Source organism: Aphis gossypii, chromosome X, assembly GCF_020184175.1.
Source record: "Aphis gossypii isolate Hap1 chromosome X, ASM2018417v2, whole genome shotgun sequence".
NCBI lineage: Eukaryota > Metazoa > Arthropoda > Insecta > Hemiptera > Aphididae > Aphis > Aphis gossypii.
The window spans coordinates 4,846,846-4,962,560 of record NC_065533.1 but is presented as its reverse complement, the minus strand read 5'-3'; the positions used below and the strand labels follow the sequence as shown (position 1 = coordinate 4,962,560).

The 115,715-nt window shown below is 26.6% G+C and overlaps 6 protein-coding genes and 1 long non-coding RNA gene across 11 annotated transcripts; 4 read left to right on the top strand and 3 right to left on the bottom strand.

Moving 5' to 3' along the window:
- Nucleotides 1-3,905: 3,905 nt before the first annotated feature.
- Nucleotides 3,906-12,185, bottom strand: LOC114125055 (phenoloxidase-activating factor 2-like). 3 transcript variants are annotated; one of them, XM_050206417.1, is made up of 8 exons: nucleotides 11,933-12,184; nucleotides 11,639-11,870; nucleotides 8,654-8,863; nucleotides 8,273-8,457; nucleotides 8,028-8,184; nucleotides 6,086-6,375; nucleotides 4,336-4,499; nucleotides 3,906-4,237 (listed from the first exon to the last, which is right to left on the bottom strand). In XM_050206417.1, the coding sequence occupies exons 2-8, from the start codon at nucleotides 11,863-11,865 to the stop codon at nucleotides 4,052-4,054; spliced, it is 1,419 nt and encodes a 472-aa protein (XP_050062374.1). In that variant the 5' UTR covers nucleotides 11,866-11,870; nucleotides 11,933-12,184; the 3' UTR covers nucleotides 3,906-4,051. The 3 variants fall into 3 exon arrangements, with proteins under 3 accessions (XP_050062374.1, XP_027844332.2, XP_027844331.2); XM_027988531.2 differs by having other exon boundaries at nucleotides 8,333-8,457; nucleotides 11,639-12,185; XM_027988530.2 differs by having other exon boundaries at nucleotides 11,639-12,184.
- Nucleotides 12,186-33,016: 20,831 nt separating this feature from the next.
- LOC114125056 (ATP-dependent RNA helicase vasa-like) lies at nucleotides 33,017-42,314 on the top strand. Its single transcript, XM_050206538.1, has 9 exons — nucleotides 33,017-33,210; nucleotides 39,843-40,477; nucleotides 40,536-40,757; nucleotides 40,828-41,004; nucleotides 41,108-41,306; nucleotides 41,376-41,576; nucleotides 41,647-41,819; nucleotides 41,888-41,998; nucleotides 42,069-42,314. Exons 2-9 carry the CDS (start codon nucleotides 39,851-39,853, stop codon nucleotides 42,096-42,098), a joined length of 1,740 nt encoding a protein of 579 aa, XP_050062495.1. The 5' UTR covers nucleotides 33,017-33,210; nucleotides 39,843-39,850; the 3' UTR covers nucleotides 42,099-42,314.
- A 3,222-nt stretch (nucleotides 42,315-45,536) lies between these two features.
- On the top strand, nucleotides 45,537-47,311 carry LOC126552209 (uncharacterized). Its single transcript, XR_007606060.1, has 2 exons — nucleotides 45,537-45,664; nucleotides 47,118-47,311. It is a non-coding gene; the product is annotated as an uncharacterized LOC126552209 (long non-coding RNA).
- On the bottom strand, nucleotides 46,947-58,966 carry LOC114125062 (uncharacterized). 2 transcript variants are annotated; one of them, XM_050206905.1, is made up of 17 exons: nucleotides 58,683-58,966; nucleotides 53,764-53,840; nucleotides 53,636-53,685; nucleotides 53,530-53,577; nucleotides 53,428-53,463; nucleotides 53,335-53,363; nucleotides 53,207-53,254; nucleotides 53,116-53,137; nucleotides 49,088-49,155; nucleotides 48,745-48,775; nucleotides 48,634-48,672; nucleotides 48,517-48,572; nucleotides 48,389-48,457; nucleotides 48,108-48,331; nucleotides 47,664-48,047; nucleotides 47,337-47,603; nucleotides 46,947-47,270 (listed from the first exon to the last, which is right to left on the bottom strand). In XM_050206905.1, exons 2-17 carry the CDS (start codon nucleotides 53,811-53,813, stop codon nucleotides 47,069-47,071), a joined length of 1,623 nt encoding a protein of 540 aa, XP_050062862.1. In that variant the 5' UTR covers nucleotides 53,814-53,840; nucleotides 58,683-58,966; the 3' UTR covers nucleotides 46,947-47,068. The 2 variants fall into 2 exon arrangements, with proteins under 2 accessions (XP_050062862.1, XP_027844342.2); XM_027988541.2 differs by lacking the exon at nucleotides 53,764-53,840 and having other exon boundaries at nucleotides 58,683-58,962.
- Nucleotides 58,967-62,311: 3,345 nt separating this feature from the next.
- LOC114125063 (leucine-rich repeat-containing protein 51-like) lies at nucleotides 62,312-65,808 on the top strand. 2 transcript variants are annotated; one of them, XM_027988542.2, is made up of 3 exons: nucleotides 62,312-62,550; nucleotides 63,545-63,762; nucleotides 65,349-65,808. In XM_027988542.2, exons 1-3 carry the CDS (start codon nucleotides 62,451-62,453, stop codon nucleotides 65,667-65,669), a joined length of 639 nt encoding a protein of 212 aa, XP_027844343.1. In that variant the 5' UTR covers nucleotides 62,312-62,450; the 3' UTR covers nucleotides 65,670-65,808. The 2 variants fall into 2 exon arrangements, with proteins under 2 accessions (XP_027844343.1, XP_050062011.1); XM_050206054.1 differs by lacking the exon at nucleotides 62,312-62,550 and adding an exon at nucleotides 63,035-63,113.
- Nucleotides 65,809-74,808: 9,000 nt separating this feature from the next.
- LOC114125054 (phenoloxidase-activating factor 2) lies at nucleotides 74,809-96,080 on the top strand. Its single transcript, XM_027988529.2, has 6 exons — nucleotides 74,809-75,132; nucleotides 85,494-85,714; nucleotides 89,753-90,049; nucleotides 90,472-90,740; nucleotides 93,977-94,140; nucleotides 95,603-96,080. Exons 1-6 carry the CDS (start codon nucleotides 75,094-75,096, stop codon nucleotides 95,813-95,815), a joined length of 1,203 nt encoding a protein of 400 aa, XP_027844330.1. The 5' UTR covers nucleotides 74,809-75,093; the 3' UTR covers nucleotides 95,816-96,080.
- A 7,829-nt stretch (nucleotides 96,081-103,909) lies between these two features.
- LOC114125061 (ATP-dependent RNA helicase vasa-like) lies at nucleotides 103,910-111,040 on the bottom strand. The gene is made up of 9 exons (XM_027988539.2): nucleotides 110,765-111,040; nucleotides 107,707-108,668; nucleotides 107,413-107,634; nucleotides 107,175-107,351; nucleotides 106,787-106,985; nucleotides 106,474-106,674; nucleotides 105,458-105,630; nucleotides 105,282-105,368; nucleotides 103,910-104,005 (listed from the first exon to the last, which is right to left on the bottom strand). The coding sequence occupies exons 2-9, from the start codon at nucleotides 108,655-108,657 to the stop codon at nucleotides 103,949-103,951; spliced, it is 2,067 nt and encodes a 688-aa protein (XP_027844340.2). The 5' UTR covers nucleotides 108,658-108,668; nucleotides 110,765-111,040; the 3' UTR covers nucleotides 103,910-103,948.
- Nucleotides 111,041-115,715: the final 4,675 nt, after the last annotated feature.

The following is a 115,715-nucleotide window of genomic DNA, read 5'->3' as shown; positions in this document are numbered from 1 at the left end:
GATTTTAATAATAGGTATTAATAGCATTGATTATAATTGATCAATTATAAAAGTAGTATTAGTAGGTACCTAATCTGTAAATCAGTGTTGTGGAATAACTTAACTTACAAGTTACTAAAATTTAGTTAAATTTATTTTTAAGTAATTTATATTTAATTGTAAGTTCCATTTTTCTAAAAAAAAATACTAATTTACTTGTTACTATACCCGCCTACTTTACATTTTAAAAACCCAATTGATAATAATATAAATAAATTAAACATAAACATATATTATTCTATTCAATATTCTAATAATATAATTTTTGTAATTGGTATTTGACAAAAATTTTGTATTTTTAATACCTACTTACAGTTATAATAATTTAGAAAATGCAAATAAATTTAAAAATAAAAATAAAAACAACATATTACCATATATTAAACAATTATTATTTTTAAATTAACATTTTTTATAATACCTACCTACCTAATAGTACGTTTATTGCATTAAATTGACAAATGTATACGATAAGTTAAATGAAATTACAATTTAATTATAGTGTCCAACAGCCTAGACTTGTGGAGGAGACAATAATTCTTATCAAATATGAAGAAGGTAGTAATTAACCATGAATAATGATAATTATACATTAACATTAAATTATTTATACTAACTATAACAAAAATTAACAATATTATAATAATACTTGTGATTATCTTCACTTAGTTAATATATTGAAAAAATAAATGTTTTCTATTAAATTAATTATTTAATTAGTAAGAAAAAAACGGATAAATGAATATTGGAAAAATAAATTTAAATACCTACTTAAAACAAATTATGAGTTTTCTAACTATTAGTAACATAATTTATGGAGATAATTGTTAAAAAACTGATGTAGTGGTAATTAAAACACTTAAAAATTAAATTTGATAAATCATTCAATAATTTTAAACGAAAATTATAGTTTATATTATTGTATTGATAAAAGTAAAAAATATTTTTATACAAACAATTTCCTAAGATGAATTTTACTTTAAAATACAAAAATAATAACATTTATACAAATTAAACAATATTGAATAACATTTTTTTTTATGAAGATATATTTTATACACATATGACGCAAGTAAGGTAAAAATTAAACTTTTACATACGATACAAAAAAAAACAAATATTTTTTCTGTGAAGTCCACTATGGGTCACTAGCCCAGTGCCCATTAATATAGATGATTATTGCATTTTTATATTATCATATACTATAATATTGTATAATTGTATGAATTATTGCATTACGCCTTAACAGACTATACAGCCACATATTATAATGTTCAGTAAGTTTGGAAGCTGTCATTAAACTAATAGGGACTGCAGATAAACGATATTACAATAATATGATAAAGTTAAAGAGGTTATTATTTCACATAATAAATGTACAGCGAAGTTATCTGTTATTGTACAAAGTAGGTATTAAAATATACATACGTACAGCAATTATGAGTTTCTAAACTTATTGAACATCAACTGGTATATTACGAATTATACTTGAATATTTTATGTTTAGCAATATCATGTTATATAAATATAATTCATGAGGGCACTATAATAGTATAATATAGCCTATCGACTGTCGCTGGATGTATAATATAACATCATAATAAATACTACTATTTATAATCAATGATTATATTAATATGTGTGTGTAAATAATGATACATTCGATTTTTTTTTTATGTACCTATTAATACCTACGGGTTACGAGTATAATAAGTAAAATGCCTACATTGTTATAATTATAAATAATGCACTCGCGAAGAGCGTAGCGTACTAGTGTTATTAATTATTATTCATATAAAAACACTATTTTGTCTATTGGATGAAAATTATTATGTACAATCACCATTAGTATTCATTACACAATCTACCATTCCAACCATACACTCACGTCACACAGCGACAGCAATATAGCACACGTACCTACACAAATACAACTTGTATAATATATATTTTTAATTTATTCATTTTATTTTTATTTTATTGTATATAATAAATTAATAAATTTATTAATTAAATTTATTGTACAATTACAAGGCAAAACCATAATCAGAGAAGAATTCGAAAAGCAACGTAAACACAATTGAACATGTGACGTAAATACGATTTAATTTTTAATTTTTTCCCTTCCTTTTAGTGGGCTAAGTGGTTAACGCGGACTGCAATGACTTGATTGTTATTTATTGTTGTCCGCTACACCGAAATTAATGTTCTGCAGTAAGTAGTAAAGATAAATTACTGATTATATCCAATATTTAAGTGTATAATATTTCAGATATTATTGAATCGAAGTAATAAAATTCATTGCACGCTCTATCACTTGTAATGTCTGTAAGGACGTCAGTACGTCACCAATGCAAATCGTGTTCTTCGGCCTTTGCCATAGGTCCTACTTAGGCGTGCAGCTGACTTGGTCCTCTAACCCATCTCTTCTGTTACCAAGTTAGGTGAGAGAGTAAAATAAGTTGCGTTGTTTATGTCCCGAAGTGGCTTCGATAAAAACGAGCGACGGTGATATTACGTTGCAATGCTTGTACCTTGACTTGCCACTGTTATGGACCACATCAGGGTTATAAATATAGATTTCTTTATTTAGGTCTTAAAATAGTTTTTGAAAAAAATGATTTCTTTATTTTGTTATAATTTAAAAACGAATAACCGTAAAAATTTGAAATGTCATCAAGTATTTAGAATTTTAGTTTATCAATTTCTATGTATTGAATGACTTTCTAAGTATTTCAATTGTCTTTATACAATCGTACAATTGTAACTAATAATTAAAAATTTAATATTAAGTTTTTATTAATTTTCCAACCTAAATTAAAAAAAAAATTCTATCATAAAGTTAAATTAATTTTTATGATCAAATTTATACGGCATTACATATTCACAGATAAAACAACTATTTTTCTTCAAACGACTTGTTATTTTGTAATGCATGGCATACATTTTAAAATATTTGACTTGTTAGAGAAAATTATTGCCTATTCTTAAAAATTTAATATGAGAATAAGATCCACATAAGATTAATATATTTTTTAAAATTATTATTACTATTTTATTAAGTTTTTTTTATATACGCATTTTAAATACAAATTTTAACAAAATTCATCAAAATCTCGAAATTTACAATCAACTATTTTATAGTACAAATTTATAAAATTTTCAATTTTTATAGCTTTGAAAATTTCGTTTTAGATAAGTAATTCGTACTTGAACTAAAAAATATAATATATTTATGAACATAATTATTTTTTATAGATATTTGAAGTATAAACTAAATTTTAAAACGACAAATAAAAATGTTAAGTTAATTATTTTTCAAAATGTTATTTTTTGAATATTTTGTCCTCTAACCCACTTATTTTATACGTATTGTAACTTGTAAGTGAAGCTGTATGCTAAAGTTCCTTATATTAATATTGTTAGAGAAACCTTATGTCGTTATTTTACCAATAATACTTAGATAGGAATAGGTAACTAAAATAAATTACCGGATAAATACTCTGGGCACCTCAAGGCCGTTAAAGATCTTTATTGCGTTTCAATTTTTATGATAATATTATAATATGTAATTATGTAAATTATACAATACCTATTACCTATATTACATGCCGTAAAAAGGTAATTATTTTATTAATATTTTTGTTTTGTTTTAAAAAACAACATTTACTTTGTAAACTTATAAATCATGATTAAAAGCTCAACATACATAAATTATGTATTAAAGAATATACCTAGGTAATCATTAATCAAATCAATGTGAGCTTCTAGAACCGATGTATGATGAAATGGAGGAATACGAAGGAATTTAAATAATGTAAACCAATATAGAAGGTAAAAAATAAAAATAATATAGTAAGGTAATATTATGTTTAAGGCGTAAATTGAAATATATATTTTATGCTCAAATAATAATATATCAGAAAATCAATCGACTCAAATTCGATTAAACACCCAGTCAAAGTATAAATATAAATTAAAATGCCAATAGTTGGAGAAAAAAATGATGTCTTCATTGTGTAATCATTTTAAGCTCCTTGTTGATCCATTGGGCATTGGCCGTTACCGATGAGTATACACCGGGTATATTTTCATCACCGCACCCAATACCCCAAGACACAATACCCACTTGCATATATTTTTTAGACTTCTCTTGTGATCCTTTCATTGCACATATCAACGGTCCACCTCCGTCACCCTGTATTATAGGAAAAAAATATATAAACGACAAATCAAGTTATAAACGTCTTGAGTTGTCAATCTGATCATAACAAATATAATAGATTACTCGCTTACTTTGCACACGTCTACTCCCTTTGAACCACCAGCACAAATAAAACTATCGTGTAAACGGAAAAAGTTTCCAAGGCGCGTGTTCCGTAGTTGCTGCTGGCATAAGTCATTAGGCACAAGGGACAGCTCTACTTTTTTTAACACCGTTTGATATCGGCTACCTTGTTCTGTTATATTAAAAATAATATAAATAATAACTGTTAATAAAGCATCAATTATGTGTTTACTGTTTACTGTATAGATATATCTTATTAGTTTATTACAATAAAATCTCTATAATAAAAACAAGTTGATTATCAAATTCATATAAAAAAATTAAATACTATACACAGACTAGGTCTGAGTTAAGAGTTAAGTAAATAAATACATTATATGTGGGCATTTTGTCGACTTTATCTAGATAGAGGTACAAAGGTGCTTTTGATTTTAAAATGTATTACATTTTTTAAAATGTATTGTTTTTAATTGAATTGAGTAAGTAACTTTATATATTTTATTTTATAACAATTAATTTCAAATCAATTTCACTTTTAATAAAATATCTATAGACTGAAAGCGACCGACAACAATGTCTATTGTCTATTTAATATTATTAACATATTATTAATAAATTAAAAATGTTTGGATAAATAATTTTAGATGCATCTGTAATGATATTATGCTATCATAATTGTATATTGCTTATTTATTCAATACAATAAATTACGGTCATCAAGATGTCGCACGCAGATAACCGTTAAAACCCAATAATCACTGACGAAAAGAACGATTTACATTATTTGGTCACGTATAGGAACTAGGAACTTATACGTAGTTGTGACAATATGGCGCAAAACGTGTGATCTATTTCGTGTGCCACCAGAGACAAGGGATGGCCCAATGAGGGTCTCTGTCGCCAAAGAGAAAGCCAATTTCTTTAGAAACGCGGAGACCTTTGATGGTTCCGCCTGCGACTCTGCACCAGCCTATTTGAACACACCGGATCTTGCGAGCGACAACTGGGTCTTTTCGTTTTAACGAAAATATATCAGTGTAGTGATTATTTGGATTAGAGTGTCTAAAACCTTTTTTTTATCTTATTGAGTCATTTGCACAATCAAATACAGCTGCGAATAAGGTAAGGCGCATGCGCATCATATTATCTACACACCTATATTAACTTTTACAATTCAATTATTTATATTTTATTACTTCGGTGTACTTGGTAATTCTCAAATTACGACCTCGCGAGAGCCCTCCGACAATCAAGAGGAAGGTAACAACGCAAATTTAAATAATTTAACACTCAAATCTGATAGGTGACTATTTTCAATTTGCTCAAAAAAAAGTAAGAATATTCTATTATGAATAGGTACTAGATTAAATTTATAAAAATGTATATGGCATTACTTTTATGAAATATATTCGTGTTTTGGTAAAATAAACAAATATTTTTAGTATTGACGAAAAATTAATTTATATTAAAAAATACAATTAGAGACCCTTCTCTGAAACAAAATCTAAATACAACCTTCTATATAATAATAAGTAACAGTTTTAATTTCGTGAATGGTTATGATTAAAGTGCGATTTATGTAGATCTACCCGAGCCATATACATTACCTATAATAGTTTATCATTAAAGTGATACATTTAAATAAATAAATATATCTGGGTTTTTCCATAAGTTATGAATTATATATTTTAAAGTTGTGTCATAATCTACTATTATTGATTAAATCGCATAAATTAAAATTAAATAATCTATACTGACCGAATCCATTTTTACCCCATCCTGTTGATATACACGATTGTGGGTCGTAGTTTAATTGTTTTTCATTGCTGGGAATGCATATAATGTTAATATGTGGATATAGTTTAATTTCAGATTCTAGTTCGACTAATGCAACATCGTTGAACATAGTTCCATTATTGTGATTTGGATGATAAACTATTTTTGAAACACCACGATCTTGGTGCGAAATTTCTTTTTCTTCTTCGTTATTATTGGATTGAGTATCCCAAACGCCCACTCGTACTTTCATCAATTTTACATTTTTATCTCTATTTCAATATCAACAGGAAAAATTAAAATTAAAAATACTTATAGTATAACAGCTGAAACTAATAAAGTAGGTACTAATTTTTTTGAACGAAAACGAACACATTAAAAACAATACTATCATTGAGTAATAACTAATAGATTATTATTTATTATCTACAATATGTATATGATACACAAAATAATACATAGGCAACTACGATTTATGGATAATCTTCATTAATACATACCGTTAAATTTCTTATTTTAACAGTTTCATAATACGTGTTACACTATATCTAATATATTTTAATAGTAATATAATATTTTATATAATTAAAAGAAACTATTTTGAATATTTAGAATCAAAATCATAGAATATGTATTTAATATTTAAGGTTTTTAAAAAAAATGTATTTCTAATCATTTGAGTACCACATAGTGAGAAAAATTTATAATATATATAACATTTTTTTTACTTTATTATGTATTTAGTATTTAATATATTTTTTAAAAGCTTTATTCGTATAAATAAAATACAGTTTACAAAATTGTAAAATTTAAAAAGGGAAAATATATATTACATTTCGTTTAATCATTATCACATAAACGACATTATGATTTTAAAACAATAATATACCATGTTTAGAATAGGAAGATGATTTTAATAAAAATGGTACTACATGTATTAATACTAAAACTTTAATACTATATAATTAAACGGACAAATTATGAAAAGAAATTTGATTCTAGAAGTGACAACAAAACTCATTATTATAAATCATAAAAATATATGAAACCTATGTACTTAATTTTTCTTTATTTAAAAATTTAATGTGCTGATTTCAAAAATATATTTCTATTATTTAGTTAGATAATTCTATTCTTTTTTATGTTTATATAATATATAATATTAATATTAATATCCCTCGGTATTTAATATTGGAAAATTACAATAATAATGTAATATTATAAACTATAGAGTATATAATATGGATTTTGTGTTTGACTGATATAATTTTTTAAATATTCAATTAATAATTTTTTACATTATAATATTACAATTAAAAAAATATATATTTACTATAATCATCACTCAAAGTAAAACCTTACTGTGTTTGTAGCCGTTATAGGTAAAGAATTATACATTATATACCAGTGGCGTAACCATGGGAGGGGACAGCCCTCCCCGAAATTTTAAAAAAATTGAAAAATTATTTTAATGGTCTATGAAAAACGCTACAAAAGTCTTAAAAATTGTTTTTAACTGATTTTAAATTATCATAGATTTTTTTATTTTTATATATTAATAATACTTTGGCATCTAAATGTTACACTTTTGGAAGAACCTAGATAACCACCACTGTGAAAAAATTGATAGCCTCCCCCGAGGAAAAATCCTGGCTACGTCACTGTTATATACTAATTTCAGCAAAAATTGTCAATGTATCATTTTTGATAAATATTTAAATTTTAAGAGGATATTATATGGGTATTTTCATTTACTAAAACACGCTCAATTCGATTTATAATGTTTTTTTTTTGGAAAAATAACACCACTCGTTATAAAATTGAAAACCATATTTTGGTAGGCACCTAAGTATTTATTTTTAAATAATTAAATTCCTTTAAAGTAATATTCTAAGAAAAAATAATAAAAAAATTCATTAGATACCTGACACAGTGTGCCGCTGTTAAAATAACTCGTGGGTGTACTAATGAACCACCACACAGGAAAACATTTTCAGTTTTTACATCAGTCTCTTCATTTATGTCTGTTTTTAGAATAGCAGCCATCCATGGAAATTGGCCAAAATACGTGTTTGAATAATCTTACAATAAAAAAGAAAAAATTGTTTAATTTATTTTTAAAAAAATCATCATCGTGTTATTTTATATTTCAAACAAATCGTAAAATACCTTCAGAATTAACAATACGTGTTCCTATTCTCTCAGAATTTATGGAATCTGGTGACTTACCGATACCACAACTACGAACATTATTATAGTTGGGTTCATCAATAACAGGTGTTTCCTGAGTTGATGATATGATATTAACATATTCATTTATGCAACAAACTTTATTGCTACTACAACTGCCTTTTCTAGTCATAAAAAAAATAATAAAACATAATTAAGATTATTTTTTATTAGTAAAAAGTATTAAATTTGCCAACTTATATCGTAAATAAAAGTACAGTCAATAATAATATTAAAATACCTATTAGGTAATAGTAAATTTAAAATTATATTTATTTCATTTTATTAGGTATTTTTTATATGTTAAAAACTAATGATTACCTTATATTATTATTTTGCCCATCATTTGTTGGTAAACATTGATTTTTAGATACACATGTACATGGTTTATTATTCTCGATATATGGTTCTTGAGTAGATGAACTAATTTGAGATAATTCAGATGACGATGGAAACGATTCTTCGGTAACTGGTGTATCACTTTGTACTCGGCAACATACCAAATCGCTTATACAACCTAATTCTGTAGATCTGTGAGAATAACAAAATAATCAGAGAAGTCGTGTTAATATATTTTAATACATAAGTAGATAGAGTGCAAAAAATATTTTACAAATACGTAAGAATTATTAACAATACTTAGGTCCTAAGTAGAAGATAGGTATTAAATAATATTTTATGACCATTACATTGCATTAGTATGCTACTATTTGTTTATTTTATTTTATTGTAAAGCAATACTGTTGTATAAATACGTTAATATAATTGAAAAATATATTTTTTTAACTAATTAAATTAATCTTGTGTTTTTTGCATACAAATATAAGAAATACCAAAAAATTTAAGTACCTAAATATTACACCGCATAAGCCTAAAATATATTCAAACTTTCAAGTTATTCGAATAAGGGAAAACAACTAGGTAATTATTTATTAAATATTTAAATGGATATATAAAAGGCCTAACTGTCGTTAGTCTGTCTGCACTCTGCAATAAGCCAGTAAAACAGCCAACCGTTTGGAAAAGTAATAAGTAGTTTTCTAACGGACTACACCATTGCAAAGAGCTTAGTATTTTTGCAAAAAAGATTAATTTTCCAAATGGCCTAGCTGCAACACATCTAAATATAATTGAGATACCTATTTCATAGATAATGAAAATAAATCACACTTATGAAAAAAATTAGCAAATACTTATAATATTCATAAGATTCTAAAAACATATTATACTTACCTAACTATTTTAGTTCAATGATCTAAGAATTGTTAAGTACGTTGATTGTATAGCCTAATAATACTATTTTTTAGATCATTAACTAGATATGGATCTGACCTCCATAATTAGTTAATCTTACATTTTAACTCATCCATTTATTATAATATATACATTTGAGTAATTAGAAATTATATTAATGAAAATATAATTACCAATCAGTGACGCGTATCTTAAAGACATCAAGGAAATTCTATGACTGTATTACAATAAATTTACAACCACAGTTTAAAATGTACTGCGATTACGACTATAAAACTAAAGTCTGTATGGCTACATTTTTTCCGAATCCAAATATATTTGAATACCGATCATTATCACTATAATATTATGTATTTTTCGACATTTTCTTAGTTTAAAACAAAATTAAAATATTCAAAAAAGTGTTATTTGCCCCTTTACATACTAGCAACTTAATGTACATGGTGCAGACTCAATAGTACCTACTACCCAGAGAGGTCAATGTGGGCATTTTTCAAAATAATAACGAAACAGGACAGTCGTACAAATACAGCTTATAATTATTTATTTTTTAATTGGTATCATGGTACCAGCAGATGTGTTAATACAATTATTATTTATATAATTATTCAGCAGAACCATTTAGCGTTCTAAATTGAACCATATTTTGAATATTAAAATATTATTCTATAAAAATGATCACTATTGAAGGACAACATTCAAATATAATTTATATTAAAATTTATAATGTAACGGGCTGTATTTTATCACTATCAGTACAAAACATAATATCGTGATATCTATCGTCTAATACTCAAATGCGTATAATATTAAATTGTTACATGTGAATATGTTGCATGCAGTATTATATTAAATATTAAATTAATATTATTATTATTATTATTTTGATGAGAATAACAATTAACTATAAGGAAAACTACAGCATAAATACATACATATATATATATTTGTTGTAATATTATTAATAATATTTATTTTATATAATTAATTATAATATAAATTGACAGCCAATTGACCAATAGTTGTGCTAAATCCACGTCTAGCGCGTGTTAAGGGGCCGCCACACCAAAATGTGTTTTCTCTGTCTATCTGACTATCTCCCACATAATATAAGAACAAAGATATTCCGTATTTCCACGATTACAACTCTCTGGTTCAGTTTAGGGTAAAGGCACTTATAATATATTTTATAAAGAAGAATATTTCCATTGCATTGACCGGATAGATTTTTAATATTAATATTTTTGATAAATTATTAATAGTTAAAAATAATCAAAATAATATTAAATTAAAACATGCTAAATTCACTATTCCCAACAACAGTACGAAAATAAATTAAGAGAATAAGAGATTCTCTCACGAAAGTAAGTAGCATTGAACGGCTATAAAGGCCCGGCACAGAGACCATATTTTTAAACGTAATTTTATAGATGTAAGTACCTATCTTCTCGTCAGTTGATTCTATGAGATCGATATTTGTGTTTCCTTAATATATTGATGGACAGTCTGAATTTTTAGTTTTTTTTTTTAAGTACCTTTAGCAAACGCAATAACTTACTATTACTACTACTACTACTACTACTACTGAACTACTGCTGTGTCGTTAAACTATTCAATATTTTTAATAACAAAAACTCCTATTTACTTTTTTTTTTGTCTAAAAAACTAAAAGTATATTATACATAATAGGTACGCGGTAATAAAAATACAAATTAGTGGTTTTAAAACTCAGTGCTCAACGATCCGTCGGGTTTTTAGCGGAACACTAGAAAATCATCTGTCATAATATTATCACGAAACCATTGACTACAGTACTGCTATGATAGCTGCGGTAGTGACACGAGTACATCAAATTTAAAAAAAAAAACGACTGCTACAGCAGTGTACTGTCCATCAACGCGTCAAGTAACCCAGTGTTTGAAATAAGTCGGTACCTCCGGTGAAAAAACCTAAAAACGGGCAACCGCGAGCAGACGGAAGGTTTATGGTTCCCGAGGGACCCGAGTCCTGTACTATATTATTAATATTTATTAATGCGCTCGTTACACCTACCCAGAGGGTACGTAGACGGTATTGCTCGACTCGCACAAATAGAACGGCACGCACTTGCACTGATTGCCGGCGATCGTGATCACGGCGTCGCCGTCGGACTGCGGGGCGGCGACCGTCGAGCGGACCGCGATGGCCAGGACGGCGGCTACCAACGCCGCGACGGCCGTCTGCACGGGCGGCGTACGGCGGCGGCGGCGGTGACAGTGCGGCGGCGACGACGAAGACATGGCGGCTACGAAGGGCGATAGAACAACAGTAATAATAATTATTATCGTTATATTATTATTTACGAACCCGAAGACGGCGGCGCGGCGGGAAAAACGACGAACGGTCGGGAAAAACGAGGGCCAAAAGGACGGGAAAACCGTGTGGACGGTCGCGACGCGCATGCACGCTTGCACTGCCCGGTCGCGGTGTTTATCGGCCGTCGCTGGTGCTGCACCGGTGCCCTGCCCACCGACAACGATATTATTACGATCGCCTCGACGGAGAAGAAAAAAACCGCTTTTGTGTCCGTGAACGACGTCGTCGTCGTCGTAGCGATCCCGCCAACCGCGTTCCGTCGTTGTTGTTGTTTGTCGGATATTTTAAAATTATCATACGAGTTACGCGGGTTTTGCCGCCCCCCCCCCGCACGCGGACGCAAACGGCATAAAATTCATTAGAATATTTATTATGCATTACGCTCGTTCCGCGAAAATATCAGTCCTCCAGTCGCCCGCCACAGACGACTGTGTGTGTGTGTGTGTGTATTAATAAAGATTGTTGTTGGCCGATGACGATGACGTGTGCTCGTACACCGGTTAACGATTATTATAGTAATAATATTCGTAGATTTAATCGGAGAATTAACATTTATAATGAGCAATGACGTCTCTCGAACGTTTTTGAGTTTCTAATAATAATTATTATATTAATATGGATAATCCGGTTTTGGGGGGGTACAGTGTTCTGGTCGTCGTCGGTAAATCGTTGTGGTGGTTTTGTTTTTCCGCCCGCACGTTATAATATTATTGTCGTATTACACAACAATAATAATATAATACAACGAATTAATTTTAAAATAAAGTATATAATATAATATAAAAACTACTAACATTTTAGGATACGAAAAGATTATTAGTACTCGACTATCAAAAGAATGACGATAACTATTGTCCATAACATTGACATTATTATTTCGATAAAAACTAAAAGTTTCGTTCGTTTTGTATATCCCATTGTTCAGTGATACCCAAGAGAGCATGTTATCGTCTATTTATTTGATGGCCACTTTCATTTAGCGCTTTTGTTCCTTTAACAGCACAAAAATAAATTTTATTACCGACACAATATTGTACCTGTTGCACCTCACACTGTACAAGTCTTGAAGTTTTAATAAAACAATTGACGCTTATTATACTTGTTTTTAAATATAAAGTATTTTTATGTTTTATAAATATAAAAAAATGTCCAAATTGGACTACTTTAAAACTATGAACTTCAAATTTCAAATTTAATTTTAAATAACTCATTATACTTCTGAATTTAAAATAATTCAAGTCTAATCTTTTATTTTTTATTTTTAACTCCTTTTAATATCATTGTATATTAATTAATATAATGAATAATAGCTATGATTTTAATAAAACACACTCATTTTGTAAAGTGTATTTATTCTAATGGGTTGTAGAAAAGATAATTTATTTTGCGTTCATGGGCTAGAGTTCCATTTTTTGTTAGTAGTATACTAGTATGTAAACGTTTTAAATGCTAATTGCTAATATAACTATGGGGTATTAGCATTTTAAAAATAATTTATTGGAAATAAAAATATATTTAGAGTGGGTAATTTAATAATATATTTTACTTCTTAGATATTTTTCATTAGATAAACAGTAATGGTGAATACTGAATTCAAGGTAATTTTTTTTAAATATAAAATATTAGAATTTAAGATACAAGGTTAACTGTATGTTCATACTAAAAGTATAAAAATTATTTTTTATACGTACATCAAAAATAAAAATATAAGTAAACATTGTTTTTTCTTAATGTACGATTTTAACACACGTTAATTATTTTCATTGTCCGACCATATTTTAAATTAATAGGTATTATAAATGTTGTTTGATATAAATTTCTGATGCTGTCCAATAATTTTGATACGATATTACTAGTTATGATTGGTAAACAGCAATGAAATGGAACGTATTATCGAAAATACTAATAATTATTATACTATTTTAGGTATATAATATGATATTTTATAAATAAACCAATATACAGTGTTAATGTGTTATGCCTTTGTGAGTCATTAATTTATATTTGTGTGGATCGAATAACTATACACATGGCAATATTTAGATATTATAATACACGTTTGGTTTTAACAATAATTGAACAGTTCATTATACAATTGTTGATTATAATAGAAGTAAGTTTATATTAATTCGAATCCACTGTAATATATATTTTATTTGATGATTTCACAGAATTCGTAATTAACTATTAAGTTAATTAGTTTTAAGAATGTGCTATTGAAATTTAATAAATTTAATTATGTTGACTGGGTATATTTTCGTATACTTTACTAGATTCTATAATGGACAATGTACACACAGATCGGGTATCGTGGTATGCACTGTACGGTCACACATACACACACACTAACATAAACGCGAGAACTAACATTTATTTTCTAGTTCTCCCTCTCACACGATACACCGCACACACACATCTAGTATTCACAAGTATTTATAGCATTTATACACTTAAGTACTAAAACATATCACAAAATATTATATTACGTAGGATACTGGATAAGGAAAATATTTAATTTAGAAATAAAAACAAATGGCTTGATTCCTCGACATTAAAGTTAAATGTTTCCGGACCAACGGTTTATGATGACCTTGAAATATTATACATTTAAAACTTAAAGGTCAGCTAAAAACATTTTTATGTTACCTAATTTTACAATATAAATTCATGGGAAAAATAAAATAATACTTATTTTTTTAAATAAATTATTGTTTTCTTAGTTTCTTGAGAGATTAACTATTAAGCCATGTGCTGGCCATCGGGTGTAATATATTGTGGAGATTTAAATAAAGGTTTAAATAAGTAAATGGGAGAACATATTTTACGATTATTTTATTATAATTTATAACTCTTCCGCTTTTAAATTTGTAAAAATTGATACTTTTCACTTAATAAAAGTAATTATAGTTTCTACTGAAACCTTGTGTACATTTATATAACTTTTTTTTAACTAAGCATAAACATTTACTAGTCGTTCAGTCTTCAGTAGTTGTACTTCGTCCGAATATAATAATGATGATTAATTTTACCGATAAGGCGATCATTTTGTCGTTGGCCATCATATTAGTTATATTACTATAACGTATAATTCCCAATCCAAGTTATATTTAGAAACGCATTCAATAATATTAATATTGTTACGATCGACCGTGCACAGCGATCGAGAACGGCTCAAAAACATTTAGATTCTATGATTAGAACATTAGCTCATTTATTTGAACGTAATATCGTTTATATTGTTTATAACATTTGTGCCGGGTATCTGGGAAGACAACTATCAAGAACAGTGCTTGTTTAATTTTCTGGCATCAAGCAGATAACCAGCAATTTTATTATAGAATTATTTTATTAAAAGAACGCAATTATTTAATAATTATCACCAGTGAAAACGTGTCTGCACGTTTATTTATGGACAAAATTACTTTTAAAAGTTTAAATAATGATATTAATTAAAAGCAGAATAAGGCGTATCGCGTACATAATTTACGTCAAAAATAAACAATACGTAATTTGCTTTTGTTCCACATTTAATAAAACAGATAAAAGGGCCGTATATAATCTGCACAATTTTGTATCTAAAAAATTGTTTTATTTTTATTTGAAATTAAAATTGTATTCTAGTCAATCCTCGTTATTATTATAACTATACAAATGAATATGTGTAGGTATAGTTACAAATTTAAGATGGAAAAACTATACATACTAATTATGTTTTTTTACCACCTTTGAAAAATACAATATAATATAAAGTGAAGACTAATATCTCTCAAAATTAAAGTAAAAATGATTAATTTACAAATTTTTTACTTTATTATTATTTATTATTAATCATCAATATAATATGTTCTTAAGAACTGAGAAAATTTTAAAATATTATTTTAATTTTTATTGCATATTTTTCTACTTCTTTTAGTTTTAGTCTTATTTTTAAAATTTTCTCAATAATATTATATTATATTATAAACTTTTTATATTTCTTTTAACTTAATAATAAATCTGACAGCCCACAAACAACATACAAATGAAACTATTTCCGAGTCATATTTTAGTTATTTTACTTCAAATTTTATGAGATTTATATCATAATTAAACAATTTTATAGAATATTAATTATAATTAGACATTATATTATTATAATATAGTATAGGTATAGACGGTGTAGTTTGGCGTAGTTTAATACAAAATATTTATTTGTGTAATAATGTTAGGAAATACAAATTTATTATAAATTAATGTAACAGGACTATATTTTATTTCACTTCACATTTGTAAAGGGGCACAACCACTAAGTATTGGCCCCTGTGGTACTAGAGAGTAGAGGTCTTAAACTAACCTGTACGACAATAAATTGTCATAAAATATTATTATTTTTGTATTTTGTGTGAATTTCGTGTGGTACACTGGTACATGCTCATACAATGTAAGAATAAATTCAATCATTTCGTATATTATTATCATATATTTCTTTTAAACAATTTATTACGTCGTGGTCGATTTTTTCTCGGGTCATTTTATAGTTTAGTAGTTTAAGCTCTAATACAATAATTTTAACAGATTATTTTATGAAATAAATATTATGCTGACAAAAACTATAGCTTTCTTTTCATCAAAAAACAATTTTTCATTCTTGCATCCCCTTTCTGAACGGTTGTAATGAACCTCATATTTAGTTTTTAGATTAATATTTGTTATAGAAAGCATGACGTGTTTCATATTCACTGACATTCGATGACTGTTAGATTCCATATTATAGGAAATTGTTAAAAAAAACCTATAGGTCAGGGCAGATGGAGTATATCAGTATTTCTACGTGTGTCATTCTGGCCGTTATTTACTGTATTAAAAATTAAAGTTTCAACAGTTTTCAACTACAAAATTGATTGCGAATTTTTGTGATTATAACATATTTCGTAAAAATTTGAACTTAAAACGCTTATAAAAAAAAAATTGTAAATAATCATTCTTAATTTTTTTTAACCACAATAAGAGCAACTTATAATAAATCTTGTGTTAAAATTTCAAATTTTTTTGTGTACCCACAATTGCTTTATCGACGTTTCAAAACAAAAAATACACATCATTGTAAAATCAATACATTCATCAGTCCGTTCAGAATCTAAAAACTGAAAAATCGAAAATTTCTGTTGTCTATAAATAACTCAAAAAAAGCCAGAATATTTTGAAAATTTCCCGTATATAGATAACGCTAATAATATAGACATTGATCAGTGATCAGTGGATCAGTTTTTGAGTTAAAATTACAAGAATATAAAAAAATCGATTTTTGTCAAATACTGGTATTTTGTAAAAATTTCCTTTTTTTGTCACTTTTATGTGGTTTTTCCTGACGCTTTTGAAAACTACTGGAAACTTCTTACTTTTGATCTCTATGCACTAAAGATAAACCCTTAACGTTTAAAATTGAAGCATTATTTCGACAAGTTATTTTGTGAACAAAGACAAAATAAACATATCATTGTAAAATCAATACATTCATCACTCCGTTCAAAATCTAAAACGTCTGCATAAAATAATTTGTACATTATTGTGATTTAAAGTTAAAGTACTTAAAAAAATTGAACTTCAATGGCTCGTTTTATATACCTGTACTATAATAACAATAAATATTTTAAATCATCACCTTTAAATACTAAATAATTATTGTATTATAAAATCATTAAAATGTACATTATCTATATATATAACGTAATATTTAAAATGTTTTTAATTTTTAACCAAACACAAAGTTTGCAAGGTTACAATTTATTAAATTATGTTTTGATAATTTACGTAATACAACGTTAGATAATTTTTCTAACACACAGCACTTGGACATGAAGAGAAATATTAAAATTGGTATTAAGTATTATAATATATTAAAATATTAATAAATAGTATCTATTAATATTATCTATTTTTAAATTATAAATTAAACTATTTCTTATAATGGTAATATTTTTATTTCGAAATTTATAAATATTTTAAAATTTAAATAATTGAATATTGGAAAAATTGATTTGAAATCGCTAGACTTAGCAACTGACTAGTCGCCGAACGATTTCGGTCAGCCTCAGTTGGCTTACGCGCGACACTGCAGAGACGTATTTGTGTGTGTAAATCGTGGAAATATTGTAGAAATATTGTAGAAATATTGTGAAATATTAAACGCGAATGATCAGAATATTTGTAACAGGATTGTACGCAGTAGTAGTGTTAGCTTTGATCGTACTGTGCTATGAGTACGACATTACCGCCGAACGCTGCCGAAATTAAAGAACGAATAGCGACTATATGGCCATGCGACCCTGGTACCGCGGACTCAATATCGTCGGCGACTTGGTGATGTTTTATTTTTACTTGCCCGGTCAGCGATAACAGAACCACTGCCATGACCTTGACTATGACCACCACAACTATTTACCTAAACGTAGTAGTCACATACGTATTTTTAAGGGATATAGGCAATTTATTTACAGTTTGAGAAAAATCAGTATTTAATATTATTTTATTCGAATTACACCGATTGACGGGTCACAATGTCACGACGTCCCATACCTCACGTTAATACGTCATTACGAGATCGTATAGAAAAACAGTTTTGCGTAGGAAGAATCGACTAACAAAATGCCTTAGAAACCGAATTTAGACACATAAAAGTACTACCTTACTACTCTTACATCATTATCTACTAATTATCTTAGATTAGGATACTACGACACATACCTTGGGAACTAACTTGATGCTTTTAAAAAAAAAACTTATCCCAAATCTTTAGACCATTTTGTCAAAATCACAAAAAATTCCAACTATTTTATAGTCCAAAATTCATAGAAACTTTTCTTTTTGTATATACGTTTTAAAAATTGTATACAAGATTATTGAACTATTCAAAAGTATTTCATACTGAAACCATAAGATCTAAAAAATGTATTAAGACAATAATTTTTATAGACATTTTAAGTTCCAATTTAAACGAAATTACTTATTTTGATGACGAATAAGAATAATGATATGATAATTATTTTGTTATCATTTAAAAACATTATTCGTGGGAATTTAAACTTTAATATATTTTATATATTATACATTTTTTCTATGTACAATAATGTTTTTGATATCTTTTAAAATATTATTTATTGATAGGTACGCAGTAAAAATCTATTTATACTATTTTAACTGGTTTAAGGTATTAACAGAAAGATGACAAATGTTTTTAAATTGTGTATTATGTTGGGGAGTACACTCTAGGCGATTCGAACGCGCGCTTAATCGTTCAAAATTAAACGTGCAGTTTTATATGAGTGTATTCACATTTCACACACATAAATGAGACTCGCGTTCTGTAGCGTCTGGTCGCGCCGAATCGCGCATGTTTAATTTTGAGCGTTCGGTTGCAATTTTCAGCTATAATAAAACAATATTTTCCCAATGCAATTCCAATGCATTTATGATTTTGCATTACACACGGACGTTTTAAATGCAGCGATTGCCCGCGTTTATTTACATTGTTTCATAATTCGTCTGTCGCTTTGACACGCGTCTAATGTATAAGGAGTGCGGATCCGCGTTTTAAAAACGTGGACGCGTGCGTTGAAATCGCCTATAGTGTGTTTAGTCGACTTAATATGGTATAAATAAATAGTATTACAGTAATAAATTAAGTAATATATAATAATATAATAAATGCAATATTTTCGGAAAAAATTATCAATCTTCTATAATACTAAAAATAAAATAAAATAATCATTAGTGTGTAATAACTAATAACTAATAATAACTAAATCAGACTAATACTATATCAAAAAACATATCACATGGTTATATAGGCCGAAAGATCTTTTCCGATTACTATTATTCTTTGAATAATAATGATGTATATCACAGAATTCAAATTTAACACACCTGATGCCTATAGTAGTGACCCACTCTATACCTATATGGTGTACAACAGAGTATCCATTTTTCTTTTAATTGTTTAATTAATTATGTCAAATTATCAACATAAGTACTTATTGTTTTAACAAAATATTTTTTGGACTCTTCGAGGTTATTTTTATAAATTTTGTTTTTCGTATATTTTATTAAAATATATACCGTACGGCGTACAATTGTACAAGTGTATTTATAAATCTATACATGACAAAACCTCAAATAGCATTCATTTCATACAATAAATATTAGAAGAATAATACTGCAGTCAAATGGCAATTTTTAAATAAAATAAATGATGAGCAGAGAATAATATTTTTTCATTTTATATATTTATAGTTAATACATACTATTAATTATTATATCAATAGTGTTTATGTCTTGTCCGATTTTTGAACATAAATACTTTACTTTTATATTAATAGATTCTGAGCGAATATAATTATTGTATTACTAGTAACTAATATATACTATATAGATTATAGGTACCTACATAGTTTGTTCTCAAAATTTTAACCGGAAATCGATTTACAATACAAATAAGTATCATTGATTATAACATCTATTTATAATAAATGGTATTATTAACGAATTATTATAACTTCAAAGATTATAGGTTTTATAGTGTATAGTATAAAAATAAATACCTATTAAATAAAGCTGTAACAATATTTTAAATATTTTAAACAATCGAATTTGCAACTTTAATTTCAGTTTGTACATAAATGCGCAGCTCATAGCACCTAGCTCATATTACGTCTGTAAAAATATCTACTGTCGATCGTAGGTACATAATAGGATTATAATGTACATCGATAAGTTATCGACAAATATTGGATTTTCTTGTAGTAAATTTATAAATATATAAAGCTATATATACAAGCTACATTAGATAACAGTAGGTATATATGCACATACTGTACAATACGTATTCGAACACAAAATTTAATTTAATTTCAGTTTGGTCTGTCCATTTATCGTGTGTAATTTTATATAATACTTTACCTAATTAATTTAGGTATAATATTTTTATACTTATACAATGTAAGTGTTTTCATTGTATATACATACATGTGGTTTTTCAATACGAGTGGTTTGAATAGTTTCGTGATAGCTGTTCCAGAAATAAGTTAAAATATTTCGTTTATCTAGTGTTTCTTGTTATATTGACCATTATTTGTTATGTTGAATTATTTATGGATAGTCTCTTTTTTTTGTTATTTAAAATAATACGATAATTTACAATCTGTTAAAAATAAAAATAATATGTACAATAAATAAATGTAATTTTAGAGAGATGGAGTCAAGAGACGTGGGTGGAGAAGTCACCCAGTGACAGTACCTCAAAGATAGTAATAAATTATAAATTTAATAATGCAAGAGTGTTATAATAATTAAATAATATTAACATACCACGGTGTTGAATTTAAGATAAGGATCGACGTGTGTGCGAGTTAAAAATGACGACGTTTCTGTTTCGTTCGAACACGGACAGGATATCGACAGCAACAGTTAATGATAAGTAAACGATTACGGACGCCGTATTGCTATCAAATGCTACTATCCTGTGCGGCTGTGCTAGTATGGGAATATTTAACTGCAAAAAACGTTCGTGTAGAGTCTACATTACAGATACCCACCCACTCGTCTTTTATATTATTCTTTGCCTACTACATTTCCAATGTCCGTATTATGAATATTACATGAAAAATATAATATAAAATCAATTATTTTAAATTTAAATAATTGGAAAACCAGAAAAGTTGCTGTGTAGTTGTATATTAGGAGTCGAATGTACCTCTTCATTTAATAGGTCACTGTAATAGACGTATTGAATTTAAATTCAAAGATAATTGTACTTATAAGATAAAAAATAAATTTGAGCGGAAATAGTCTGTCAGCACATATTTTTAATGATATTTTATTATATATTTATATTCCTATTCCTATTCGTATATTGTATAATTATTTTTTTATTATTGCCTAATGGCTAATACAGTAATACGGTGGGTTAAATTTATTTCTGTCAAAAACAAAATATCAAATACCTACATTTTATTATAACAACCATAATATTATTTCAATATAGTACTATATTACTAACAGTTATTATAATTAAATAACTAATATGTTGTAAGTTAATACAAACATCGTGATATGCGTATATCAGTGTAAATTGGTTCGTGATATAAAGGTTATGCGAAATAAGACTCCACCCAAAAAATAGAGGTAAGGGTTTATACTTTAAAAATCTAAATCTATAACAAAACATGACAATTATAATTAGTTGTATAACATTAATATAATGTTTTCATGTTTTCACATATTATTGTAGTCTAATATATTACACGTGTTGATATTTTATTTTATTTTATCTGTTTATCATGATAAAAATATTATTTTACTCAGATATTGATGATGCATACATTTCTAGCCAGTTACTAACTCCTAATAATCTAAATAAAAAAAATACTTGCAAAATAACAGATATAGTTAATATAAAAAAATCACAAAACGTTTCTGTTTACAAGTGCATAACATGGCAAATGTACGCTCAGCAAATCATATTTAGCTTTGATAGTTTAAAAATTAAAGTGAATCGACCCAATATGAAACTTGATGGTAATAGTACCTAAAAACATTATCTATTCTGTGTTCGTATGGTGGTTATTAATGTTATTATATGATAGGTAGTTTAATTTTTAATAAATTATATGCGTACATAATATAGCACAAATTAAAAATGCTCATAGCTCACTTAATATGAACGTTATATTGGGAATGATGGAAAAAACGCAGCGTCTTTCCCTCAGAAATATTGTCATAGTTTAATTTTATTATAGGTATATTTACTCTATTTTATAGAACCAAAACTGAGCGAGTTCTATTCAGTCTGCGTAAACGCATTTTGTCTAAGTCGTACGTGTGTAAGACGGAGACAAATAGACAACACATGCGGGTATGACGTAAATTAGTAATATATAATATATATACAGGATAATATATAAAGAATAAAATAATCAAACTTAGGAGTTTCCTGAATTACAATTATACATGTTTGAAGTATAAAAATAACTAATAAGTTATTAGTTAATAATAAAATAGTTGAAGTTTTTATATATAGGAAATTTCATACTCTAAATTCTGAAACATAAAACAACATTTTTCTGATGATTTATTTTATAAATATACAATTTAAAGAATGATTAGTTAGTTAGGTATATATATATATATTATTTTAAATTTATTATTGATATATATTAGCACAGTACTACAAGAGTACCTTTCAAAAAATTAATCTATACCTATATCTTACCTACTTGCCGAATAAAAAAATAATTAATCGTTCTAAACACGATTTTTATTTTTTATACATTAAAATGATATGAAATTATAAATGTAAAATGTTGCATTTGAATTGTAAATAAAAAAAATATTTTCACTAACGACAACACTCTTTTGAGATAATAATTGCGAACGCACCATTCGGGACCAATAACTACAATCTAAGTATAACTATTATTGTTATTTGTTAATGTATTAAATTAGTTTTGTTACGAAGAATCGAATTCAATTTAAAATGTTTTACTTCCATAATAAATACCTATTAAAAAATAGATAAGAGCAAAATTTATTTTACCTCTAAAAAATGTGTATCAACTTTGTCATTATGAATTCTCGTGAACGAAATGTGATAACTCCAATTTTTTTTTTTTCAATTTTCGGCATGGATCTTGAAAATTAAGTAATAACGTAATAATCAATCCTGTTTAATGAATTGCTTATTTTTTTATATTTTTTTTAATCTAAACATTTTGTTTTTCAGGTAAATAGAAACATGCCAAACGTATATATAAACCAGAACCTCGGGGCAATGCAAAATGTTGTTTTTATATAATAAAGGCTGTATTTAAATAATTTGAACGTTTTTTTTTTTAAAAATCAAAATTTTGTTTTTATTCAACCACATTAGAGTCGAATAACAAATTTTATGAAAATTAAGCAGCTGTTTTTTCACCCACACCTGCGGGTGCATAGAAACATCGTATTTAAAAAAAATTATAAAATCAAATTTTATAGTTGGGTAATCATTGAATCATTTTTATCACGTAGTACACGATGAGACCCAAATTTTGATGTAATTCACAGCGTTGTACATATTTTAGATCCAGAGATATAACACCTAAAAGGTGTAAAACTGTTTCTATTCACCACAAATACGGACTATTGTCATGATATGCTGACAAATCATTATTATATTATAACAGTTTAAGAACATCTGAACATAATAAATAACGGTTAAGTTGTTGCGATCAGTAACGGTTCTTTTTATAAAAATAATATAAATCTTTCGCCACTGATGAAAGGGACGAAGGTCACTACATATAAAAATGTAATAAATAAACACGTATTTATGACACATTGAATAAGGGTCTCTGCCTCAAGGATAAAGCTAATTTTGACCGTGTCGTCTTTTTCACCATTACATGCACGCCTGCTACATCAGTAACACTGGATCCTGCATTGAGTTTTTTTCTGGAAATAGTATATTAATTTTGTGTTTATTTGGATTCGAATGTTTAAAATTTTTTAATTTGTGTTACCTTATTTAGCTACAGTACTATATACAGCTGCGAGTAAGGTAAGATGCATGAGCAATTAGCATAGTATACTTAATATTATTTTTATAATTTATTTATTAATTTTACATTACGCTATTATGGTGTACTGCTTTATCATATTCTCGAATACACGACCTCGAGAGCACTTCGAATATTGAGAAAGATAATTGTGTAAATTTAATGTTTGTATAATTGTATCTGGTACACAATTATATCCTTCAGCATTTTAAGTATTAAGTGTAGGCCGTAGGGAAGTATCCCGCGGATTTGGCCCTATATTAAACAAAGATTATATGCTCTTTATTCACTATTTTGATAGTTTTGTTACCTATTGACTATTGTTACTACACTTTAATTATTTATTTATTTTTATGTTATTATACTATCTTATATCTGTATAATATAATCACAACAAAAACCATTCGTAAACTACGTGTAAAAATGGCCAAGTAAAAATAAATATTATATCTTTAAGCACTATAAATATGACGTGATATCATGAATAAATGCTAAGTATATTTAAGTAAACGAAAGAAAGAAAAGAAAAGAAGAAATATAATAAGCTAATCTAATAAATAATAAATAATAATCAATGATTAGGTATGGTTATGAGTTATGACTTATAAGTTATAATGTTCCTGATTAGTTTCTCAATTAAAATTTATGTTTCAAAACTCAGTGTGTTGATTAGGGATAAGTCTGGTGATTAGATATACTCTTTTTTTGAAGGACAGTACTATTTTTATGCATGTGCTAGTGCACTTAACAATAGTGTTAAGTGCATACAATTATGCTCTTTTTTTGTTTGAAATATTATGGACTAATATATTATGTTTATGTTTTTTTATAATTTATTAATTTGGTTAATAATTTATATTTTATGGTTTAGTTTAATGCATTCTGATTGGTTGGTAGCATGTTTAATTTAATTTTTTATCTGTTAATATGTAGAAAATATATTAATAAAGTTTTGTATTTATTTATTTAAACTTTACACTTAGTATTTTTTATCTTAAATAATTAATTTAAACAATTATACTTTAATTTAAGTTCACTTTAAATTGCTTAAATTTCAAAATATTTTTATAAAAAGACGCACCAAATGACTATGAGATATGAGTTGACATTATAATTTAAAATAATTAGTTTTTATAGTTGATAATAATAAAAATGAAAATTAGATTAATCAGATGAAAAAAAAAAGTCGTATAGAAGGAGATGGCTACTTATGGGCTATGCCATGGGAACAATAGGTAGAATAGTATCCGTATTGAACAATTACTATAGAAGATGAGGATCTACATTTTAAAAGTTACTTTGTTTTTCATTTTTATATCTGGTCACAATACATAATATGATAGATTATATAAAAACATATAAATATAATAAAACATGAAACCCGTAGTGAAAGACATAATATTGTAAACACAAAAATATATGCCGTCAATAACATGGTACCTACAACACAATACTGTTCCTAACTTAACAATTTAACGAAATAAAAATGATGACGACACTGAACTAAAAGTGTATATACTGTATTTTACTAAAAACAATTACGCTAAGTATAATTTTTGTAATTTTTTCGAGTTTGAACCGATGAAAAGCTTTGTCGAAAAATTTCTAATTACTAATTACCTACTCCTTTTATTACAAGTTTAATTTTTATCGTACATAGTCGTGATTTATCTATTTAACATAATGTAACATAAATATAACGCGAAACAATGAATAGCCCGTGTGTTTTTTTCCACTTTAACGGCATGATAAATATTATTTAATTAATAATTATTAACATATTGTTTATGGAATTTACTATGAGTATAGTGTGTATGAGTAGTACAACTAAATAATAGGTATGCCGTTTTGGCAATAGATTTTTCGGCGATGTCGTTTTGTCCGCGCCAATTTGGCGATAATAACAAAATACATGCATAAAAATTATTTTTAATATAAAATAATATAGATTAATAAAATATATAGATCAGTCAAAAAAAAAAAATAATAATAATATTATAATATAGTCAACTATGTAGGTGAGAATAAAAAAGGAACCTATAAAAATTATTGTATTTATTATAGTCAAAATTCTATTTTAATGCTATATTATTCGATATTTCCCTGATCAATATTGGAACGTCATTTTTATCATATCTATTGACTAATTAAAAAATACGTTTTTCCGTGTCTTAATTTATAATATATATATGTATATTACTACTATATAATATTGTCTATAGTCTATTAGGTACCTATTATACTATTTTTATAGTGATAATGTCGTTAAAGTTGAATTTTATAAATTTAGTATAAAATTGTAACGTGGTCGGGGATGACCCGTTAAATATATGATATTCAGGGAAGAAGTTGGTTTCTTATGAATATAAGTTAACCGTAGCTTGGGAGCAAATGGTACTCAGGATACAAATAAATGTGGATTGATCCAAATACTTATAAATATATCAAGTTTATTCTTACCTAACTAAAACGTTTACAAGCTGTTGGATTGGCTTGGAGTTCGTGTGCGCTGGTGTTAACGCGGGGAACTAGCTGTCTCTTACATATTATATTCTTATTTAGCCGTAGCTTTACAATAGTTAAATATGAGACAGCACAGGAGGGGCATAATGTACATTCATCATAATATATTTTACATGTTTTGGTCTACGATACACATACATACCTATATACATATATGCACGTATACTATATAATATATAATATGTGTAAGTATATAATGTGTACCTACGGTTGTATAATATTGTTATGTTTATAAATAAATATGTAACAATCGTTACAAAATACTTATTAAACTATTAAACTAACTCAATTCTTTATTTTGCACTTGAGCAATAACATTAATTACGTCAGCCAATAATAATCTAAATGTTTCCAATATAGTAATATATATTTTGGTAAATTTCCATGATTTATTTCGATAAATGTCAAGTTGAAAGTTCAATTCCAAATTAGTACCGTTCATCTGTTTTAGTGCATTTCCTATTGTAATAGCATTATATATCATAATTATAATATAGCATTATATTATTACGTCTTGTCAAACTTCATCACATAGGCGTGCGTAGGATTTTGTGTCGCATCCAGATGTAGCATACTATTTTAACCATTTACTTAATTATACGTAGACGTACAAATATATAATTAATAAAAAATAGTAATATATATACATGATAAATTAATATAATAAGTATATTACTATACACTTTTATAGTTTTACCCTAATATTAAATAAGAAATTATTCAATACTCAAGATGGTTATTCAAAAAAAAAATTTTTAAGTTTGATATTAAAACAATAAAGTATATATTTTTGGAAAATTTTTACTAATTTCTTCAATTACTAGTTACTTTTACTTTGTGTAGGTAATGAAGTATGTAACATGTTTGAGTTTCGAAGAAAATTAAAAATGTATTTATCAATTTTCTCTTAACAATCATTATAACACTATGAAATATGTAAAAATAAGAAAAAATGATGCCTTAAAAACCTAAATATGATATTCGCTTAAACTTAAATTTTTAAAATAAAGGTTCTTCAACCTATTGTATACATTAAAAAATAGTTTTATCGGACATTTTTATGAGGCTTTGAAATTAAATCGATCATCCGTAAAATAAAAGTTTAAACTCAAGCAATTTTTGTTATTTTGTTATAAATGTTATAATTAAAAAAAACACAAACAATAAATACCAGTGGCGTAACTGAGGGCCTACAGATCCCGCGTTGCAGTGAGGCTCACTGTAATTTGGAGCCTTTGGTTATAAGTAAATTTAAATTCCGCAAAAAAAAAATCAAATAATTGCTTTATTCAAATCGAATAAGTGTTAATTTATGTTTATAATAATCTATTATACGAAGTATATTCGTAATCGTATAGTAAATGTTTAATAATAATCTTATTGTGTGTACTGTGTGTAGGTAAATATCTACAACACAATTTAAGATAGGTTTAAACTAGGTATCTTAAATTGTGACCTACAATAAGTAATAACTAATAACAATATAAACGTCTAACGATAAAGCGTTATGTATCTCTATGTCTCCAGTCTACAAAGTTATGTAGTGTGACAGTCACGAAAGATATACTTAAGAGACAAGAGTTAAGGTTTATCTTAATTCGTGATGACAGTACACGTGACATATGTAATGTGTATATAGCTATTAGCTATGCGTACCTATATGGCTATATCTTTACCATTGATTATAGATTTTGAATATTGTATCTATATTTAAATATTTTACAAATAACTTAATTCAAAAAATATTTTAGTTTGAAATTTCTATTCGCCTATGAAGAATATTACAGAAATAATAGAATAAAGCGAACGTGGGACATTTCAAAATTTGTCTTCGTCAGTGGTTTTTAGAATAGCTGATCATGTGACATCTTTAATATTTTACATATTATATTATAGCTGAGTATACTAAACGTGTATTTATATACTATACATTTATACATAATGTACTAATGTACGATTTGTATTGAAAAATGGACAGACAATTTATGTTTGTTATACATAAAAGAGTAATATTGTTCTCTTCGTTTTATCCATAACACGTGTTTTACAAAAACATATTAAATAAATGTTGAGTAAAACAAATTAAAAAAAAAAAATAGGTCAGCGCATTTCGGTGGTGGATGTTTGTCCATCGTCCCTTCGGTCTTCGAATAGGATAGTGTAATTTTACTGTAGGTATTCGATTTGAATGCAATATGATTGAATTCGATAAAAAAACAATTCTAAGCGGACGAGGGGATATTTTTTATTTAATTTTATTCGTTTCTATGGTGATAAACAAATCCGTAATTATTTTATATTATATAATCGTGAAGTAGTATATTTTTTCTCCTTTAACCGCTTTTATTTCGAGTATCATTTCGAAAATCGAAAAATGACCTCTCTAAAGTATCAGTTCAAGAACATTACATTTCAGAATATATGCCACACTTGTACTTTTGAGCAAGTTTAGGGGGAGAAAAAGTGTTTACAGAATAAAAAATAAATAAACATTATCATTGTAAAACCAATACATTCCTCGCTCCGCTCAGAATCTAAATAGAGTAGTCAAGTGAGTAACGCTCTGCTGTATAGTATAGGTCACTATAATTGACGTATTAAATTTGAATCCAATGAGAGGTACCATTGTGACATTGTATACGATAAACGATTCTGTACGGAGATGATTTGTTAGCTTAGGATATAATTTCCAGTGGTTGGTATAAAAGGTGGTTTATGTTTTAATGGCCTGAATACACCAAAATTTAAGTTTTTTTATAATTATTGTTAGTTAAACAAATGGAACATCTTGTATTAAATTTTCAATTCTTAACTACTTATACAACAATTTTTATGAATTATACCTATAAAATAATTTGAAAATAGTCATGATTTTGACGAATGTTTGTCAATATTTGAACTTCAAATAAAATGGGCTAACTTATTCTTATAATTATTAAATCACTATAAAGACTAACTTATGAAGAATTTTGTGTTAAATTTTCAAATATTTTGACTTAGCCAAAAAAATTTATCGATATTTATAAAAAAAAAAAACTAAACAAAAACGAATATTTTAAATACCTATGAATAACCTTATCATAATAAGTGAAATATTTTGAAAATTAAATTATATAAAGAAAATGCTAATCTAAATAACTGATGAAATTTTCAAGTATCTACAACTTATATTCTATTTGAAAATTAACAAATATTAATTAAAATCGTTTGAGGATAAATCGTTATCGTTATGAAATTTCGTAAAAATTTAAAATTATTCCTATGATACTTAGAGTTTTCTCTATAACTACTTGAAGGAAAACTTATGGAAAACTTAGTAATGAATTTTTTAACTTTAGATGTAAACAAAAAAAAAAAATTATGATTTTTCAACTACAAAAATACTTGCACATTTTCGGGATTTTGACATATTTTGTCAACTATAAACGCTTATAAAAAAAAATTGTGACTAACAATTTTTAATTTTTTTTTAACTACAATAAAAACAACTCATAAGGAACCTATTGTATTAAATTTTCAAGTTTATTTTGGTCATACAAATTTTTTTTATTGACACTTCAAAAAAAAATTCTCAGAAAAATCGAAAATTTCAGTTGTCTATAAATAGCTCAAAAAAAAAAATCAAAATATTTTGAGAATTTAACTTTATATAGATAATGATAATGTAAACATTTAGTGAAAATTTCAAGTATTTACAGTGATTAGTTTTTTAGTTACAACCATATAAAAAAATCGACTTTTTTGAAAACTTTTGACCTCTATAATGCACCAAAGAAATTAACTTTGCTGTGGGAAACCATCTCCAAAGTTTGAAATTGAAGCATTATTTCGTTGTATACAATACATTATATTAGCAGTATTTATGTTGTACACAAAAAAAAAATTTAAAAAAAACACATCATTGTAAAAGCAATATATTCATCACTTTGTTCAGAATCTAAAATATTCCAACAGCTACGTTATATGTACCTAGGTACCTAGTGACTTAAGTTACTTCCTAGTAACTTAAGTATGTGGTATGCTATAAAATATCATATCGTGGATATTAATTGTTGATCGGCGACAATCTTTGCTCGCAGCATAATATATTTAAATATTTAACATAAATTTATTTATTTTTGTGAAAATATAGTATAGTCGTTCCAACATACGGCTTACTGAAGAATTTATACAAATTATTTGTCTGTAAGAAATCTGAACGATTAATGAAGAAATTATGTTTTTATGGATATAACGTAGTTATAAATTACAATTATCATTTGTAATTTTTATAATAGGAGTTTTTACACTAAACCCCTTCAGTAAGCTATATATTTCTAAGAGACGTAAAACATGTTTTATATTCCATATTTTTGTTATTGTTACGCTTTTTAATGCTTATACAATATGTCAATATACATGTAGGTATACACGTATTTACATACTCGTATGCATCTTATACAATATTTTAACTAATGTCTAATAATGTATTGGTAAACATAAACACTTACATCATAAATAATGCTATCAATACTGACTATGGTAATGATCAATATAATAAGTTAACATAATATTTAAGTCCAATCGTCAAGCACAGACAACGGCCATCCTTTAAACAATATGATATTGTATACAATATATTAATTTAATGTGGTCAAACATTTGTATTCATAATAGTCTAGTGCCTAGGGGCGTCCGCAGAAAATCAGCTTAGTGGGTGCAAAATTAAATGCATATTAAATTTTCACATACTCGCAACAAAATTATATTATTTTAGTAAAACTAAAATGATTAAAAATATTATTTGTGCAGTAGGTAATTCACTAATAAGGGATTTTATGAACGCCAACATTCTATAAAATAAAGTTATGAATCTCATATGCACAATGAGTTTTTTGTTCATTACATGGCACCCACTGACATATTTTTGCATATTTGAACCATTTTAAATTAAAAAAAAAATAGTATTAAGTTATTAATACTAATACTTAATGCTACGCTATGTCCAACGTAAATCCCGCGAACGTGGTGAGAAAAAAGATCGTGTTATATAATACAACTATACAATTTACAATTAAAGTATTTAGGCATTTAATGCATTTTTTTTTGTTCCATATCAATTATTTATTGAATCATATACATTTTTAAACTAAATAAATACAATTAACATGAATTTTTGTTTTCATATTTTTGCGTATTTTAAGTGCATATTTGAATGAAAATCAGTGCATAAATGCATGCATATTTTGTACATTTTTAGTGCACATAATATAGTAGAATAATGAATTTTTCAATTGTGAGTTTGTGACACGACTCACGAGACACAGCCGCGGGGAAGCATCGCTTTAGAAAAAAAAAAAACCATTCATAATAATTTTACTCTTACACTGTCCAACACACATCGACATAATATTATCAGTAACTGTATCAGATTAGATTGTAAAATAGTCGTTGTAATATTGCGCCGTCGATGCGGACGCTCGAGATATTTTTAAAACCAAAATACAAAAAAAGTAAAAACTTTACTATAGTAATCGCCATTATTAAGCACTCGTCTCGGTGCGGTTGCAATGTACATTTTAGCACGCGATAATAATTTATCGATACGTATGTACAATATTATATAATAACGTAGCTTCGTAGCATTTTCAAGCTCGTCCCCCCTCAACGTTCGAGCCGTTTGATCTCGTCGTGCCCGCACGAAAACGCGGTAGAAAAAATGTCGTCGACGCTTCACGCGAACAACGGCCGCCGCCCATCACCCGCCCACCCGCCCGCCCCCATAGACCAATATTATTTTCCGTCACACGACAAAATATGATCGACGACAGCCGCGACTCCCCGTGCCGAAAATCTTTGGAATTCGCGACGGTTTCTTTTCCATGAACCGACTGGACACCGACGACGACCAAGCGCGTGCCCCCGGTGGCGGTAAGTCGCGTCAAAATACCGCCGCCGCGGCCGTCTCCCGCCCACCTAACGGGTTATTACACGCGAATAATCCGTCAACGGACGACAACGATTCTCAGCGCTCCGTGGCCGTTATTTCGTTTTGGCTCTTCCGCCGGTACGCACCCTCTCCCGCGGCGCATTCGTTATTCGTTCTTCACGGCACGCACCACTTTCACGTTGTCCATCCGCTGTGAGCACAAACGGTCGATTTTATTTTTTGCTTTTATTTGCCGTTCACCTAGAAACGTAAGTATTTTATATATTATTATTATCATTATTATTGTTGTCGAATTCATTTATTACCGTGTTTGGCGGCGGCGTCGTTATATGATTTTTCAAAGTCCGCCAAACCAAACCACGTTTTCGGAAACCACGCTTTGTACAGGCACGAGGTTCCACTCGACGGTCTTGTGGCGAGACTAAAGGTCAGTCTCGAATTCGAAACACTTTGGTCTGTCCGTTCTTGTCGCGTATTTTATCCTTAATATTATTAGCATTTATCGGTTTATTACATAATTATTGCATTGCTAGAATTTGTTTCGTATTTAAGGTTAGCCATTTAATTGAAATTAAAAATACCGACTTTTATATTTATATATTATTAGCAGTATCACAGTATTACATTGATCTAATTGAATTAAATTAAATCATAAAGCAACATTTATTATTATCAGTCTTCTAAACTTAAAAAATTTATTTATTTTTATTTTTATAGATCAATATATAATATTGTAAAAAAAATTTTTTCGTTTCTACTTTAAATTTTTTCGGATTACTATACACATGAGACAAATATTGTACTACATACTGTTAATTATCTTTTCTACCTATTTAAATAATGATCATTAGGTACCTAATTACAATTTTTTACTTCCTATTAAATTTATTTAAATATATATTTTTATTTTGTAATATCTCAAGAGCACACACTACAGTATTATTAATTAAAAAGTATAAATAGTATATTTTTCACTTTTGTAAACTTTAGTTTTCAATATCTCATTTTCGAGTCTTTGTTATATATGTATACTGAAGTTTTAAGTCTTTAAAGTTGAGTTTCATTGAATTAATTTTATTTCCTTATAAATTTGTTTTTTATTTTGATACTGTAATTAGTAAAAAGAAATGCTCGATTTGTGGATGGTCGCAGGGGGATGGAATACCCCAACTAATTTTTCAGAAATGTTAAGTGTACCCCTTCTATTATCTTGTAGGGGAACACATGGGACACTTCATCATGCATTTTTATCTAAATGCTCAAGATAGGTAACCTATACCATCATAATATTTGTCTTGTGAATTATTTCATAAACTAGTTAATATTAACTAATTGTTACTAAACTATTTATTTATTTACTTGTATTATCCTTTTGAGTTGGTTTTAATTTATAACTATAATATATTATAGGTGTTACCTTCAGTATATTATCAAATTTTTTTTAATTTATTAATAGATATTCATAGTTTTTATATAATTTAAAGAGGGGTGTAAGGGCAGAGCTTTTACGTCTCAATAACATTTAATAAGTGATGGGGTCACTATTTTTTTAGAAGTAAACAAGTCCCCCCTACTTCAAATTTGCCAAGTCGAGCACTGGTAATAAGTGAAAAAGGTTTGAATTTATCAAACTGTTACTACATTTTTATTTTATTGAAATTTTAAAATAGTAAGGTAATATACACTTATTAAAGGTCTTAAAAATCTATAGGAGTTAACTTTCTATAAGTTTATGATAAGTTGTTCATTTGTTAATGGATAGGTATAAAAAAATTGTTCTTTTCTTCTTAACTTTTTATTTTTTAAAAATTGAATACTCTAAATAAAAATATCATGATTACCTATGCCTAAAAATGTAAAATATGTTGAACAGTAAATATTAAAATACCTTAAAATATTTAAAGTTAAATTTTATATGTTGAATCCTGTCAATTTCTATGTTCATATTTTAATAATAATAATAATAATTCTTTATTAAGGGAATAAATTAAGTATTATTTAATTAATTAAACAATGTATCTAGTGAACAAACCAAAATTTATTTTAGTATTACTTGCAGATCTTAAAATGTTTGTAGGACTAGGTATAAACATATATTTATTGTTAACAATCAACAGATAAAATGTAGTTTTATTTCTAGAGTTCATATGATTAATTTTAAAGATAAATTGATAAAATAGTTTTGAACAATAAATCATATACTATGCAATAATTAGAGTAAGAATTTTAAATTTTATGGGAAGTATCTGTTTTATTAAAGAATCAAGGAAAATTATATTTACTTCTGAATAGGGGTTCATTAATCATTACATTTTTAAGATAGTTAAGTATTTAAATATTAAAAATATTTTTTTTATCTTAAAAAACTATTTTGAATAAATTAAAGAACTCGTATTTTGTCCAATGTAATTTGTATGCCCTATTAATAGAGCATATTCTATTTGTGATCTAATTAATGAGAAGTATTAAGTTTTAGTGCCATATTGTTGTAAAAATGTACGCACATAGCTATTAAAAACCTTATTTCATGTATAATTTATTTCAAATATTATCGATATGCTTATTAAAAGTCAATTTTGAATAAAATAGCACTCCTAAGCAGTGACGTCACAAACATTTTCTTCACAGCTTTGATCATGATTAATACTCCCTGTCTGCTAATGTGTTAGATATGATGGATAGTCAGTCCTTATACATTTTATATCTATTATTTTTTTTTTAAACATGCCTAATTAATAAGTTACCCAGAAAATTATAAATATAGCTATTAAAGATAGAAGTATAAAATTCTATAAAATATTAAATAGTTTTTGGTTAATAATAAACATTTATGAGTAGGTATATTTAGGTATTTTGAATTTGGTAGATTATACTTTAGAACCAGAGGTTTCCAAACTTTTTGTATATTACACATCAGTTACATACTACTAATAACTTAAAATAGAACTATTCAATATTTTCATACATTTATATCAAAAAAATAGGTAATGTGATAAATATTAATTATCTAGACAGGCGGTAGCGTGTCAAGCCAAATTCTAGCTACAGAACTAGCGAGCAGCACCGTGTGTAATATTACACGAACCATTTGGAGCCACTTTTGACCCCCTCATAACTCAAAAACTATTCCACATAAACATGTCAAATTTGGCTCATATATTGAGACTTAAGAGATACATATGTTTTCCAAATTTCATAAACATACCTCAAACCGTTATTTAGATATTAACATCCCAAAATCGTCATTTTTATGACTGACTGACTTACCTATAGATCAAAATTCTAACCCAGTTCCAGATGACCTAGAAAGTTCAAATTTGGCATACAGATAGGTAGTTAGGTTAATACAAAGGAAAAAATCAGAAACTTGAAGATTTTTAATTTAAAATTTTTTAATTTTTTATGAATTGATATTATTATAATTTTGCAATTAATTATCTATTATGTTTTATTTTTCAATTAATTAATTAATTGCCTCTAATTTAATGTAGTATTGACTTAAATTGTTCCGCTAACCTTACGTTCAGCCGAATATGTGTCGAATGTCGATATTGTCGACCCGCGCGCAGCAACATACTTTTTTTTTCTATTTTTGTATGTAATTAATATTATTTTTTTTTAAATATTACAATTAAAATAATTAAATAATTATTCTTACAAATAATGAATTACCCACCCACCAGTAGAAATTATAGTCAATAAAATTATGATAATTAAAAATATACTCAAAAAGAGATAAAGTAATTGTATATTAATTTTACATATATTTTATACTCTGTATATTATACAACAGAAAATATTTTATAATAAATATTATTTTTTTTTTTTTTTAATGTTAGACGTAATAGTAACTGAATTATAGTATATAGTAATAAACTTTATCTATAGAATACGTCATAGTAAATTATTGTTATCGACGATCGAAATGAAGTCGTTTCGGGGGAAAAATCAGTACTAAGAATAAACAAAAATAAAAACCAATAATATTGTTAGGTAAAATATACTTAATATAAATATTGTTTATATTTCAAAACATAGATAATGTTCTCATCGAAAATATAAATAATGACACACAAAAAAAAAACCCTCAAACGTAGGAAAATATAAATAAAAACACACAAACAAAAAATTATAACCCGTAAACGTAGGAAAATACAATAGTTTATTAAAAACCATTTGGAAATTATTTTAATATGATTTAATAGCTATTAATAATTTACTTACAAAAAAGTAATGATATCCCAACAAAACATATATATAAAAATGATAGCCAAGTTCAATTAAATAATATGCTTTGGTTGTTGACTTCAACGACAAAAGAAGTGAGATCTAAATGGATGCCAAGTTCAATGGTCAGTCCTGAAATTTATTTGTAACAACATGAAATATAATTTCTTCTTATCACTTAGGATAATGTTTTGAAGCCTAAGGTCTGACTTGGCTAGTTGTCATATACAAATTATTATTAAGTACCAACCAAAACAGTCATGGAAGAGCACTGTGTTCGATAGCTAGTTTCTACCAGCAAGCCAAATTTTTAGAAGGATAAAAAAGAACTTACAACTTTAGAACTTGCGAAGGCTATAACATAATTTTATTCGTATATGGAAACTAGCCAAGTCAGATTTTAGGCTTCAAAACATTATCCTAAGTGATAAGAAGAAATTATATTTTATGTTGTTACAAATAAATTTCAGGACTGACCATTGAACTTGGCATCCATTTAGATCTCACTTCTTTTGTCGTTGAAGTCAACAACCAAAGCATATTATTTAATTGAACTTGGCTATCATTTTACATATATGTTTTGTTGGGATTTTAATTTACAAGATATAAAAGTAAATATATAAGAATAATTAGAATTATATTATTGTGATTGTGATTTAATCATGTAGTTTTCAACATTAACTTCATGTTGCTTTTTGCATACTACTAACTTATAATTTATTTTAGGTCATTTTTAATTTGTGTGTGCTGTAAAATTCTTTTCTTAATTGATTATTTTAGGACTTTATTTAAATTAGTGTGTCATGATTGTTAAATAGTTACCTATTATTGATTAGCAATTAATTGTAAAATTGTATTTTTAGTTGAAATCTTAATTCTGTTAAAAATTAAAAAAATGTATTAGACTTTTTTGACTTGATGCTGATTTGGAAATATAATGAACTGCATTATTTTTTTTTTATTATTGGCATTTGAGCTTTAATTTATTTGTACCAGTTTTTTTAATTAAATATAATGTTCAAAGGCATTATTTTTTATGTGAATTTTATCAATTTAATTAAAAATGTGATGGTAGTTATTATATAATATTTTAGGACTGAATTTATAAATTTTAAATTTTTTTTTTTAAAGGTTAGACAAAGACACATAGTATACATCCATTCTAAAATAAAATGTTAACATAGTATACCACTCACACAAACTTGTCTCTGCTGAGGTTGATTTTTAATGTGAAAATGGAGTACCTATAATTTTTTTAATGATTTTTTATGAACTGCTGAGATTGGTCATTGTCAAAATTGGCGAAAAATACTATTGATACTAAATGCAAAATTGAGTGTATTTTATAATAAATATTGATAGAAACATAAGTATGATTTATACTTGTAATGGTCAGTAACAACTTTTGCCATCTCTCATGATCTGATAAGATGGTGTTAAACGAGTCTTCACTATTTGTATCCCTATTGATCGATAGGAAGGAATAGCAAACTAATCATTTTTCTTGATAAATTAATAGTGATTTACTAAACATTTGTTTTGTTATTTTGACAGTGTTTAAATTTTAAAATGTTTTTATTTCTGCATGTATTTTAAATAATATTTACCTAAACCAATAATTGTTTTTAATCAAAAATAAGTATTTAATATAATGTAATAATTAAATACATTTTCTTTACTACAATTGTGACTCAATTACTACTTAATATGTTATATTAATTTAATTAGGTATGTGAAATTTTAAATTTTAAAATTTAAAATTTTTTTTTAATATGGATATAAATACATCTACATTTAGATACAATTGAACTTTTCTTAACATAAGCTAGTTTGGTAATGTTTTGTTATAACAATTTATTTAAAAAAAAAAATTCTTTGTTATTTTAATTACTTAGATTTTATTTAAAGGATTTTCACTTTTAAATCCGTTTTGGATTCTTAGTCTTAAAAATCGGCAAATTTTTGCAGGTGTTCCCCATAATGGAATTTTTTATTCCCTTCATTTAGTATCTATCTACTCATCAGAACAGTCTTGTCTTATAAATACCATTGTAGCCGATAACACAGATAACACTGCTATTATTTTTATAGTGTTGAACATTTTAGCTGTTACTTAAATTTATTTCGACCTCTGTCTGAATGGTACATAAAATGACATATTAAACATAATCCAATAGTCAGTACCTACTATATCACTTGTTTTGTCCTAGAATCTACCTACATAATAATATATCTTTTCCAACATCTAATTCCAGTTAGCTATCTATTAGAACTCAATTTGAAAAACCTCTCACTTAAAATAGTCATATCTGTATCATGAGACTTGTCTTAAACATCTATATAAACAGGTTACATACCTTATTTATCAATTATCAACAATTAGCATTCCAAATTAAAAGTTATGAAAGTAATAATTCAACTTCCAATAAACTTTTCATTAAAAGTGAAATAATATGTATAAAATATTGATTGAGCCACTATGATCTCTAGTTATGGTGTTACTGTTTTACTAATAATTTTTGAACGACTGCACTCAACTGGTATTTATTATACATACATATTGCACAAAAGACTGTGACCTGAAAATAAAATTTAATAATTTATTTTTATTTTACAATAAATCATAATCAATTTTTTTGTTCTTTTTATTTAGGATTAATCATGTCTGACGGTGATTGGGATGATGGTGCAAGTTCTTCGAACCATAGAGGTCGTGGAGGTGGTCGTGGTAGAGGAGGTGGTCGAGGTAGAGGAGGCTTTAACAGAAATAATGATTTTGACTCTAATACTCAAGGTGATGATTGGGGTAGTAATGGTGGTGGTGGTGGTGGTGATGAGTGGTCTGGTGACAACAATGGAGAACGTGATGGTGGATCACGTGGACGTGGTAGAGGTAGAGGAAGAGGAGGTAGAGGAGGAGGCAGAAGTTTCGATCAAAATAATGATGCAGAGGAAGGCGGTGATTTTGGTGGTGATGACCAGCAGCCTCCAGTTTCTGATAAGCCTAGACCAACATACATACCTCCAGAAATTGATGAAAATGATGAATATGGAATTGGAGTTGGAAGCAATTTTAATAAATATGAAAATATAGAAGTGAAAGTTAGTGGTGATTCTGTTCCCAAACATATTGAATCCTTCAAGAGTTCTGGTTTGCGTGAAGTATTAATAGAAAAGTTGGTCAAATGCAATTATACAACACCTACTCCAATCCAGAAGTATGCTATTCCTGTTATTATTAATGGACGCGATATGATGGCTACTGCCCAAACTGGTTCTGGTAAAACAGTAAGTATTGTTAATTAACTCTTATTTTTATAATTAATTAATAAACTGTATTTTATAGGCTGCATTTGTTTTGCCAATTGTGCATACTTTACTCTCTCAACCACAAGATTTAGTGTTTGATCGGGATTACTGTGAACCTCAATGTGTTATTATGTCACCAACTCGAGAGTTGGCTATACAAATCCGTGATGTTGTCTATAAATTGACGAATGGAACTTGTATTAAACAATCAATTCTCTACGGTGGCACTGCAACAGGACATCAAAGGAATACACTTGCTGTAATTTTTTATATTTACATTTTTTTATAATTTTTTATATTTTATACATAAGTATTAATTACATTTATAGAATGGTATCCATATATTAGTTGCAACACCTGGACGTTTGAATGATTTTGTTGGTCGAGGATATGTATCATTTAAATCATTAAGGTTCTTTGTGTTAGATGAAGCAGATAGAATGTTGGATATGGGTTTCAAACCAGATATTGAAAAAATATTAAATCATGAAACAATGGTGGATATTGTAAGTTATAATTACTAAAAGATTTTAAACATCATTCAATGAATTTACTTTGATAATGAATATTTTGTTCATAAAATAAATGTAAATGTTTGTTATTTTTTAGTATACTAGACAAACACTTTTATTTTCTGCCACGCTAGCAGATGATATTCAAATGTTATCTAAAGCTTATTTGAAACCAAACTATGTCTTTGTCGCGGTGGGTGAAATTGGAGGTGCTTGTAAAGATGTTATACAAGAAATTAGAGAAGTCTCCAAGTTCGAAAAAAAGAAAGAACTAATTAAAGTTTTAGAATCCTTAGGTTGTTATTAATTTATTTCTTATTGCATGTTCATCTTTGATTGTTAATTTGTATTGTTATTATTTTTAGGAAATTGTCAAGGAACTATGGTTTTTGTAGAACAGAAAAGAAATGCTGACTTTATCGCTGCATTTTTAAGTGAAAAAGATTATCCTACTACTAGTATTCATGGCGATCGAGAACAACCCGAAAGAGAACAAGCCTTAAGAGATTTTAAGAATAATAAAATGAAAATATTGGTTGCTACTGCAGTTGCTGCTAGAGGCTTAGGTTTGTTATTATTTTTATTATTATTATTTTTTGCTATTCTTTTGATTCAATATATTATTGCTTTTTTCAGATATTAAAGGTGTTAATTGTGTTATAAATTTTGACATGCCTAGCTCTATTGATGAGTATGTTCATAGAATTGGTCGAACAGGCAGACTGGGTAATTCTGGTAGAGCTGTTTCATTTTATGATAGTAGCAGTGACAATAACTTAGCATCAGAACTTGTTAGGATTCTTAAACAGGTTATTTCAACTTAAAAATTTTTAATTGTTTTTACTTATATATTCATATGTAAATGTTTGGTTTTTAGGCTGATCAAGAAGTGCCATCATTCCTAGGTGGTTCAGGTGGTGGCAATTCCTATGGCGGAAATTCTTATGGTGGAAGTAACAATACTTGCAGTGATGTTAGAGAGACTACAGTAAATATATTTTTGCTTGTACTTGGTATTATGTAATGCAATTATTTTAATTTTAAAATTTTGTTAACAGCCGGCAGCTGCTGGAGATGACGAATGGTGAAGCTGATTAGTTACTTGGATTATTATTTATTTAAATTACTTGAAATATGAACTGATTAAATTAAGTTATTGACTATTTTAATGTACTTTGTTATATAATTTTTGTACAACTTAATTAGTTATATAATTATTTACCTTCTGTTCTTATTATGTTGTATACATATTATCTTGTTGGTTATGTTAAAATGTTTAAATACATTGAACAGTTATAATAATATTAACATGTGGATTTATTTTGATTTCATACTATATATTTATATATTTCAATTTTAGACAGTGATAACATTATGTACGTATATAACATGACAAATAGATAGGTATGATCACATATTTACTGATACGCATTCCCTTCACCAGACCCCATCTATTACTTAGTTCTCCGCATCTCATTGGTTGTTCATATTACTGGATTATTGAAATTTGTTCATGAGAACAGAAGTAAGCGTGTGCTGGATCAGACGAGAACACGTACCGATGTGATCATACCTATCTATTTTGTCATGGTATATAATAATTTTTAAAATATTCTATACTTGCAATTGTTATTTTTACAATCTTCAACGGCAAATTTGTATTAGGTAGAACCAATTTTACAATTGGTCATTGGAGTTAATTTTTGACTTACTATACAAAGGTAAAACTACTTCTTTCAATTTTTATTGGTGATATGGTTATTAAAAAAAATTAAAAAAATGTGTTACTCAATTAAAATTTTTGCTGTCTATTAATCATTAAGAATTTTTATTTTTAGTTTAAAGTAAAGGACATTATACAAATGTTTTAATACCAAAAGTCTGTATGTCTTAAATTAAGACATTGTTCTGAAACTAAGTTGACATTGAACTATAATTATTTTGCAAAGCAATATGTTATTATGAAAGTAGAAATAGAGTAAGATGATTTATTTTAACTCTTGTGCGGAATTTGCCCGGGACCAATAAAAACTTTTAGTAAATAATTATATAATATGTTTATTTATTAGATATTTAAAAATAATGATAAATTAAATTTTTAAAAACATTTAGTAGTTACTATCAGTGGTGTATTTACGGGAGTAGTCCAGGGGTACTGCACCCCCCCCCCCCCAGAGGAAAAAAATCCGATACATATTCCTGCAGTATAGTTCATTAATAAGCATAGAGATTGGTATTGTGTGTATTCTGATGACGATTTCCAAGTTACAGCTAAGTACAATGTGTGATAAAGGCAATATGTATAAAGTTATCTTAGTTTATATAAATTACTTAATTATATATAAACTGTGGATCCCCCCCAGAAAACTTTTGAAATTGCGCCACTGGTTACTATTACTACCAACAGTATTCTATTACTTTCATTTTTTCATTTAAACTTAAATTAATCTTTAAATACATTGTGGGAACAAGTACGACGATACGAAAATACAGGTAAACTTCGTCTATACTCTAGTGACAATAATAAGCACTAAGTAATGATATAGATATAAAATAAATGTAAGTATCGAAAATATTCTTGTTTAAGTGATTTTCCATTTGTTAAAGGTAGAGATGTAAAATTTACGTAAATTCTGTAAATTTTGATAATTTTTTTTCACTATAGGAACACTTAGGAACTCTTCACTTCCACTTTTTCATGAACTTATAATTATTGTAACGCTTATTCTAATTATTTACTGGATTATGTGGTTATAGATAGTTGTGTGGATAGTTATGTAATACACTATCAGTAGTTGTGGGCATGTTGAACGTTTAATGTTGTAAGTTATATTATATCAACTATTTCATTATATTAATATGTTAAGAATATTTGTCTCGTTAAGACGTATAATTTAAGGTGACACACGCTAATTTTTTCGGTAAAATAATATTTACCTGTAAAAAAATAATTGGTAAATTTACCGAGCTTACATCTCTGATTAAAGGTATATAATATGATGTACGGAACTAAAAAAATATAGCTATCCGATTTATTGAAGGTTCGCACAAGATAGGATTTACTCTAATATGCAATTTATAAATAAAAAATATAATTATATTACGACAACCATATTAATAAATATAATTTTGTAAAAGTTAAGCTTCATTTAATAATATTCAATTTTAATATATATTGTATATTTGACGGTTTTCGATGTAAAATGCTAAAAAATAACGTGATTTTATAATGCAACCAACTAACCCAATTTGTTTATATTCAATTAATAATTTAATTTGTCTCAATATAATATTGCATTTTATTTGTCCGAATTTCTTTGTTTTTTAATTTCTATTTTTTAAATTTTCATGCATATTTAACAGTTTTTTAGTGCAGAAATATCTCAATCCATGTAATAATTATATCTTTATAACAGTGATGAGCAACTAGCGGCCCGCGAGTCTTTTATCTACTCCGTGCTACATTTTCAAACTACATCATACAATTTTTTAAGTTCATTTATAAATTTCGTTGTTCATATTGTATCTTATCGATATTATGAATAATGATTGTTATCTGGCATAGAACCTCGTTAAATGTATATTTGTCATTATAATATGTAATAATGTATACGTTAAGCTTACTTGTAGTAAAATCCCCACTTTTACGAGTTTGCATTAAAAATGTTACAATATATTATGAAACATTAAGTCACCTATTTCGTGTTTTCACTTCATAAATATAGAAATTAATTTTTCTATCATTAGCAGTCCACAACACTCTCAGGCCTCAGCATAAGTAGCAATAAAGTAATATTTAGTAGTCATACTACTTAATTTAATTTTTTTCAATTATCTTTTTTGTACTGTTAATTCGCGTTGTATACAAAAAATTGCTTATAAAATATATGAATGTTTTTTTTTTGCTTTCTATGCTCTGGCCCACTAGATTTTAATTTTCTAAATATTGGCCCTTTAGTAACTTAGAGTTGCCAATTCCTGCTGATATCAAAATAAATATGTATTTATATATTACCAAATTTACTTGACGTATTTGCCAGAAAAATCTATTGTTGAATTTACGAAATTAGTACACATTTTTATTGATTCCTAGAAATTTTCACGTCGGAACATTTTATGCTCACTCGCCTGCAGTTTCTCCGTCTTATCTATTAACGTAAAACACTACAACGGCAAATTTATAGTTCAGCAGAATCCATTTTATGTCGTTGGCTGCAACATTAGAACTATTTATATGATGAGATGAATATTTTAATTAGTTTAATGTAATATTTTATATCTCTAGTTTAACTCACTTTAAAACGATAATATTAATGAAAGTTTACTCGATACCCTTGATTATATTTTTACCGTAGAGTTTGATTAATAGGTCAATATTATTCATCAAAATTAAAAATAACAATATAAGATCGGTTCGAAAATCTGAAAAGCTAATTCGCTATGTTGTGCATTTTTTAGGGTTGCCGTTGGTTACAGAAAATAAAATATAGTAATAATATAATATAATTGAATATATATTTTAAATTTATTATTATTATTACACTCAACTCATCTATAATAATTATAATTTTTTACAATGCATTTGTTTAGATATTTTAACGTACTAATTAAAATGAAACCATACAAGAACAGCTATAGTGAGCTGATAACCCAGGTAAGCTATAATATAATATTATATTATGTAGGTGAATTCCGTGTTTATAAGTACAATCTGGATGGTTGTTTTTCACAAGTTCGCAGTTTTTAAAATGTAATGAATTCGTATAATTTTATAAACATTATTATAGTGTTTATTAGATAAAAAAAAATAAACAATAATTACACATAGGTCCCGATGCATTCGGCTGTGTTCATTATTAGTAACGCTTTGCACCTATACTGAAAACAATTGAATTTTCGTTCTTAACGCTATAAATTTAGCTATTATTATCTAACGTAATGATTTTTTGTAATCACTCTTATAAGACGATGCGATTATCGCTTTTTTCGATAATTGGGTTACAGAATCCAGATAAGTATTTGTCATCAGTGTAATACACAGTACTGAAAAATAAATCGATAAGAAGTAAAAATTTTGTAGTTGTGGTAGGTAATAAATTAACAAATTACACGTCAATTGAAATATATTATATATATTAAGTAGGTACTATAATAAATGTTGTCTTTAATTTAGATGGTTAGGTGCAATGATGATTTTTCAAATTTATCACGATTTGTGAACTACCTACCATTAAACGATTAACCTTAACATTTTTTTATGTCCAAAGATCCATATAGACCAGAAATAACCTTAATAGCTCGCGGCGTCTGTATTCACTTTAAAAAATAAAATATCGTAAAGAACGGGAAATAACAGATAATAATATATTATACATACCTTTGAGTTTGATAATAGGCCAATTTCCTTTAAGATTATTATAATTGGTTTTAATAAAAGTACATATTTTTCTATGTTGTACGTTTGTTAGACAGAAACAACACTTATAAACTTATATATACAAATTACAAACCATTACCTACTGTAATAAAATTAATTGGGTAGTAAAGCATATTATTTTACTAAAATTATACAATATACTTATTACATATTATATTAACTGCTTACTATAATGATATAATATTATCAACACTACATAATATATATATATATTACTTCTAAAGTTCCAACAGATTATACTTCCTAGAACTATATTATCATAGCCAGACACTAAGATATTTTATTTTGAGTTTAAGGTATAATTATATAAATTTATAATAACTTCTATGATGTTTATTTACAAAGAAATGTCACAAAGAGTGAGGATTTATTTAGTATGTTTTTAATCTTAAACCATCTTTTAATCTTAATTTATCGTTTGATCCAACTTAAAAAAATCTATAGTAATTTTAATTTTTAGCTAAACTTAAAGTTGTCAACCAAGTAGATAACTCTCAGAGTTAATTGTTTATATTAATTAATTTATTTTTTCTTAATGCAGCAATAACATATTATGGTGTAGAACTATAACTTTTTTTTAGTAATTTATTTTTATTTAAATTGAAACAAAATAATTTATTTTTAAAAGTAATCAGAAAATGTGTTTATAAGTTGATTTGCTGTACACCAGATTCCATCGATCTCTTCAGAGTCCGGAGCCCCGTCAACCATAGGAAACTTAGGATCTTGATGTGGAAATATTGTCATGGCCCAAGAAAACAGAGGTATTAATGTTTTAATATGTGATGCGGTTGTTTCCTTATCCTGACTATAAGTTTCGCAGCTGTAAAATATACATTGAATCATTAAACAATTAAAATTTTATTCATAGGTGTTTTTGCACGCTTACGCTTTAAGGTACTCAATAATGAAATCCGGCTGCTGTAATAGCACTAGCCAATGGTGTACTTTGTAGTTATTTTGATAGCAACTATCTTGTACATAACGGAGCACTGTGCCAACAGAATCTAAATATTTTGAGATGATACGATTAATCTTTAACTTCTCAGGGCATGTCATCTTCAAATGTTTACGACAAAGTGAAATTAGAGGATGATCCGTAGCCAGGAATTTCAGCAGACCTGCTTTCTTTAGTTGGGAAGTCGTTTTTTGAGAGCTACAAAATAAATGTTTGAGTTAATTTCAATAGTAATGTATTCAAAGAAGTAAAAATTACTATTTAGGTATGTTCAGAATGGTTTCCGAAATATTATTGACACTGTCATTTAAAATTTGTTCATTGTTTTTAACATTTTGTACACTGCTGTTTAAACTTTGTTCACTGTCGTTAATACCTTGTACACTATCGTTAAAACTTTGAACACTTTCTGTAAAATTGTGTTCACTGTTGTTAAAATGTTGTTCACCACCTTCGGTGTAGATTGAAGTTATGACTGGTAAAGGAGATGGACAAGGCGTATCTACCTCTTCTGCCTCCTCCTGCTCATACCAATCATTCATATACGAAGCTTTGACATATGGTGTCACATGATCAACAAATGGCACATTAGGTAGTTCCCAACTTCCTAGCCATAGCTCCACTTGAGTTGTTTTAAAGAGACTGGGAAAAATCAACACGTCAGTGATTCGGTTCATGTTTATTATAAAACTATAAACTTACTTGTACAGTACTTTCCTAATCTTCTGGTCCCGCCACAGCTTACGGCCCACTATATCACGAACTGTGTGGAGAGGGATTAACTTATAGCTCTTTGATTTAGTCGACAACATTTGTTTTACGTTTTCTTTGATTGGTGTATTCATAACATTTTCATGTATTGTTATAATATGTCTATCGAGATATGCGGACGTTATATAAGAACAGAAAGGACAATATTTAAGCGGCTGAAAAAAAAACAACAAATATGAAACAAAGTTAAATTGATATTTTTATTTGTTTACTTGGTTAATGTTCAACCCCATTGATAATTTTTGAGGAACAGTCATCCGAGTCCTTTTGGTTTTTTGCATCTAATAACATAATATAATTATAAAAATTTTAAACCTGAATCTTTTGATGTAATACGCACATTGTCATCAGACATATCTGAATCCTTATTATTCGAAGATGGAATGATTGTGGTATCTGAAATAAAAAATAAATGAATAAAAAACCTAATGAATGCAAACAACAGTTTATAATATACCATATTTTCTTTTTCTATTGTCGGTATCCCAGTTAAAACCTATAATAAAAAAAATTATATAGCTTAAAATGTTATATATAAACCAAAGCTTGAAATACAATTGAAACATACCGTTGTCTGTTATAAGATCGTCTGCAAACTTCTAAAAAGATAAACAATATTTTTTTAAAATTAAATTTTAATAAGTAGAAAAATATGGTAGACTACATTTACATTTTTTTTTTCGATATTTCAAATAACATCATAGGATTAGCATTAAAAAGTATTACTTTACGAACAAAAATAATAAAATTTATATTTTATTAATTACAATTTAAATACAATATACATATATATACAAGAAAAACAGTTTCCTCTTTTCTAATCCAATAATATCTATAAAATGAATAAACCGAAATAAACTAGATTAAAACTAGTTTAAAAATGTTGTATACTCAAACTTTGTAATACTCACTTTATTACTTGCTTTATTCCATTTATTATGGATTTTCACTGTTGACTTTTTCACAAACTTTGGCATACCTAATTTTAAAGTAAAATATTTAAAAAAAAAAAAAAAAAAAAATGAAAAGCGATCAAATTAACAGTTAGGTTAGGTTCTCTATCACATATAATTACAAAATTTTAATATTAATTATCAGATATAGTATTTTAACTTGACATTTTTTATAAAATTATTTGTAAATTTATAGATGTTTTATCTTTAGGACCTAATTCGATAATAAATTAAGATGAGTATACAATATTTGTTGATGAAAATGGATGTAAGAACTATGAAACCTACTTGTAATATTCCATACTGTAAGAAGTCAAAACTTCAACCCTATAATATTTTTAATGAAAGTGAGAGATTATCTTGTATATCTGAACATTTCTGGAAGTGTATGTGGGAAAAGAAAAAAACTTTTTAATTAATATGGTATTAAAAATGAGAAAAAAGGACCACAGAAACTCTCAGAGATTTCAGTCGCGGAAATTTCAGTTTTATTTATCATTTTAAATCAAATTTTGATAGTTATGTTGTATGCAAAACAATGTTTTTAAACGCTTTAGGTATAAATGAGTGATGGTGCATAACTAACTAGCTTTTAACAATAATGGACTGCCAACTAAAAATACTGTATTAAAAAAAACCAATCAACAGTTGGAGATGAAGATGATGAAATCTAAAAGATCATTTTCATTTCGACTTAATCAGTTAAACAATTGGTTTGATAGCTTGGCCAAAATGTCCAGCCAATACTGCTGTAAAAAAATAAAAATAATAATAAATAATAAATATATTCTGTATATTTAAAAAAATGTCACGAAGATAAAATTCAAAATTCTGTAAGCAGAAGTTTTTTCTCAAAATTTATGAAAACAAAAAATTTCTATTGGAGGAACGAAACGGAAGGAGAATTAGAGGCATTGGTTTTTGCATCAATAATATTATTAAACATATTACTAATATTATTGCATTAAAGATTCTACTAACCAAAAGAAAATTATAAAAATAATATAATATTTTACTCTGATGGCTGTGGCTACCAAAATAGAAACACAATATTATTAAATGCCTTGTTGAGTTTTTCAATTAATAATAACATTGTAATAGAACAAAAATATTTAGTAAAATGCCACACACAAATGACCTGTGATAGTGTCCATAGTACAATTGAACGATCATTAAAAAATACCAAAATTTATTTACCATCAGACTATATTAAATTAACAAAAAATGCTAGAAAGAATCTATCACCTTATGAATTAATTAATCTTGAACATACAGATTTTTATGGCTTCAAAAATTTGAACTTTTATAAATCTATACGACCTGGAAAAGTGAAAAGTGATTCAGAAGGTTTGTGACATTAGAGTCTTACAATATGACCCTATTCATATTTTTTTTTATAAAATCCACTTTAACAATGATTATAAAGAACTACCAAATTAACAAAGTTGTACTAAAAAAGTTGATACTGCCAAGAAGCTTCTATGTTTATAACAAAAATAGGCTTCCATTAACATTTTCCAAATGGAAAGATCTACTAAAACTTAAAATAGTATTACCAAGAGACGCCTAGGACTTTTATGATAATTTGTCTCATCACCAAGTATTGAAGGCACACAAAACTTGTGAAGTTTAGACTATATTTTATTATTTTACTTAACAATTTCCCTCTGATAGGTAGGTAGCCTATTTATTTATAGTGTTTCAACATTTTTTTTTAAAATAAAAATTGTGATACATTAGTTTATAATATTTTTTATTTTATTAATATTTTATATTGTGTTTTAAATAATAAACCTAAGTTAATATGTTGTTCTTATATACATACCTACTAGTATACTAAACATTTGTTTTATATATTCAAAATATTTCTTAATTAATTTTTCGTACTATTAATTTATTTACTTAATAGTTCAGTGGCTTTCTGTTTACCTTAATAATAGTAATATTATTATGTTGTGTTGATCTATAAAATAAATTTAATAAAGTTGAAAGTTTGATTTAAAAATTTGTTTTGAATGTTAAACATTTATGTTGCTTTCTGACAATTATTTTAACTTATTGCGAGAACTTATGATAGGTACAATAGGTATGATAATATTATGTTATGGCCAATTACTTTATTAATATCTTGTTAAATTTATAGAAATATCCCAAATGTTTAAATATTATAATATTTTTTATTAATACTGACGTATTATATATTATCAATGAGATAAAACATATTTACAATATTTTGAAATACGAAAACACGTATCTACTAGAATCAAAACCAGGTATCTAATATAATTCTATCATAAGCATGTATCTACTGTAATTTAAATTTGACCGGTAATTTTGGTTAATTATTGGCAATAATAATAAAAATTATAAAAAATAATAAAAATTATAAAAAATAATAAAAATTCAATTTATATAGTGTAAACCGTTTTATTAAGTTTATTGGGTCTCCTGAACAATCTTGAAATTGTCAGTTACGTGGTGATGCCATGATGGTAGCGGTATTAATAATAAAATAAAATTTTAAAATAATTATCTGCTCTTCAGGAACAAGGCACCTAATGTTATAAGCACGATTTAAGATATACCTAAATATTTAAAATCTATATTTTAAACCGTGGTTATAAGTACATGCGTGCAGGACTATCCATTCTTTATTTTTTATTGTAGGAGACAAAAACTCCTTGATGGCCAATTATTATAAGAAATAATCATCAATCAAAAATAATTCAAATAATCATACACATTATATTTTTGTCCATCGTAATACATGACACATGACACTACTGCAGTGAGATGGAGATTGACCTGACGGCCGACGGTGGTATATGGCATATTATAATAATTGATACAAATATGAAATAATATAAAAATAGAACAATACTATCCATCGCTGACGTCGGATCGCCTACACACATATAAATTATAATAATTTAATAATAATAATAAATAATATATCATTATATCATAATACTGTAGATGTAGGAACGCTCGGTCGTCGGTGCGATAAGCACGAGACGACCACGAAATAGCGTTCAACAGGTCCATGGGCGGATAGGCCATTTTTGGCTTATCGGGAAATTATAAAAACATGAAAAAAAGTATCTATAACAACATATTTGTGAGTAAGTGAGTTGTTACCCACCTTACCAGTCACAACCGTGAATTTCATTTGTAAAAAAAAAATTAAATAAATTTACATAAAACTCGCGTTAGCGTGTAAAATTTTAAAATAAAATTTCAAGTTAGAAATAGTTATTATATCATATATTTATTATTTATTTTATATTTCAAATTTCTGTTGTAATTGCATAATATTAAAGGGCCCCATTGCCGAAATACGAAAGGGGGGCCCCCCACAGGAAAATGCCCGGTTTCCCGGTAGGCCTATCCGCTCAAGCGGCCACAGTCGTACATAAAAAATATTTAAATAATAATAATAATCAGAATAAAATAATAATAGAATCATACACTATGTTTCCTTATAAAACTAAAATAAGTGTTATCACGGATCATATGAGTAATGTACCTACAATTTAAATAGTTTAAATGCCCTCCTTAAAAATGATGAAAATGTAGATACGTGCTATTACGGTTTACCAAACGAAATATTTAACAGCACAAAAAAAAAGTGATTATAAACTACGTTTCGTTCGACAATATTTTTTTTTAAATTTAGCACGTTAATCGGGTATTTAACACTTCAATAAAACAGTTTATGAACCATAAATGTTTTTGTTTTTTTACGTTATTTGAAAAATATCGAGTATCGTACTATGTTGGAAGTATATCCAAAAATATAAGAGAATACGACTATATATCATAAAATAAAATTATCATCGTCGACGTGCAACGTAACGATGTCAACAAATTTAAAAAACATATTATTTATTTATTAATGATATTAAATCTTATCCAAAAATATATATATATATATCTGTACCCAGCTCAAAAACATTAATGATATTTAAAAAAAACTCAACACTTACTATTTTTCCAGTACCCTGGAACCTGTTGAATGTAAAAAAAAAACACATGATCATTAAATGACAAAAAATCATAATACACTTTAATACGCACACAGTCGTCGTTGGTGATATAATTACGTCTGTCAGTGCCATAATCGACCTAACCAGTAAAGAAAAATCACATTTAATATATTTTATAAAAGATAACATTTAGGAACATAATTATAGTTATATACTTACTATATCATTGTACTCAAATTCACAATAATCTACAAATTAAATTTTTAAATAATATTAAAATATAAAACCAATAAATATTAACCAAATACGCACCATTTTTCGGCAGAGTGGTTTGAAACCTGCTGTGTTCTGAAAAGTAATAGCCATAGTAATACTTGAAAATAAATCTTATAAATCTATAAAATATTTACTTACTTTGCGGTTTGGGCTGGTCGATTATACTGTTTTTGGACTTAGAACAATCTGAAACAAATGGTACACGGTAAAAATATGAAAACGAATACACAAAGCACTAACTTACGATTCTTGCAAATTGGAAGTTTTTTGAATGAATTATTCATTTTTATCAGTCTGCAAAAGGTTGAAAAAATAAGAGTACACGGTAAAAGTAGAGCATATTGAATTTGATGACTGATTTTTTTTATTTACTTTTTGCGTTGGTGGACGAGCAACGTATTTAACGCGGTACAGGCGTACATGTCTTAACCTGGTTTTAACTTTAGACTCTAAAGGAATGAATACCGTGTTTAGAATGACGTGTATAAAAAATCGTTTGAGAATATTGATATTTTATTTTATTTGTACTAAATTATAATAAAAAAAAAAATGTTAATCATTGCAAACACCAATTATATCAATATTTTTCTATCAGCCGCTGTTTATTGAACGATAATAATATATCTGCACGTCAAATTGTTTTATTTTATAAAATTATAAAATGTAAATAATACATTTAAAAAAAATAAATAATAGATTAATAAATTATTAGAATTAGGATGTTGATGACTTTTGTATTTTTTCCCTTTATTTCTATACAATGCTATCTTAGCTAAAAATTTGTTTCATGTTCCCCTGATGCAGAATATTCTAATTTTATTTTGCATTTTTAGCTATAAATGCATTTTTTGTAGTTTTTGTACAATGTGGAGTTATTTTTCACAAATTTTAGATTTAAAAGAAAATTTGTATAACATTTAACATTCTTTAATTTTATTATTGTGGAGTTTTTGGTGTAATACATTGATAAAACAAGTGCTCTTTCAGACATTCGCCGATCATAGATGCTTATCGAATGTTAGGTATATTTATAAATTGTATGAAATAAATCCGATAAACAAGATTAAATTAGACATTAGACGTATTAATTTATGTGCTTATAAATTATAATTGCAGTAAAAGGAACTATTGTTAGTAGTGATTCGGCATCCGCATTCACCATTTAATCGATTTTTTATTCAAACTTTATATTTCAACAATTTTGAACATGCCGAAAGCAAAATCATTTGTTTAATATATCGTTTATTTTATAAAATCTATATTACTATTGTCTATTGTTTATTATTTTATTAAAATATTATAATTCATAATTTTTTTTCACTCATTTAATTAGACTTTTTAGATAATTTTTAAGTACATTTTTAGAAGTTTTTAGGGCATTATTGCGTTTTTTTTTTTAGGACATTTTTGTGTGTATTTAGGGTCATCAACATTCTAACTCTATAAATTAACGAAAATGACAATATAACATTTTGGACGACTTTTGTTTTTGTCTATTGAAATTGTCCAAAATAGCCGTACATTTGGGTATACAGTGTTATTGGATTTTAGACTATGATATTTATTTTTAGATTTACAGACGGATAATTCGACAAAACAAGAAACAATAAAATTAGATTACTCGATAGCGATTGCACGAGTAAACTACTTGAGAAAATACAAGAAATTGACCGTTTACACAATAATATTAAATATTAATGGGAAATGACAGTATGTATTTAATGATGTAATTATCATACCGCGTTAAACAAGATACTCGTCTCGAACATAATATAAATATGGTACAAAAAAAAAAAAATAGATGTCGGAAATACTATTGTATTATTTTTTTTTTTTAACTATTACTTTTATCATTCTATACTAACTAACAAATCAAAGTTTCAATAATGGGACAAAAACCAAAAACAATGAAAGAAGTTAAAAGATATAGTTAGTTATTAAATAATCTATTCACTAAAATACATATTTTTAATAATAACAAAATTTGTTAAAAAGTATTATTATTAGTATTTAGTACCTACATACTATTAATAGTATTCTATCATAGAATTTCTATGACTTATAATCTCATATTGTAACTATATATTATGCAATATACAAAAGGTTAGGTTAGGTATCATTAAAGGTTATTATAATATATGAAATATACATCCAAGGGCGTCCATATGGGGAGGCAAGGGAGGGACATGCCCCCCTGGAAAATGTTGAAAATCAGAAAATCCTAGCATATTGTTTTCTGTGGTGAGAATCTATTTAATTATTTAGATAGAATTAAAAAATTAATTGAATACAAGACAATCTATAACTTTTTTTTATGAAAAACCAGGTAATCAATCAGCTAAAAATAACAACATGCTTTTTCGTTTTTTTTCTATGGATAATTATAAATTCTTAAAATCAAAGTGGATACGTATATATATAATATCCACCTTACTTAAAATATTATGTATTGCTATAGATACGATATTTATATGTATGTTTTACACTACCAATCACCATAATATTTTATTTATGATCACAAATATATCGCACCTCTAGAACAAGACTGCCACAACTCAAAATTTATAGTTTTGAGAAAAAATGATTTGAAGTTTATAACTAAGATATTTTACAAAGTTGTTTAGCTATGGGTTTGAAACTAAAAACTTAAATACTCACAAAAATATGCTATACAATATGACATCTTCAAATATTATGTAATATTCACTTAAGCCCAAAAAGTTAGATTTATGGCCTTTTACAAATTTATAAGTGAATGCAAGACTAACATATTTTAAGATGTGGCTGTATTGCATACACAAATTGATTTTATGATAGCCATATACTAAAATATGGTAGTATTGAATTTAAGTTATGTACATTTTGTGTGCCATAAGTCAATTTATGCCAGTGTTGCATTTAAAATTACTAATACATAATAGAATTTAATAATATTATAATATAATATAATATTATATAGGTATACGACTGTATTTTTCAAAACAGACAATTTTATTTCCCATGTTTCCAAAAGTACAAAATATTCGTAGTAACAAATGTTTGATATTTATGACCTCGATAAACGATAGTCAACGATTGAAAATTTAAAAATGCATGTTATCATAAATTGTAATGAAGGTAATTAATATTTTTTAAGTTTTTTTTAATTTATATTTTATAATTATGAACACATTTTTTATATAATTTTACTATTTAGAATATAATTTATTTCATTAGGAACTTATATGGAAATATTATATAATTAAATATTAATAAATAAATCATATTAGTAAAATACATATAAATCCGAGCCCTAGTAATTATATGTACATATATATATACAATATACATATAGTCATTCCTATTTATAAGTGAATTGATAAAAATTTTGTCCCCCCCTTGAGATTTTTCCTATGGGCGCCCTTGTATACATCACCTAGTTACAAAACTTTCGGATCAAACAAGTTATACCAATTAGTAGTTTTTAAATTAAAATAACAAATTGAAGTAAAAAGAATAATATTTAATTTAAAATAAAATACAATGAAGCATTTATTTTTGTTTAAGTTTGATATTTGCTTTAAAAACTCCACTAGTAAACAATTTTTTCAGCAAAATTATTAATTAAATTTACAATATATTTTAAACTATTCAACACATTATTTTTAATGTTTAACAAAGCAAAGCTGAGAGTGGTAGATCTTAAATAGTTATTTACTCTTTTAAGAACTCAAAATAATCTCTCACCCCAATGCTAATGCAGCTGAAAGGTATATTCTAAAAAATTATAAATATATTACATCAAAGTTATTATTCTGTATAAATACATATATGTAGCACTGAATGGTGGTCAGTATTTTTAAATTTTATTTTCTTTGATGAAAGTGTTACAGAATGGTTGCATTCATTGACTCATTTTCAACATCCAAAACAGACCTAAATTAAAAATTATCTTAACTTTTTGGCTACAACATTGCAAGTGTCTCTGATAATTTGAGTGTTGGGTAGATTAAACAATATTGGAATACACTCAAAAGTATTTTGATGCCTGATATATTATGCATAATTCCTTAGTCCTAACACTGACTATATGACTAAATTTTATTTAGTAGTCTGTGGTACCACTAGTTATGGCAATACGGCATAGAATATACCTAAATTATTTATTATATACAATTCTGGAGAAAACATACTATAATTATTATGTTGTCTTGTTTGATCATTATTATAACTTACGATTGACAATGCCAGCTAATAATTTTAGGGAAATAAACGATTTAAAAATGTGTTGTTAACACACAAAACATAACTACACAATAAATGACAAATAAAGCTAAAAATATACCTATTATTATCTATCACAATGCAAACAAAATAAAAATATTAGGCAATTAAGTATTTATACAAATTTATTGATACAAAATTTGTCAAATAAAATATAGGAGTTGGCATCAGATTTTGCTGAGCGCCGTTCAAAATGTAGTGCTCTAGGCAATTGCTTCTACTGCCTTATACATTAATCTGGCAATGAATGCATAAATGTTCACCAAAGATGATTAATGTTTACACTCAAACCTGGTAAGAGTATTAAATTATCATACCCATAAGTTATGATTAATATTTCCACCAAAAACTACATAGGTATGTTTTTATGTGAATAAAAGAAAAAATGTAAGCCGTTTTCCCGATAGTTGACTTCAACAGTCTGTAGTCTAAACTAGAGCAGATGTTCTCAAACATTTTATGGTACAACCCATTTTGGAAATTTTTTAAAATTTGGGGACCCACAATAATATCAATAACCTTTTTAAAAACAATTTATTATTTAAAAATACAACACGACCTACAGTTAGGGAACCTCTGCTCTTGGACTAATAGTTAATCGTCTTAAAATACCAACTTTTTTCATTGTTTTGTCGAAGTAGTAATATTGATAGGAATATAGGATTCGTCGACATGTGCCATGTGCGTACAGCGTACTTATGTTTAATAATAAAATAGTAATATAATTTTTGTCGTGGCAATTCATAAACATTTAAAATTATCAATATTATTAATTTTAATCTCTAATAAACTACCTACTATGTTTTTGTATTTTATATCAACAAATTTTGTAAAAAATAAAAAAAATGTTTAAAATGTATTTATTTCATTTACAAGATCACGGATACCTCATTGTCTTCGTTATTTACTGCTATTTATTAATAGTTAAATATTTTTTCAAGTTAAAATCGATAGATAATAAAGCATCCGCTACGTGCAGACGACGTACACGTCTTTGAAATCATTCAGTCGGCGCGAACAATACTCACGTTAAACCAAGAAACAGCCATCAATGTGAATGCACAGGAGCAAAATAATAATTAGGGTGAGTCGAAGTTCCGAAAAATTGACGCACAGCACATAAAATAGTAAGACCCGATAACGCGTATAACGTAAAACGGTAAACACGACGAACCGTAACACTGAAAAGCGCAGCGCGACGGACACGTGCGAACCGCTCTATGGACTATTCGAAAATGTGACAACTGACAGTGCCGACTGCCGAATATACTTCGGCCTACGAGGGAACATGTCTCTCAACCGAAACGCGTTCGATTCCGCGCACTCGTACTAGTGTTAGTGTCTCGGCCCTCGGCGAGGGGATATCCCGTTTATAGTTATTTCAGTCATTACTAGATAACTAGATATTCACATTCTAAGAATTGTTATGAATAATTGTTTTGAATTAAAACCTACTTTACGACTTATATTAATGTACAATTAAGTGAATGAATTACATTTTGTATAATATTATAATGTATTTGTACACCCAATTCCCGTTTTCCGTCACTTATTTGTGGTTTTCCCGATTTTTTTTTTAAAACTGCTTACTTTTGATCTCTACAACGCACCAAGGATATGCAATTCACCACCGGAAACCACCCATGAAGTTTAAAATTGAAGTATTATTTCGACAAGTTATGGTGTATACAAACACCAAAAAAAAAAAAAAACACATTTCATTGTAAAATCAATACATTCATCACACTCCGTTCAGAATCTAAAGTATTTAGAATCCTAATTTTAACTAAGGCTATAAGCTAATAATAAATAATAATAATAGATTTTCAAAATTATTATGTTGCGTGTGAGGTAGGTTCGTGCATGCACTGAACTTCTCTGTCCTGTCCATAGATATTCAAACACATGGATACGGCACTCCTTTATACATTCTACATATACTGTTTAGGTCATTGAACTCTACAAAGAAAAAAAATTTAATACAAAAAAAATTTAAAAATTGGATATAAAAGTATAATTAAATATAAACTGGTTATATATTATAACACACAAAATAACTTTGTAAACACATGTAACCAATATTATAAAACTCAGGTTAAACATGATTAAATAAAATAAGTTTATTTAATTTGTGCCTAAGAGATGATTTTAAACCTTGATTTTGTTGTGTCAATTTTTTACACTGAGTATGGACTCTTAAAGTACAATAATATGAAGATATAAATTTTACTATTTTCATTTCGTGTAATTCTAAAGTGCACGTATCAATAATTGGATGTATAGGATTTACATTTTTTACTTGATCCAAAAATTGTCTTTGCACTTTTAATATAATATCTTTTTTAAAGTTATTATTTAAAACGCAGAAGGCAGAACAAAAGTCAAAACGTTAAACGAATAACGAATTTAAAATGTGTTGGTAATCAATTCATATAACTATGTGTGATAAAAAAAGATAGCAACACCATTCTCATCTGCTGTCTTTTTCTAACACGCTATCTCGGTTATGTTTACATTGGTCTTATGACTGGTGAGCATTCCAGTTATCATGTAGAGTTCAATGGTTTAGGTCGACATAACGGAGAGAGAAACGATGGTTCTCACTCGCACACATCTTCTGTGTGACAAGGAAAGTAAAACTCTTGTAAGAGAGTGAAAACATAATATGTACGGATAATTATTATTGTTACAATGTTATCAATAATGACGTCTAGCGGTTAATAATAGTATCAATTATGTAAGCTTACAGATTTTTGTGTTGTGCCGCATCCATTTGTTTAACCCTATCAATGGTCCTGTCCTGTTCTGTCTTTTAATTAACGCTCTTCAGTAGTTCAAACCTATGTATTACAAAATCGTTTGCTACGCTGCCCTACCTACCCTGTGTTGCGCTGCGTCGCAATGTGCGCCCAGCCTAAAATAAAAATAATTATAAAAAATATAATAATATTATAAATAATAATATAATCGTCGTACGTATGAGATGATAATAATATTATACCTATATTATATTATAATATTACTTATAAGTAACTATAAATAAAAATAAAAACATAATATTATCGGCTATTAACAGTTTTTAAAATATCACTTGGGAAATCAGTGTAATAATAATATAAAACGATATAATGACGAATTATTTGGTAAATATAAAATCATATTTTATAAATGAACAATCCACAATCGTATTACAACTATAAAATATATACCTATGATTTGTTTACGTAAAGTATCACTTTTTCTTTTTCTGTGTATTGTATAGCTATTATATATAATATTTTTTACTCGCACACTCATTTCTTTACACTCATAACATGGTATTTTTTTTATACAATATGTTACTTGCAGAAGATAAGTATATAAATAAGAAATATTGTAGGTATAGACGATTTTATTTTACTATTAAAAAAATATATATAATTACTATTATTAATTTATTATAATGAATATAATAAAATAACATTTATATATCTATATAATATATATATCTATTATACTTATTATAATGCTATGTGTATAAGTAGTTAGGTAATATCCATATAATTGAGAAATACTGTATATTATATAACAATCTGTTTTATAATAATAAAATATGTAATGTATGAATAGTTTATTCTTTATTACGATGTACTAAAAAGTAAAAACTGGCGAATATGTCATCTTCATTGTCAGATTATTCCATTATAGTTTCTTCACTTTCGTTTGCATCTTCCAGAGTAGCTACTTCCCGAGCTTCCGCTTCGACTTCGGATATTTCTTCAGCACGTCTCTTAACACTAAAAATAAAAGATAAATTTGAAAAAAAAAGGCGTTTTCGGCTGAGGCTGTACACAGGGTTTTCCGCCTCGTTTCGAATACTGCGTATTCCGCGTCGTTTACCGCGGCGTTTTTCGTCGAATTTAAAATGCGTTGGTTTATATCGGAGTACCTAGCTATACATGATGGACGTAATATTGCCACGTTTTAATTCGCGGCGGAAAACGCCGGTGCGCCACATAGCACATTCTTATTATAGGTAGGGCAGGTAGGTAGGTACTATTATAACTATATGGGTAATATTTTTTTCTATATTTTTTTTTTTTTTTATTGAAAAGAGGCTTCAACAACTAAGGTTATTAGCCTTGTAAGTATTACATAGTGAGTGTTACATTAATTATGAATTTATGAATTATAAGATACAAGTTGTAACATATAAATATTTTTGAGACATAAAAATTTTTCATAATGTGCATGTTGAAAATAATGATTTATAAGTTATTTATAATATTGATTTTTGTGAGGAAATTTAATGTTTTTGTGCTGTTGTCTTCATTTAGTGCTTCTTCTAGGTTGAATGGTATCGATAGTGTGTTTCGTATGTTTTGGAATGCTGGGCAGTCTTGGATAATATGTTGTATGGATAGGTTTTCATGGCATTCTTTGCAGATAGGTGGTGGGTCTTTACTTATTAGGAAAGCATGTGTCAGAAAAGTTTTTTCTATATTTTCCATCGAAAGTGTACTTTAACAATACGCAAATATATAGCTTATAATATTTAAGATATTTATATGATGGACGATCTAGTATTGAGCCTTTGATACATAGTATCTATTTTAAAATTAAGTTACAAAATTCAAACCCGCGACTGCGTAACCATGGCGACTGTGACTAGTTTTTGTATACCTAATTGCCAATACACATCATTGTGATAACATAAAAACACAATTGACTACGCAAATCATACACAACACATATTTCGATAAACATATTCATTTTTAACGAAATACATCGTATATTACGTACACGAGTGTTATCAAATGTCACAGGATGACGAGTCTTTATGTAACTCGGCCTACCAATATTTTAAATGCGCAAAACCATTGGATTTTTCTTACAGGAATCTTGTTTCACTTGAAGGTATACGTCATAGCCAAGAGCTACCCATACCTATTTTTGTATTTGTTCGTATTGATGGTAGTTGTGTAGGCACTAGGTATGTACTTACTACTTATGTATATTTTCCAATCGTAACAATAATTAATCATATGATAAGTCGATACTTCTTATTCATTCGATCAAATTAAGTTTTTTTAAAAATTTTTATTACTATTACACTATTACATGAAAATGTGATAATATAAAATATAGATGTAACTTATGTCATTGACGTGATTATCTCTTATGCCTAAAAAAAATTGCCTCATCTGAAAATAGTTACTCATGATAAAATAATAAAATAATAATAAAATTATAACATGTAATTTCTTAGACTACAAGGTTTCTTAATTCTTCTTCACTACAACATAAGTTAATTTAGCATTTAAATATAGAAAATTCTTAGTTTTTAAATTATTAACAGTTCATGTTAATAATGATCTAGTTAATAAAATTTATAAATGGATAGAACAATGGTCAAGAGGAAGCTGCACGCGCGTAATTCAAGTGTAAAATCCAAATGTGTACAAACCGACATCAACTCGGTAATATTGTTCATAGAATATCTACGGTTATGTGAACCAATATTAGTGAATAACTGCATCGGAAATGTAAAATGTTTGATTTCTATAATTGCGTTAAATACTAAAATAATATTTAACTTATATTTTATTTATTTATTAATTGATTTATTTAATTTTATGAAGTTATTGAGTTATGAACAATGACAAAAATCAAAACATTAAACTAAAGAAAAGTGTTTTTCTACCTATAATAAAAGATAATTAAGTTATATTTCATTATATAAATATTTATTTATATTTTAAACGGTGTTGGTTTACATTAAACAGTATTTATACCTATATTATTTATAATTATACTAATACACAATAATACATATTAGTTAAATACGCATAAATATTAATAAGGAATAGAGAACAATTCTAAACATTCGTAAAATTATCTGTGGTTTTAGAGTTGAACGGAAACGAAAAGCCATTGCCATTGAGAGTACGAGGAGCGCCTAAGAAAAGTTCAAAGAGCAACCGTTACAGAACAGGTTCGTTTTGGCTGAACAAAAACTATTTGAAAAACGTCAATGGCCTGCGGAACCTAGCCGATCGTCTATTCGAAATGGCTGATTACCTCTCGTGGTTAGATTTGTCCGACAATAACCTAACAACGATCAGTGACGTAAGTATGTACTACAATACATAATATGATATACTGTACATTTTTATTGTCAGGGACGTCATATTTTTATGGAATACCTAAGTGTATAATATAATGATTAATGAACTATTATTTACTATAGTAATTCATTGTGTGAATTTTCATATTATAGATGCTTTTTATACTTTCAGATTTGTTATTGAAAATGATAAACTATTTTCTAACTAAAATAATAACATTTTTATGGTTTTTACATTTTTTAATGATAAAAGTAGTAATTTTATGAATTTTTTAACTATTCTAACTTTCTGAGATATAGCACATAAATGTTATATTATTATTTGTTTTCCAAATATATTTGATCGAAACTACCATCAGGGCTTTATCGAAGTATTTTTACTTGGGAGGAGTAGAGTGCAGTGTGTAGCACTTGTACCCCTTTCTCTAAGAAAAGAATTTTCACGTGTGTGTAGACTTCAATAGGAATAGGTTCGGTGAGGAGCAGTGTAGGCAACTAGAACAACGGCAGGGGAGAGAGACTACAGAAAATTCTGCAGAATATTTTTTACACTGACTGGTGCTGCGCGCTCCGTAGCCAACTTGTGTGACCACTGCACCACACTGTCCCTTATACATTTTATTTACAATTTTAAATAATTCGCAATTATAACTAGGTATCATTTTAAATTAATTTTTGAATCAAATTTTGTTATTTTTGAATTTAGAAAAGTATTAATAATGTTTTTGGTTTATGTATGTTGGGAACATAATGTTCCTATTCATTTTCATTTGTATGTATATAAAAAAAAACCAAGCATTAAAATGTTGTAGGTAATGCGTCTATGTGAAATTTACTTAAGAAAATTACACTTCTATAATCTCCACACATATTGGTGGGTATATGCAAAAACTGTGTATAGTTGTTAAGGATGTTAACTTTATATCTAACTAGTACTCTAAGCGTTGATGGAGAGAACTAGAGAAGTATCTTCAATTTCTGATGCCACTTCAGATTTAAATGCACATGGCTAATATCATATGTTATTATGTATTAAATAGCATGGCAATTTACTTATTTTTATTCCTTGTAAGATCTGCTAAGCCCCAAAATGCGTTTACTTACATTGGCATGTGCATAATAAAGTACTGTTAGTATTAATTTTATGAAAAATATAATTTACCATATAGTTTTACAAACAACATGTTCAAAAAGTGAATATAAATAAAAAATAATATCAGTAATAATAAATCATTGCTTTTGAAGAAGAACTTCTGTTGACTGTTAGTGGAGCTTATTCGTCGAAAAGTTACAATTTGGTTAAAGTTGTCTGTAACTTTTAATTATTAGTTATTAGTAATAACTTTTTACCATTTATCTATATTATGAATTATTAGGTATGTAATTTTAATTTTTTTGTGAAATTACTGATATATTTTAGGTGAACTTTTTAAATTACTCAGTACGATGACCATGAAAATATATAAGTTGAAAATGATTATACGTACTATATGGATGTACTATAGCTCCCTCATTTTTTTTTTTATTGATATTCATGATATATACTATACAACCGTATTAATGTCCTTTATGGCGTAAATGGTTCCAGGAATTTCTGCTTTTTCCAAATCTGTCAATGCTGTACTTGCACAAGAACAATATTCATGACGTTGTTGAAGCGTACAAACTACGGAATCTGAAGAAATTGCGGACGTTGACGTTGCATAAAAATCCAATGTGCGGAACCCCGTGTTATCGGAGCACAGTTATCCATTTTTTGCCAAATATACGGAAACTGGACAATGTGGTGGTGGTGCGCTCGGAACGTGAACAAGAAAGAAAAACACTTGACAAGGATGTCCGCGTGCGCTTAACGAACGCGTATCCAGAAGACTTTCCTTGTACATTAGTCTCATCAAAAACGCGTTAATAACGTAGGCTATTTTTGATAATTACTCTCATTGAGCTGCAACTAATGTTACAAAAACAAAAATAAAACAAAACACAATTACAGCCACATAAAACATCGAAAAAAAAATTCTTTATAAATAAATTTTATACTGCTAAAACCTGCAATCGTTCGTGGCTATATGATGTTATAATTATAAATAATACATTAATTACCGTTCCCTATAATTTATTATAAATTATGCATTTTCAAATAACGATTAAAAAATTAACACATAGGTACTATACGTACATTTATGAAACCAATTTTTGGTTTTTCTTATTATTACTATACACCGTCTAAAAATTCTATTTTAATTTAATTAAGTCTTAACATTAAAAGCAGCTTATAGTATAGCAGTTCTTGTACGAAGATGATATATTTAAATTAACTGATTGTTTCCAATAATCAATTGGTACGGTATTACTGTGTTTATTAAATTATTATTTTGTACACATGCGACATGCATATTGCATAATATACATATTTAATACACATAATAACATAAACATTTGTTACATTATATTATATATACCTAATAGTTACTACCTATAATCTATATATTATATATATAAAAAACAACCATTTCTTAGTTTTAGATTATGAAGAAAGTGATGAATGTACCTATTGATTTTACAATGATGTGTGTGTTTTTTTTTGTGTCTGTGTACAGCATAACTTGCCGAAAAAATGCTTCAATTTCAAACTTTGGGGGTGGTTTCCGATGTCAAAATGAGTATTCTTGGTGCATAATAGAGGTCAAACTTAAATATTTTCCAACAGTTTTAAAAAAATCGATTTTTTTATGTTATGGTTGTAACTCAAAAACTAACTAATCACTGTAAATACTTGTAATTTTCACCAAATGTTTATATTAGTTAAAATACGGTTAAATTTTCAAAATATTTTGACTTTTTTTGAGCTATTTATAGAAAACTAAAATTTTCGATTTTTCAGAGAATTTTTTTTGAAGTGTTTTTTCGAAGTGGAAAAAAAAGTTTTGCATGATCAAAAAAACTTGAAAATTTAATACAAGGTTTCTTTATGAGTTGTTCTTCGTTTGTTAGTCATAATTTTTTTTTAAAGCGTTATAGTTCAAAATTTCACGAAATATGTCAAAATCACGAAAATTTGCAAATAGATTTGTAGTTGAAAAATCATAATCTAATCAACGGTAATGATTTAAAATATTTGTTATTATTCAAAAAGTATAAGTCGTAAATAGTTAAAATTTTCACCAGTTATTTAGATTGGAATTTTTTTTAAAATTCAGCGGTTCTTAACCTGTGGTCCGCGGCCCCCTGGGGGTCCGCGATACTCATCATGTCCGGGGTCCGTGGCAGCCTTAATACGTCGTAATTCGTATTCGAAAAAAATTGGTAAGGGGTCCGTGGTGTCTAAAAATATTTTATCAGGGGTCCGTGATCTACAAAAGGTTAAGAACCACTGCAGTTTACATAATTTAATTTTCTAAATATTTCATTTATTATTTTAATGCTATTTATAAAGGCATTTGAAATATTCGTTTTTTTTAGTTTTTTTTTCGATAAAATTTTTTTGGCCAAGTCAAAATACTTGAAAATTTAATACAAAGTTTTTCATAAGTTAGTCTTATAGTGATTTAAAAATTATAAGAATACATATGCACAATTAATTTTTATTAACATTTAAAGTTCAAATATTGACAAAAATTCGTCAAAATCATGAATATTTGTAAATTATTTTGTGAGTATAATTCAAAAAACATTTTGTAAGAGTACAAAAGAGTAGCTAAGAGTTGAAAATTTAATATAAGATTTTCCATAAGTTTGGCTTAAAATAATTATAAAATGACTTACATTTTGGGATATTTAGGCAATTAAAACATAAACCACCCTTTTAACCAACCACTGGAAATTATATTTTAGGCTAGAATCGTTTTTAAATTTAAATTTAAAATTATTATAAAATGTATCAAAATTACTAAAATATTCAAGTTATGTCTTATTTAAAGAAGTAGTAATTTTAAATTTTAAGAATGTATACTTAAAATTTAATACAATGTATAGTTCCCTCTTAAAATCAACATTAATTGTAATTAATGTGTTTAATGTAATTGATAATTGTAATTTGTAGTATATTGTCATTATTCATATTATATCTATATTTTATATAAATATATATAATTATATAATTAGATATAAATTATCTAATAAAACATAAAAGTCTAATACTTTATATAACAACATAATATAGCAATAATAAAGTAGATACATGTTATAATATAGATTATGGAACAAAAATGTTTGTACAAAAGTACTAATTAGTCGCCATAGGCCTATAAATTAAGTTAAATATAATAAAAATCAGAAATTATTTAATACAGCGTGAATTTTGTGAAAATTTAAAATTAAGATAAAATGTTTTCAATTATTTAACGCTCAACTTCTTTTATAAATATTAAGCCAAACTTATGAAAATCTTGTATTAAATTTGTAATTCTTAGATACTAATATACAATTTTTTATAAATTGTAAAATCTAAATAATTTATAAATATTCACGATTTTTATCACTTTTGTCAATTTTTGAACTTTAAACGCTATAGTAAAATTTGTGCCAATGTGTTTTTATAATTTTTGAATCACTGTAAGTCTAACTCATGAAGAAGTATTCAATTTTCCAAATATTTTAATTTAGCCAAAATTTTTTTATCAGGATTTATATAAAAAAAAAAGAGTGGTCAAGTGAATCAACGCTCTGCTGTATAGTAGGTCACGATAATTAATGTATTAAATTCGAATCCAATGAGAGGTATCATTGTATACGAAAAACGATTATGAACGAAAATGATTTGTCAGTCTAGGATATAATTTCCAATGATTGGTGAAAAAAGTGGTTTATGTTTTAATGGCGTGAATACACTAAAATTTAATTTATTTTATAATAATTATAATTAGCCAAACTTATAGAAAATCTTGTATTAAATTACCAACTCTTAGCTACATAAAAAAAATTGTAAGAATTATACCTACAAAATAATTTCAAATATTCATGATTTTGACGAATTTTTATTAATATTTGAACTTTAAATGCTAAAATAAGTGAAATATTTTTAAAATTAAATTATGCAAAGAAAATGCTAATCTAAATAACTGTTGAAATTTTCAAGTACCTACCTTTTGAATTATAACAAATATTTAAATTCGTTTGAAGATAAATCGCGTTATCGTTACGCAATTTATTCAAACGCACATACAATTTTTTTATCATGATGTGTCGAGTTTCTATACAGCTATTTGAAGGAAAATTAATGAAAAACTTAGTGTTGAATTTTTCAACCTTAGATATAAATACAAAACATTTTATGTTTTTCAACTACAGAATTACTTTTAAATCATAAGCGCCCAGAGGAGGGGCAAGCTGGGGAAATGTTTACTTTTATCCAGTTTAAATAAGCACCAAGGATATTCACTTTGCCCTCGAAAACCACCCTCGAAGTTTGAAATTAAAGTATTATTTTGACAAGTTATAACTTAGAAATAAAGAATATAGAAGAATATATTCTGAGCACAAAAAAAAAAAAACACATCATTGCAGTAAAATCAATATATAAAAAATAAAAAAACGAATATTTCAAATACCTACAAATAGTTTTAAAATAAACGAAATATTTTGAAAAATAAATTATAATAAGAAAATGCCTATCTAAATAACTGGTGAAAGTTTTAAGTATTTACGACTTTTAAATTTTGAATACTAACAAATATTGTTATATATTGTTATTGTATGCGATTTTGTAAAAACTTAAAATGCATATGTTCATTTAACCGTTAGATAAAGACCGATAACTAATTGTTAATTTTTAGTGTTGGTAAAGATGGTATGTATAGTGTACAGAAAGTATTAGATATTAATTAGGTATTTTTACAATTTCCCGAAATATCTATTTCAAAACATCATGAATTAAATTTTTATTAATAAGAGTTACCAAGTTATTTTAATAATATTATAATAATATTGTAATATAAATACTAATACATAATTATTATTATAATAATATTATTAAATCATCGGAGAAAAACGTATAGCATAATAACGACAATTATTATTAATGTGTGTATTTTAATAAAAAAAACTACAGAGAATGATGTGAGTGATAGTGATTTGAAACAAATACGGGTAGACAAAACGTATGTAAAATTTTGTTATTACGTACATTTCTTTTCAATGTTTACTGGAATATAATATAAATTAATTTTTCATGATTAATATTATAATTTAATGTTATTATCATAGAGCGTTTAGAGAGAATGAGAGCCTATCATATAATTAATGATTAATATTATGCCAAACTTGCATACGAAAGGGGCATGAATTTAATTTATATTTAAAAAATATTGTCGAAAATACCGCAAAAAGATTCTTCTATCTAAAAAATTATATTGTGTATTAATAACTAATAATTTTAAAATAAATTTTGTTAATCAATATTCAACTGAATTGTTTTATAATTCATCATTGCAGGCTCATTCACGGGGGTGCTGGAGCACCCCAAACTTTACCCCCTAAGTTCTACGTCATTGTTTTTTTCAAATATCCATAGTTTTAACTATGTAGTTTTATTCTTTATGTTTTTATTTTATTTAGCAGTATGTTACAGCAGCGCTTTACTAATAAGTATCATAAATATTGAGAGAGACTTAGTCTCTTTTGTTTCTGAAGAAGTGAAGAAATATTAAAAGCATTTGTATAAATAGATTGATATAAAATTATGTTTGACACTTTAGAATGTAATATAATCAAATACTATGGTAAAAAAGTGTGGTCAAGTGAATAACGCTCTGCTGAAAAGTAGGTAATTTAAAAAAAATTAAATTATTATTATTGTTATTATTTTTTCCTGTATAATCTTTTCTTAAATCTGGTTACCTATCCTAAATTAGTACATTTTTATAAAAAAAAAAAAACCCAAAACGTACAATTTTGTGCAAAATAAAACTTTCTTTAAATTAATCTACCGAAATCTTTTAATTTGGATATGTAGCTTGTTTCTATAGAATTTAGAACACGCAATAAAATATGCAATTGCACGAGAATTCGGTTTTTACTTATAAGTTAATACTTAATAGTAGCTATAGTAATACTACATAAATGATTTTTACTATATTTTATATAATAGTATCTAATTTGTTTTTTTTTAAATTTTAGTTTAACCTAATATTAGTTAATTAGATACTTTAAGAAAATATTATACTACTACCTAGTTAGTATTATACTACTACCTAGTTAGTATCTACTGTTTACTTTTGAACTGATGAAGACATGAAGCGAATTGAGTATATCCAAACATAAATAGAAAATCACCCCAAAAATTAATAAATTGAATTATTTTATAATTATAGAATTAAAATAATCATTATAAAGTTAAAATGTGTTGATTACAAATATATTTATTGATAAGGTTAGTTAGTCAGATATACACATAGTTCTATACACGTCAAGGAAATTAAAAAAACATTGACATAATTTTAGAAATAAAGTGGCACTAAATAAACTTTCAATAGTGATAAAATATCCATAACCAGTTTCATGCATATTTAATTTAAAACAAACAATAAAAATTTCCTTTTATATTGATTTTAATTTGAGTTTAAGAAATATAATTTATATTTTTTCATGCGGTAATAACTATATTGTCCATATTGTACTATCAAGTTGTCCTGATCTGCGGTTAATGGAACCACTTAAAAAGTTATAACAACTAGTATAACAAATTATAAAATAAAATACCAAATAACTAACTAAGTGGAAGTTTGAGACAGAAAACATAAACGGAATTACAACCATGCCACGAACATGTATTTTTTAACATGAGTTAGGTATCTCGTATCTCTATTAAGTTTTTCATTCGATTTAAGGCCAATATTATTATTATTGTCATTATTCATCTAAAAATATTAAAATGAAGCATTCATATAATATGGGACAAAATTAATGAACAAAAAATTAAATTCAACTATTCGGTCTAATATAATTTATATTATTTTCAACTTTATTTTTGTTATCCCATAAAAATCGTAAAAGTTACAAATTAAGTTTCTATACTTTGACCTTAAAGAATTAAAAGGACAAAAAAAATTCATATACATAAACATTTACACTTCAATTATTATTTCTTATATAGTTAATCAGGAAAATCTGTTTTTAATGAAAATGTCAATTATTGCATTACTTCATTAAGACTTCACTAATATATGTGTACTTATGTATCTATATAACTTTTTACCAGTTAAGTTTATAAGCCTTATTTATTTTAAGCCACTATTATAATTTATATTGTGGAATACCCGTAGGAGAAGGAACTCTGGAAAAAAAACAAGTTTTACTATAAGTGTTTAAGTAGGTACTAGTATTTTGTATAATATGTAGTAATATAATTTTTTTTAAATCTTTAAATTAATTTAATCTATTGATAGAATATGTTTGGAATAAAAAATAAAGAAAAATTCGGTTTTAGAATATGTTTTTTTCAAACTGTAAATATTTTAAGAAATAAAAATAATGTATAATCAGGAATCACTTATCAATAAATATTTGTTTATAGATATTGCTTGTTTATTTAAATTTTAAACCATATTACTCAACATTTGGTTTTCATTATGAAATATAATGACCTAAAAGTAATAGACACTTATTCATATGTTCGAATTAAATCAATTTTTTAAACTGCTTCACTTCGTCTTAATAAATACACACACAATACACATACCATAATTTATCTTGGTGGCTGACTGGCTCAGTATAAGATCTCCGCAATTAAAAAATAGTTTTAATAGTTTATCCTCATAAAATAGAATATTTCTTTATAACATACACTAGAGAACTATATAGGTTACGGTATTTTAGTAATAAATATTGAGTAACAAAATGGTCAGATTTGGTAAATTATGTTAGTTAATAATTTTAAGCCATTATTTTATGCGTTATTAAGTATTCGTGTGATTAATTAATACCACCATTATCATGAGCGCTGAAAAGGGGGTGCACTTGCACCCCTTTGCTTTTCAAAAAAAAAAAAAAATTAATAGTACTATATAATATAATATTTATAAATTTATAACATTAAATAAATAATAAAAAATAATAATACAATTAAAAATCACCGTATATTATGCATAATGTACTCTCCTGATAAAAATCCTGGCTACGCTTTTAGCCGTGGTTATATTATCTCTTTATAGTCGATAAAATAAAAAGCCGCAAGCTATTTATTACTATCACAAAAATGACCAACAGTTCATTATTTTTTGACAATTGGAAGTCAAGTTGAATAATACGTATTATGTTAAAACGCTTCAGATCAGAATTAATTAGTCTTTATTTATTATATTTGAATATAAAAACCATTCAACTAGGTACACAACAAAGCTATATAATAAATATTATCAAAATGTGGTGATATTATTATTTTTTAACCACACATTTATAACAGGCGTTGGTTAGGCTATAACATGTGGTTGTATATACCATTTTTAAATAGAAATTATAGCTAGCAAACTACAGCTTCAACTCAAAAAACCCTAAATTTGAATTACAGATTTTTCTTACCAAATGTGCGAATTATATTTTTGACATTAAAATAATATAACAAAAAAAAATAATCTAAAAAATTAGTATTCGCAACTAATATCCAATTAAATTAAATTTTTCATGACGATCCGGTACATCATTTTACTTTTATAAAAAAAAAAAACTTTCAATTTTATCTAAAACTCGTATTGAGTATTTAGATTTCTGTTGTTTTTCATAGAAGGTAGAGTTTCTTAATCTTTCTTTCGTCGAACCCCTTATGACTTAGAGATTATAAAAATGATCCAAAATTATATACGATATATGAAATTTTAGTAACCATTTCATGAACTAGATTAATTTTCATGAAATGGATAATTTCATCAAGTGGATGCGACGTATTACATCAATAGTCTTGTTACAGCTTTTGATATTTCTGTATAGTTTTGTGTGTGGATAGATTCTATCTAAATATACTTGCAGGTATTTTTGTTTTTATACATAATATTTTCAGTTTACTTCCGTGGACCCCTAGGGGCTTGCGATCATTGCAGTATAGTTTATGGAACGCTAGGGTATGAACAAATTTGTGTGGAGATTAATAACATTATTGTTGATGAGGTTATGTCGTGCTGTGCAAGCGGTCGTACCTTGTTCAGTACTTTTTTCCTTGTTTACGTTGTACGGTTTGCACGTATATACAATTTCGATTTCAGCTGCGTAAAAATCAAACATAATTGATAGGTACAGGTACTTACAAATATACATATATATATATATATATATATAAAACAGAACTTTAATGATAATATCTAATGCACGTCACTTACGAATCTCGGCGGAATTATCGGTGTCTGCGGCGAACACTCTCAATAGGTTTGTTCGATCGCTACGTTTTCTACCTTGAAAAGACGTATATTGAAACGGCGGCCCGTGACGTACAGATTGCCCGAGGTGACGCGCTCTGTGCGCGCCGATCGCCACACTCTCGCAAGGTCCCGTCGTCGACGACAGCGGCGAGTGGTTTTTTTTTTCGTACCGCCGCCCGATCCGGGACCGGTTTCACGATAATAACAATAATTTATATTTTTGCTCGTCGTCACGGACATAATATTATAATATTAAAAACATTGTGTGGAATAATATTATCATATTATAATATTATCTTTTGCGATCCCACTAAATCGCCGCGGACGACGGTACGACTGCGTCATGACGTATAACACATAATATTAATGATGTCGTGTTATTATGGCACTCGTGTGCGTATTAATATATTTAATATTATTAATAATAATAACGATGATCTGACCTTTAAAAATCCTGTTATGCGTGCACGTTATAATCGTATAATATATATTATAAAAAAATTACATATATTTTTATTAATAATATGGTATTATAATATAGGTACGTTCTGCGGGCGCCGGTTTGTCGACCAGAGGGGGGTGGGCGATCGGCGGCGCGCGCACTGCGTCCCCCGAAACGCCGCCATACGAGGACCGGACCGCCGCCGCCATCACCGGTTTTCCGCGGTTTTCGCGTGCACTGTACACACTCGCGACCGTCCGCGTCCATCACACCCGTTCAGCCGCGCGTTCCCGTAGGACGGCACCGCGCCCCACTCCATCCCTCAGACAGTAGCCGTCGCGCCGCAGTGACGGTGTTTTTCTCCGTCGACGTTAAATTTAAATCGTTTTCACATTTCTCCCGATCCGGTGGCGATCTATTTTACTCTGTTCGTCCGTCGAGTTTGCGTCGTCGTGCTGCAGATTGGCTGGCGAGTACTCCGTCCGACAGGCGCGCCGAACATTTCCCAATAGAGGATATCGCGACGTCGTTCCGGTGGACACAACATGTCGGGCCCGACCCTCAAGAGACTTTCGGCGCAGCCGGTGAGTGATGACGATATGACGTAGTCGTATATAATATAAGTACCTAACGAGGGACGGTTGTATCGAATTGTGTGCAGACCGAATAGGTATTTAGAACGAATGGATCGTAAATTTATACGTAAACATACCGTCTGTACGGTCGTTGGTCGTAGTTTTCGGTAAAACTGTAAAACCGGTTGTTGCAGTTTTCAGTGCTTTAACGAGCTCTGCAATCGCGATTGCGGGTGGGCGATTGTGCGGCTCTGTGCTTCAGTCCCGCAGGGACCTTGTATAGCGAATTATTGTTGAATATTGGCGTATTTCGAATTTTTACGGTAATGCCGACTTGATTTCAACTATTCGATTTAAATTTAGTGAAAAACGCGAGTACTTAATGTTGTTGTGTGTGAGGTCAAGAAAAAAAGAAATGGATTATGATGGAAATGATAGCGCTTATCGCGCTTACCGCTGACTAGGGAGCTAAAATTCGATAAGAAATTCGCATTTTACTGAATAAATACAAAATTGTCTGCATTTTGCACTTTAAGGTTTGAAGTTTTATAGGTATACCATAACTGCGAAGGCAGCATAAAACTTTCGCATTTCACCAAGCGAATTTGACTATACAATGCATGCCATTTTAAGAGCTGTTTACTAAACATTTCATAAAAATGTGCATACTATTCGTTTATAGATCGTTATCATATGCTCAAAAAATTGAAAATACCCTAAAACCGTTTAAAAAGTGTATGTCAGTTAGGGGTTTTTAAAAATACGGCTATAAAAAAAAAAAAATGATTTTCAAGTTATCGATTAAGTAACTGTAGAAGTCAAGTGTGTAATCTAAGGATAACCGTAATGCAGGAAACAATACATAAATTAGATGATCAAAATTGTCGTGGATATGATGTCAAATTATAATAAACAATGGATATTAATATTCATAAGTTCTTATAGCTTTCATGTTTTAACATCTATAACAAAATTGTGAAATTTAATAAGCACACGCTGAAATGAAATCTTACTAGTAAAGTACCTAGTTAGTGTAAAATCTAAAAGTGTACTATATTTCCAAGACACTCATTATCTTCAGAGTATTTAAATTGAAAATATTATGGTTAAATGATTTGAATTTCAAGAATATTAATGCAATTAAATCTTTATAAGATCGATATCAAATAGGTATATTATCTGATACTTATATATATCTATAAAGTGATTATTTGTGTTTCGTTTACAATTACTCATAATTAGATATTAATATCTTGTATATTCAACGAAATTTCAAAGTATCCATATTCCATATCTTTATTTAGGCAGGTACCTACTATACATTACAAATTGTAATCACGTTAAATAATATACTCGTATGACATCTGTTTATATAATTTTTACTTTTTAATGCTGGCGCTTAGTTTAGTAGCTTCTATAATATTATTTATAAGGATTAGAATAATATAATAAATTATATTATATTTATACAATTACGATCGTACATCTTATATAAAACTTGAAATAATTTATAACATTTTCCAATCAACTTATCAACATTATAAAACTATAAGAACACTGACAAATAATACTGTTACGATGTGTTATAAATCAAGTTTTATATAGTTACCACTTTTTCGTCTGAATGCGAATACTTATTGCGAAATTATTTTCTAATATTCACAATGTATAGCGCGTGGCATGTGCATCAGACTAAGAAACAAAACCTTATAACGAAGATTATTATATTTAATTACATATGTTTGTACAAGAAAATAATAAATGTATAAAATGCATGTTAAAAAATTAAGTATTTATTATGAACATACTTAATATGAATTAAATTAAATATTGAATGTTTAATGTTTACAATCTGTATAAACAATATTAAAATAATGGCAGTGTGGTATAAATTAAGTAAGTTCAATTAATAATGAATTTTGAAGTCTACTGAATGTTGTGATTGATTTATGTTCTACTGTATGGAACCAACTAAAATTAAAAATACATTAATGTATATTTTACATAAATGTGTTATAAGTATATGTGTACCTATAATACGCGTCTTTCTCAGTTCACATTAACACATTCATAACTATGTAGGTATTCTAGAAAAATAAAAACATTTTACATTAAGTATAAACAGTTTTTATACATTTATAATACCTATTAGTTTTTAAATTTTATTCAGTAAAATTTTATAAATTGTAGATTAGTTTATATCTATAGGTATCTTATAGGTACCTAGTATATTTAAATAATACGTTTATACGATAATCATTAAATAGGTTTGACCTTAATTATAACTTAAAAGTTATAAGTAATAAAATTTAAAATGTCTTAGATTCTGAGCGAAGCGATTAGGTTGTTTAATCATTGTTTTTTTGTTTGACGTCAGTTTTAGTAACAGGCAAAACGCTTCAATATTCAACTTTGAAGGTTTTTATTTAAAAATGTTTGAAATTCAAATTTTGATAAAAGCACGAAAATATACAAATCATTTTGTAATAATAATTAACTACTAACTACGTATTTAAAATTTTTAATTTTCATAGCTAAGGATTGAAAATTTAAAAAAAACACCAAAAATACATAGCGATATTTTTTTTATAAGCGTTCAAAATTTAAATGTATGTTTAATTCATAAAAATCATGAAGATTAAAAATTATTTTATAGTTAAAAATTCATAACATTTTTATTTATTACACTTAAGGCATTGCAATGTATAAGGCAAGTTTTCTTATAATCTTTTTTTTTTTTTCAAGAAATTACAACAATAAAAAAGGGGGTCAAGTGGGTAACGCTGCTGTACAGTAGATATCGAGTGAACAGTGAACATTGGACGTAGAGTATAGGTCACTATTATGGATGTGTTAAATTTGAATGCAATTATAGGTATCATCGTATACAAAAAACAATTCTGAAAGGAGATGATTTGTCAGCCTAGGAGATATTTTCTACTGGGTGGTAAAAAAGGTGATTTATGTTTTCTGAATACCTTAAAATTAAGTCATGTATAGAAAATCCCAGTATAGAAAACTGGTGTAAAATTCAAGTTTATACGACTAGACATTTTTAACTATAACAAAAATCTAAAAATATTATATTATATGATAGTAAAATCGTATTATACTATAGTGAATTTTGAGACGCAAAAATTTAAACTTCAGATAATTTTTTTTTTAATTGGCCAACGCTCAACTTCTTTTTTAATTATTGTAAGAAAAACTTATGGAAAATCTAGTATTAAATTTTCAATTCTTTGCTTTTTAAATAATATTTTTTATACATTTTTAACTAAAAAATAATTTGCATTATTTATGATATTGACGAGTTTTGTCAATATTTTAACTTTAGACACTTATAAAAAATATTGTGCCTATTTATTCTTACAATTTTTGAATCACTGTAAGACTAACTCATGAACAATTTTGTATTAAATTTCTAAGTATTTTGACTTACCCAAAAATATTTTATCGACACTTATAAAAAAACCGAATATTTCAAATACCTATAAATAGCTTTAAAATTATTTTTTTGAAAAATAAATTATATTAAGAAAATGCCTATCTAAATAACTGGTGAACGTTTCAAGTATCTACAACTTATATTTTATGTCTTTATGAATAATAAAAAATATTTAAAATCGTTTGAGGGTAAATGGTTATCGTTACATGATTTCGTAAAAATTTAAAATTCAGACCCTCATAACATTTTTTCCTATAATAACGCTTTGAGTTTTCTCTATGCTTTTTAAAGGAAAACTTAGGGTTAATTTTTTAACCTTAAATGTAAGTATAAAAACTTGATGAATTTTCAACTACAAAATTATTTGAAAATTTTCACAATATTGACATTTATCGTAAAATTTTGAACTTTAAACGTTTATAAAAAAGATTGTGACCAACGAATTTTTGATTTTTTTTTTCAAGTTATTTTGTTGTTGAAAATTCATACAATTTTTGTATTTATTAATAAGGTTTTAAAAAATTCAACACTATAAGTTTTACATTAGTTTTCCTTCAAATAGCTTTAAAGAAAACTCGAAGCCATATTATAGAAATATGTTATGACTGTTATGAGCTTTGAAATTTTAAATTTTTACGAAATTGCGTAACGATAACGATTTATCTTCAAATGATTTATCAATTTTGTTATTATTCAAATGAATAAGTCGTAGATACTTGAAAATTTTACTAGTTATTTAGATTGGCATTTTCTTTACATGGTTTAATTTTCAAAATATTTCGCTTATTTTAATGATATTTATAGGCATTTGAAATATTCGTTTTTAAAAATTACGATTAAATTTTTTTGGCTAAGTCAAAATACTTAAAAATTTAATACACAGTTTCTTGTATTGATTCAAAATTTTTTTTGTGTAAGTAGTTAAGAGTTTAAAATTTAATTCAAGATTTTCCGTAAGTTTGGCTTACAATAGTTATAAAAGAACTTACATTTTGACGTATTTAGGTCATTAAAGCATAAACTACCCTTTTCACCATCCAATTTAAATATGAAATTTAAAACATTTTAAAATTTTGTTATTGCGAGGAGCTACAGTGGCGTAGTATTTTCTATTTATTAAACTTTATACCTATAACTAAAATATAACTTACTATACATTCGAATCTATTAATAATCATTTATTAATATAAAGATAGTACTTTCGAAAAAGTTGGCCGCATCTTGCCTTTATCGCACTTTATAGTACCCGACGGCATATGTCTTATTAATATTTAATTATTACACCACGACTACATAATTTATTATGTTATTATTAATTGTATTAATTAATTTTTATATTTTATACATATTATTTATCGATTAGGTGTTCGGGAAAAATCGTTACGGGCTTACGGACTTTCGGGTAAAATATTATTCTGAAAAAAGTTCATTTGGGAATTTTGATTCGGAAAAAATACCAGCAACCATAAAATTGATATACTGCATAATAAAGTTAATAAACTAAAGTCATAATAACCATAATACATTAACTCATAAATTCGTAACGTTACCTATATCATTTAAAATTATTCTTTAATTATTATATACTACAATATTTGAGTCTCCGTAATCGTAATATTACTCCTTTACTGATGTTAAATGAACGACTGTTGAATTATTTTATAAATAATAACTTCAAATTATAAACGGATTTAATTATTTTGTTTTACATTATAATTTTTATTTGTATAAGTGTATTCTATATAAACATAATTTGTATTTATACTTTATACTAATCGTACTAACAATATTATGTTTGAATGTTTCATAAATTATAGTCATCGATCATAATTGGTCATGACTCATGAATATATTATTTATAATGTAATACCAATTTTAAATTTATACCATAGTACCATACTATAATTATACTATGGTTTTGTATTATTTTATATACAGACAAAAGTTTACTAGTACGATTAATACGAATACATATTGACTCTTACCTGTATAATATGTAACTATACCCACATTCAACATAAAACGGGCCATTTTTTTATATTTTGTATCATTATTATCGATTTCAATAGGTCTTATTTATTACCTATATGTTGTATGTTCATTAATTATTATACCGGTTGGCTATTGGAAAATTATAGGTTTATGACTTATGATAATTTATTTTAGTATATTCACCCGTCTATATACTTTTATTTATTTTTTTCCTTAAAATTAAAATAGTTTTTAGTTATAATATATTAATAAATATTATAATATAGTATTTATTTTTAACAGTAGACAGACAAAAAAATGTAATTCATGTATTAGTTTAAATGGCACATTGAAATACCATTGTTGGTTTTGTTTGTCTAGTAGGTAAACTATTACATAGTGATATAATATTTTTACACCTAATAATTGTAATAACAGTACTAACTGATATTTGAAAAATTTCAAATTTCAAATAATGGTAGGAGTGCTTGGCGCTTGGTGTCTATAACAATAATTAGGAGTATGGAAATATTTGTGATTACATTAGTGCTATGCTAATACTTTCTGGATAATCTAATGATGGTTATAAAAATTGTTAGTTTCTGAAAAATATCATGTTGGTAAGTTTAAGTATTTTCAGGAAATATAATTGAAGATGTTCTTTTTTTGAAATATTAAGTTTAAAAAACTATTAAAATAAAATTTTCTTGAATAGGTAATCGTGTTAAATTAATAAATTTCCGTAATTTCGGTAATGGTTCAATACAAAATTTAAAAATTATTTTTGGCCTTAAAATTTTTATCGTTAAGATGAAATTAGTGCACTATTTGTTTTTTATTTGATCCATGCACAATATAGAAAATTTGAGTTCAGTTTCGGCACAACCAATTTTGTTTTGTTAGCTTTAATATTAAAGTGAATAATTTATCCTATCGATGTGGAGGTTAGAACATTATCAGTAATTTAACCGTTTGATATTTTTTAGATATTTTAATTTTTAAACAAGATATGAGAAATACTATGTAAAACGGTGAAAACATATGCGGGAGTAGAATATCCTCTTATGAAAATTGACATTTTAATAAATTTTAAATTATGAAAATTGTTGTATTTATACTTTGCGTTTTACGATATTTTAATTTCAATTCAAATTATTATAATCGTATTACAATTTATTTATAAGTTATTAGAAAAACCTATTAAAAGTCCGCTGTTCTTCAGGCCCTCTCGCTAAATTTCAAACACTATATACGCTTTTCTAATAATAGAATATTTCTTTCCAAAGAAGTTTGACAAATAGTCAAACACAGTAACGTTTTAGTAAAAGAATCATACCATTATTGGCATTATTTTTTAGTTCCTTCGATATTATAAATTGTCAATTTAGTTGGGTAAAAGCACTTTATTAATAAACAGTTTTCCGTAGAAAACTATTATGCATAATAGTGATTTTTATTTTTCATGCGATCATTTATTTCCGGTAAATAACAATTTTGATTAGCTTAAGGTTTTCAAATACATCATCTATGTTTACCCTGTAGTCTATAAGATACTGAGCGAAACGAGTAATGCATTGATTTTACCATAATGCGAGTTATTTATGTATAATATGATGTGTACACTGAACACGATAAGTATTTGATAAAATTCTTCGATTTTCAACTATGATGTGGTTTCTGGAGAAAAATTGGATCTATATTATATTGTCATCTAATACTCTAGGGGTGATGAAAATGATCAATACTTTTTATAATTAGAAAAACAAACAAAAAAATAAAGAAAATAAGAAATTTTACGCTAAACTAGATTTTGATTTAATTAATTTCTTTATTTTGTCACAATACTCATAATTGAAAATGAATGACGGCGGAAACTTGAAATTTTTATCAAATGTTCATATGTATTATCATTTTTTATAAATGGTATAATTTTATTAATTTTTAACATTTTTTGTGTTATTCAAAGTCTGTTAAAAATGTTGAGATTTTATAATTGTCGATAAAAAATGTATGAATGGGAAAAAATGCTTTAAAATTAAAACAAATTTTTTAACAAGTGGTTCAGTTTCTAATTAAAAAATTTATAGTCACAATATTTTATATAAATATTTAAATTTTGACAAAATTCATAAATATCACAAAAATGCACAATTTTTTGTAGTTTAAAATTTATAAAAACTTTTCTTTTCATGACTAAATTATAGAAATTTAATTTAAATTTCCCCATCAGTATTATTATTTGTTTAGAGCTAATAACTAATAAGTATTTATCGTTATACTACGATCGTTATATTAACGATGTTAATTTTCTTGTTATAATTTAAAAACTTTATTCGTGAGAACTTAAAACTTTTAAAAAACTACAATAGAACTCTAAACAGATTATATATTACACTATGTATTTAAAATTATTTCTTTTTTTTTTTATATAGGTATATATATATATGATATAAAAAAATTGACATTGCCATACGTATTAAATAATTATAAAAACTATTTTTTTTAATGTTTTTAGGATATTGTAGTCTCATCAGTCATCACTAACCAATTTACCGATAGTTACCTCAGTATAATATTTTGTGTATTAAACAGACTTTTTTTTGCCAAATATCAAACTTGATATTAATAGTGTTGCATTATTGCATTAATATTCGATTAAAAAAAACTAATAGTATTCCACTCGGCCATTCAGCATCTAAAATAAAAATGGTCAAGTATTTAATAACAACAAATTATACGGGAAAGTATGTGAAATTAAATTAGTGATATTTTTTTACTGTGTACCTAGTGTGTAAACACGGATTATATGTGAAAAACCTGTATATTATTATTACCTAAATATTGAATTTTAATTTAAAATGGAAAGACAGTCTATTAAAACATGTATTATGAATTGTGTATAGTGTATGTAGGGTACGCAATTGATACTTATTAGGCTATATAATATACGTACAGAAATTACGACGAACAATAAATATTTAATACATTTTTAATTTTAATAAATAAACTGTTTTATTAGAATTTACTTTGTTAGTAAAATTTATTATTTTTGATGATTTGTATTCATGGATAGCTATTAAAATAAAAATGGAAATTAACCAACTACTAATCAGTAGTTTATCATAAATATAATTTGTACACAAAAATCTTTTGTAAAATAAATGTATGTATTGTGGATTGCGCGAAAAATCACTAATGAGCTAATGATTCCTTAAACATGGTTCAGTGACCTGCAGTGATTGGACTTTAAGTGATTTTAGTGATTGTTAATTTTATCAATTGTTCATGTATAATTCGACGCCGGTGAATTTGTTTTTATTATTACTCATTACGTAAAAACTACTGACCTAGTTGGGTACCAAACATTTGTTACGAACATTTACCCATCCCGCCCATACTATGCTTAAACTTCTAATGTGCGTATCGTGAATGTCCAACTTAAAGTAGCTAACAATACTAACATTATTTGACTATTATATATTTATAAACTTGAATATATCAAACTTGATAATTTATATTATTTATAGTGTGATATTTATGTTTCTGTGACTTTCTTCCATTTCGAAATTTGTCATTTTTCATTACAGGTTTATCTTAATTTCTTAAAATGCAAGAAAAAAGTACAGAACTTCTTTAAATAGCTAACTAGTATAGTTTATTAGACATTATTTTATACATAGCTACTATTATCAGTGAACTTTTAATACTTGAATAATATCATACAAATTAAATTTCCTGTTTGACGTTTGTACATAACATAATTTTTCTAAGGTTGAATGGTTATTTACTAATAAATTATTTAATATACTAATCATTAAATTTGTGTGGGTATATATATCTAATGTAATAGTTTATGGTTTATTTATATAGATCATGTAGGTACTTATCATAACCTACAGGATTCAAAAGTGTAGTAATTGCATGGGTTTTATTGGAAAGTGAACGGTGAACGGTATTAACAACTTACTTTAACTCTTGGGTCGTAGTAAAATTTTACATTTGAATGTACCTATATGTATTATTTGAAAATAAATAGTATTGAAAATTATTCTATATACTTACCAAATTAAATATCAAAAGTATAAACATTTATACATTAATATTAAATTTAATATTTTTTTATAGAGGAATAATTTACGTAAAAATAAATTACTTGCTAAATTGGTATTAAATTAAATTATTTTAAATTTATCACTCCACCAGTCAACAGAACTGAAACTAAAAGATTTATGTATAGGTAAAATATTGTACAGTAGGTAATTTGTATTTAACAAAATTTAAAAAAAGTGTTTCTGTTAAAAAATAATTATTATAAACATACAATACAACAATAATCAATACCTATATGTAAAAAATTAATACTTACAAATAACAATAATAACATAATTATGCTATTAGTTGTTTTGGCCTTGAAAATCACGGAATGTGATGTTAGAAATGATTATATATACCCGTGTATGTATATTTTTTAGATGAATTACTAAGCATAAATAATAATAATAATAATAATAATAATATTAATAATCGTGTTTTGTATTTAGAAATTCCCAAGCGTAGGTAGGTACAGATTGTTTTTAAGATGTAGGTACTTGATGTATGATATATTGATGTATAAAAAACATAAATTATCGATTATAATTCGTCAGAAACTTGAAATTTCCAACAAATATTTATCAAGTATTATCATTTTATATGCATGGTATTATTTTCAAAATATTTTGACTTATTTGCTATTTGCATAAATTGAAATTTTTTATTTATTTTTTTAATCATGTAAATTAAAAAAATATATAACAGTTGCAGTAATAAATTATGCATCATGATTACCTAATGTATTTATATACAGAGAAATATACTTGTTACTTAGTGCAAACTAAATTCTAAAAGAGTATTTTGGTTTGGTGCTTAATAATTAATAAATAATAATAATATATTTGTTTCTTGTTTGTAGTTATCTGTTTTGTTGTTTGTCACGTTGTTGTTTCAAGTGACAATGACTACAGTATCTGGCCAAGAAGACATTCCAGCAGCAGACATTGATAAAGTGATTTCGGAAGTATTTCCATCACCACCACCTTCACAGCCACCATCGGATCAATGTATATGCGTACCATATTATTTGTGTAGAAACAAGACCATCAATACAGATGGAGAAGGATTAATAGATATTAGGTAGGTCTTATCATTTTATAACTATACGTTTATTATGACTAGAGTAACTAAAATATTTATTATAATTTATAAATTATAAAATTAAAATTATCAAATGAAAAAAAGCGGATAATAAGTGGATACCGCTCTGCTGTACATTAGGTGCCGTGTGGATCACTATTATATATTTTAGGAGTGTTAATATTGAGTCTAATGATAGTTATCATTGTATATGAAAAACGATTCTGAACGAAGATGATTTGTCAGCCTAGGATATAATTTCCAGTGGTTGGTATAAAAGGTGGTTTATGTTTTAATGGCCTGAATACATCAAAATTTAAGTTCTTTTTTAATTATTGTAAGCTAAACTTATGAAAAATCTTGTATTCAATTTTCAACTCTTAGCTACTTATGCAAAATTTTTTATGAATTATACCTACAAAATATTCATGATTTTGACGAATTTTTGTCAATATTTGAACTTCAAATGCTAATAAAAAAAAAAAATGTGCCTATGTATTCTTATAATTTTTAAATCACTATAAGATTAACTTATGAGAAACTTTTGTATTAAATTTTCAAGTATTTTTATTGGGTCAAAAAATTTTTTTCAGAAAATTTCAGTTGTCAAAAAAAGGCAAATTATTTTAAAAATTAAATAATGTTAAGAAAATGCCAATCTAAATAACTGGTGAAATTTTCCAGTATCTATGACTTATATTTTTTGAATAATAACAAATATTTAAAATCGTTAGAGGATAAATCGTTATCGTTACGCTATTTTGTAAAAATTTAAAATTCAAACGCACTTAAAAATTTTTCCTATAATGATGCTTCGAGTTTTTACTATAACTACTTGAAGGAAAACTTAGAGAAAGCATAGTGTAGTATTTTTAATCCTTAGTTATAAACACAAAATATTTTATGATTTTTCAACTTCAAAATTACTTACAAATGTTCGCGTTTTCGATAGATTTCGTAAATATTTGAAGTATAAACGTTTATAAAACAAAAATTGTGACGAACGATTTTTAATGTTTTTTAGCTACAATAAGAACAACTCATAAGGAACCTAGTATTAAATTTTCAAAATTTTTTGGTCATCCAACATTTTTTTATCGACACTTCAAAAAAAAATGTTTTGAAAATTGAACTGTATATAGATAACACTAACATAAACATTTGGTGAAAATTTCAAGTATTTACTGTAATTAGTTTTTGAATTACAATCATATAAAAAAATCGATTTGGTCAAAAGCTGGTTTTGCGTACAAATTCCCGTTTTCCGTCATTTTTTTTTTGTTTTTCTTGATTTTTTTGAAAACTGTTGGAAAATGTTTACTTTTTACCTCTATAATGCACCAAGGATATTCACTTTACCATCGGAAACCAACCCCGAAGTTTGAAATTGAAGCATTATTTCGACTACTTATGCTGTACACAGACACAAAAACAAAAAAAACACACACCATTGTAAAATCAATACATTCATCACTCCGTTCAGAATCTGAAAAGCAGAAGTCGGTCTAAAGTAAAGCTAATGATTAATTTAAATCTATATTTTCTAAAGTTTCATATAATAAATAGATTGATTGCTATGACGAACTAAAGTACATAAGTATATACTTTCATTGAAAAAAAAAATGTTCTCGAGCATGACAGTGTGGTACATGAAGTATATTGTATAAGTGAAAAATGCATGCTATACAAAGTAAAAAAATAATATTATATAATATTAAAATGAATAACGATTAAATGATTTTTATTTTTGGAATGCACTTCAACCATACATGACTATTACGTGAGTACTCTTTATAATTCCTAATGGTTGGTATAGAATTTGTACCCTCCTAAGTGTTGTGTATTTATTTATTCATTAACGTATAAGGTAATAAAGTATAATCATTTATTATAAAAACTAAATAGTATTACAATACTGGTGTAAGTCGATATTGGTATTTGGAATCCATCAATGGCGGCTTGATGTGGGCAAAGTGAATATAATTATAACGGAAATTTGGTCGGGGAGTAGATCAGAAAGGTTGTATATTAGAAATTGGTTTTCTAAAGAGAAAAGTCCTTTACTATAGTATTTTTTTTGTATGTAAAAAAAAAATATATATAAATATGTATGTACGTAAAATAGTGATTGAATCTAGCTATCAGTCACCTATTGTAAATCGATGCCTGGTTAGGCAATCCATCTTATGGCGGATTGGATGGTTTGTCCTGTCGTTTGCTTTATTTTTATGTACTTATAAAAAGTAGGTTAAAATCGAATAACGTGTTTGATTGTCTGCAGTCAGTCATCAGGTGAAAATCGATTTACATGTGACTAATAAACAACCTAGGTTGTTTCTTTACAACTTAAATTAAGTTTCTTACTTGGAAATTTGACAGCATTGGATCATGGACAATGCTGTGTGAAATATTAGTGGAAAATAGTAAGAGAAGGGTGTGAATATACTTTTTATAGTAGTAAAAAGGCTTCAATATTCTACTTCAATATATATTTTGATAGAAAAATGGATCTAGTAGTCAGCTGAGATGATCAAAAGTAAAAATTGATTATTACGCAAAATCAAATTTTTACAAAATTGACTTTGTTAAATTTGTTGTAATTCAAAAAAAAATAACCGTATATATTTGATATGTGCTGCACCAAATGTTAATATTGGCATTTACAACAAATGGAATTCTTTAATAATACTGTTGACCTTTTTTGAACTATAATTAGAATTTCTTCACTATTTTAGTAAAAAAACATCGACGTGGGGCCCTAGATAATACTTTTATCTTTAAATGTTTTAATAAGTAATTTGAGTCTATAGTATTAAAAATAACAGAGTAATTAAGTAAAATAGATTAATGTAAAATGTGTAATGTTATATGCGTTAGTAAGAGGGAGATAACTAAGTACATACGTGTATTTATTATAAAAAATTATAACTTGAAAAATATTTTTAATTTTGTAGTGATTGTTGTGCGGGACTATTACGATAATAATTATTTAAACTACTGCATAACACGTACAAATATTCATTAACCTATATTCTAGGACCTAGGTCAATGAGAAAGTTGATTTTTAAATAATTTTTACATTAAAAAAAATAAGACTGAAGTATCCAAAATTAAAAAATTTTGATAAATCAAAATAAGAAATGTTTGAAATTTAACACAATCTCAATTATCAAAAGAAGTTGGAAAGTATATGTACCACTCTGTTATTATAATTGTCGAGTTGATTACAATAGAAATATTAAATTTGAATTTAATAATAACTCATTGTATAGAAAAATGAAAAATGATTCTGAACTAAAGTGGTATATCAGCCTTTTTTAACTACTTATTGTGTATATTATACTCGTATTACAAAAAAAAAAAAAAAAAATTATAAACAAATGATTGTAAATTATATTTGTCGTTTCGTTCTAAAATATTATACCATATTATTATTTCAATATTGCTTTAAATCTAAATTTAATCCTATATTGCCATATAAACTAAGTTAAATATAACAAAAATCTCAAATTATTTGATGGTAAATGGTTATTTTCCGCGTGAACTTCATTTGGTAGTATTTGGTATGATTTGGTAAAATTTTAAACTTTAGATTAAATGTTTTTAATTGGTCAACGCTTAACTTTTTTTATAATTATTGTAATTATTGTAAGCTAAACTTATAGAAAATATTGTGTTAAATTTTCAATCCTTAGCTACTAATACAAAATAATTTTCAAACATTCATGATTTTGACAAATTTTCGTCAATATTTGAACTTTAATTGCTAATAAAAAACAGTTGTGCCTTTATATTCTTATAGTTTTTGAATCACTATAAGAATAACTCATGAAAAATTTTGTATTTTAATTTAGCCAAAAAATTTCATCAATATTTATAAAAAAAAAGCTAGAAATAAAAAAAACAAATAAAAACGAATATTTCCCATTATTAAGCCTTAAAAATTAAAATAAGCGGAATATTTTGAAAAATAATCTATTCTCTTCTTTATATTAGTTATAAACTCATAAATAATCATATTTATATTTTTATCTATAGATTTAAAGAAGGTCCATGTCCTGACTACTTGAAAGTGTGCTGCTACGACCCCATGAAATCGTCAGAAATTACAAATACAGCTTACAAGGAGAAGCGTACGATCTGTGGCCATCGGAACCCTGCTGGCGTAGGATTCAGAATAACAGGAAACTCCCATAACGAAGCACAATTCGGCGAGTTCCCCTGGATGGTAGCGATTCTTAAAGAAAATGCATACAACCATTCGCAAACTTACTTGTGCGGTGGTTCATTGATTCACCCACAAGTCGTGTTGACTGCAGTCCATTGCATACACGGGTAAAATTTTAATCAATTATTATTATTTATTGTTGCATTTAATAAGTTCTACTATAACTTTTAAATACAATATTATATTAGATATATTTTTTCTAACATACAACCAAAAATCATCATAATTGTTTACAAGATTTTCTATCATTAATTACCATTAATTAAACCTTTACAAAATAAATCTTTAATGAATATTCCGAAAATAATGTTTTACAGAGAATAACATTCTGGTTTTTATTTATTTTTTTAAATATGGTGAATAGGTATATGATAAATTGTGTAAAATTAATTATTCTAATGATTCATTTTATAATAGATGTAATATCACGATACCTATAATATTATTATATTAACATTATGTACAATTGAATAATACCAATAGGTGATAATTAAAAGAACTTTTTATCTTTTTATTTTTCCCACCAAAGCAAAGATACGAACGATTTAATAATTCGCGCTGGTGAATGGGATTCGCAAACGGAAAATGAACTGTTACCGTCACAAGACGGTCAGGTTTTGAAAATAATCAAACACGAACAATACTATGGAGGTGCACTTTACAACGATGTGGCACTGATCATTGTAAACCAGCCATTCTTACTCAGAGAAAATGTGGGCACTCTTTGTTTGCCAAGTCAGAATTACATGTTCTCTAAAGAAAGATGTCATGCTAGTGGCTGGGGCAAAAATATATTCGGTAAGTGTGATAAAATTTAGTTTTTTGATCTGTTAAATATTATTACAGTAATTGTAATAATTATTATTAGCATATGTTTGATCATAATAACTGTATAATTATTATTATATTTGCATAATTTTGTAAAAGTGCTGTAATATCTGCGAAAAATGTTTACGCTAGTGTGAGAATCGACATTACATCTGAAATACTGAAACTAAAAAATTAAAACAATATACAAATACAATTATTTTTTATATATATTTGAACAAAATTACATACCTATTTTAAAACGATGAATAACGATGTTAATCATTTTGTTATAAATAAATAACATTTTTGATTTATTTTATGACATTATCTATTTATATTATGAACCTATTTCTTCTGGTTTAGTATTTTTATAGAAAGAAGTAATTAAATTTGGAATTATATAAGTTAAATAAGTATTAATAATGTGATAATTGTAATAAAAGTGATATTTTTGGAAAAAATTGGTAAAATAAATTATTTTAATAGGTAATATCAAAAAACATAACATTACATCATGAAGTATACTTAGTGATGTAGACTGACGGTCTGTCTTCGCTCAGAATCATTTTCGTATACAATGATATTATATCATTGAATTTAAATTTAACACACATATAAACTATTCCACTCAACACTTTATACAACAGAGCAGTAGGTATCTATACTTACATAAATTGTTTTATACTTCAACCATATTAACTTTAGTAACTACAAAGTGAAAACATTCCTTTTGATTATTTTTAACAAATCAAATAAAAAATGATAAAATACATATGATATAGTTCGTCTCACAACTTATGAGCCCTTATAAAAAGTATGAACAAATTTTTAACAAATTTCTACTACAAAATGGTAGTTTGTAATTTTCGTTATTTTGAGAAATTTTGTAAAAATTTAAAGTTTAAATTTATAAAATAAAAATATTGTACACGTGTATTTTTAATATAATATAAGAATAACTTATATGGGGTTTTCAATTTTTATTAATTTTGACCCATATTTTTTTTTTATTAATATTTATTGAAAAATAAATATTAAATATTTTAGCTTTTAAACTTATTATGGATATTCAATATAATAATAATTTTAAAAATATTTAAATATTATGTTTTCTTATAACCCTCTTCTCACAACTACTTAATCACTAAGTGCACTTATTATTTAACGTGAAAAAAATTAACGAGTCCATAGGGGAAACGTCAAATTATTGGTACCCAATTTAAATAAGGGTTCGTAATACTGTACTAAAAAGATCACTGTAGGTTATTGGTCTAAAATTACCACAGTAAGCAATAATTTAATGTAAGTTCATATTATACAATTTGCCATTTGTGCAAAAAAAAAAAAAATGATTTTTGTTCCAATTTTTAAAAGTAAAGTTTTTCGCAGATATTGTTGTACCTATAGATAAAATTTATGATCAATGTAATTTATAATCGCTTAAAAGAATGTCACTTAAAAATAATTACTATATAATAACACGTGTATAATGTATTAACTAAACATAAAAAACACAATAAGAGGTGTTCTCATAATGCATTCATCGTAAATGGTGGAATGATTTTAGTGCTTAAATATTTAAAAAACATTACTCGAGACATTTTGTACAACTTATATTGTTATAGTTTTTGGTTTTTGAATGTTAAAGCCTTTTGATAAAATATTTTTAGATTTCACATTATACAAATTTTTGATTACAAATATAATATTATTGCATAATTGAGCATAAACACTATTAATTATAGTAATTACATTTGTGTAAGACGTAAAGAGCTAATTTATTTTTCAAGTATAATAATTTTCTAAGTAGCTTGAAACTTTGCAGCACAAAAATTGAACGATGATTCTGAATAAATTTCCTAATTTCCATTCGTTCACACAATTTTATTGGCACGAAAAACATTTCTCAATCATTTACGATCGTTGTATACGATCTCGTCATCTGCAGTATAATATTTTTTATATATTTTTAAGTTATAGAAAAAAAAACCACAAAAAAGACCTATTAAAAAAAAATCCAAATGTTACACAGTTAATTTTTTAGAATTTCTGTCTTACTTATTTGTTATTATTAGACCGATATTATACTTGTTTCTAGTTCCCATACATATATCAGTTACTTGTAGGAAAACCTATAATAAAGTTTATTAAATTAAATTATTTCCGTGGTTTTTTTTTAATTTGGTCTTTTTATGATTTTTTTCCTTGGTTTTTTTCAGTTACCAATTTTAACAAATCAATACATTTTAATTTATAGAATTATCGGTATATGTAGTAACAGATAAGGGATAAGGGTTTCATCTGGATGGGCCAACCTAGGTAAGTTCCTACATTAGAGATAACAGGTAAAAATATACATATTTAAGTTCCAATAAGGCGATTTAATAGACATAAAATAGGTAGGTACCTACTTCTTAGTCTAAAGATATTGTAAATAATATTTATAGAATAGATAATACGTTTATTATTTCATATAAACTTTCTGAATATTAAATTCTTATAGACTTTGACAATTTTATATTAGTACACTGCTATGTATAATTATAGTAATAAATAATAATAATATAGATATACTAAATATATTTCATAGGTATTTAATTTTTTTTATATTCCAATATTGTTTAATATATGTAGTATTCATAATACTTATAGTAAAACTTTCTCAATTATTTCCGCTTAAAAATTTAAATTGAAAAAACTTCAAGGATCGGTTTATTAATCTGTTGATTTTTTCGCAATACAAGTATTCATGTTAGAGCGAAGAGAATTTGATGTTTAACGTTTTGGACACATTTCAGTGTTTATATACACGAAATTCACTTTTCTCACAATTTACATGAATATTTTCCGAAAAAATCAATAGCAATCAGATGTTATGAATTGTGAAATAAATAAATCAACATATCTGTTTTGTGGGAACTTAACTGTGTAAACTATTTTATCATTATGTTGGAACTTACTACAAATAAATTGCAATGCCTCTATATAAACGTTGACTTTAGTGTAAAATCTTGGTAAACCCTTATGGTGAACTCAGCTGATATTAGATTATCTATTTACAACAATAGCGATGTAGCATAGTAGTGATTAGTATTAAAGTGGTAAATATTTATTTGGATGAGATTTAAATATAAAATAACTATTAAATTGATATTAAATTAAAATTAGGTATTATATACGTATAGTTAATTATTTTTAAATATTTATTTTCGATTCGTCATTAGGTAAAGCCGGCGAATATCAAGTCATTTTGAAAAGCATAGATTTGCCGATCGTACCACGTAGTCCGTGCTTGGATCTCTTAAGAAAGACCAGGTTGGGCCCTAATTACAAATTGCACGAGAGTTTCATTTGTGCTGGCGGAGAAATAGGCAAAGATACTTGCCAAGTAAGTGTTTCCTAACATAGAAGTATATACTAGGTGATTTTTTTATCGTTGAACACTTTGTATAAACTTTGTATGCAAAGTGTTCAACGATAAAAAAATCACCCTGTATATATTATAATACTATCTACCAACTGTTATAAGTTATAACCCTTGTTTTGATATTTAATATGTATAATTTATTAATATTTTATCGTCTAAAGTGAAAAATATTTTAAAAATTAAAAATGTTAGATAAGTAGGTTATGTTAGGTTTAATTGTTGGTAAGTACACCTGTTTACTTCTTAGTTATTACTCTTCAATATCTCTTTTTATTCACATTGAAAAACGCATTAAAATTATTGGTTTTCAGTTATTATTCATTTTTTTTTTTTGTAATCAAACAAACTATTTAATTATGACAGAGATCTTAAATCTACTTAGGTATTACAGGTTGAGTATTAATTAGATTAAGATTTTTAATATGTTAAAAGTGTAAAAAGTGTGGTTGTCTGATCTCAAGTTTTTTTCATATATTTTTTTTTAATAATCAGTTGGTTTTCATTGTATCTACATATTTATTATTATTAAGTTTTATTTATTTTATTCCTCTTATACTACTAGCCATATGTATTATTTTAGTATTTTACTACGTTATAGTCACTGAAACAAAATATATTAAAGTACACAATACAAAAGACAATATTTGTTTTATAAATTTATGTATGTATATATTAAATGTCTACATGTGCATAGTACATGTATTTATATTTTTAATATCAAAAAAAGCTATTTAAGTTTCAAAAAATAAAAATAATGGGTTTTAAAACAATTACTTTAAAATTGCAATTCATCTTACAATGTCATTAAAATGTTCTTCATCAAACCATTAAAAAGCCAATATGTTTAAAATATTTTATTTTTTTTTTCTATTATTTTACCAACCTAATTCATGCGAATAAAATCCTTAAATACCTACTTAAAACATGATTACGAATAGAATTAAATATAGGTTATATTAAAAAATATATTGCAGAGACACTTAAAAAGTACAAAAACAACTATGATAAAAATATAAAATAGATAAATAATAAAAAAAAATAATAATCAACACACCTCACATTACAAAACGCGGTTTACAGCCATTTTGTGTTCTATTTAATAGTTAACGCCCTATTGTCCTAATTAATATTTAAAATTTATTATTTTATGTCTGAAATAATAAAAGTATTACTCACAAATTAAAATATGAAAATGAAACATTAAACATGTTACCTTTAAGATTTAATATTTTGATAATACAAATTAGGTATGGTTATTACTTATTATATTTATATTATTATCAAATATTTTCAAGTTCATTTGCAATGTAGGTACATTCCCAACTTATAATATATAATATTATAATTTATCATAATTATAATATGATAAGTATAATGTCTAATCTATTATTTATAAATTTATTTTATATTATAATATTTACAGGGTGATGGCGGTAGTCCTTTGGCGTGTCCACTCGATAATAATCCCGATCAGTATCAACAGGCCGGAATCGTAGCGTGGGGAATCGGATGCGGCGACGAGACACCCGGCGTATACGTGGACGTGGCTAGGTTTAGACACTGGATCGATGATCAAATGGCTAGGGAGAATTTTGACACGAGCTTCTACGATCCATACTTCATTCCGGAGAATTAAATTTTCATTTTTCTCTACGTCTCTCTCCTTTAGAGACACTCGTTTACCATCCCACTCACTGACTCTCTGACTCTCTATCTCGACTCTTAATATTTTTCTCTGCCGTCACGCAACCCGTTGAATGAAGTTAAGATTGACTAGGTTAAGGTACAATCGTATTGGAGTATCTTATAGTGTCAAGTGTATTTATCATTATCATTAATTATTATTATTATTATTATTATTACTTATTACTATCGAACAATAAATGTCGTATGAGTTGTGATTCACGCGTGATCTATTTGAAATTTTTGTTTGTACCTTATTGTACAGTTGTAGATACCTTATTTTTGGAAATAAACAACAGCAAAAAAAAACCCCCATACACTATATTATTGACAACTTATTTTAAATATGACCTTTCAAATAGTCAAACATGAAACATATAATTAGAATACTTCATCGCATGGTTCTGCAGTTTTAATAGGCCTCATTCATTTGTTATAGGAGTATGATATAAGCATTTTTAATACATCGCACAATACTGATAACGTTATATGGTCTTTATAACTTTATTCGTCAGACGTTGATATGATCAGGTCTGATCTTTGGAAAATATTATAGTTTTATAATACAATAATAAATTATATTATTTCTATTGAGTTAAAATAAATACTATACATAGTACTTAGGGTTGCATATCATTTAAATTTATAACATATTCATATTTAATTATTACACTTATGTGAAATAACGTTTGAACTTTAAACTAAAAACTACCCACACGCTAAAATTATATTGTAAGGTTTAGTCTAAATATGAAGTTATAAATACTAAATTACTCTTTGATTCTATATTGTACTAGGTACTCAACGTTTATGTTATAACTTATAAGAAACTATTCAATATTAAAAATAATAGTATCGATAACTATATTTTTTTTATATTTTAAATTCTGGTTTTAAAGTTATTTAGCCATAAGTAGAAAAATTGCACTGTGTTTAAATTATTTCTTTATTTACTATTTTTTTTTATTATTATTTTAAGTATAATTTTGATTGTTATAACAAAATAATATATTAATAGAAAATCTGTTCAAATGAAAATAATTATCTAATTTTTTTTTTTTTTTAATTTTTGATCAACTTATTTTCCTGGTACACTATAAACTCAGCTTTATTGTATAAAGTCATCTTAATGTCTACATCTATATTTTACATTTAAAACAAAAAAAATGTACAAAATAATTGGCCAATAACTAAAAATAATTAAATCCTTAAAAATAAATAAAATAAACTAAATTTTGTAATAATATATACATTTAGCTTAAATAATACCTTGGCCTTTCAAATTCATTTTAAATACATCTCTTTATATTTACTTATACAATAACGATATACCTACCTCAAAAAGATTGACAACACTTCAGCTTTAATAATAGTAGATAATTATTCTTTATTTCTTTAATCTGTATCAAGGATTTTCATAGATTTGAGCTTTACTAAGAATAATATAAAATTAATCTGTGTTTGGTTATTACAAAAACTTGCAAAATTTAATTTAATTATTTTTACTAATTAATAATTATTTTAAAAGATTTAATATATCTTCTTTATTAAATCCAAAAAATAAAGTAAATTTTGGTATTTTTTCTTTTTAACTTTTAGAAAACATATTGCTTTGTTTGTATTGATATTTGATAGTTAATATTAATTTTAGTAATTTTAGTGATTTTATCAAAATGTGTTTTTTTTGGTGTGCGTGTACTGTATAAGTTGTAAAAATAATGCTTCAATTTAAAATTTTAGGGGTGGTTTCCGGTGACAAATTTAATATCCTTGGTGCGTTATAGAGATTAAAAGTAAGAAGCTAACATCGGTATAAAAAATCGGGAAAACCACAAAAAAGTGACGGAAAATGGGAATTTTTTACACAAAATCGGTTTTTGACAAAATCAATTATTTTATGTGGTAATTTTAATTCAAAAACGAATAATAAAAAATATATATATATTGAAAAACAATACATTTATATGTTTATCAACAAATACATTAATTAGGGGTCAAGTTTTGGACCATTTTTTGTTTACCTTAGGTACAACAAAAATATAATTATATAACAGTCATCGTAACTGTTAACCATTAGATAAAGACAATTTATTTTTGATAAAATAATTTATAATTGTTTATATTTAATTGAAATGTTAAATGTAAGTAAATGGATTAATAGTTTTATTTTAATACATAAAACAGAAAATATACCTAATAAGTAATATAAAAAAAATCTAAAAATTATGATCTATTTCAAATTCAAAATAGGTACCCATCTACTTGTGTACCTACAAAAAGAAGCAAGAGAGCAGTTTATTAAATATTTATATACACTACACCGCCAGCAACAATGTTAACACATTGATTTAGATCAATCACGAAAGCTAATTTATGTGAAATATATGACGAACAGAACTGGACAACAGTGAGACATTTTATCCGTCAAATCAATTAGTCGAGTTTCGAGTCATATACGTGCAATAGGCACTAGCGTTCGCCTATCGACGATAATATAATGTGCAAGTATAATACTATGCACTACACTCGTTCTTCTCCTCTTCCGGCCCAGGTAATACGCGACCGTCACCGAACCGTGTTTATAAAAAATTATTTGACTTATTTGAGTATCGGTCAACCACAATATTAAAATCATCACTCCCATTACATTCTCCTTCTTTCATTTTACTCATCTCTGTCTCCGACGCTCGCCGTCTTTTTCCGAAACTTCTTTTCTATAGTCTATATAGGCTGTCCACTTACCAGGAGTGAGGCGCTTTGCTCTTGCGCAAATGTCATGTGTTGTTACCCCAGTATTATTCATGAACATTAGAGTAAGGACACTGATCATAGCCGACCGTACCGAAAAAACTTGGTTCCGAATTTAAAGCTTCCACCAGCTACAGAGCAGTAGTCATACTGTTGTAACATTAGAAGCATAGGGAATTACGTGATATTTTGTTATTTAATCTTAAACTATTCAACTTGTGAACAAATATTATAAAATATAATTTAAAGAGCAGATTTGTTTTAATAAAAACAATACAAATTTACATAAAAAGGTCTTAAACATATAAATTATCTGATTATCACTCTAATGTTCATGGTATTATTATTGGTAACGTGTTTTTCATTATAAAATATTATACTTGATTAATATATTAATTACGTACAGAAGAGCCGGCTTGGTGTTGTGGGTATTTATATATATATATATATATAGATAGGTATACACATTAGGGGAACCATATTTAAGAATTTAGAATACTGCAGGACAAAAATAATTATAGTAATTTAATTTTTTTAAATTACTTACTGTTTAGCAGAGCGTTACTCACTTGACCACCCTATTTTATTGTAGTAGGTATTTGATTTTATTACATTTTAAAGTGTCAAACATAATTTTCTATCAATCTATTTACAAATGTTTTTAATATTTCTTCAAAAACAATGTCATTAGGTAGGCCTGTCTCAATATTTATGATAGGTACTTATTAGTAAAGCGCTGCTGTAACATACTGCTAAATAATATAAAAACATAAAAAATAAAACTACATTGTTAAAACTATAGATATTTGAAAAAACAATAACGTAGAATTTGGGAGGTAAAGTTTGAGGTGCTTCAGCATTACCTAGCACTCCCGTGAATGCGCCTACAGTGATGAATAATAAAACAATTCAGTTGAATATCGATTAACAAAACGTTTTTTAAATTATTGATTATTATACCCAATATAATCTTTTAAATTGGAGAATCTTTTTGCGGTATTTCCGATAATATTTTTTTTTATATAAATTAAACCTCTTGGATGCAAGTTTAGCATAATTAATTATTAATGTGCCTGGCGCCCGACTCTCATTCTCTCTAGACGCTCTTGATGTTTTTTTTTTTTTGATATTACGCATTTGATTTTTTGATTCCTTTTCATCACTAAAATTATAAATTGATAATAACTTTAAATTATAATATTTATTATGAAAAATTAATTTATGTTATACTTCAGTAATTATTGAAAAGAAAAGTACATAACAAAAAATGATACTTACGTTTTGTCGACCAGCTGTATTTGTTTCAAATCACTGTCATTCGCATCACTTTCCATAGTTTTTTTTATATTGAAATAACACACATTAATAATAATTTTCTTATTATGCTATATTAACGTTTATCTCAGATGGTTTTATAATAATCGAGAAAATGTAAAAATAATTAATATCTTATTTCTTTTGTACACTAGACATACGATCTTTACTAACACTAAAAATTAACAACTATAGTCATCGGTCTTTAACTTACGGTTTTTCGTTAAGCGTTACATTTTTCTCGGAATGGTCCCCTCTCCAACTCGCGATAAGGAACTTATCTAATAAATAAAAATAAAATCTTTGCACAAAAAAGCGTACATGAAATAAGAGAAAAAAGAAGATGAATTGGAAAAGACAGAAAAAGGACAACACAAGTTTGTAGAAATGGACGACTATTATACATTCCAACACAAAGTTTTTCATAAGTTATAAAGAAAACTTGATAGTTATTATAGGAAAAAATGTTAGAGCGTCTGAATTTAAAATTTTTACGAAATCACATACGATAACAATTTTAAATATTTGTTAGTATTCAAAAAGTAAAAATCGTAGATACTTGAAACTTTCACCAGTTATTTTTATAAGCATTTTCTTCATATAATTTATTTTCAAAATATTTCCCTAATTTTAAAGGAAATACTTTTTCTTTTATTTCCAGTTTTCTTTTTATAAATCTCGATAACATTTTTTGGCAAATTAAAATACTTAAAAATTAAATACAAAGTTCTTCATGAATTATTTTTATATAGATTCAAAACTTTTAAAAATACATTGGCATAATTTATTTTACTAGCGTTTGAAGTTTAAATATTGACAAAATTGATAAAAATCGTAAATATTCGCAAACTGTATTGAGTTGACAATTTATAAAAAATATTGTATGAGTAGCTAAGAATTGAGAATGTAATACAATATTTTCCATAGATTTGGCTTACAATAGTTGTAAAAGAAGTTGAGCGTTGACCAATTAAAAACACATTATCTAAAGTTTAACTTTTTACGAAATCAAAAATTCACTCGGAAAATAATGATTTACTATCAAATAATTTTAGATTTTTGTTAAACTTAACTTAGTTCATTGATCAATGAAATTATATAAATCAATCATCTTTAATGACTTTATGAATTATTACAAATGTCATCGGATGGTCTTTTTGTTGAATGGCGGACAATTTCCCTCCAAACATTTTCCCCTCGACTGTTTTTGGCGTAGTAGGACATTTTCCCCCCAACATATTTTCGATGCGGACATTTTCCCCCCATTTTTTTAAGTTTATTATTTAATAATTAATAAGAAATTATTTTTTTCCATTAAAATATAATTTTTTTTTTATAAATATAATCAATTATACTATAATTATCTATTGGCTATTATAGTAGATGTATATTTTTGATCAATTCAGCTACTCGAAACAATAAAATAATAGTAATATTATATTTAAAAGATTGTCTAAATAAAAAAGTAATAGTACTAGCATATTGTATTATAAAATATAGTATCTAAAATTAATAAACTATTAAAAAATAAAACAGGTACGGCTTTTTAACAAAAAAAAAAATAATAAATATGAAAGACGATTACTAAATATGTGCTTAGATATAAAAAAGTATCAGAAATTAAATGTTTTTTACAAAATATGTCATTTTTATGTCGAAATTTTTAGACTATATTCCATAAATATTTTTAACCTTTTATACTTATATAATTTTTTTACGTTTTATTATACAATTTTTATTATATTTATGAAAAAAAAAATGTAATTTATAGTATAAATATTAAATATATAAAGTTAATTGTAGTATTATTGATTATATTTATGAAAAAAAATAATTTCTTACTAAATAATAAATAATATTAAATTATTAAATAATAAACTTAAAAAAAAATGGGGGGAAAATGTCCGCATAGGAACATTTTTCGCATGGGGGGGAATGTCCTATTATGCCAAAAACAGTCGGGGGGAAAATGTCCGGGGGGAAATTGTCCGGTTACCCTTTTTGTCCCGTCGTTCTATTATTATTTTGTCCCCTGATCGAGTTTTACGATTGTTTGTTTTTTCGGCAATAATTTAATTTTATTAAAATGCATGGTATGTAATTTTCTATAAAATAATTATTATATAGTGAAATTTATTTTAACATTTTTATCTTACACGCTATGCGATGGTTAGGTGCAAAATGCTGTAGGTTTTAGTCTCATGACTAGGTTAAGGGTTGGCAACCTTATTCCCACAATCATAACCTGATGACGCTCCACAGAAAAATTGAGTCCTATAATAATGTTAGATGTTACAAATATTTCAAATAAATTGTTAATTTTTGACTATGATTACAGCAGTAATAGTACAACTGACTAGCAATAATGAATACACAATTATTAATTAATTATTCTTATCTGTATTAGTGTTAATTACATTTATCTACTCAAATGTTCAAATACAATTCACATAAGGGGTAAGTATTGAACTCTGGTGACATCCATATTCCATACCCTAATAGCCAGAAGTTATCAAAACACAATAATAAAATATTTATACTTTTATAGTTTAAAAATTATCTTTTTCTACAATATATAAGCAGCAGAAAGGCTGTCAAGAAATAACCGACTTGGATAATGTATAAAAAGGAGAAAACAATAATTAAAACTGGATAATTTTTTTTAAAATTATGGTAAAATCTTATTATTAATTTTTAAATATAGTAAGTTTACAATAATATTATAAAGTATTAACAACACAAAATAATAAAATACAATAATATAACACAAAGGACAAAATAGTGGTTTTTTAATCTAATTGTAATGTTAAGTTACCATTACTTGTATTGAGTTATATAATTGAGAATGAAATAACTATAGCGTGTGTTACATAATTTATGAATACAATCTCAAAACAAATAAACGGTTGAAAAAATATTACAACATAATCTTTGTGATGAAAAAAAACATGTTTTTACCAATTAGTATAAAGGAAATGTTATTACAATTGAATCATTTAATTATGCTTAAGGCACAATAGAAATCAATAAACCATAAAGTAAATTAATAAATGTATGGCACTATTTTATTATTACTTACAATTTAAAACAAAATAATTTTAAACATTGATGTTATTTTAAGTTAAGTAATTTAACTTTTGCTAAAAAATAATACATTTCTATAAGTATTTCATCTTAAATGGTACCTAATATGTAAGGCCTAATCTGTTGACAGTAAAATTAGTGTTTAAAATATACAACACCATATTTTTAATTTTTATATTATACTGTAAAAGTATTAATATATTTAAATTGACTACAATAAATATATTATAAATGATTAATACAATGATATTTTTGAAAAATAAAGGTTAATTTATTGGGTAGAAAAAATAATAAATTTAAATAAATAATATAATTCACAGCATATTGTAATGTCTTCTCTTCAATATCAATAAATTATAGTTGGAGATGAACCAATATTTAAAGAGATAATTATTTGGAAATTCAGATATCTTTTTATTTTGGAATATAATTCTGATTTTGATGTACAAAAAATTATTGTATGCAAGCAGACAAGCAGATTCAGAAAAATGTTGCATAATATCAATTTTTTTTAAAAGTTAAATTCCAGACTTTTTTTAAGAATTATAATTTAAAAAATATTTTAAACTAACTAAACAAACTATGATTTAATTTAAAAATTTAATTTTTTGCAATGATGTATAAGTAACAAATAAAAACATATAATTTTTTTTTTAATCTTTAGTTTTAGGCCTTACTAAAAAATCATAATTCATAAATTATTACTAAAAAAATATATATAAACATAAATGTGTTATAACACAATAAATCATAATTCTATGTAAAAACATAATTTTCAGTGATGTATAAAAAATAAACTGGTTTGAATAAATAGTAGCAAAGGTTAAATTATCGATTTGAGCTTAAACTTAAATAATGATTCACATTGAGTAAATTAATAACTGAGATTGCTCATCTATAATTATTTTTTTTTTGGCTTGAATTCAATGTTATTATGGGATTACCATTCTTCTATATCTTCTACACCTTGAAGATACTCAGATAGTACAGGAACATTCTAGAATATAAAATATACATTAATTTAATTTTCATGTTATTTTATAAACATTTTTTAACATAATATATTTAGTTGTATTCAATAAATCATAACACAGAAAATTACTAAAATATGCCACTAAGAAATAAGAATTAAACATTCAAATAATTTTTAAAAAAAACTTAATAAGAAATTTTATTTTATTTCAGATCATTTTATATTATATCCAGGTTATTCACCATTATATTAACCAAATGCTTAAAACCTTTGATACTTTCATTTTCTTTTACAAATTAATAATTATTAAACTTGTTGCAGTACAAAATTCTTTTATTTTAGAGCTTAATTATTTTTGTCATTTAGAAAATTTTATGTGTTGAATAATATGGTTTAAAAATATAATGAATGATCAACCACCACTTTTTTTTTTTATAGGTTTTTGGTGTCAAATCTATCAGAAAAAAATGTATATGTGTGTATATATATATATAAAAAATGCTGAGTAAATATCATTTAAAATATTTGGTTAACACTAGAATTCATTATAAGAGGATACTACATCAGCATGTGTTGTCTTCGTCTTACAGATGTAAAACATTGTAAAAACTCTGATTTGTGTGGGAAAGAACCGAGAAGACTAAAGTCATAACTAAGAAACAAAATTCGCATCACATATTTTTTTAGATATCTGAACTAAAAAAAAAAGTTAATCAAGTTTAAAAAATACAAAAATAATGGATTTTAAAATAATAATTAATTTTTAAGTGATATCAAAAAAATAAAAATGATAATTCACAGCCAAATTCTTCTTTTTACATAGTGAATATTTCATTTCTGAATTAAGACTGTAGCTGTTTAGGTTCTTTCCCTCACAAAACAGTTTTGGAGACAGAGTTTTATGGAGACAACACATGTGGGTGTAGTGTCCTCTTAATTATAAAATGTTATGAACTATACTGTAACTGTATTATATTTTGAACACTTAATGAAATAAATCATAAATATAGTCATCTACGCACTTATGTTAAGCTGAGATAAATATTGCTTATAAATTATAATAGATGGTTTAACAATCCATGAATTTTGTAATGTATACCCTCTTATAACCCTATAACCCTCTTCTTTCAAATATGACAAGCTAAAAATATATGTAATTTTTCACATTTTGTCCAATACTTGAAATAACATTTAAATTTGCAACAAATCAATTATCAAAACATTAAATCAACAATAACATTGAACATAACATTTTAACAATGTATTAAAATATTATATTGAAAACAAATAAATTATGTACCGATCTTATGTCATTGAAATGACTTAAAGGTTTCTCATATTCATCAACTTCATACTGAGATAGAAAGTCTGGAACTTTTTGTTCGGCCTGAAACAATAAATTTAATAATAATTGTAAACTGTATTATTAGATAAGCTGTAAAATAAAAATAAAGCATTCAAAAAAAGGTAATTTACCAGTTTAAGAGTATTGACTAAATATGGAGCCATGGCATAATCGTTTGCAGGATCAAAAAATGAAACAGCGCGGCCCGAATTTCCCAATCTACCAGTACGTCCAATTCTATGCACATACTCTTCAATTGTTTTTGGTAAGTCGAAATTCACTACTGTTGTAACACCCATTATATCTGTCAAAATAAAGACATAATATTATATTGATTAAAATTATACTTTGAGCTTTATTAATGTTATTAATTAATTTATTTATTACACATTCATGATAGTTCTGATAATTGAAAAATTAGAAATTAGAAATAATTTAATCTAACATGATAATTTATTTAATTTGGAACCAATTATACATTTATACCGGGTATAAAATAAAGACAACCAAAATAACCAGAATGAATACGTATTTTCAAGTTGTGAATAATTAGATGAAAATGCAGTTTGAATTTAAAATCAATTTAACAAAAATACTAACAATAATAAAATATTAAACAATATAATGAATTTAAAATCTAGTTATCCCAAATATAACTAAATTATTAATTGACAAATATAAAAGATTAAAGAGTGTCAAAAAAATTGAATATATCAATATAATTTATATAAGGGCATCTAATTGTAATTTTTAGCAAAACTAACAAGTCCAAGAATAATACATAGAAAATGTAAATAATTAAATTTTCAGTAACTTATTGTTATTTATTTATATGTTTATAAATAATATCATGAGAACATAGTTTTAATAGGTAAGATATCTAGAACTTAGAAGAGCTAGTTTTTGTGTCGGTACTTTTTTGAGTATATAATAATTATTTTAATAGTAAATGTCTATATTTATAAGTATGAAAGTTAATATATGATCAGAAACATCCTAATTGAAATAAAGATTTTGTAATTATGTCAAGAACAAAGGTATAATTATCCATGTGTAATAGACAAAACAATTTGCAATGATACAATAGAAACAAAATTGTAAATTATTAAAAGTCTATGGAGTGTAATATGGTATAAATTAAATATACCTAGTCCTCTAGCAGCCACAGCAGTGGCTACTAAAACCTTCATTTTTTTGGTTTTAAAATCTCTTAAAGCTTGTTCTCGTTCTGGTTGTTGACGATCTCCATGTATGCTAGTAGTTGGATAATTTAGTTCACTTAGAAAGGCTGCTATGAAATCGGCTTGTCTTTTTTGTTCAACAAATACAATTGTTCCTTGACAATCATCTATATCAAACATTTACATAATGATGTACAATATTAGTAAATTACTAGTCTTAAATAAAATGATAAATGATAAGTATAAAATAATATGGACTGATTAAAAAAGTTTATTTACTTGTTTCATTTAGCATAGCAACTAATGCATTTTTTTTACTAAACTTATTAACTTCTATAAATGTTTGTGTAACATCTTTACAGGCACCTCCAACCTCTCCAACAGCTACTGAAATATAATCTGGTTTTAGATAAGACTTTGCGATTTGTTGAACAAGTATGGGCAAGGTTGCTGAAAACATGACTGTTGATCTATTTGCCTAAAATTTAATAAACTTATTAAACATAATTTTTATAACATATAAGTATTAATAAATAAATAATAATTATATAAGCCAAAAGTAAAATTATACAATTGAAAATTTGTCAAGAACACATCTAATATTAAAAGAAATTAATATAAGTTTACTATTGTTAGGTATGCTTAAAATAAGAATTGAAATATTTACCGATGATACCATAGTATTATCACTCAATATGCGTTCAATGTCAAGTGAAAAACCCATGTCTAACATCCGATCGGCTTCATCAAGTACAAAGAATCGCAGAGATGAAAAAGTAATTAAACGTCGACTCACAAAATCAATTAAGCGTCCTGGAGTTGCTACAATTATATGAACACCTCTCTGAAACAACAAATTATATTAATTATATTATATTAATTAATAAAATTACTATTCATTTTACCAGAATTCTTTCTTTTTGGTGATAAGTAGCTGTTCCGCCATAAAGAAGTTCACATTTAATAGAAGTATTTTTGCTTAATCTAGTAGTAACTTCACATATTTGTATAGCAAGTTCTCTAGTGGGTGCCAGGATTAAAGCTTGTGGCTCGCAATGATTATAATCAACAACTAATTCAGATGGTTCACTGATTAAATTGTTTAAAATTGGTAAAACAAAAGCTGCCTGAAAATCAAAATAAATAACAATTTTATATAATATAATAATAAAAGCATTTAAATAACTCTTTTTTCTTACAGTTTTTCCAGAACCAGTTTGAGCACTAGCAATCATATCTTTTCCATTCATAATGATTGGTATAGCATACTTCTGTATTGGAGTAGGAGTAGTATAATGACATTTGCTTAAATTGTTTAATAATATTTGAGCCAGACCAGAATCATGAAATGATGTTATATTTTTGGGTACTTCCGTTCCACTTACAGTTACTTCAATTTTATCGTATTTTTCAAAGTTTAATCCTGCTTCTAATGTTAGGTCATCATTTTCTTCAAATTCTGGAGGAATATAAGTTGATTTTTGTGCGACGGGCTTTACTGATTTACTATTGCCTTTATCATTACGAGTATTCGCATAATTATTAGATTTTTTAGGAAACCGTGTGCCTTGCTGGTAATCACGGCCACTTTCATGGTAACCATTATTTTGATATTTTTGATAGCTATTATCAGTATTAGCTTCAATATCCCAGGAATCCTCAGGGACATAATCATTATGACTATTTTGCTTGGTACAACCATTGAATTCTGAATAGTTTCCAGTATCTGCACTATATTGGTCACTAGAAATTGGATTTCCCCAAGAGTCGTTCAAAGATTTTGAATTAGTATTATCAAAATTGATTTGTTCCTTTTTCTCATAAGAAAAAGAAGCACTACTTTGATTATCAACATCAAATTTTGAATTATTCCAGTCGTCATAATCAGTATTTGTACCATCAAAAGAATTAGTAGTTGTAGTTAGTTTCTCACTAAAATCTTCAATCAGTTTATCATCATCAGTATGGCCATTGTTATTAGTAGGATCCCAATCAGTATAATTTTCGCTTGTTTTATACTTAGGACAGTTGTTTTTAGTTGAATTCCAATCATTTTCATTGGTATAACCACCAGTTGTATTTTTGTCTGATTGTTCACATTCTCTATTTAGTACTGCCACTCCTGGTATATTATCCCAATTTTCTTCCATATTGATGATTCCTAAAACAAAAAAATTGATTTGATTTATAAGAAAATGTAAAATAATGATTATAAAATGTTACAGATGAGTACAGTGACGTATTTAGGGGGGGGGGGGGGTGGCTGAGGGCGCTTGTGCCCTGGGCAGTAAATTTTGGAGAGCGTTTAGATATAATACGGTACCTAGATTATTTGAGTGATAAAAAAAAGTTATGGCACTCCGATATAACCTGGGGCACGAAATTCCTAAATACGCCTCTGGATGAGTAGCAAATGTAAAGAAACTTATATTCTACCTAAGAAGTATTTATATTTATTATTTATGCTGTGATATTCATATATTAATTGAATATTGTTTTTATTGCTTTATCATATTATTTTAATTTACATAATTGTTCTTTAATTTATAGCTTTGGTTTTATAGACTTAACAATTAAGACGACTGAAAATAACATCTTTATTTCATAATTTTGACTTAAAAACCTGACAAAATGACAACAATCGACAACAACACACAATTTAAACTCTATAAAATCAGTTTATTGATCACTTTGCTAGATAATTATAGTAATTAATTTTTGATATTTTATTTGAATTGTAATAAAATTATACCTTTAATTTAGAGTACATTGTCTTTTTCTAATTCTAAGTCTTAATTGGTTTAAATTAGTTTAATATTTCACTGTATAACTTTCTAAACTGTGTAAATAACTATATTCAATTAAGTTATATAATAAATATTAAATACTAATTTACCTAAATGTCTATTGTCTTAACATATATTGTGTTTTTAAAATAATTATTTAATAATTATAATTTATTAAATGTTTACTGATTAGTTGTTTAGATCTCAGGTTAAATTTAAATACATGAATCCTAATGTTATTTGCTACCATTATAATATTGTTTTTATTTTTACATAGGTATTACAAAATACAACTATGGGGGAGTATAATTACATAATATATGTACATAAGGTCATTTTATTTGTTGAAAATTGCTAATCTGTCTTAATTGCAATCTGCTTATTGGATCAATTTGTATAATGGACAAAAGTAAGTAAATTATACTTATATGAAAAAAAGTACATTCTGACGTACGATAGTAGAATATTTATACTTAAGTTCCACTTTATACCTATGATTTATATTCACTGTTTTTGTATAACAGTGGCGGACTATCCCACCAGAATATCGGGACTGCAATCAATAACGGACAGTAGGCTATTTATTATTAGACATGCTAGTATTAAGAAAAATGCATTGAATAATACTGATGTTATAGATATTATTGGCTTTATTAAAAATAAAAATGATTTATTCGAAAAAATCTATGTACATTTTTTTAAATTTAATATTACCTATGTATATTCTCTTTTTTTATTGTACAAAAGATGAAATATTTTGTTTAATAGGTTTTAATAATTTGAGTTACCTACATGTTCTATAAAACTTAAAAATAAGTATTAACTTATATCCTAAAAATGTACTCAACATAACAGCTATAAATCAACTATAATTATTCATTAGGCACATAACCATACAGCTTGTATACAAGTACACTTAATATTGCCTATATTGAACTCCTTATAACAGACACATTTCACGTGAAATCAAATTTAAAATGACAATAGATTAATATTATACAGCAGACATACATAAAATATTTATATTCAGATACAAGACAGCAAAAAACGGTTAAACGGTTTTAATGAGATTAAGTAGGTACTTTAAGGTATAGGATAAAAAAAATATTATTATCATAATAATTATCAATGGCACTAGTGCCGGCGGTACCGCGTAAAAACGGTAATGATAAAAAAAAAAAAAAAGTGCTATATTATAATAATATTGCAAAACGAATTTAAATACGTATAAACAATATTAATACTACCTGTTGTAGCGTGGGTACCTACGTAACGACGGCGATAGCCGCCGATAGGCACACCACCGGAAGAAAATTAATATACGAAAAAAAGTCGAAAATACTAAAACGAGTGTCATTTTTTAAATAATAATAATATAATCGTGTAGCCGACAACAGGTGATGTAGGTAAAACGAAAGATGGAGAAAAAACAACGAAACAATAATCAAATATTATTTTAATGGTCGCTTACCCAAATCTCGTCGCGCCGATGTGACGAGATGCTACTTTAGTGTTATTGTTTTCGCTGTCGTCAATAATAATAATAATTATTATTATTATAGTTACGGCCGTGTGCCGTCGGGACGCTGAAGAACCTGCAACACACGCTCCGGGACGAAATCGATACGGAACTACAACGGAACGACGGTGTCCTGTCTGACCGGGAAATCGTGAAACACTAAACGCCGGTCGTCATCGTGGTTAGGACCGCGCGCCGCCGGTACACCGGTTGGAGTGTGTAAACGGCGCGAGAGAGGGACGGAGAGAGCGAGCGAGCGCGCGACGAACGTCCGAGAGAGAGAGAGAGAGAGACGCGCGATCGTGTGAGACCGAGTGGGGTGGGAGGGTGCGAGAGAGGGACAACGCGGCGGCGGGGGCGACGGTTCGAACACGCACACACACACACACACACATGATATTCGTTCGGTGGTTGTGCGGCGGGGCGCCGGATGAGATTTTCGGAAGAGCCACGGGATATCGCAAGAAGGATCACGCATTGTTGTTTGGGTCGTGAAATAAAACGATTTTCGTCCATTGTCGTCGTGCGTGTCTTTTGGGCGATCAGAAAAATAAAAACCGGCGCGGTACGGATTTTTGGACGTTGAGGACGGACCGTACGAGAACGAGACCGCAGAGAGAGAGAGAGAGAGAGAGAGAGAAAAGTAACAAATAATATATTATAAAGAATATTGTACGATTAAACACGTGTGCCGAGCCGTGTACACACACGCGTATACGATAACCGGTCGAAAAACAAAAAATTGGGATATACTTTATGGCACCGCAATAAAAATGTCGTGCGTGTAGGCCTATGTGCGTATAATAATCGAGTTCAGCTGTGGATTTCTTACGTCTTTTTCGGCACAGAACTGTACACATAACGAACACGCACGCCGAGCCTATATGATATTATAATGTATTCACACGCGCGGTAATATTATTGTCGTGTCGAAGCGTTCGTCTCGTCGCCCGCTCGTCGCCTGACCGACGTTCCGCCGCGATTTCGGAAAATTCTGAATAATTATCAATAATAGGTAATTGTAAAGGCAAATTCGATATAGTACTGCGTTGTAATCGCGGCGACTTTGTCGCATTGCCGAGGTCCGTTCGGTAACAACAACAATAATATTATTATCGAGTTGATTAATAAACATCGTCCGTTCGTGATTTTTAACGTCACGGTTGTTACTGGTCAGTTATATCGATTATATTATTATCACTCGTCATAATGAGGTTTTGTTAATCAGTAGCCCGCGATACTGCCCAACGCTCGCTCATTATAACGATATATTATTATATAATTGATAAAATGAAAAACAGGCGATTAAGTCGTCACTCGACGAGACCGTTACGAAAAGATGAATAATATTAATTATAACGAACGGGTGGAGAACACGCACTGCAAGCGCGTAATTAGGATTTCGTTGCAAGGGGGATATATAGTCGCAGAAAATCAAAGTTCGAAATAAGCCATATAGAGTCAAAAGGTCCCCCTTCGACATTAAACGTTTTAATTTAAAAAAATTAAAATCGATTAACGATGTAAATAAGACGTAACATTGATCCAACGCTACCATGTTTACGCGTATGCCATTCGCACGTTCCACAAACACATCGTTACTGCACAGCGTTATACGGTGCAGTTGAAAGTTTTAATTCACAAACGAAATTATCGAAAATGTGGATTTGTACAAAATTACATTATACACTAAGTATAGACTTGTACAATAAACAAGTTAAAGTACGCTGATTACTATGTTACGAGCTCGATTGATCAATAATAGATCGTAAAACTTTGAAAATTGAAAGGAAGTGAGGTTTAAGTGTAATGGCGCAAGCTATAAAAGACTTCTATTAATTTATTGTAAAGTTGAAAATAATGCAAAGTATAACGTAGGTATATCTTTCCAAGTAAAAATGTGATGCTTTAATTAAAATGGCATGAAAGTGATCAGATTCGGTGAATTTACAGTGATTATGGTACATCGGTACCTTTTAATTTAACGATTCCATGAACCACTTTGTGACTGGAAAAAATATTTTGGAAACGATTTATATGATTATCGTAATACAGTAGGTATGCAATGCATAATCTATCTACTAAGCACTTTATTCTTGCCATGTCAATGGAATTCGTCTGTAATATTTTAATAATAGAATCAAAATAAAACTTAAATGATGAATCAACGCATTTAATGAAGAAATATTGTCTGAACTATGTCAATAGTATAATAAAGAGAAGCTCAATAAAAACAAATCTTTAAAAAATAATAAATTAAAATATTGTTTAAAAAAAATCCAAATTAATAATGAATGTATTTTTTTGATTTTGTAATTTTTATAAGACAGTCATTATTTAAAAAAAAATAATAATAATTTTAGTAATATTCTTAATTACTATTAAACTTTGAGCATAGCGATAAATGTTTTAATATTACAATAATCTATGTTTTTTATATTTTTTTTTCTTTTGTGTGTTTAACGGGGCGTTATACGATCGCACGCAGTCTTTATCGCTGGTAACTTTGTAGGTGCTGTACGACTACGATATATTATTTTTACTTCTAAGCAACGTTGTCATATATACACATAGGTGCACAGAAAATCGCCAAATCCTAAGTACATTAATAGTAGACTATTTATTACTTATTAGGTATTGCTGCTATACCAGGCAAACTTTCCATCACTTAGAAGTAATTAGTTATATTATAATATTTTAGATCATACTTTTATATTGGATCAGAATTCTGAATCTTTACTGTAAATTCTCATACATGTACGTTTTACATGTACGAATATACCTGACTATAATTGCGCATGAATACATGATGTGTAATGTGTATATATTATAGTCTATACCTATTTACTGTCAGTTGAGTTCATTTTCCAGTCGTGTCAGTCTACGTAAAAAATAGTATAACTAACTGATAATTTCATTTTAGAAAATGCTAGTGAATATAACCTCCAATATATTATTCAATTAAATGTAATTTGTGTGATTAAGAAATAACTGAAATTTGGCAACGTCGCGTCGCATCCATTTTATGCTCAAACGTAGGTATGCCTTTGAATAGACAAAACCACGTTCTTTGTTATTCCGGCACTGCTCACTATCTTGTTTACACAAAAAAGGAAAAACGCGACCAATCGTACTCTGCCGGGATGACATCATCTTTTCAAAGGAATTCTTTTCAAAGGTCGGTTATATTAGGTCACGTTATTATCATCATTTTTTTTTTCACTATAATAATTGAATATAATATTATAAGGTTAGGTAAAATATACGACAAGGAAAAAAACGTCAAATGCATTTTACTTTAAAATTACAAATGTAAGTTAAAGTATATGTATATTATAAGCGAATTGTTAAATTAAATAAGTAAATAATGATGAAAATAAATCATAAATATCGGATATTATAATACTCGTATGCTATATTAAACGTTATTTTTAAATATAGGTAAATAGAAATTCGAAAGCACGCTTGTTAAAATAAACTTTTACATTTATATTATTTTTGCTCTTTAGGTTTTGATTTAGTGATGATAATACCTACATTAAATAAATAACACATAATATGTAAGTTGTATTTGTTAATACAATAGTATCAATGATTAATAAACAAATAAATAATAAATAATAAATAATAAATGATACCAAATTCTATCGTTAAAAATGTAATCGTAAGACGTTTTCGGTTTTGTTTACAATATATTTTTTTGCCTATATACCTATACGTGGTTTTGATGAGCGAATTCGTGACGATAATATTAATAGAGAACATAATATTATATCTCTCCTTGTATTCGTAAAAACCTGTAACTTATTGAGTACAATAAAAGTTTAATTTACGACTTTGGATGTTATGATAAAATTATGAATAAAAATTATAGCTACGACTTCCATATAATCAAGTTACATCTTGTTCTCGATTTCAATACATTTCAGTACATCATTAGATTATACATAATATTTAACTTAACAATTTACTTATAATATACTTATACTTAAACTAATATTTGGAATTTTAAAGTAAAATGTATTTGACTTTTTTATCATTTTATCTTGTCGTTTACTACCGTGTCGTTTTTTCCTAGATTCATATATTATAACTCAAATTATTGTATAATTTGAATTTTTATTTAATTATGATTTAAATTGATTAGGTAGATGAAAAATAAATGTTAATATTTGTTATTTTGTCATACCAAATAGTATATTAGTATTACTGATTATTTTTGCTTTAATTACTATGTATTGTACACGAATACAAAATGAATGAGATATACAGTTCTGAGTGATGAAAACCAACTAAAACCGATAAATATAATAACCAAGTCTGTAAGACTATGTAGTATGTATAATTTAGAATACAAAAAAAAAATTTGTATTGTTACATACATTTTTAAATTGTACAGGTAATGTATATGACATGTTTCCAAAAGAGTCTATTGTGATAATAATTTCTGAAAGTACATGATACATTTATCATTAAAAGATTATGACATTGAGATGTCATCTTTTATACATATTAAGATTGGACTTAAAAGTTACTTAGTTATACATTACCTCATTACCAAATCTTTAAATAAATATAAGTGATGATAGTATGCTTAATTATTAACGAAGCTACTATAAAATAATTTGATTTGCAGTGTTAACACAATATTTTGGATGTTGAGTTCACTCTCTGCACGATTGAAAATTAATAATATATATTATACAGGTAATATTAATGTATTGAATAGTCTTGAATAAATAAAATAAAATTGTGAAGGTGGTATATACTAAACAGCTAAGGTATAATTTGTCATTTATATAATTATAGCAGTAGCAGTATCACAGTAAAAATAAGTTTAATAATTGAATATACCTATGATTTATTCATTTATCCACAGTGGCAAACAATAACATATACCTAA

Coding starts and splice junctions, on each gene's coding strand:
- LOC114125055 (XM_027988530.2), bottom strand. CDS start 12,027: ATGCGCGTCGCGACCGTCCACACGGTTTTCCCGTCCTTTTGGCCCTCG. Junction 8,864..11,638: donor ACCGTCTACGTACCCTCTGG/GTAGGTGTAACG, acceptor TTATTCTCACAG/ATCTACAGAATTAGGTTGTA. Junction 8,185..8,272: donor ACGTATTGTTAATTCTGAAG/GTATTTTACGAT, acceptor TTTTATTGTAAG/ATTATTCAAACACGTATTTT.
- LOC114125056 (XM_050206538.1), top strand. CDS start 39,851: ATGTCTGACGGTGATTGGGATGATGGTGCAAGTTCTTCGAACCATAGA. Junction 40,758..40,827: donor ATCAAAGGAATACACTTGCT/GTAATTTTTTAT, acceptor TTACATTTATAG/AATGGTATCCATATATTAGT. Junction 41,577..41,646: donor AGTTGCTGCTAGAGGCTTAG/GTTTGTTATTAT, acceptor TGCTTTTTTCAG/ATATTAAAGGTGTTAATTGT.
- LOC114125062 (XM_050206905.1), bottom strand. CDS start 53,813: ATGTACGCCTGTACCGCGTTAAATACGTTGCTCGTCCACCAACGCAAA. Junction 53,364..53,427: donor AACCACTCTGCCGAAAAATG/GTGCGTATTTGG, acceptor TTTAATTTGTAG/ATTATTGTGAATTTGAGTAC. Junction 48,458..48,516: donor CAGATATGTCTGATGACAAT/GTGCGTATTACA, acceptor TTATGTTATTAG/ATGCAAAAAACCAAAAGGAC.
- LOC114125063 (XM_027988542.2), top strand. CDS start 62,451: ATGTCACAGGATGACGAGTCTTTATGTAACTCGGCCTACCAATATTTT. Junction 62,551..63,544: donor GAATCTTGTTTCACTTGAAG/GTATACGTCATA, acceptor CTGTGGTTTTAG/AGTTGAACGGAAACGAAAAG. Junction 63,763..65,348: donor ACCTAACAACGATCAGTGAC/GTAAGTATGTAC, acceptor AAATGGTTCCAG/GAATTTCTGCTTTTTCCAAA.
- LOC114125054 (XM_027988529.2), top strand. CDS start 75,094: ATGTCGGGCCCGACCCTCAAGAGACTTTCGGCGCAGCCG. Junction 75,133..85,493: donor AGAGACTTTCGGCGCAGCCG/GTGAGTGATGAC, acceptor TCTTGTTTGTAG/TTATCTGTTTTGTTGTTTGT. Junction 85,715..89,752: donor GAAGGATTAATAGATATTAG/GTAGGTCTTATC, acceptor TTTTATCTATAG/ATTTAAAGAAGGTCCATGTC.
- LOC114125061 (XM_027988539.2), bottom strand. CDS start 108,657: ATGGAAGAAAATTGGGATAATATACCAGGAGTGGCAGTACTAAATAGA. Junction 106,986..107,174: donor ATAATACTATGGTATCATCG/GTAAATATTTCA, acceptor ATTAAATTTTAG/GCAAATAGATCAACAGTCAT. Junction 105,369..105,457: donor TAGTCAATACTCTTAAACTG/GTAAATTACCTT, acceptor TTATTGTTTCAG/GCCGAACAAAAAGTTCCAGA.